General features: G+C 42.8%; 2 protein-coding genes and 1 pseudogene across 4 annotated transcripts; 1 reads left to right on the top strand and 2 right to left on the bottom strand.

Annotated features, from left to right (window-relative positions):
• Nucleotides 1–10965: 10965 nt before the first annotated feature.
• On the top strand, nt 10966–81924 carry GAB3 (GRB2 associated binding protein 3). 3 transcript variants are annotated; one of them, XM_050775434.1, is made up of 10 exons: nt 10966–11089; nt 42299–42602; nt 45138–45354; nt 45861–46333; nt 60407–60462; nt 60910–61129; nt 62717–62798; nt 63887–63989; nt 77183–77299; nt 78867–81924. In XM_050775434.1, exons 1-10 carry the CDS (start codon nt 11018–11020, stop codon nt 78981–78983), a joined length of 1761 nt encoding a protein of 586 aa, XP_050631391.1. In that variant the 5' UTR covers nt 10966–11017; the 3' UTR covers nt 78984–81924. The 3 variants fall into 3 exon arrangements, with proteins under 3 accessions (XP_050631391.1, XP_050631390.1, XP_050631392.1); XM_050775433.1 differs by having other exon boundaries at nt 45135–45354; XM_050775435.1 differs by lacking the exons at nt 62717–62798; nt 63887–63989 and having other exon boundaries at nt 10995–11089; nt 45135–45354.
• A 1485-nt stretch (nt 81925–83409) lies between these two features.
• LOC126945938 (ATP-binding cassette sub-family F member 2-like) lies at nt 83410–84258 on the bottom strand (annotated as a pseudogene).
• An 18343-nt stretch (nt 84259–102601) lies between these two features.
• On the bottom strand, nt 102602–104155 carry LOC126945517 (cancer/testis antigen 1-like). Its single transcript, XM_050775530.1, has 3 exons — nt 103823–104155; nt 103116–103248; nt 102602–102885 (listed from the first exon to the last, which is right to left on the bottom strand). Exons 1-3 carry the CDS (start codon nt 104070–104072, stop codon nt 102747–102749), a joined length of 522 nt encoding a protein of 173 aa, XP_050631487.1. The 5' UTR covers nt 104073–104155; the 3' UTR covers nt 102602–102746.
• Between the last annotated feature and the right edge of the window lie 17166 nt (nt 104156–121321).

The raw sequence follows: 121321 nt of genomic DNA, 5'->3' as shown, positions 1-121321 counted from the left end.
ACTGATTTCTCCCCAGGGATCTTTGATGGTGTCTAATTGATCACAGTGTCCTGTAGTAAGCCATCATGATCTGTATAACCCCGGTAACTCTAGGTCTGGCTAAAGGCATCCTGCCTTGAATCACCACAATGGAAAATCATAGCGCCTCATCTAATTCCCAGATCTAGTCAGTCCACAGGCCAGAGCCTGTGAGGTGAACCTGTAAAGGTGAGGCCAGGCATATGTAACGCTACAAGTGTGTACTTTAAGCCTGCCTCCTGCCTTCTCCTGGGACCCATGGCCATTTCCTAGGGGCTTGCACTAGCCTGTGTTAATCGCTGGGGAAGTAGAATGCCACTGTGGTCCAATGGTCAGAAGTGGAGTCAGCCCACGTCCCTTTCACTATCAGCCACCCTGTGGCTCTCTCCCCAGTTCTTGAATCCGTACTTGTAATAAACAGTAAATTGGTAGCTGGAAAAATTCCCACAGGGGCTTCCTGACTCAAGGACTGAGGGTGATAATGGAAGGAAAGATCAAAGGAAGCCTCTGGCACATTATCATAATTGATTCCCTGGAAACTGATTTGATAATCTCACTGTACCCCAAGACATCATGCAGAGCGGACCTGATGCTTAGGAAGTAGCAAATATTTCACCACAGGGTGAGAGATAAGCCCCTTGAAAATTCAGGGAGGTGACACCTCAGTGAGCTTCCTGGGCATCCAGTGGGCTGAGGCATGTTGAGACAGTCCCTCCAAAGAGAAAGACAAGTTGCCTTACTTGGAACCCTCTGCTTACTAAACAAGAAGCATGACCCTCAGTGGGCCATTTTCTGGAGATGGCATATCCCATTAGGATGCTACACAGAGCCTTTTCCAAGCTTTAGTAAGAGACTCACAGTTCAGCCCTCTGGAATTTGAAATAAACTTAAAGCTAAAACCTCCACACACAAAAAATAATAATTTGCCAGGAGGAAAAGCTCCTGGCTTACTGTAATTATTTACTGAAACGGAATGACTGTGATACACGTGGTCTTAAGACCTGAGCTGCCCATGATAAACTGGGTGTTGTCTGACCAAACCATAAAGTTGGGCATGTGAAGCAGCACTCCATCCTCAAATACAATGATGCAGCCACTTTAGAAAATGGTCTGGTAATTCCTTGAAAGGTTAAACATAGAGTTACCATATGACTCACCAATTCTACTCCTAGGTATAGATCCAAGAGAATTGAAAATGGATTTTTAGACAGATGGTTCTACACATATGTTCATAGCAGAACTATTCACAATAGCCAAAAGGTAGAAACAACCAAAATGAACAGATGAACAAAATGTGGTCTATTCATACAATGGAATATTATTAGCCATAAAAAGGGATGTAGTACTGATCCATGCTACAACATGGATACAACATTGAAAACATTCTGCTTAGTGAAAGAAGCCATACACCAAAGGCCACATTTTGTATGATTCCATTTATAGGAAATATCCAGACTAGGCAAATCTAGAGACAAAAAGCAGATTAGTGGTAGCCTTGGCCTAGGAATTTAGGGGAACATGGGGAATGACTGCTAATGGGCACAGAGTTTCTTTTTGAGGTGATAAAAAAGGTTCTAAAATTACATTTTGGTGATGATTGCACAAGATTTCAAGAATTGTGGGATAGGATGGCCACTCATGACTGTTTGGGATCATTTAAATGACAGCCAAATTCCTCGAATTTTTGGTTTGGGTCACAGACAGAAATCCAGGGAATTTCTGTAACAATGCTTAAGGAAGTACTTATCTTTTACAGGCACAAGAATAAAACAACTAAAAACCAAACTTTAAAATTTTGACCCATCACCTTTCCAAATTACAAAACTCAGTGAATTCACAGCCTTCTCAGTTCCCTTAGTAAAGGTTGGGGCCATGATCAGAAAAGCATAGAACACTGGGATTGGAAATGGGAGTAAATTGGAGAATTGGGAGTCCCCAGAATCCCCAACTCTTACTGAGCCTCCATTGTTAAACAACCCCCACGTTTATCTGATTGCAGGTTCCCTTACTCTCTCCTGAGGGAATTAGCAGGGAAGCAAAAGCACTTCCCTCCTACTCTCCCACCCCAACGTCTCCAGGCCTGTGACTAGAGTTAACCTCTACATTGCCTCAACTGAACAATTTAAGTCATGCAGCAGGACAAAGCTTGCATATGAAAACAGTAGTAGAAGTTTGCAAACATGTACCAGGAAATAGGTAATATTTATGTAAATAATATGTGAAGGTTCTTGACTCAAAAAGGGAGATCATTTTAAATCGGGCTGAATTCTTGGTATAGATGCTGGAATAGAGGTTCATGTGGAGGTGATGCCTGGACCAAGAAGCCTATCCCAGAACTTTAACTGCAATGGACGATGGAGTTCAGGTGAGAACGTACAAGGATTGAAGGAGGTGTTTTGCTAATAAATGCTGTAAGCTACTAGATTCCCATACCAGATTATTTTTCACCACATTGTTTTCACTACATCTAGCCAGATAACCAAAACAAAATTCTTGCATTTGTCTGAATGCAAGATTCATGGAAGACTTTGCTTCTAGTACCAAATCTTGTGCCAGAAATGTTTTGTTTGGAAGTAAAAGAAACAGACTGTTATTATTGGAAGGGTATTATAGACTGTGGGACTCAATAAAGAACAGGTTTAAAGAGTGGGGTGAGTGAACATTTAGGGTAGGCCTCAAAATTGTTTATGTCTCATCTCTCACCTTCACAGCACCACACCACACCAAGTTATACGATTAAATAAGACTTTAGTGGATGTTTGCAGAAGTAAAAACAGAAAATCAAATGTAAAGAAGGGAATGTAAAACAATAGCTCTAAATATCTTTTTGTACTCTAAGAGAAAAGCCCCTAACAATGCCCAGCATGGATGCTCTTTAGTTCCCAGCCTGCTCTCTTGCCCTCAGGTCCTGTAGGGTTATATTGCTTCTACAATGTTTCACTAGGTCATGTGTGGTAAGCACTGTTAGTTGGCTGCCTAACAGCTATCCCTTTCCCCTTCTTTCTCCATAAAAGAGCCCCAGTTTTGGCCAGGACAGCACTGTGCCCAGCAGCGGGGGATGTATCACAGTCGCTCTAAGCCAATCAGATCCTTTATCACATCATTTACTGGCCTCTCTTGCAGTTCGGGTGGCCATGTGGCACAGTGCTGGCCAACGAGTTGTAACTGGAAGTCAGCTGGAGAGGGGAGGATTGGGTAATGGCACGAGGAGCCAGAAGTGGCCAAGTGGCTCTGTTTCCAGGTTAGTGGCGTGATTCTCATAAGTGGAAGCATGTTTTTCTTGGGTACTAGAATCTAAACCAGCCAGGTACAAAGTCATTAGGTTGAGAAGCAAAAATTCTGAAGGCAGATTATTCAGCATATCTGTGAGATATGCCATTCCCCACCTCAACTCTGTTTTCCAGACCTCTTATATTCTGACCATGAGAAAAACTGCACCATTTAATGGTTTCTAGTTCAGCGTATGGTCCAGATCCTCGCAAGAGTGTTGTGTCCCAGCTAGCAACACAGCAGAATCTTCAACAGGCCACTTTATCATTGCCCAGATCAACAGCTGCATACAGAATGTTGGAAGAGGTATGGAATTGTTTTAGCAAATAGATCACATCTGGAACCGTAGCAGCAATTGAAATAACCATCTGATTATGCTTTCAGTAATCCACAGCCGTTTAATGTCCACAGTTTAGGTTTCTACTGCTGCATAACAAACCATCCCCAAACTTAGTGCCATTAAACAGCCATTTCATTGTGCTGACAGGTTCTTCAGGTTAGAAATTAAGACAGGACACAGTGAGAATAGTTTCTCTTTGTTCTGTAATGTCTGAGGTCTTGGCTGAGATGACTTGATGGATAGGGGTGACAGGATGGCTGGAGGCTATAATCTTCTGGAAGCTTCTTCAGCCTGTTGCCTATACTAGGATGGCTGGAAGGCTGGGTTCCTCTGGAACTGGAGCACCTACTACACACAGCCTCTCTTTATGGCAGCCTTAGACTAGCTGGAGTCTGTACTTGGTGGCTCAGGACCTCCAAAGCAAGGATTAGAGTGAAAAAGGCAAAAAGCTGCATCACCTTTTATGACTTAGCCTTGGAAGTCTCATCATGCCATTTTTGTTGCAGTCTATGGTTGAAGCAGCTACAAGCCTGCTCAGGTTCAAGGGGAGGGAACATTAACCCCACTTCTCAATGGGAGGAGTGTCAAGAATTTGGGAGTCCTGGTTTAGAACTGCCACGTTCACCAAGACCTAACCAACTGCTGTGCAGGCCAAACAGATGAATTAAATGAGGGTGTGATAGGAATTTTCTTCTCTGCATTTTTCAAGTCTTTGGTGAGGGAACTAATTTCTGAAATTGCTCCTAAGTATGTGGTATTATTTGTTTTGATTTACACTTTGTGAGAAGGGGAAACTCTAGGGGTTTCCACTTGGGCCTTTCTGCCAGGATGGCCTCATTCTGTAGGTCAGGAAATCATTGTGGGAATTTTGTTTTGTTTTCTTTTGAGACAGGGTCTCACACTCTGTCACCCAGGCTGGAGTGCATTGGTGTGATCACATCTCACTGCAGCCTCAACCTCCTGGGCTCAAGTCATCCTCCCTTGTCAGCCTCCCAAGTAGCTGAGACTACAGACGTGCACCATCATGCCCAGCAAATTTTTGTGTTTTGTGTAGACACGCAGTCTCACTATGTTGCCCAGGCTGATCTTGAGCTCCTAGGTTCAAGCAGTCCTTCTGCCCCGGCCTCCCAAAGTGCTAGGATTACAGACATGAGCCACTACGCCTGGCCCAATGTGGGGATTTTGCTGACCTTTTTTTTTTTTTTTTTTTTTTTTGAGACGGAGTCTTGCTCTGTCACCCAGGCTGGAGTGCAATGACTCGATCTTGGCTCACTGCAACCTCCGCCTCCCAGGTTCAAGCAATTCTCCTGCCTCATCCTCCGTAGTAGCTGGGATTACAGGCATGCACCACCATGCCTGGCTAATTTTTGTATTTTTAGCAGAGATGAGGTTTCACCATGTTGGCCAGGTTGGTCTCAAACTCCTGACCTCAGGTGATCTGCCTGCTTCAGCCTCCCAAAGTGCTGGGATTACAGGCATGAGCCACCGCGCCTGGCCAGCTAACTTTTTTTTATTTTTTTCCATTTAGATGAGTAGGTAATGGTGGTTTTAATATGCACTTCTCTAATAGCTAATGATGCTGAACCTCTTTCTATGGGCTTATTTGCTACCTGTATATCCTCTTCAGTGAAATGTCTCTTCATATCTTTTGTTTATTTTATAATTGGATTTTTTTTTACTGTTTATTTTTGGGAATTCTTTATATATTCTTGATATGAATCCTTTGTTAGATACATGATTTGTAAATATTTTCTCCCAGTCTGTAGCTTGTCTTTTTACACCTTTTTTTTTTTTTTTTTTTTTTGAGACAGTTTCGCTTTTGTTGCCCAGGCTTGAGTGCAGTGGCATGATCTGGGCTCACTGCAACCTCTGTCTCCCAGGTTCAAGTAATTCTCTTGCCTCAGCCTCCCGAGTAGCTGGGATTACAAGGGCCCACCACCACGCCCAACTAATTTTTGTAATTTTAGTAGAGACGAGGTTTCACCATGTTGGCCAAGCTGGTCTCGAACTCCTGACCTCAGGTGATTCACCAGCCTTGGTCTCCCAAAGTGCTGGGATTACAGGTGTGAGCCACCATGCCTGGCTGTCTTTTTATACTTCTTAACAAGGTATTTTGTAGAGCACAAGTCTTAATTTTGATGCAGTCGAATTTATCACTTTTTTCTCTCCTTTTTTTTTGGTGGGGGGGCAAGATCTCGCTCTGTGACTCACTGTTGCCTCAATCTCCTGGGCTGAAGCCATCTTCCCGCATCAATCTCCTGAGTAGCAGGGACTACAGGTGTGCACCACCACACCTGGCTAATTAAAAAAAAAAAAAATTGGTGTAGAGACGCTGTCTATCTTTGTTGCTCAGGCTGGTCTCAGACTGTTGGGCTCAAGTGATCTTCCTGTTTTGGCCTCCCAAAGTGCTGGGATTACAGGCATAAGCCAGTGCACTTGGCCTCAGGTTTTTCTTTTATGGATTGTATTTTTGGTGCAATGTCTAAGAACTCATCACCAGGTCGTAGGTCCCAAAGATTTTCTCCTATTTTATCTTCTAAAAGTTTTGTAGTTTTACATTTTATATTTAAATCTCGGATCCATTTTGAGTTCATTTTTGTATCAGGTGTGAGGATTGGGTTGAGGTATTTTGTTTGGTTTTGGCCTATGGACGTCCAGTTGCTACAGTCTGTCGAAAAGACTATCCTTCCTCCATTGAATTGCTTTTGCACCTTTGTCAAAAACCAGTTGGACGAATTTATGTGAGCCTATCTCCAGGCTCTCTATTCCATACCATTTATCTATATGTCTATCCTTTCACCAATACAAAAAGTTTTGATTACTGTAGCTTTATAATAAGCCTTGAAATTGTATAAAGAGATTTATATGTTGACCTTCTATCCTGCAACCTTGCAAAACTCACTTATTAGTTTGGGGAGTTGTTTTTGCATATTCCTTGAGATTTTCTGTGGAGACAATTATGTTCTGCAAATTGAGACATTTTCTTCCCAATCTTTATGCAATTTGTTTCTTTTTATTATCTTATTGTACTGAACTAGGACTTCTAGTACTATGTTGAATACAAGTGGGGAGAGTGGATATCCTTGCCTTGTTCCCAGTCTTAGGGGGAAAGTGTCCAGGTTTTCACCAGTAAGTATGATGTTACCTGTAGGTCTTCTGCAGATGTTCTTTAATAAATTGAGGAAATTCCCCCATTTTCTGAGAGTTTTCTGAGAGTTTTTGTCATGAATTCTGTCAAATGCTTGTTCTGCATCAACTGATAAATCATGTGATTTTTCTTCTTTTGTCTGTTAATGTACTGTATTGCATTAATTGGTTTTCAAATATTGAACAAGCCTTGCATCTTGAGATGCATGGTGTATAATTCTTTTTATGTATTTGTGGATTCTATTTGCTAATATTTTTCTAAGGATTTTTGTGTCTATATTCATGAGGCATATTGGCATATAGCCTTCTTTCTTTAACTTTTTCTGGTTTTGGAAGTATCAGAGTAATACTGGCTTTGTGGAATCAATTGAGAAGTGTTTGATTTGGACTTATGACAACAATTTTGTGCAATCTTTTATTTATTTATTTGTTTGTTTGTTTAGCGATGGAGTCTTCCTATGTTGCTCAGGCTGGTCTCAAACTCCTGAGCTCAAGGGATCCTCCTGCCTCATCCTCCCACAGGGCTGGGATTACAGGTGTGAATCACCATACCTGACCAATTTTGGGCAATTTGAAATACAACAATAATGGATATGATGAAAGACTATCATTGATAATGATAAAGTCAAATTTCATATTCCAGATGAAAATTAGATGATTTTAACTCTTAGAGAAGTCCTTTATGGATGCCTATCTAGGCAAAAGAGTGTTCCCCTATCTGAACTTGTGCCATGGCACTCCAGGCCTTTAATTCACATACTTCTTCGATTTATTAAATCAAGAGGTGGGTGGGAGGTGGGAGATATAGGAAGGTGCAGTCCTTTCCCTCATTATTGGCTTTCACACACATGTGAAACTGTTTCCCATGCCTGTCTGTGATCCAGAATTTTCTTTTCAAATTTTCTTTTCATAGCGAATAAGTTAGATGCATAGCCACTTTGACTCATCATGATGTAATTGAGATAGAAACTCTTCTGTAATAGTGGGCATTTATTTTCACAAGTTTGTAGTTATAAGATTTACAGAAGTTAATGAACTGTGAAACAAAGTCTATTTTAAATAAAAAATAAATGGGGAAGCCACAAAGGGAATTCAGGTGCCAAAAATTACTTGCTATTCAAATTCTCTCCTCTTCCCAGGCTAGAGTGCAGAGAAACTGGGATGGGTTTCCATGAAGGAACAATTTCAATTTCTCTGGCAGGGAGAACAGTGTACCCTAAAAGATACAGGAATAATTACTCATATCACATCTTTTTTTTTTTTTTTTTTTTGAGACGGAGTCTCGCTCTGTCGCCCAGGCTGGAGTGCAGTGGCCGCATCTCAGCTCACTGCAAGCTCCGCCTCCCGGGTCTACGCCATTCTCCTGCCTCAGCCTCCCGAGTAGCTGGGACTACAGGCGCCCGCCACCTCACCCGGCTAGTTTTTTGTATTTTTTTAGTAGAGACGGGGTTTCACCGTATTAGCCAGGCTGGTCTCGATCTCCTGACCTTGTGATCCGCCCGTCTCGGCCTCCCAAAGTGCTGGGATTACAGGCTTGAGCCACCGCGCCCGGCCATATCACATCTTTATTTAACCCATCTGGCTAGTTTGGAGATTAATAGTGGGTAATTGTAGAATTAATCAGGTTGTGATTCGAACTGAAGCTGCTATTCCAGATGATGCTGTTTTCCTACAGCAAATCAACACAGGCCCCTGGCACCTGGGATACAACTATCCATCTGCCAAATGTTATTTTTTCCCATTCAGCAGAGAACACTAGAAGCAGCTTACTTTCATCTGGCAGGAACAGAAGTACAACTTTAGGGCTGTATCTATTCTCTGGCTCACTGTCATAATCCACGTTGAATGGAATTTGATTGTTGTGAATGTCGTGCTGGTTTATTACACTGATGACATATGTACTGGACCTGATGATCAAGAGGTAGCGAATACTCTAGATGCTTTATTAAGATACAAGTACACCACAGGGCGGGTGATAAGCCCCATGAAAACTCAAGAGCCTGAACCTCAGCAAAGTTTTTAGATGGTCTGGACCATGTTGGGTATTCAACATGTTGTTGTACCTCATACCACCTACCACTCAGAAAGAGGCACAGCATTTGGTGTGGGTGTTTGAATTTTGTAGGCAACATATGCTACACTTAATTGTGCCGCACCAATGCACTCAGCAAGTAATCTGTAGGGTTGCATGTTTTCAGGGAGAGATCCACGGCAAAAAAAGGCTCTGTGACAGGTCCAGGCCACTTGACCCTTATGACTATGTAGATTCGACAGGTACAGAACCTTTGACACATTGGGAGGCTACATGAAGCCTCTGGCAAGTCCCAATAAGAGAAACATACAGCAAACCCCTAGAGTTTTGAAGTAAACCATGCCCTCAACCACAAAAGAAGTATTTTCCTTTCGACCAACAGCTTCCAGCTTGCTCCTGGGCTGTGGCAAAGTCTGAATGCTTGACCGTGGGGCACCAAAGAACCATGTAACTTCAGCTGCCCCTGATACATTTGGTGCTACTTGGTCTTCTATTGGAAGTGGAATATTTGAGACCAGACTCAAGCAGGTCTGGAAGGTATAGGAAAGTTGCTTGAGCAGGTGGCTCACATCTCTGTGGCCCCTGCTGCTGCATGATCACCATTCCCTGGACTCACACCTAGAATGTCATAGGGAGTTCCTCATGACCAGGTCTATTGGTCAAGGTTTCAAAAGGAAGCAAATGGTAGACTCAAGGGGTTGAAATGAGGAAAATATAATTAAGGGATTTTTTTTTTAACACAGGTGTGAGCAAGACTTAGATAATTAGCAATGCATAGCGGGGCTCTCAGGGACTGGCAACAGTTGATATGGCCACAGCCACTGCTAAGTGCTCAAGCTGCCCACAGGCAGAGACAAACAATGAGCCCCTAATAACATAGCATTCCCTGGAGGGACCAGCCAGCCACCTGGACTGCCATCTGGAAGGGGCAGCAATTTGTTCTCACTTGAACAGGTATAATTTTGTACATGGATTCGCTTTTTAAAAATTCACATTTCTGCTGGCACTCCCACCCATTGACTTACTGAACCCATTATTCACAGACATTATCTCACACAAGGAAATCATTATAAGCCAGTGTGCGCATGCTGATGGACTCCACTAGTGTTACCATGTTAGCTCATCACCCTGAAGCACCTGGCCTGATAGGATGGTAGGATGGTCGTTTTGTTGAAGATGCTAGCAAACGTCACACAGATGATGCCCACAAAAAGCAGAGGGTGGTGCTTAAGTGGATGGGCTCTTGGCACAGCTCTGGCTTCCTATGGATGATTTTCTAGTTGTGTAGCTCTTGACAAGTGACACTGTCATCCTGTTTTTCATTTTAGTAACCTGCAAAATTGAGATAATAATAAGAGCCCTTTGACAGGGTGTTTGTGTGGATTCAATGAGATAACGCCTGTAAAGTGCTTTAGCACAATCGCTGGCATGGTGTTCGCTTGGCAGTAAGGAAGGTCACAAGTGTTAGGTGCTCATGATTGTTATTTTTATTTAGCGTGGTCAGCACACTAGTTGGCACAATCAACTTTAGATCCATCTTTTAAAACCTTAGAGTCAAAGAGACTGCAAACACGGTTTGGGTCATTTGGGTTCATTAAGACATTTAGACCATTTAGCCAGCAAAGCTTATCACTCAATACAACGATGTTTGGGGGAGGGACATAGAAAACACAGTACTCTGCAAACAATTAAGTGGAATAGGGAAGTCAAAGAGGAGTCGTGCTTTTGTTTCTCCGTGAACTATGCACATGGCAGTTGTGGGTGGTACGTCGGTTTCGGCTCCAGGGTCCCTGAGGCCCAGGGACCATCCCGTTTGGCTTGGCTGATTGGGGATGGGGCCTGAGGGCAACAGGTTCCAGGCTGTGCTCCCATTAGGTCGCAGGGCTCCTTCCGAGCGCTTTTTCGTGACCCTGGGTGAGAGTGGCAGGCGCCCTGCTGCATAGGCTCCCCTGGGCACAGCCGCTGGCGGCGCTGCACTTGCTCGAAGGGGCTTCCCAGGCTTCGCTGCCTGCTTTTCTCGCCGTCTTGGGTGGCGGGCGGCGTCGGTTCCCTCCCCGGGGGCCGCAGCGGCCGGAGGCGGGGGTCGCAGCGGCCGCTCGGGGCGGCGCTGGGCGGGCGGGCGCTGGGCCCGCCCCGCCGGCATCCTTGGCTCGACTTCCTTCTGCCGCGGGCGGCTGGCCCAGCTGGAGGAAGCGGCGGCGGCGGCCACGATGAGTGCGGGCGACGCAGTGTGCACCGGCTGGCTCGTTAAGTCGCCCCCCGAGAGGAAGCTACAGCGCTACGTGAGTAGGGGCGCCGCCACCCGCCCGGCCTTCGCTTCCCGTGGCACCCGCCCGCGGGGCGGCAGCGGGGAAGCCGCGGGGCTCTGGGCGCGCCAGGCGCAGCCGCTCCCAGCGCCGGGACTGCGGGCGAGGCCGATGGACAGAAAGCGAAATCGCACGTCGAGCCAGCGTCGCCGCTGTGCTAGGCAGCGGGCCAGAGACCAGGTGGCGCCTGCCCGCGGGTCTCAGGGACTCCAGACCGCCGCTGACTCTAGCGGAGGGAGGCGGGTTGGGGCTGAAACCTCAGGCACCAGTCTCCGTGCAGGAGCGGCCAGGGTGACATCTCGAAAGCGTGCCCCTTTCTTTGGCGGGGGGTGGCTCTGACACCCATTGCCCTGCGAGGGGGACGCGGCAGGGCATAGGGAGACTGACAGCCGGAGGGGAGTTGCCTGCATTCCCCCAGGACCGTAAGGAGTGCGGAGTGCTGCTCTTGTAGCTGTCATCGGACACTGCTGTCTGGAACCCTACACAGTGTAACTCGTTTCTCATCGTGTAACCCGTTTCAGCTTCTTCTTAATGCTGACACTGCGCTTTTATAGTGCCAGCAGGACAATTGACCTTTACTAGTATGAAATTAGGAATACTTGGAAGAGCATATCTTCCAACATATTCCATTACTGTTTTAAAATGTGCTATCGACACCTCAAAAGTTCGTTATCTCCATCAGCGTCCTCACGATAAGGTTTTAAAAACATTCTGCTTAAAGACCTGATTGCTACTCAGTATTTTTCAGCCATTAGGAAGAACCACTTCAGTCCCCAGGGAGTTGCATATAAATAGATATTAGGCCTTCTTGCTTTTTTTAGGCTGGGAGTAGCTGGATGGAATCATCTTGTTTTAATTCCTAATTTCTCTGCAACTTCACTGCACGGTGGTAGGAACAAACTCGCCCATGTCTGCGCTCATCCAAAGCAGCCCACCCCAAATGTGGTTCAGCCTTGTGCTCTTGTCTATACAATGCCCTCAAACTGCTGTCCTCTTTTGGCCAAATTTCACAACTGTTTTTGTTCCCACATAAATGAGGCACATATTGTGTGGAAGTTCAAGAGATGGGATTATAAAACGACTTTAATAATGTATGAATACTTCCAGAATATGTGGCAGGAGATTTTCCTGAACATAGAGTTGCTCAAACCTTCTTTCCCCATTCACCCCAGGCTAGACAGTGTTTGTTTCTCTCTTAAGGGTCTTTGAAAAGATTTTTGTTGTTTGTTCTGCAGAACAGAATTTTAGAGGAAGGTTGTTCTATTTAGCATGTGAATATCAGGGGTGTATAAATACTGAGATTTCTCTAAGTGCCAGTGTGTCCCTGCATCATTTGCTTTTGAGTCCAGGAGTCCATAAGCACAGGGTCCAATATCTCTTGGCCTCTGCATTATCCAGCTGCTTCCTTAACTGTGAAGCTACTCAAAGGAGGCAAGAGAAGAAAACCTGCTCCCATCACCTGCATGAGCGGGTGAGGCTTTTGTCACACAGCAGTGCTTGAAATGTTGGCTCAAGATGGGTTTCCTTGTTGTCCTTTGGAATGACAGACATTTTAAAGGTTCACTATACAGTTTTAGTAGATGATACAGAAAGATGGTGGACCTGGAGGGCAAAGATTATAGAGTATTTTATTCCCCAGTCTTTTTTTGTATCTTAAACAGACTGGCTTAGGGAAGTTTATTAGTATTTCATCAACTTTGGAAAGGCGTGGGTGTGTGTGCCTATTATCACATGTGGTTCATTCCTGTAGGGGATGTGGCAGGAGTGGACACCGTGCAACTTAAGAGATATGTGGGGCGTGTGATGATGGGGCAGGGACCAGACTTAAGACACAAGAGTACCTAGGTGTCATCTTACCAACACTCCAAGACATAAACCTTGATGGTTGGGAACTCTCTCTAAGAAAGATCATAGATAGTCAATGCTTTTTTTGCTGACTGGCATCTGTCCCTGGAACACATCACAGAAAGAATTCTTTTTCCTTTCATAGCTAAATTTTGCAGGAATCCTTTTTACCACTAGATGGTGATCATGTGTCACTTCGACGGGGCCTGGACAGGGCTGTTGCAGCTGCTTAAATTCAATTCCTGTCACTCCCTCCTGTTAACGGAGCGCTAACTCCGAACTAGGCCCTGTGTTACAGGCTGGGAAGACAGAAAAAAAAGACTTGATTACAGTTTATAGTTTAACATTTATAATAATAACATAGCAAAACTAGTTATTGGCACAACCAGGACAATAACTCAGTTCTTCGTGCTGTCAGGCCAGCAAGCAGCACTCCATCAATGTTTGCTATTACAAATGGAAGCTCAGGCAGTTTTTAGGCAAACCTTTCAGTCCAAAGTAGGCTTGTACTTCATCCACTTGAATCCATCAGTGAAGACAATCAGAAAGTTATTTTTTATCATTGGTCTTTTAAAAGATAATTATTTTCATTTGTATGTTTTGTTTCACAATAAATATATTCTTATGTTAATAAATAGAATGAAACATGAAGACCCCCTTTATATTTCCCCTACCCCCTACTTTCCCTTTGCTCTCCTCCTTATTCCATACTCCCCAACCCAGGGATAACAACTGTTAGCCGTTTAGTGAGTACCATTCTACAAAATTTTTCAGAAAATATATAATTTTCTTTTTGCACAACTGGGATCATATTATACTATCTGTCCTGCAATTTGCTTTGTTCACAAAAATTCTGGACACCTTTCCAGGTTAGTACATATAGATTTACTTCGTTCTTTAAAGCATTGTCAAATATTCCTTGTAATACATATAATATAACAATTTCTCTATTGGTGAACATTTGGCTTGCATCTATTTTATCAATTTTAAAGAATCCTATAATAACAGTGATAATAAAGCTATAATAGTTCACTTTTATTGAGTGTTTATATGTGCCTGGCACTACACTAAGAACTTATATTAACTCATTTAGTTTTCAAAACAATGACAAGAGCCAGGCACTGTTTTTGTCCCTGGATATAGGTTCTTTGTTGCATATTTAATTTGCAAATATTTTCTAGCAGCCCATAGTTTTTGTCTTTTCATTCTCTTTTGAAGAACTAAAATTTAAAAATTTTAATGAAATCCCCAATACAATTTTTATTTTATGAATCATGGATTTAATGTCAAATCTAACAACTCTTCATCTAGCCTAAGATCCTGAAGATTTTCTTCTGTTTTTTCTATAAGTTTTGTTTTGTTTTTTTTCCTTTTTGAGACAGGGTCTCACTTTGTCACCCAGGCTGGAGTGCAGTGGCATGGTCATGGCTCACTGCAGCCTTGACTTCTCGGGCTCAAGTGATCCTCCCACTTCAGTCTCCTGAGCAGCTGGTACTATAGCTGCTCCCCACCACACACTGCTAATTGTTGTATTTTTTGTAGAGAGGACAGGATTTCTCCATGTTGCCCACAGGCTGGTCTCCAACTCTTGGCCTCAAGCGATCCTTCCACCTTGGCCTTCTAAAGTGCTGGGATTATAGGTGTGAGCCAATGCACCTGGTCTCTGAAAGTTTTATATATTTACATTTTATATTTAGATCTATGATCCATTTTGAGTAAATTTTATAAAAGCTGTGAGGTTTATATCCTGGTTTCTTTCCTTGCATACCAATTTCATTTGTTCCAGTACTATTTATTGAGTAGACTTCCTTTATTCCATTATTTACTTTTGAAACATCATCAAAAATCAATTTACCTGAAGGGCACAGTGGCTCACTCCTATAATCCCAGCACTTTGGGAGTCTGAGGCTGGAGGATCATCTAAGGTCAGGAATTCGAGACCAGCCTGGCCAACACGCTGAAACTCTGTATCTACTAAAAATACAAAAAAATTTGTATTTTTACAAATTTGTATTTTTACAAATTTGTGGTGGGCGCTTGTAATCCCAGCTACTTGGGAGGCTGAGGCAGGAGAATTGCTTGAACCCGGGAGGTGGAGGTTGCAGTGAGCTGAGATGACACCATTGCACTCCAGCCTGGGCGACAAGAGCAAAACTGTCTCAAAAAAAAAAAATCCATTTACCATATCCATGTAGATCTATTTCTGGATTCTCTAGTCTGTTCCATTGATCTATTTGTTCTATGCCAACAACATGCTGTTTAATGACTAATGACTGTAGCTTTACAGTAATTCTTGAAATCAGGTTATTTTAGCGCTCAGACTTTTTCTTTCTCAGAGTTGTTTTGGCTATTTTAGGTCCCTTGTTTTTCTATAACAATTTTAGAATTGGTTTGTCAATTGATTTCACTGGCCTCATATCCCATAGCCTTGCTAAACTCACTTATTAGTTCTAATAGCCTTATCTGTAGTTGCAACCTGCAATACTATAAATGTTGCATAGAAATGACGAGAGCAGACATCCTTGACTTTTTCTTGATTTTAGAGGGAAAGCATTCTATTTTTCACCTTTTAAATATGTTAGCTGTAGGCTTTTTGTAGGCACCTTTTACCAAATTGAGGAAGTTCCCCCATATTGCTAGTTTCCTGAGGCTTCTTCTCATGAGTGGGATTTTGTTGCATTTCCTGCATCTATAAAAATGATGATATGTTTTTTATTTTTTAGTCTGTTACTATGGTGAATTATGCTGCTTGATTTTGAATGTTGAACCAACCTTAAACTTCTGGAATAAACTTCAGTTGGTTGTAACATTATTCTTTTCATATGTTTCTGGATTTGCTTTGCTGATAGTTTTGCTGAAGATATTTGTGTCTCTGTCCATGGGGGATATTGGTCTGCAGTTTTCCTTTTTTATACTATCTTTGGTTTTGATATTAGCATAATGCTGGCATCATAAAATGAAATCAGAAGTTCTCCCTCTTCTTGTATTTTCTGAAAGATGTTGTGTAGAATTGGTATTCCTTCCTCCTTAAATGTTTGGTAGAACTCACCATTGAAAACATCTGGGCCTATACTTTTCTTTTTGGGAAGGCTATCAACTACAAATTTTCTTTCTTGTCTTTTTTTTTTTTTTTTTTTTTTTTTTTGAGATGGAGTTTCACTCTTGTCACCCAGGCTGGAGTGCAGTGGAACGATCTTGGCTCGCTGCAACCTCCACCTCCTGGGTTCAAGAGATTCTCCAGCTTCAGCCTGCTGGGTAGCTGGGATGACAGGTGCCCGCCACCACGCCTAGCTAATTTTTTTATTTTTGGTAGAGACAGGGTTTCGCCATGTTGGCCAGGCTGGTCTCGAACTCCTGACCTCAGGTGATCCACCCGCCTCGGCCTCCCAAAGTGCTAGGATTACAGGCATGAGCCACTGTGCCCGGCCAAATTTTATTTCTTTAATAGATATAGGGCTATTTGGGTTATCCATATCTTCTTGAATGAGTGTCATTAGTGTCTTTCAAGGCTTTTCTCTGTTTCGTTAATTTATCCTCTTATCTTTATTATTTTCCTCCTTTTGATTGCATTGGGTTTAATTTAATCACTTCTTTATCTAGTTCCTTAGGGAGGAAACTTAAATTACTGATTTGAGACCTTTCTTATTTTCTAATATAAGCATTTAATGCTACAATCTTCCTTGTTTTTCTGAGACTGAGTCTTACGTTGTCTCCCAGGCTGGAGTGCAGTGACACAACCTTAGCTCACTGCAACCTCTGCCTCCTGGGTTCAAGCAATTCTCCTGCCTCAGCCTCCCGAGTAGGTGGGATTACAGGCACCTGCCACCATGCCTGGTTAATTTTTGTATTTTTAGTAGAGACAGGTTTCACCATATTGGCCAGGCTGGTCTTGAACTCCTGACCTCAAGGGATCCAGCCCACCTTGGCCTACCAAAGTGCTGGGATTACAGGCATGAGCCCCACCACGCCCGGCCCAACCTTTTTCCTTTATAAATTACCCAGTCTTGGGTATGTCTTCATGGCAGTGTGAGAACGGACTAGTACCCCACATATGTTAGTCTGTTTTTACACTGGCAATTTACAAAAGAAAGAGGTTTAATGGACTCAAAGTTCCATGTGGCGGGGGAGGCTTCACAATCATGGCGGAAGGTGAAAGGCAAGTCTCACATGGCAGCAGACAAGAGAAAGAATTTGTGCAGGGAAACTCCCCTTTATAAAACCATCAGATCTTGTGAGACTTATTTGCTATCATGAGAATAGCATGGGAAAGGCCCACCCCCATGATTCAGTTATCTCCCACTGGGTCCCTCCCACAACACGTGGGAATTATGGGAGCTACAATTCAAGATGAGGTTTGTGTGGAGACACAGCCAAACCATATCTCTGTGGATGCATTCTCTAGTAGGCAGAGGCCAGGGATGCTGCTAAATATTCTACAATGCACAGGACAGTCCTCCACCACCATGAATTTGGCCCAAATGGGTCCAAGTGGTGCCAAGAGGGGGGATATTCTGTTCCAGATTGAACAGTGAATTCCTTCAGCTTAAATGAGAATCCTGTTTATAGATATCCACTTTAATTATAGGAGACTGTTTCCTGTTATGGTGAAGAGAAATGCCAGGGACCTGGGTTGGCTATACAGGTAGCTTGTTTTCTGGGTCGTGGGCTACCTCAGCAACTGGAAGTCTCTGTACTTAGGATTACCACTAAGGGAGGGATCTCCTCCATGAGCCCTATATACTGTGGGAAGGGATTGTCATCCCTCTTTGGAAGTCAGATCACTTGGGTGCCTTGTGACCTCCACTCTCTGACAGGCTTAATAAAATGAAGATTTTGTGTTTTGTCCAGCTTTTCTCGTCATAGTGGGAAGGATGTTCTTTGCATCTTTTTACATTCCTAGAAGTGGAGACCCCTTATATTTCTTCTCTGAGACAAGTTTCTTGATTTTCCTTCCAGATATATTCCATGCATATACAAGCACATATACTTCCCCATTTTTTGCACAAATGGTAGTACACTATACTCACTATTTTGTAACCTCCTTTCTTATTAATGTATTTTGGAGATTGGTCTGTATCAGTCCATAACAGCTTCATAATATTTCACTATGTGGAGATACTATGATAGAACTTCTCTTGTTTCCAGTCTCATGCTGCTGTAAACAATACTGCGGTGAATATCTTCGTACATTGGTCTTTGTGGTTATGTGCAATTATGCTTGTAAAAAAAACTGTTAGAAGTTGAATTGCTGAGTCGAAGTGCATGTAAATGTATAATGCCAATTTTTACTCTCAGCAACAGAGTATGAAAGTGCTTGTCCTCCTGCACCCACTCAAATATAGTGTACTATTAAATGTTTTTATCTTTGAAAAATCAATAGATGATAAATGGCATCTTGTTTTAATTAAATTTCTTTCTGAGTGAGGTTGAACATCTCTTCAAGTATAAAAGCTATTTATATTTCTGTTTCTAGAAAATTATCTTAAATGTAACCTAAATCTTAAATCTTTCTTTGGGTCTGTTTTGGGGCAGTTCTGTTGATCTTCCTGTCAATTCTTCTACTTTTGCCTTAGTTTTAAAAATTGCTATCGAATAGGCAATGCAGTCATGTTTCAAAAATTAAAAAATATATTTTAAATGTTTAATGAAAACTCCTTCCACCTCTGCCTTCCTCCACCCTATTTTTACCCTTACCTCTCAAATAACAATTTTTTTAATTTTTTTCTTTAATCTTTTCAGTATTTCTTCATATGAACACAAGGAAATACATATACAACTTCTTATTCCTCCTTTTCTAACACAAAAGATACAGAATGTTCTGTACATTACTCCGTTCATTAAAAAATTTATCCTAGAATTGTCTCCATGTCAGTGGCCAGAGTTCAGTTCATCTTTTTTTCTTTTATTGATACTATATATATATATATGTATGTGTGTGTGTGTGTGTGTATTATATATATATGTGTGTGTATATATATATATATATATATATATATATATATATATATATATAAAGATGGAGTTTCACTCTTGTTGCCCAGGTTGGAGTGCAATGGCACGATCTCGGCTCACCGCAACTCCGCCTCCTGAGTTCAAGCAATTCTCCTGCCTCAGTCTCCCAAGTAGCTGGGATTAAAGGCATGCGCCACCATGCCCGGCTAATTTTGTATTTTTAGTAGAGACAGGGTTTCTCCATGTTGGTCAGGCTGGTTTCAAACTCCTGACCTCAGGCGATCCGTCTGCCTCAGCCTCCCAAAGTGCTGGGATTACAGGCGTGAGTCACTGCGCCCGGCCATATTTTGTATATTTATGGTGTACGTATGTTTGCTACATGCATAGAATGTATAATGATCAAGTCATGCTGTTTGGGGTATTCATCACCTTAAGTATTTATCATTTATATGTGCTAAGTATAATCACCCTACTCTGCTATTACACATTAAAACTTCTTCCTTCTATGTAACTGTACATTTGTACCCATTAACTAACCTCTCTTCATTCACCCCCTCCCCTTCCCAGTCTGTGGTATCTATTGTTCTATTCTCTGCGTCCATGGCATCAAGTTTTTTAGTCCCCACATATGATTGAGACCATGTGAAATTTGTCTTTTTGTGCCTGGCTCATTTCACTTAATATAATAACCTCCAGTTCCATCTGTGTTGCTGTGAATGACAGGATTTCATTCTTTTTTATGGCTGAATTGTATTCCATTGTGTGTAGGTACCACATTTTCTTTTTCCATTCATCCATTAATGGACACTTACGTTGATTCTGTAGCTTGGCTATTGAGAATAGTGCTGCAATACACATGGATGACATGAGTATACTTTAAGTATGGTATAAATATGTAAAAACAGCTTCTGTTAATGAGTTTCAGGGCATGGTACTGAGAAGCTTTGTTTTTTAAAATCATATATCTTTAATAAAAACTTTAATTTTTGACACTGGGCTCCCACTCCCCACTCCCCTAAAACCTTATCTTCAGTGAGCATGTCATTTCAGGTAACTAGATGATGATTTAATTAGGCAGATAAAAAGTACTGTTGTGGGATCTGCAGAAACAGTCTTGAGGTTAAACTGTCAGGAAAGACGATCAGAATCTGTACCTTCATAGTAAGGGAGATCGGAAAAGAAAGGATCCGTCATTTCTTGCTTCTGTAACTGGAGTTGGTCTCTTCTGTCCCAGTAACTTATAAGGTTGGGAATTCCCCAAATATAGAAAAAGGTGCAGATGCTGGGTGGCCAAAACAACTGACAATGTTACTCCAGATTGCCACTTAGATTCTGGAAGTCAGGTTGATTGGGATGGTATTTGAAGATGTCCTTTTTAAAAAAATCTTCTTTCCTATGCAAGGCGACTTAGTCCAGGGTATTAATGTGAATGCAGCAGAAGGGAAAATATGAGAATATTTTAGAGAAATAACCAATGGGAAATGTTGATTGCTTAATTATAAGGTATGTGAGAGAGGGCATAATTAAAGATTTTGAACTTGGCAGGAGTAGGGATGTGGAGAAGGGTGATTAGCCCAAGATGAATTACAGCAACTCCAATGCTGGCCACATTTTTGCCAGTCATTTGTTATCTGGACACTTCCAATGACAGGAAACCGGTTACATAATATGCTACCCAAATAATCGTGTGATAGTTCTGACTGCGAGAAATTGGTCCTGGTGTTACCTCATTAGAATATACGGAACACCTCTAATTCTTTTTCAATTTCAGAGCCCTGCAAATATCCAACCTAAATGTTGCTGGTTTACTCAGTCATTCCTTAGGATAGAACAGAGTTCTGAGTTCCCTCACTGTCCTGTATATTTCCTCTGAACTGGTACCAGAACTAAATAAACTCCTCCAGGACCATCATTGCTCATCTGGACATCGTGCTTCTGAGAAGGCAGCTGGAGATTCCATTAGCTTTGTTCTGGCAGCCACGCCACACCGTTGACTCACACTGAGCTTCCTGTCAAACGGACTTAGTTTTCCTCTGTGTTTCAGCTAAGCTATCTTTTCTCCAGTCTGTTCTTGTGCTATTGGTGTTTTGCTTAAGCCCAGGAACAGGACCTACGTTATTACTGTTGAATTTCATCTTTAATTTATTCATTTTTGTAATTGATTCTTTTTTATTTTTTTTGAAACAGGATCTCACTCTGTTGCCCAGGCTGGAGTGCAGTGGCGCAATCTCGGCTCACTGCAACCTCCCCATCCCAGGTTCAAGCAATTCTCCTGCCTCAGCCTCCTGAGAAGCTGGGATTACAGGCACCTGCCACCACGCCCAGCTAATTTTTGTATTTTTAGTAGAGACGGGGCTTCACCGTGTTGCCCAGGCTCAAACTCCTGACCTCAGGTGATCCTCCTGCCTTGGCCTCCCAAAGTGCTGGGATTACACTGTGCCTGGCCTGTAATTGATTTTTTACACCACATCTTTTTGGACACAGTGTCATACAGACACTGTGAGCAAGAGCATGGGAGAAAAAACCCAGTTTGGGGGCAAGTCAGTAAGACTGGTACATTCATGCTGGCACATACCAAGTTTGAAGTATCCGTGGGTAAATTTGTCTAGAGCCAAGGGGAGGGACCTGGGCTCCAGATGGAGTTTTGGTGGTTACTGGGGTATAGGAAGTAGTTAAAGTTATGGGGGTAGATGAGACTATCCAAGGAGGGTGTGATGAGTAAGAAGGAAAAGGACCTAGGGCAGAATTTTGGGAGATACCACAGTTAGAGAGTAAGAGGAAAAGTGTCAGCAGAACTGAGAAGAGATAAGAGGAGAGACCATTAGAAGCGATGGATAACCCTAAATACCTTGCAGTGGTAATGCCAGTCACCCGTCTTTCCTCCTAGGGCTCTGACTGATAGGGCACAGAGAAGGAATGGACAAGGGGCACAAGATAAGGAAGATGGATGCAAAACAGCTGTTTTATCACTAAAAAAGCCGAATTGGAGAAAGCTACTTGAGCGTGAAGTCTAAGTGGGGCTTCCGAGTCTTTCTAGTGAAGCAGATTCCCAATATTAATGGTTTAGGAAGAAATGGGTAGCAAGGACAGCAAGAAGTATGGCAGTGGAAGAGAAAGGAGATGAGATGGTAGTTAAAAGTGAAAGAAGCAAATGGGAGGAAAGTATTTATTCATTTGCAGTATCAGCCAGAAAACCAGTGACCCAGGCTACCAGACCCAGGCCTAATAAAGAAAGAAATACAACCAAGTGGTGAGATGGACTCAAAGTCAACAATTTTCCAAAGGGCTGACTACATCTTTAGGGCCTGAAGTGTGTGTTTTAGATGAGTTCTGCCAATAGGTATTTGTGAGATTGAGGATAAAGTGTACTGGTTAGAAGTCTTAATAGGAAAAAACCCCTGGACTGTTTCCTCCACAGGCCAAATGCTTTGGGACAAGCTCTCTAAATGGCAGAGAGGTCACTCAGGTCCAACCCTGGCTTATTCTCCCTGCCCCTGCATTTGATGAATACCTTAAACCTTTGTCATGAATCTGATATAAGACTTTAAGATCTTTCAGGAGAATAACCACTCTTAGCACCAAAATACATACACACCACAGAAAAGCAGAAAGAAAACTTCAACTCTAGCATTTTACTCTTTTTAAATTGGAAGATGGCAGTATGTGGATCCACTTGGCTCTAGATGATAACAGTCAGCACTCAAACATGTTGTTATTTTCTGAGAGAATAATATAATGAACCCTTCCTAGATGGTATTATTGTACTTCCATTAGGAGGAAAATCATATCTGGTTGTTTCCCTTTTTGTGATTGTAGCAGCCACTGATGCTTAATGCTTAATGCTTAAATTGATTAATTCATTAAGGATTACAAATGGTGAGATTCTATTTCTCATTCACTCCTAATCACGTGTTTACTCCACCACTCCATCAAAACTGCTCTTGTCAAGTTTGACCAATATCCTACGTCATGGGGTTGTTGTGAGGATGTAGTGAGTTATATGTAATGCACTTCATAAGTAGCCAATAAAGGTGACCAATTCATTTTGTATTACTAGTACTGCTAGTACTAGTACCACAGAAAGATATTGGAGGATGTGCTCCTCTACCCCGACTTTGGGGGGCTTTCACTTCCAACAGTGGCAGCTTCTGTTTGAGAGATTGCTCTTGGCCTACCAGAGACCATTTTGCTTGCATGTTAGAGAGCTCAAAGTGTCTGGGAATGGCATACCCCACTCCTTAATCAGGGGAGGGAATGGACAGTGTACAGCCTCTGAAGCAGGAACACACCTGGAATGTTCCAAGAGCAGTGAGCTTGGCTGCAGCCCAGGGAGTAAGGGATGGAGCAGATGAGGTCAGAGTGGTGATACAAGTAGAGGCCTTACTTTAGCCTTTGGCTTTTCGTCTGAGTAAGGGAGGAAGACACCAGAGGGTTCTGAGAACAGAACTGACATGATTTGATGTGAATTGTGACAGGATCACTCTGGCAGCTGCCTGCAAGCTGTAGGGGCCAGGGCGGAAGCAGGGAGACCAGGTTGGGGGCTAGTGCAGTGATACAGGTGAGGTGCGTGGAGAGGGGTATATTCTGGAGATAGAACCGGCAAGATTTTCTGACGGATTGGTTATTCTGTGCAAGAGAAAGAAAGGAGTCAAGAATTCCAGTGTCTTGGCCTGAGCACCTGGAAGGATAGAGTTGCCATGTACTGAGATTTGGAAGCGTGTGGAAGGAACAGATTCAGGGAGCCCCCAACTACCCCCATGGGCTCCATTCTGGAAAGATGTCATGTGAACAGTCTGTATTTAATTGTTTTGAAAATTTGCTTTTGGAATTATAGACTTTACTCTTCATTTCACTCCGACTTGTAAATGGGATAAATGGAATGGAACTCAAATAATCACAGCACACAAGAGTGCCGAGATTGCCAAAATATAAGCATAGACTGGGGTGGAGGGGCTTATGTGTGTGGTTTGCTTATTCATACCATAATTTATTTTATCTTTTGATAGATGTTTAGTTTCTTCCTGATTTTTAGTCATTATGAAAAATGACATTAAGATACATTGCACATGTTTGAACATTTTTGCCAGTCTTATATGCAAAGATGTCTCATTTAAAATTAGATATGGATATATAGTTTGGGGCCATTTCTGTTTCTTTTTCTGTGAAATACTGATTCATATATTTTGCCCATGTTTTCCTATTAGGTTATTCATATTTATCTTAATGCCTCATAGAAGCTCTTTTCATGCTTTATTTATTCGATACACATTTATTTGTAATTCAACATAAAAGATTAAAAGAAAACATAGGAAAATATTTTGATAATCTTGGAGTGGAGAAGGCTTCCAGATCGCGTAATAGGAGGATGACCCCACTTCAGTCAGGCTGGATGTGCTGAAAGCATGCTGGGAAGCCTTGGCTGGGGTGGCTCCAGATCTGCTGTCTCTGTAGCTAAGGGCAAGCGTTAGAGTGGAAACAGCCATCAAAGTCAGTTTCCTTCCCTTGCAAAGCAGCCCCTCTGTTTACTTGTCTGTCTCCCTCCCTGAGCGCCTTGCTCAGCGCTGTCTCCCCAGGGCCTGCAGTGTACTACATCAAAGTCGGGGTTCCTTCCCTTGTGGGTTGTGCCCAGTGCCTGAAAACACAGTGTCTTCCTGCCAAGTAGAGCCTTGTAAGAACGTCCCACTGACCTGCGAAGTGTGTGGGCAAAAACCTTCCCATCCTCCCTCTTAGGCCCTGGACTTCCCTCTGTTACAACATTAGCATTCTGCACAGTGATTATTTGTTTGACTTACTCATATTTGTAGCCTTTCACTGGAGACTTTCTATCCAAGTAATTCAGCCTATTTTGCCTTCTTTGCACATAAGAATGTCACCATGCTCTAGACCAAGCTAAAGATTTGGCTATTACTTACTAAAAGGCAACAGCAGCAAAATGACAGCTAGGCCCCCAAAGGGGGATGGCTGCTTTTCTCTCCTCTCCTTTTCTTTAGTTATTTCACCACTAAGTCATGACTTCCTGTTAGAGGCTTCCAGTTCTGGCAGTATTTGGTTCCTATTTCACAAGAAGCCAGTCTGTTACATTGTGGCTTTTAGTGCTAACAAAAAATCAGTGGTTTAGGGTCTTTAGCCACGAGAACAGTGTAATTAGAAGTTAAACTGAGGTTTAAACATTAATTTAACCCCACCCAAATTTTCACACCAAATGAGAATTCTAACATCGCCTTGCCAAAAAAAAAAGGTACACTCTTCAAAGTGTTAGCCCCTGAAATGTTAGACTAATCAACATTGTAAGTAAATATAAGAGATGAAAAGTATTGTCAGATAATTACCTCCAGGACAGATAACTAACTCAGAAAGTCTTAGATTTGAGATCTCCTGAGCTTTAAAGAACATATAACTCTCATACTCTTGAAACTGGGCACAGAAAAAGATGCAAACGCCTTTGGTTCATTGTATGACATTAGTATGACCCTGATACCAAATTACATAAGGAGATTACAGTACAAAAAAGAAAATTATAATCAATCTCACTTAGCGTAGATATGAGAGACGAATTCCAGATGTGTTGTATTTAAATGTAAAGAAAACAAAATAATATAATTTCTAGAAGGGACAATGTTATTGAATCTCAATCTGATCTTGGGGTTGGGAAAACCTTTCTAAACATGATAGCAGAGGAAAAACTATAAAGGAAGAGACAAGGATTTTTGCTACATGAAAATAAAACATATCTCTTTGCTCATTTATTTATTCAGTCAGTTCTTCAACAAATAATCTAGTGAGTGTCTCCTATATGCTGAACACTGTTTTAGGTAATTCAAAAACAATACCAACTTATAAGACAAATGACAAAATGTGAAAGTTTTTCACATCGTACGAGGCAAGCAAAGAGTTCATATTCTTCACCTTTATGAATAATCCTGATCAATTATTAGAAAAAGATCAGCATCACAATTGGAAAATGGGCAACATACCTGAACAGCAGTTCACAGACAGTTCACAGCAGTTCACAAAGGGATATGACACATAAAAAATAACATACATTGAATTGAAAATGAGACTGGTTGGTGTTGTATCCAAGTGTGCATATTGACATGTTCTGGACCAGTGCTCACTGATTCATTCAGCAAACATTTTCGGAACCCTAACTTGCACATGTGTTCTTGGGAGAAAAGAAAGGGCATTTGGTTCAACAGTGAAGAGGCCAAGAGTTTGTCTGGAACTGTAAACAATAAAGGGTTCTTCCGTCTAGTTGGTGTGCTTTGAGCCAAGCAAGTAATGAAACCAAGTTGAAATTGAGAATGTTCTTTTCCTCTCCAGGTACCTGGGGATAAGTCAGCATGCAGATGCCCTCTGGGGTCTTAACTTCTCCCATGCTGAGACAGGAGTTTAAGTAAACACTGGTGCCCTGTGGTCTCTGATGGAACAGCTTCTATTGACTCAAGGTTATGTGCTGGCCAGGGGCTCGGAGGTGGTTTTGGCAACTTCCTCCAGCCAGAGGAGTACTTAGAAGTGATGAACCACTCTGAAAGAATTCATTTCGGGGCTGTAGCTGACTGCTGGATTTCCCACCGACCCTGGGGTGCTGGGACCCATTCTAGAACGGCTCACTCCTTCCCCTGTCATCTCTTTTCTTCCCTCCCGCCCTTAGACTCACACATAGCACTTAGGTGTTTCAAGCATTTCTACTGTTTAGGAATTCATATATGGTTAGAAAGCCTTCTCAGCTGCCAGTATCATGTAAGTGTCCACCTCTATTTTTTCAGTACTGTCAGTTTCTTTATTTCAATGTAAACGTTTAATCCAGAAAGAATTTATTTTTATTATATGTGGGATGAGACAGAGATTCATTAATTAATTCAACAAGATTTACCGAGTCCCTGTTAGGCACCAGGCACTGTTGGGACATTTGAGAAAGACTTTCTTCAGTATTAAACATCAGATTATATTATGCCCAATAACACAAGATACAAGGTTTTCTGAATGCTTTCCAAATTCATGTATTTTAGGAAAAAGAATAGGAGGACCTCTTGCTAGACTATGAGCTCGTTTTTACAATATGATGTTGTATTTTTCTCCTCTCCTAGACTTTTTAACCTGAATACACACTCTTCCACAATCTCAGTCATTCAGCTCATGCTTTTCTTCACGTGGAATGAGATTCCTCTTTGACTCCTCACCCACTGCTCACTCTTCTGATGTGCTAAGCTCTTTGACCTACATAGCTGTAGTCAGTGGATGACAACTTCTCGACATCACACATAGTCTGCGATTAGGAACCAGACTGAAGCAGATGATCTGATTTCATGGCCACTTCTGCTACATATTTGCTCTTGCCCTTAGGCAAATTGCTCGACCTCTCTGTGCCTCAGTTTCTGCATACGTGTAGAATGCCCTAAAAAGAGTATTTACTCACATGGGGTCTGTGTGAGTGTCAAATGATTTAATTTAATTTAAAGCATTTAGAATAATTCCTGGGATATACATGTTAGCTATTAATATTGCTATTGCATATTTTGAGGGATCTGTGTTACTTCATGTTTGTCTGTGACTCTGGTACTGATATGTTCTCATTGTTAATGGACTCCTTTAGAGACAATCCCAGGAGCCACCACATCTGTGCACTCAGCTTGGGCAATGGGGAATGTCCCTAGGGGACACCCATGGATGTGAGGGTAACATTTTTCATTACTTTTCTTGTGGGAAAAGATACATAACATAATATTGACCATTTTAACCATGTGTAAGGGGACAGTTCAGTGGCATTAACTACTGTACCTTCATGATGTTGTGTAACCATCACCACTAATTATACCTAACACTTTGGAGTTATTCTTAATGTTTTGCAAGTACCTCTGCTTAGAAGAGCCTCCCCTCAACCACATTGGTCTCATACAACTGGTGAGCTCAGCTGCACCGTCACTTCCTCCATATTGTACCTTCCTTGATCCTCCATCCAGATTTGATTACCTCCACTGCATCTCAGATACTTAATGTATCACAGAACTTACCAGAGTTTAAAATAACTTTATTCCTCAGTTGGTTTTGGCCCATTGTTTCAACCCATAATTTTGCATCCTGATCCTGACTTAACATATTGGTGACCCTCCCAGGTTTGTAAACACCTGCAAATTTGATTAGCTGGTCTTAATGACCTCAAAGATTCTGCCACACAAGAAATAATGAGCAACTAGCCAGGATATTCAGTGGCACTTTGGTTGACAATACATGAGGAAGGTCAAGTCCATGTCATGTAGTGTGGCTGTACTTGAACACAGCCCTGTTGGCATGCTTATATTTGCTGAACATTTCTCCTCGAGATTCTTCCTTCCAAGGCCCACCATACTGTAGAGATACAGGACTTTTCTGCTTCTGTTGACAAGCTATGGAAGCAGATCCTGTGGGCCAGGCCATCTTCAGGACAATCACAGGAAGTTATTCCATGCCTTGGACAAGTCCCAACTCTATCTGGCAGGGAGCAGAAGGTTACAGGCCATCAGGCTGAAAGGTCACCAGCAATGCCAGGGCTAGTGGCATTGAGCCAGGACAGAGAGGAGAAGTGTGTAACCTGCTCCTGGAAATTCCCAACCTTTGTGGCCCCCCCTTGGCAAGGAAGTAGAAGGCAGAGGGAAAGGGCCCTCTTGAGTAAAGCTCAGCAGAAAATAGAAAATTAACCAGATTTCTGTTTCTTTAATGATGCTTACCTTTTGCAACATATAACATATAAACACCCCCCAAGCCTCGTGAGTGCGTTCAAGGTGTAGCTACTGGGCAGAGAACGGGAGATCAGCTTAGAGGAGCAGGTCTTGGGAAGTTACCAAAAATATCTAAGTTGTTACCAAATGCTTTATTTCATTTCATGTTCTGGGACCACATCCAAGATTCCTAGGGGCCTTGCAAGTGGCAGTCAGTAATTGAGTTGTTAGGTTTTCTAAACAGTAACTAGAATCTACTAAGTATATGTCAATAGCAACACAAGAACAAGAAAAACACCGTAGGGGAAAGTTGTCCATAGTCAGAGGAGCAGGGGTGAGGAAGGGTGTCAAAGGAAATGAAAAGTCAGTAAATCAGACAAGAGCAAGTCTTATTCTTCTTTCCTTCTTTTCCTCTGTGTCTTCTGGACTCCAAAGAATGTTTGCACATGAAGGGACAGAAATATCCAACTTTGCAATACAGAGCTAAATCAGAGGAAATAACTTTGACAGTTCCATGTGATAGAACAGTGCTCAAAGTGCTCTAGCACATGACTGTTTTCCTCCAGATACCCCCACAGCAAACTGCAGAGTGTGGCAGGAGCAACCAGCTTGAAAACTTGCCTGGTAAAGTTCTAAGCTATCTTGAAGGGTCATCAACCAACTTGAATGGCCACATACCCTATCCTTACTGTGGCTCTCTGTTTTCTCTCTTAATTTCAAAGAATTTGAAACAATGTTGTTGAACACCGAATGGGGGAGCCATGGGTTCAGATTCACTGTTACTCAGTGAGCAAGCCACTTCATCTGTCTAAGTACCAGTTTCTTTTTCTGGAAAATTAGGGTAGTAGCTGCCTTGACCACTGCACAAGATTAGGAATGTAAGTTGATAAAAACTTGTAGGAGAAAGAAATGTCATCAGTGAAAGCTCATTTGCCCTTGTTCCATGAGGCCTTGATAGCATGCTACACAATAGTATTATCTGCTAATTGCAAACCAGAACCCTGTGATTCAGTCTGAATCCTTTCCTCTCCCTGGTGGCCCACATGCATTTGGTGACCCGGTCCTATTAATTCTCCTTGCAACTTGTCTGCTATGGCCACATCTCTAGCTTCATCTTCCGTCGCTCCAAATCTCTGGCAGTTACACACTCATTCAGGTGGCACTCATTAACAGCATTTGGCCCAGTTCTTGGTTCATTGCACCAAGCGTCATAGAAGCAGGGCCTGGGTCGTATTCATCGCTGTTTCCCTTGCACACATCACAGGGCTTGGTTCACAGTAGGCATTGGATAAATGTCTTTTCACAAGAGCATTGAGTCCATTTGCATTTAAAGTAATTATGGGTGCCTTTGGATTGACGTCAAGCGTCTTATTGTGCTTTCTATTTGCCCTATCTTTTCTAGGTTTCTTTTTCTGCACTTTTAAATTTTCCTTTGGATTGAGTGTCTTTTTGTAAACTTACTATTTTGAAGTCACTGGATTCACAGGAAGTTGTAACGAAATGTCCGGAAGACCAGTGCATCTTTTCCCCCAGTTCCCTCAGTGTCGCCATCTAGCATAATTCTAGTGCGGTCTCACAACCAGCAAATGACATTGATACCCTCTAAGAGCAGCTGTAGGTGTCACCCCTTGCACGTGCATGTGTGCACATGTGTAGCTGTGTGTGATTTCATCACCTGTGTAGAGTCATGTACCCACCACTGAAACCAATACTGAACTGTTCCATCACAAAGATCCCTTGTGTTGCCCCTTTATAGCCATACTTTAGTCAGTCATTCTGTCCACAACAACACATTGAGTATGTATTGTATGCCAAGACTGTTAAAGATGTTGGAGGTACTTTAGGGACCAAGATGGGCAACGTCCTTGCCTTCACAGAGCATACAGTTTAGGTCAGCACAGGCTAAAGTTCCAGGGAAAGTTGGAGCCAGTTGCTGTTCACTGGGTGTGGCTTGGTTTCCAGGATTTCTGTGTTCTATCTGTAACTCTAACTGCTCCCCAAGCTAGTTCCATTTCCAACATCTCACCAATTTACATTCAACTTGAAAGCCTTTCACAGTTGGTTCAGGTAGGTTCTTAGCAACATTTTTATTTCCTCCTTGTTATCTTTTAATCTGAGGCATCTCCTATACCTGGTCAATAAGGCCACTGAAAAAGCAGTGCAGAAGGAGACCAACACCTGTAAGCAATCAGAACAATCAGAATCTGAGCACCAAAATCCTGGCGCTGTAGACGCTCTTGGCCAGGACAGTATGAAGCACGTCCATGGGTCAGGAGGGGAAAAAGCCCACACAATTCCTTTTGGCAGGTTCAGTCAAAAAGTGCCATTGCTGAAATGACAGCAGTATTGAAGGATCAAAACACAGAGCTCCAAATGCAGATAGATATAGCTTCTCCTTCCTCAGCCTGAGTTGGAAAGCCTGGCTCTGAAGGCAGGTTGCTGACCCCTCCTGTGCACATGTGAAGGAAATGACTTCATAGCTTTGGGATTTCACCACTGCAGAGGGGGCAGAGGGCCAATTCTGCTGAAACAAAGGGACAATAATCACTCTCACCAGAAAAGTAGTTTAAATCAGAGGTGTCTCTTTACAGCCTCAGAGACTTTCAGGATGTTTCTCAGTTCATTTCTGTGTCTTTTGACAATGGATACAATCCAGGCAGGCCACTTCAATTTTATTGGAGTGAATTCTGGAGCCAAAGAAGTGAAACTTGCTGTAACCCAGCCAGGTTTATTTTACTGTGCAAGTAGAATTGAGTGCAGAAGGAACGTGTCCAAACTTCCAAGCCTTGTTCGTTGTTCAGTTTAATCCTGAACAACATGCTGCAATATCTGGATAGCGTATTTGTTGGTTTTGAGTTAAAACTCTGATATGACGCCTTGCCTGACAGCCTAAGTTCCAGCTTGGAGACCGTGTCTATCTGGTTCACTGTTACATCTCCAGCTCCTAGCACATAAATATATGATGAGTAAATTCTGGTAATTAGGTTTGCTATAAACCACAATACTAGTCTTGTTCCTCAAGAGTAGTGTTTTAAACCTAGGTCTGTGATATCATGAAATCACGTGTACAATTCATTCATTCAACAAGTATTTACTGAGCGACTATCCTGTGCCAGGCACTACTAGGCCCAGAGGATAAAACAGTGATCAAGACAGACAAGGCCTCTACTGTCCAGGAGCTCACATTCTACTGGTGGAGGCAGAGAATGACTGTGACTGGCCAGTGTGGCCAGTGAGGCTGGCCACTTCAATATGGATGATCAAAGAGGGTCTCTCTGAGAGATGACAATTAAGTTCAGGTCTCAATGACAGGAAGCAGAGATCTGCATGACAGCCATGCAGAGATCTGTGTGACAGAGTATTCCATGAAGAAGGAACAAGTAAGGCAAAGCCCCCAAGATGGAGAGAAGATTCTACATGTTCTGGAATGCAAAAAGACTAGTGTGGAAGAGCAAGAGAGTGGCTGGGATGTGAAGTGGGAGAGACAGGCAGAGCCAGTTCATGTGAGACGTTCTAGTCTATGTGAAGGGTTTTGGGTTTTGTTATTAATATATTGGGAAGCCTTTAGAGGGTGCTGACCAAGGGAACAACATGATCTGATTTATGATTTTAAAATGTTACTGGCTTCTTTGTTAAGAATGAATTTATGGGGGGAATTGAGAGTGGATGTGGGAAGACAAGAGGCTATTTCAATTACCCAGGTGAGAGACAATGGTGACTTGGACTAGGGTGGTTTTGGGGCAGGAGTGGTGCATGGAGAGAAGTGGACTGATTTGGAATGTTTTGAAAGTAGAGTCAACCACTAGTGGAGAGTGGAAGCAAAGATCACGCCAAAGTTTTTGTATTTAGAAAATGGAAGGATGGTGGTACCATTGGGAGGTATTGGGAGGCTGGGAGAGGAGTGGGTTAAGTGGGCATGAAATAAAAGCTGCATTTTGGCCATGTTAAGTTTGACAGACCTCTTAGATGTGTAAGTGGAGATGTCAGTTAGTTAGATGGTTGGCTACATGGGTCTGAAGTTCATGGGAAAGATCCAGATTGGAAACATAATTTTGTAAACCATCATCAAATAGATGGTAGTTAAGGGAAACGAGACTGGATGAAGCCTCTAAGGGAGAGTATGAGTAGTTCATTAAGGGGAAAGGCAGAACAGCTTGTGTGTATGTGTGTGTGCATGCACAGGCACACACATGCATGTTTCTGACAAAAGAAGATTCATGTATTTAATCATGTTCTCTAAAAGGTTCACAGCCCATAAAAGATGAGGAATTCACTGCTGAAATGATCCATCTTGAGACTGTGGTTTCGAGATAGGCGAATTCCACTTCTGTTGATAATACATATATCCTGAGGTATAAGCAACTAGTTTCATGAAACTGTTTTTTATTCCTCTGTACCCTGAGGATCCAGCCAAACTACCATTTAGAATACTTTTCCCTTTCAAGTAGGTTTTGTGTACACCTCCTCTTGTATCTTCGGTCTATTAGTGATCACAGTGCAATTCCTTCTACCCTCTTGATATCCCTTTTCACTTATTTTGTTTTCATCTGTGGCCACTTAGTTTTATGCATTGTGATCTGCAGAGGTCCGCAAGTCAGGCCTGGTGAATTAGGATCTCTGGAGTGAGGTCCAGGAATGTGCATTTTTAACAGCTCTCTGGGTGATTCTGGTTATTCCTGTCTTCCCAGGCTTTTCTATCTGTGCTTCAGGTTTGCTGATCACTTCTTCAGTATCTAAGATGTTATTATGCCCATCTAGTGTATTTTTTGTGTGGCTCAGATATTATGTTTTTTACCTACACATGTTCCATTTTTTTCTTGTCTGTAACTTCCATTTCTCTCATTATGTTCGTATTTTCCTTTACATCTCAAATTTTATAACAGCTGTTTTAAAGTTGTCTGCTTATTCTATCATCTCTGTCATTTCTAGGTTTCTTTCTATTGACTGATTTTTTCCTTTGGTTATTAGTCATATTTTTATGCTTCTTTGCATACTTAGTAATTTCTTGGATGTTTTCATTGTAAATATTATATTATTGAGTGTCTACTTTTGTCTTCCCTTAGAGTGTTGAACTTTGTTTTGGCCACCAATTCAGTAACTTGCTGATGAGCTTGATCATTCCAAGCCTTCTTTTTAAGCTTTCTTAGGGCAAATCTAGAGCAGCCTGTACTCTAGGGCTAGTTTGGCCTTACTGTTGCTTCTAAGGTGTGGCCTTTCTTGAGTCTCTACTGAATGTTCCAGGTCTCTCCATCATGGCTGATAAAAAAAAAAAAAAGCACTCAAACATCTCTCAGCCAGAGCTCTGGCAGTTGTTTAGATTTGGGGTCTTCAGTAGTTGTTTTAGGATTCACCTCATGGGGTTTCACTCTACACACATGAATGTTAGTATTCAGCCAAAGTCTCATGGGGAAACACCTATGTAGATTTCTAGAGCTCTTTCTCTACATAGCTGTGTTCTCTGTGGTCCTTTGTCCTGCAAATTCTACCCACCTCAACCACCCAGAATTCCAATCTCTGCTTTCTCAACTCTGTGAGATGGCCATGGTTGAGAAAGTGCTTACAGGATGAAAGCCAGGGTGATCAGGGACTCACCTCTTTTGCTTTCCTTTTTATACAGGCCACAGCTCTGCACTGACTGCCATCTAATGTCTATTTCATATATTTATTTGATCTAGTTTTCTAGTTGGTTTTATGTGTAGGGGGCAAGTTCAGTGTCCAGTACACTAATGTGGCTGGAAGTGGAAGTCCTTCCAGGTGATTCAAATGCATAATAAAGGTTGCAGAGTGTATTCATTTCCTAGGGCTGCTGTAACAAAGTACCACAGACTGGGTGGCTTAGACAAGAGAGGTGTATTATAGTCTCACAGTTCTGGAGGCTGGACGTCTGAAATTAAGCTGTCAGCAGATTTGGTTCCTTCTCAAGGCTGTGAGGGAAGGATGTGTTCCAGGCTTCTCTCCTTGACTTGTAGATGGCCATCTTCTCTCTGTGTCTTTTCACAATGTCTTCCTTCTATGCATTTCTGTGTTCCAATTTCCCCTTTTTACGAAGACACCAGTCATATTTGATTATGACCTCACTTTAACTTGCTAAAGATTATTTCCATATAAGGTTATATTTGGAGATACTGGGGGCTTAGGAGTTTAACATATGAATTTGGTGGGGGGGTGACACCTTGCCGTTGCATAGGACCCACTTCAGCCTTGCAGGTACTCACACCTTAGTTCACTCCATTAGGAAACAAACTTGGAGATGTTTGTTAACTATGTAATCAGCAAGTTGGATTGTTTTAAGATGAGAACAATGTGTAGCTTTTACTCTCAGAAGAATGGGATTAAACTGTTCTCTAACAATTTTATAAAAACTAACAAGCCTGTGACCTAGACACACCTTCCTGGAGGAGACTAGAAATGAGCACAAACACCTTTACACAAGGTTACAGGATATTGCAGGGTTTTGTTGTTAGAGATGATACTGGTCGGTGGTAATGAGTCAGCTTGGTGGCTGTGGCAGGAAAGGCTGATGGGAAGTGGATCTTTTGATGGTCAGAGCTGGAAAAGCCCTCAGAGCTCATCATTTTATAGTATGGGGAGAAGCAGTTTCCCCAGGGCAAGTGACGCCATGAGCCCTGGTGGCCAATAGTCACATTGTCATTTTATTTTGTTTTATTTTATTTTATTAATTAATTAATTTATTTATTTATTTATTGAGATGAAGTCTCACTTTGTTGCCCAGGCTGGAGTGCAGTGGCCCGATCTTGGCTCACTGCAACCTCCGTCTCCTGGGTTCAAGCAATTCTGCCTCAGCCTCCTGAGTAGTTGGGATTACAGGTGCATGTCACCATACCTGGCCAATTTTTGTATTTTTAGTAGAGAAGGGGTTTCACCATGTTGGTCAGGCTGGTCTTGAACTCCAGACTTCGAGTGATCCACCCACCTCGGCCTCCCAAAGTGCTGGGATAACAGGCGTGAGCCACCGCCCCTAGCCCACGTTGTCATTTTATAAGTTACTTTTACATTGATAATGTTTTGCCATTATTTCTCATTGGTTCACTACAATTATACCATAAGGGTGACAGGGCAGGGTTTACTATTTCCATTTACAGGTGACGGGACTGAGGTTTGCAGAAGCTGAGTTACTCAAGTACTGTGTGCTCAAAGTCACACAGAAAGTCAAAAGTAGAATCAGAATTCAAATTCAGGTCTCCTGACTTTCAATTCAGTGCCTCCCCCACGCCCATTTTTGTACTCCATTTCTCTAAGTTACTGTTGTGGATACTTGTTTGCATAGTGATTCTGCTTTCTAGATCCTCTTGACCCAGGCTTATCTTCACAGTCTATCCTGAACTCTTGACCTCACCCTTTTCCATCTTGGCTTCCCAAGCTGCTCATGACCTAGCCGGCAGAGAAGGACTGAGGGGAGAAGGTGAAGTCCAGCGCAGCTACTTGAAGCCAGCAATCCTGCAATTTTATGTTTCCATAAAATGCAAACATCTCAGTAAGAAGAGAGGGCAGCCCTCAGGTCCCAGCATCCTCATACCCTCTGTTCTGAAGTGTTCACCATCATCTTTTGTACTCTTTACTTCCTGACCCATCTCTGAACTTCTTAGGTTCAGACCCCTCCACTTATCTCTTATTTATACTCTGACACCCCCTCCTCACATCTGGTAGTTGATGCTGGACATTGAGCATAAACCTCTGCTTTCCTTCCTCATTCTGTGAGCTTATGAACTCCCTGATAAACATAGCACCCTTTTTCTTTACATGCACAGCGTCTGGCACATAGTAGACACTCGGTAAATATTGATTGAATGAATCCACAAATGTGCCCTGTACAGAGGAATTGTTTTAAGATTTTTTTTATCATAAAAGAAAACACAAAGCCAGGCACAGTGGCTCACGCCTGTAATCCCAGCACTTTGGGATGCCGAGGCGGGCGGATCACCTGAGGTCAGGAGTTCAAGACCAGCCTGACCAACGTGGCAAAACCTCGTCTCTACTAAAGTACAAAAAATTAGCCAGGCATGGTGGCGCATGCCTGTAATCCCAGCTACTTGAGAGACTGAGACAGGAGAATCGCTTGAAGCCGGGAGGTGAGCCGAGATCACACCATTGCACTGTAGCCTGGGTGACAAGAGCAAAAAACTCCATTTCAAAAAAAGAAAAAACAAACAAACAAACAAAACAAATATTGAAAATCACATAAAAGAAATGTATTGAAAAATAGAACTTTGCCACCCACAACAGAAGTCCCTCCATGTGTCCTTGTCGATCATAACCTCCTCCTTCTTCTCCCCATAAATAAGCACTATCCTGACATGTACAGACATATCTTCTTTGCATTTTTAATGTTTTCATCACTCAAATGAGTATCTGCTAAGCACACTTAAAAATTTTGATGTGTCTTTTAAGTATCATCTAATCCATAGATCTCTCCTCTGTCCCTTTATTTTTCTTTCTTTTTAAAAATAAATTTTATTGTATATAATTTGGAGTTTACAACATGACCTTATAGGATACCTATGGATAGTAATGGTTACTATAGTGAAGTAAATTAACATATAATCTCACATGTTTATTTTTGTGTGTCAATAGCAGCAAAAATGTACTTATTTCACAGAAATCCCTAACACAATTGCATTAGCTGCAGCCCTCATGCTGTACATTGGATCTTTAGACTTGCTCCTCTTAAATATTTGTTACTCTGTATCCTTTGACCTACATCTTCCCATTTCCTCCCATCCTATCTCTGGTAACCAGTTTTATTTTTTTATATTTATAAATATACCACAGTACATTTGACCTTTTCCCCCCACATGCAAGATAGATCATTCAGTATTTGTCTTGCTGTGTCTGTCCTGCTCCACTTACCATAATGTCCTGTAGATCCATCTATATTTTTGCAAATGGCAGGATCTCCTTCCTTATTAAGGATGAATAATATTTCATAGTGTGATGCGATGCACATACCACAGTATCTTCATCCACTTATCTGTCAACAGACACCTAGGATGTTTCCATATCTTGGCCATTGTAAATTAATGCTGTGCTGATCATGGGAGTGCAGATATCTTTATGAGATGGTGATTTCACTTCCTTCAGATCCTTCACACATTTTTTAATTGTTTCTTTTTCTGCAATTGAGTTGTAAGAGTTCTTTATAAATTTTGAATATTAACCCTTTAATGTAGTTTGCAAATATTTTTCCTAGTATATAGGTTGCCTTTTCATTTTATTGATTGCTTCTTTTCCTGTGCTTTTCTTTGCTGATTGCACCCTCATATCAGTCTATCAAAGGCACAAAATGTCTGATTGTTTCTATTCCCAAGTTAGCAGCTGTTGATGCTTAATAGCTATACCTATTAATTCATTGGGGCTAGCAAAGTGGGGATATTCTAATTCTGTCATTTGTTTTTCTATTACTAATCAGAATACATTCATAAAGAAACATTCCCTTCATCTACCCAAGTGGGACAGCTCACATAGCAAAGGTTGGATAATGCTTGATTCTTCCCTTTACTTAACTAGTTTTCAAGGAAATGAAGTAGTTCCCTTACATCCTCTGAAGATGACAAATTCTTTTTCTAATATCACAATAAACTCATGGATTTAAGTGTATTTGGTGGATTGCAAGCCACTATAGTTATTATACAATCATGCATCATTCAATGACAGGGATATGTTCTGAGAAATGTGTCATTAGGCGATTTAGTCAGTTTGCAAATATCACAGGGTGTACTTACACAAACGTAGCTTACTACACACCTAGGCTATATGGTATAGTCTATTGCTTCTGGGCTACAAACCTGTACACCATGGTACTGCATTGAATACCATAGGCAATTGTAACACAATGGTAGGTATTTGTGTATCTAAACATAGAAAAGGTACAATAAAAATATGGTATTAAATTTTATGGGATTCAGATGTCTCGGAGGATTGAAAAAAAATCTTACGGGACCACCATTGTATATGTGGTTCATTGTTACTATAATGTCATGCAGCATATGACCGTATTTATGAAAGCAAAAATTCTTTCATATATGGCCAGTGGTAACCTCTTCAGGTTAGCCCCTAAATCCTTTTGAGATGGCCCTCGCCATTCCTTGTGGCTTTGTTTCATTGTAAAAAGCTTCGCTTTGGTGCTGGCAGACTGACTGCTTTCAGGGGCTTTGTCACATGTCTTTCATTTTCCAGAAGCCTGTAAGCCTGGTGGAACAGAACTGTATGTGGCCTCTGGTTTTACCTACTTAGCAAAGAGCTCCAAGAACACCCACTTCTGTTTTTGCATAATCACAACTCTTATGTAGAGATTTAAAAACCTAAGGGATGACACACTGGCAATTTTGCATGATTTAGCATCAAGACTACGCTACATCCTATTTAAGTTACTGTGTGACTGTTCTTTTTCCTTTCCACCTTCATGCCTGCCTTCCAGCCCTGCTGAACTACTTACGCAAAGTTTTCAGCCTTTCCACCTTAATGCCTTTGTGCATGCTGCTTCCTCCTGCCCCACTTTAGCCTCAGCTTAGTCACCACTTCTTCCCGGAAGCCTCCCCAGACAACTGATCTGACAGAGATGTCTCTTTTGTTTGTTCCCATAGCATCTTGGTTTTGCCTTATCGTAGCACTTATCTCACTGATTGCAATTGTCTGTTTATCCGTCTGCTCACTCCCTTGTTGCCCATGAGACTGTGAGTGGCAGGGCCTGTGGCTTGCTTACTTCATCTTCCCCGGTGTCTGCACAGTGTCCAGCATATTAGTAGGCTATCAATAGGTAATTGTTGAATGAATGAATAAAGCCCAAACTTCTTCATGTCACTCTTTCCATTGCACTCCCACCACTTCTGGTTTACTCTTCTGCTAGACCGCTCACTATCCTGAGTTGAAATCTACTCATATCATAATTCTACCCTTCTCCCTATCCCAGCTAGAGAGTGAGGTCTTTTTAGAGACCAGCTCTAATCTCCTTTTCTATCTTCATTGTCTAGCAGGATGCATAGTGCAGAGTAGGCACTCAATAAATAAACTCTTGGTGTTACTTCTCTTCCAATATTGTTATTAAAAGATAAGAAACCTATTGTCTCCATAACACTAAGAGCAGTTAATGTGAAACTTGTTTGTGTGCTCAATTTGACTTCCTCTTTTAGAATCATTTTTGGGAAGTGCAACAAAGTTCCTCTTTACATTTCCCCTACCAAAGTGGCTTTTGGAAAGTTTGGAGCACCCCATGCTCCCTCCTCATGAAAGCTTTCCTCAGCAGGCACACATGCCATTCTCTTATCCCCTGAGCCCCTTCCCTGAACTGGGTCTTATGTTCCTGTTTGCCTCAGTTGATGCCAGAAGCCCAAGTTTCCCACTTTCAAACCCCACAGCAAGACTCAAGCTACTTCTCTTATGTTTAGTGGCTCTACTCCCATCCAATGCCATGTTTTTGCAACAGGAATTCATTGAATCAATTTTTCTCTCCCTCTTGGGTCACCCCCACGAGCATACAAACATGCTGTTATTTTTCCTGTCTTAAAAACGTGGACTTAATCACACCACGTTGTTTGTCTCCTGAGTTTGTCTCCTTGTTTGACTCATGGCCAGACCTCTTCTCAAAGCTATATACTGTCTGTAAAGGCAGGAGCAAACCAGGGTTCACCTGCCCCAACCTGACACGGAGTGACTGCCTTCCTTCTGCTTGCTGCCCCTTGCCACAGTCCTGGAAGGGCTTTTTATTCTAAGGCATAATTGGAGGTCAGTGCTTCTTTGGATTCTCTGACATCTCAGATTCATGTTCTCTGAGCAGGGAGGGAGCTGAGAATACTCCAAATAGTGTCTTTTCCTTTTTCTCTGGCCTCTTGGTCAAAGCTGGTGGGCTTAAAAAGTATTACACATAAATGAAGCTAGAGATACAAAAGACTTCCTGTCCCAGGGGTCGCTGTACCTCCTGGCAGAACCCGACACTTCCTGCTGTCACACATGCTACTGCACGGGAGAGAAAACCACAGAGCTATAAATCTCTCCTATGCAACATTGAGTGTCTCCAATGGAAGAGAGCCCTGTGGTCAGCCCGTCATCCTTCTCTGTGCTCAATTCCCAACTGGGGCTCATGCCATAGTTCCCTACCGCAGAAAGGAAGCATACGCTATCCATGCAGGCTGGCCTGTCTGGCCCTTTGATGAACAAAGGGCACCTAAATGTAAGAAGACAAGGAACTCAAACATTTCCTTCCCCCTGGCTCCATGAGAGGGCAGGGAAGTTTACAGATCCAGGGGACTCCTTAGGGCTTTGGTCAATTGAAAATACCTCTTTCCCCAGGCCAGAGATCTGCACCCTTTCTTTGTACTGAGCCAAGATGGTACTGTCTACATCAAACATTCTAGGTCAATGGTGAGTGGGGAGCCAAGGAGCCCTAGGTCATCCTCAGTAGTTCTCAGTGGCACAAAAGAGACCTGTCGTATCTTGGCACTGGCTTCTGTGGAATATCATTCTGTTTTCTTTTCTGAGCATTGACTGAGCTTTACCTGTTCATCTGACCTCCAGGCTTGGCTCTTTCCAAGATTCCTATTCCATTAACGAAAGTTCCTTTTAGTTTTTACAGTGTTTCAAAACAGAGGCACTGATAGCTTGAGGCCAATCCTGCCATGCCTCACCCCCCACCCCATCTCCAGCCTTTATAACAAGCAAAACTCACATATTTTCAGACGCTCCAGAGAGGAATTAGACCATCCCTTGTTGAGAAACACTGTGACTTAGGGGGGAATGCTTAAGAGTCTCCCATCTTTAAAAACTCCCTTGACCCCAGAGCTTCCCCCTTTACAGTCAGATGTTTCTGAAGAGCTGAATACACTTCCTCTCTCTATTTTTTTTTTTTGACTTCACATCCATTACTGATCCTTCTATCCCAACCTGAGTTCAAATTCATTCCTACAGCTGTTTAGCTATGTGACCTTGGGCACATTACTTAATCTCTCTGAATCTCAATTTTATCAGACATAAGATGGAGATAGTAATAGTTACCCCTCCCATAGTATAGTTTTAGGGATTAAATGGATTATAGTAAAGCACTTAGGGTCTCTTACATAGGAATTGTAACTAACCAGGCTAGTTAATTCTCTGAGAATTCTATTAGTGTTTTAATCATCATTGGGAGTTTTATGGAAGACAATTTGTCACCTTTAGACACTGGCAATCCTCTCTCCTCCTCTCCAATGTGTATGATTTTCCTTCTTGGCCAGTTGTGTAGAACTTAAATAACAATGTTAGAAGATACTGGGGCAGTGGTGAGCACTTGTGATTTGCATCTGATTTTAATGTATGATATTGGCTCTTGAACTGAGATAGATAGATAATAATAAGAAAGCTTCCTTCTAGTTCTTTATTGCTAAGATTCTTTTAAAGCTTAAGCATATGTTAAATTTGTACTACATTCCTTTGCTGCATCAATTTCAATGATTGTATAATTCTGGTCCTTCAAACTGTGGGTGTGAATCCCATTACTAGACTCTCATATCCTGACCTGTCCTTAAAATCATCCAATAAAGTAGACTTGAAGATGGGCACTAGTCCTGTAATACAAAGCGTTTCATCATTAGAATGGCTGATTTGCTTCCTTCCTGCTGTCCTTGTCATGACATGGGTTCTTGGCATAGCCTGAGAAGCAAGAGAAATTGGTCCAGTAACTCCTTATTGAATTGCCTTTCTGCAGGCCTGGCGCAAGCGCTGGTTTGTCCTCCGGCGAGGCCGCATGAGCGGCAACCCCGATGTCTTGGAGTACTACAGGAACAAGCACTCCAGCAAGCCTATCCGGGTAATAGACCTCAGCGAGTGTGCAGTGTGGAAGCATGTGGGCCCCGGCTTTGTTCGGAAGGAATTTCAGAATAATTTCGTGTTCATTGTCAAGACTACTTCCCGTACATTCTACCTGGTGGCCAAAACTGAGCAAGAAATGCAGGTGTGGGTGCACAGCATCAGTCAGGTCTGCAACCTTGGCCACCTAGAGGATGGCACAGGTAAGAGCGGAGTTGGGGCTCCCATGTGCTAAGGGGTATCCCAGGACTGGAGGGCTACTGCAGAAAAACAGTTCAAGATGCCAAGCCTGCCTCCTCGAGGGTGTTTTGGCAGGCTAATTTATGTCAGAACTGTCCCTACCAAATACGGTACTGGAAATTGCCCTCTTTTACTCAGTCCAAATGTGGGAAGGCAGAGTCCATACACACACTGAGCATTGTAGGCTTTAAAACCCCTTCATGTCTTTGCTCTCATTCAACCACAGTGAAAGTCAAATGTGGATGAGGATGTCTTCCCATGATGCTGACACTCATGACTTTCTAGAAATATCAGATATTACCACACTTCAAAATATTGTGGAACTCCAGTATTTCTGGTGCCTATTGGGTTGTTCATCACTAAATGGTAGAAAGAGAGAACTTGGCTACTTACCGTAGGCAAGAAAGATTTCCTGATACCTCCAAATGTCTCAAGTTCTCTGCAGAGGAAATTAGTTGTAAGTTTGCTCTGGGCCATTTCTGGACAGTGGGAGCAATTGACCCATGAAGAGTACCCCAAACTCTCTCTCTCTCTGCCACACGCACACACGCACACACATACACACAACTCTTCCTATGTAATTTACCAGGTATATTGTAACCTAGGGTTACAATTCACTTCCCTTCATGGATTTTGTTTTTGAGCCCCTGACATTATTGCAACATGCCCTTTTCCTCAAAATATGAGATTTTGAATCTGATTTCTTTTAGCCTCTTGGTCTAGTAGACAAAACTTGGCCCCTAAATCCTGTGATCTATACTTGCTTCAACATTTTAAGGGTTACTGTATGGTTTCCACCATCTGCCACTGAAATATCCACACTCTAACACTAGGTGGCAATGGAGAGTCAGAGTTGTATCTCCCTCCAGGACAGGCACAAGAGAGTGTGCTTCCTGAGAACACATTCCTTTTCGTTTCGTGAACCAGGGAAGCGTATTAAGTGAGGCTATTCGGTAATATTGCTGAGCATTGAGAGCACTCAAATAAAAGGAAATGAAGTGATGGCAAGTTCTTTATCCTTGGTACAATGGACAAAACTTAATTGGAAAGTCGCATTAAGTAGGTTCTGGCTAGAGTCTGACATTATGCAAATCAAGCAGAGCCTCCCTGACCAACTTCTCCAGCCTTGCTGCTGGCTGTTTACCACCCTATTCCACACCTTCAGCCCTAAATAGGTATATCGTCATATACTGTGTTATATGTCTCCTCTGTTTCTTTCCTTATCCAGGAGTTATCCTAAAACATATGTACATAATATGTTTCCCAATAACCCAAGAGCAACAGGAATGAGTAAGGCACCAGGCCAAAACCGGAGAGCCTGCCCCGGCGTGAAGTTGGAGGAAGCCAGAAAACTCACCTGTGACCCTTTCCATTCTCTGTAGCCCCCCTCAGTTTTTAGAACCACGTAAGAGCAGGGTCCTCTTCATCTGAGAATTGCACCCAAAGGGCTTTCTTGTGACTTTTCACAGAGTGTTTGGTTCTGTCTCCAGCAACCATATAGTAGTCAACACATTGTGTGTGTACCCTGGCCAGGAGCTCTGTTGAAATGCTTTTGTATAGTAACTCGTCTCATCCCCACAGCAGTTCTATGGCCTATGTGTGATTATTATCTCCACTTTATAGAAAAGGAAACTTGGAGAAGGCAGGCCATGTAGTAATGGCTATGTAGTAGAGCCTGGACTTGAACTCAGGCAGTTCTGGCTCATCCTGACTCAGGAATCCTGGACTATTAACTTGGTTCAAAGGGGAAATAAAAGCAGGCTTTTCATTAGCTGTTTCTGATCTGAAGTTCTCATTGGTTCCTGATTCAAATTCATCTTAAGGGCCATGTTTTCAGGTGATAGGGAGGATGTTATGCTCCTTGAGAAAAAGGAATGTGCTTTTCCAGCCACCACAGCACAGTGTTTCTTTCCTTCCCTTTACTTATAACAGTGATGAACAGGATTCTTTCTTTATGTGTTATTTGTCTGTCTTCTCTGCTAGAATCTAAACTTCGATAAGGGTAGGATCTTTGTCTTGTCTGTATTGTGAGGGTTAGTGGCATTCCGGGTACATGGTAGATGTGATAGGTATTCTATATAGACATATACCGATATAAACATGTATAGATACACATACATATATGCACAAGTACATATATAATTATATGCATGGACTTGTTATACATACATATATATATGTATGTTTGTTGAGTGAAAAAACAATGATGCAGGGCTGCTGCTGAGGGCCATAAAGAAGCTGTGTGTAGACTAACTGCAGAGTTTTAGGCCAAGAATGCTGGGTTTTTTACTCTTAATTGATTCAACACTTTGCTCTTGAAACATTGGCCTTCTTTCCCAGACATTGTTTACAGCTTGGGGAAATGGTCTCCTCCATCAGTACAAACACCAGCTGTGATTTGCATCTTCTGTTTGGCTTCTTTGATGCTGTTTGAGAAATTTTGAGTGCGTGTTATAGCCATTCTTAAACATTAACCTGGGAAATGATTTCTCCAGCAGATTCCATGGAGAGCCTCTCTTACACACCCTCCTCCCTGCAGCCATCCTCTGCCAGCTCCCTTCATACCGCCCATGCTGCCAGCTCCTCCTTGCCAAGAGATGACCCAAACACTAATGCTGTAGCCACTGAGGAAACAAGAAGTGAGTCAGAGCTTCTCTTCCTTCCAGATTATCTGGTTTTGTCCAACTGTGAGACTGGAAGACTGCACCATACCAGGTATGTTTATGCCCAGGACTCTGTCTGAGCTGGGCCTGCTAGCATGCTCTCTAGAGTCACACTGCCTCCTCTTGCAGAGTCTGTAGCTGAGATGTGTTCAGTGTGCTTCACCAAATTAGTCCATTCAGTGGTAGCATTTTCTAGTGGGTGTGTCTGCTCTCATCTCTCTTCCTGCCAATGTCAAGGCAGGAACACATTGCTATGAACCACTGTGAAAGATGAAGCATGTAGTATACTAAACAGAATGAGTCATGCATTTCAGCATTGTGGTTTCATTTCTAGCCTTGCATTTTCATGTGTATCTGATGCTTAGAGGATGAAAAAATCAACAAACCATTTTTCTTTTGCCACACCAAGGGGTTGGTGTAACTGAGTGTTGTAGAGGGAATGTGGCTGTGCAAGTAGCAAGCAAGGTGGTACTGGGGGGATGGGAATGAGGCCAGTGTTGGTTTTGTGGTAGGCGGATGGCTGCATTTTAGTCCAACTTACCTGCTTTTCTTCCCCAGTCTACCCACCAGATGTGATAGCTGGTCAAACTCAGACCGTTCATTGGAACAGGCTTCATTTGATGACGTTTTTGTTGACTGCCTGCAGCCGCTCCCGTCCAGTCATTTGGTCCACCCCTCGTGCCATGGCAATGGAGCTCAGGAGGTGCCATCCTCGAGGCCTCAGCCTGCCCTGATCTGGAGTAGAGAAATCAATGGGCCACCCAGGGACCACTTGTCTTCTTCACCATTGCTGGAAAGTTCCTTAAGTTCCACCATTCAGGTAGATAAAAATCAAGGTTCCTTACCCTGTGGAGCAAAAGAACTAGACATTATGTCCAACACTCCACCTCCCCGCCCCCCTAAGCCAAGCCATCTGTCTGAACGGCGCCAAGAGGAGTGGAGTACACACAGTGGCAGCAAGAAGCCAGAATGCACTCTGGTTCCAAGAAGAATCTCTCTCTCTGGTTTAGACAACATGAGAACGTGGAAAGGTAAGTGTTGGGTCCTAAGATTCAGGCGCCAAGAAAACCCTGGCTCCTCCTCACTCTTTGTGTCCATGTGAGGTCATTGCCAGTGGACCCAACCAATGGGGCTACATTTGAATTACCTTGATGTGTACAGCTTGGTAAAAAGCCACATCAGTAGTGTGTACTTGTGTACATATGTGCTTGTCCCTTGCTCAAGCTGGCCTGATCTTCTAATGGGGCTGGATCCTTGGTGGAAGCATATACCCTGAAAGCAGCACTCTTCTGTTCCCAGATCCCCCCACCCTTCCTTTGAGCCTGGCCACCAGGAGAGACATTTAGGTCCCCATAGATGCTGCAATAGGTTGGAACACTGGTCCCTTGTGATGGGCTTGCCCATGCAAGTCCTTGCCCATGTGGTAAGCTTTCCACCTGAATCTGAGATCCTAGTGTTTTTTGGAGTCACTCAGGGACCCACTTAGTACAAAAGTTGATGTCTTTTGTCTCAACTCAGTCCCATTCCCTTCTTTGTCTCTCTCTCACATACATAGAGAGCCCTGAGACCACAGATCATCACTGCCTTCTGTTTTTCAGCAATCCCATCAGCCTCATTCATCATCCAACTAGACTTATTCTTTCCAAATTCTAACTGGCTGTACAAAGGGCCCTCCCACAGCCGTCTTTTGCCCTTTTCTATAAGGCCATTTATCCTCACGAGGTTATCTTGCAATTCTGCTTGCAGTTCCATCTTCCTCCACCTGTTTCTTTCCACCTGGGCCTCTCTGGCCTTCAGAAGCAGTTTGGTGAAAGCCAAGTTAAGCCCGTTCAGTATAGTTTTTTATTGCGGGATCTGGCCAGCAGCCCACAATGCAATGGTACTCTCTCTTTGTTCCCAGGCGGATCGGCAGGTCGAGAAATAACAAACACACACAAGATAGTGAAAGCTAGGTCCAGCGGGGTCACCACCTTCTGGTCCCGTGGTGCCAACAATGCACTGGATATGCCAGCATTTATTATTAAGTTTAGCGAGGGCAGGCGTAGGTTAGTGAGGGATTTAGGGTCATTTGATTATGAGGTGAGATGGTCACATGGGGATTAAGTAGTTCTTTAACATAACATCTGCATGCAGAAGTACAGTATACAGAGATAAGAATTTACAGTATAGTGTGTGCATCCAGAATTTCTAACAGAGCCTTAAAGCAGGCACACCATCTTTCCATAACCTATGATTAGAAAGATATTAATCAGCAGTAGCAGTTGCAGCAAAAGCTGGTTACAAACAATTCATAGAAACAGGACGTGAAGTTAGACAACCGGTTAGACCAGAATTTCTCAGAAGGGGATATGCCTTAACCCTAAAGAGGCCTAGAAAAGCTGCAGCAAGATGAGGACGTTTATAGCCCTATCTTATCCATATGGACAGGCGCCCCCCATGCGTCTGTTTATAGGCTCTCCACAAGGGTCGCATTCCATTCCCAGAGCTATGAACATCTGCTTTTCTGGGATAGGAATCTTGATGATGTGAAACCTCCCTGACTGCATGTCCATTCATAGACTCTCTGCAGGGGGAAGCACATCACCCACTATTGGCTCATTCTGGCAGCCCAACCTTGCATTGTCTTTATACAATCCTGCATGCAATTTTGTATTCACAATAATCAGGAGAATTTCATCTTTTATTCTGTAGCAATAGTTTCAGGGAGTCTCCCTAGAGTTTTTCAGTAACCTCTTCTTTACTGCTTTGCTGGGCTACCTCATCTTTCTGCCGTGAGCCAACCAACCTTAACATTTTGCTCTTCTTTCTTACATCAGTCTGTATCTCTTAGATACACAGACACAGAAACTAATTATCTCTGTGTCTTTCTCTTTTCTTCTCTTTCTTTCTCTCTCCATTGAAATATAATCACCCACACATCACTACTTATTTAGGCCACGTTTTCAAGGAATTATGGAAAGTGGAAGGAGTGCACATTTATTTTCAAATTGTACGAATCTCTCATTCTGACTGAGGATTTAAGTTACTGGCAAAAGCCTTCCCTAATGTCCCTCCATTACATATGTTTCTTCCTTTTGACTATCCTTATGAAATAGGTGTATACTGATTACACAAATGATCTGGATGTGCTAACGTGTGAACAGTTGACAAAAAGGGAAAAATGAAAGTGGTTAAGCACATTTTAGGAAGTGAAATGAATAAAACCGGTAGAATAATAACATATGAAAATGAATCAAAAGTCTTAAATTGAAGAACAAAAACTTGAAATAATTTGAAATTTCAACACAAACATAAAACAATTAGGTTGTGTTATTTTACATGAAGGCAAACAAAGGTTAAAACTAAGTAAAATAGAGGTTTTGACCATGAAACAAAGACCAAGACAACAGTGATGCCTAGAAGCAAAATGGCTCTGATAAAGCAGAGGGAATGCATAAAGTTTATTGTTCCACCTTTCCCACCAAGATTTGCCTGGAATCTGTGTTGGGGCATGGTGGCAGAGTGAGGTCAAGGTTCATTTTTGTCCATCTGGATCTCCATCCAATGACCCTGCAAGGCTGTCCTGCCCCCATGGCTCTCCAGCGCCCCCTCTGCCATAGATGAAGTGCCCATGTATATGAGGTCTGAGTCTCCTTTCTATCCCTTGGAGCCCACTTGTCCAGCTTGCACCAATACCACACTCTCTTAATTACTATACCATTCTATCTTAATATCCAATAGGACAAGTCCTCCTGCCTTTAAGAATATAATGGCTATTCTAGGGTCAATTTTACAGTCAACTGGTCAGGTTCTAGACACACCTATATAAATATATTGGGGATTTGAGGAGGATTGCATCATATCTGTAGATCAGTTTGTGAAGATTTGACATCTTTACAATGTTGAATTTTCCAATCCATGAATAGGAAATATGCTTCCATTTATATAGGTCTTATTTTTGTATTTTAAAATATTTAATTGACAAAGATTTCATATATTCAAGGTGCAAATGCATATGTATCAGAACATGATGATTTGATATGCACGTGCATTATGTACTGACTATTACAATCAAACTAATTAACACATCCATGGCCACCCATGCTGTACATTGGATTCCCCAGACTTGTTCACTTATCACTGAAAGTTTGTACCTTTAGACCAACATATTCTCATGTACCTGCATTCCCCAGTCCCTGACAACCACCATTTTACTATTGCCATGAGTTCGACTTTTTTAGATTCCACGTATAAGTGAAATCATGCAGTATTTTTTTTTCTGTGCCCAGCTCATTTCACTGAACATAATCTCATCCTGGTTTACCCATGTTGTCACAAATGACAGGATATCATTCCTTTTTAAGGCTGAGTAGTATTCCATTCTGAATATATACCACATTTTTTATATCCATTATATCCTTTATCCATTCATCCAGTGACAGACACAAATTGACTACATGTTGTATTAGTCCATTCTCATACTGTTGTAAATAACTATCTGAGGCTGGGTGCGGTGGCTCACACCTGTAATCCCAGCACTTTGGGAGGCCAAAGTGGGTGGATCACAAGGTCAGAAGTTCAAGACCATCCTGGCCAATATGGTGGAACCCCATATCTACTAAAAATACAAAAATTACCTGTGTGTGGTGGCAGGTACCTGTGATTCTAGCTACTCAGGAGGCTGAGGCAGTAGAATTGCTTGAACCTGGGAGGCAGAGTTTGCAGTGAGCTGAGATCGCACCACTGCACTACAGAGCAAGACTTCATCTCCAAAAAAAAAAAAAAAAGAACTGCCTGAGACTGGCTAATTTGGGTAATTTATAAAGAAAAGAGATTTAATTGACTCACAGTTCCACAGGCTGTACAGGAAACATGGCTAGGGAGGCCTCAGGAAACTTACAATCATGGAGGAAGATGAAGAGGAAGGAAGCATGTCTTACATGGCTGGAGCAGGAGGAAGAGAGTGAAGGGGGAGGTGCTACACACTTTTAAACAACCAGATCTTGTGAGAGCTCTATCACAAGACAGCACTAAGGGGATGGTGCTAAACCATTAGAAACCACCCCCATGATCCAATCACCTCCCACCAGGCCCTACTTCCAACACTGGGGATTACAATTCAACATGAGATTTTTGGGGGACACAGGGCCAAACCATATCACATGTTGTGGCTATTGTGAATAGTGCTGTAATAAACACAGGAGGGCAAATATCTCTTTGACATACTGATTTCATTTCTTTTGGATATGTATCCAGAAGAGAGATTGCTGAATCATAAGGTAGTTATATTTTAGTTTTCTGAGGAACCTCCATACTGTTTTCCATAATGGCTATACCAATTTACATTCCCACCAACAGTGTACAAGGGTTCTCTTCTCTACACCCTCTCCAACACTTGTATTTGGTTGGGCTGATACTTTGTGTGGTTCTGATTTGCATTTCCCTGATGGTTAGTGATGTTGAGCATTTTTTCATATACCTGTTGGCCATTTGTATGTCTTCTTTTGAGAAATGTCTATTCAGATCTTTGCCAATTTTAAAATTAGGTTATTTAGTTTTTTTGCTACTCAATTATGTGAGTTCCTTATATATTTTTACTGTTAACCCCTTATATATGATTTGCAAATATTTTCTCTCATTCTCTAGGTTGCCTTTTCATTTTGTTGATTGTTTCCTTTGCTGAGCAGACACTTGTTAGTTTGATGTAGCTCCACTTGTTTATTTTTGCTATTTTTGCCTGTGCATTTGGAATCATATCCAAAGTATCATTGTCAATACCAATGTCAATGAGCCTTTCCCCTATATTTTCTTCTAGGGGCTAAATGGTTTTAGATTTTACATTGAAGTCTATAATCCATTTCAAGTTAATTTTTTGTATATGGTCTAAGAAAAGGGCCCAACTTCATTCTTTTGCATGTGGATATCCAGTTTTCCCAACACCATTATTAAAGAGACTCTCCTTTCTTTGCGCTCTTGTTAAAGCGTTTTGGATTTTGATTTTATATCCAGCTTTTTGAAGCTATGGATTATTTTGTCTTTTCTTTGCATATAACTATATTGCCTGCAAATAATAATAGCTTTGTTTTTTCTTTAACAACTTTATATTTTTCATTACTTTTTCTTTTTTTTTCTTTTTTTTTATTATTATACTTTAAGTTCTAGGGTACATGTGCATAACGTGCAGGTTTGTTACATATGTATACTTGTGCCATGTTGCTGTGCTGCACCCATCAACTCGTCAGCACTCATCAACTCGTCATTTACATCAGGTATAACTCCCAATGCAATCCCTCCCCCCTCCCCCCTCCCCATGATAGGCCCTGGTGTGTGATGTTCCCCTTCCCGAGTCCAAGTGATCTCATTGTTCAGTTCCCACCTATGAGTGAGAACATGCGGTGTTTGGTTTTCTGTTCTTGTGATAGTTTGCTGAGAATGATGGTTTCCAGCTGCATCCATGTCCCTACAAAGGACACAAACTCATCCTTTTTTATGGCTGCATAGTATTCCATGGTGTATATGTGCCACATTTTCTTAATCCAATCTGTCACTGATGGACATTTGGGTTGATTCCAAGTCTTTGCTATTGTGAATAGTGCTGCAATAAACATACGTGTGCATGTGTCTTCATAGCAGCATGATTTATAATCCTTTGGGTATATACCCAGTAATGGGATGGCTGGGTCATATGGTACATCTAGTTCTAGATCCTTGAGGAATCACTATACTGTTTTCCATAATGGTCGAACTAGTTTACAATCCCACCAACAGTGTAAAAGTGTTCCTATTTCTCCACATCCTCTCCAGCACTTGTTGTTTCCTGACTTTTTAATGATTGCCATTCTAACTGGTGTGAGATGGTATCTCATTGTGGTTTTGATTTGCATTTCTCTGATGGCCAGTGATGATGAGCATTTTTTCATGTGTCTATTGGCTGTATGCATGTCTTCTTTTGAGAAATGTCTGTTCATATCCTTTGCCCACTTTTTGATGGGGTTGTTTGTTTTTTTCTTGTAAATTTGTTTGAGTTCTTTGTAGGTTCTGGATATTAGCCCTTTGTCAGATGAGTAGATTGCAAAAATTTTCTCCCATTCTGTAGGTTGCCTGTTCACTCTGATGGTAGTTTCTTTTGCTGTGCAGAAGCTCTTTAGTTTAATGAGATCCCATTTGTCAATTTTGGCTTTTGCTGCCGTTGCTTTTGGTGTTTTAGACATGAAGTCTTTGCCCATGCCTATGTCCTGAATGGTACTACCTAGGTTTTCTTCTAGGGTTTTTATGGTATTAGGTCTAACATTTAAGTCTCTAATCCATCTTGAATTAATTTTCGTATAAGGAGTAAGGAAAGGATCCAGTTTCAGCTTTCTACTTATGGCTAGCCAATTTTCCCAGCACCATTTATTAAATAGGGAATCCTTTTCCCATTTCTTGTTTCTTTTTCTTATGTCACTGCATGGGATAAGAAGTCCAAGAAATTACTGAATAGTCATGGTGACAATACGGACCCTTGTATCATTCCTGATCTCAGATAGAAAGCTTCTAATATTTCACCATTACAATGTGGTTTGCTGTGGATGTTTGTAGATATCATTCATTAGGTTAAAGTCATTCACATATTTTCTACTTTGCTAACTGTTATTTTCTAAAGTCATGAATGGATGTATTTCTTCTATTTTTAATTGACAAATAATTGTATACATTTATGGGGTACAATATGATGTTTTGATATACATCTATATCATGGAATGATTAAAATCAAGCTAATTAACAAACATTACCTAATATAATTATCATTTTTTGTGGTTGAAACACTTTATAATCATATTATTTTTATCATGTTAATGTCAAGAAATTCACTGGATAATTTTTTTAGTGCTAAACTAACCTTGGCAAACCCAACTTTATCATGATACCTTTCCTTTTTATAAATTACTAGATTTGTTTTGCTCATATTTTGTTTAGAACTTCAAAAAAAAATCTATGTTCATGAGGGAGATCATCCTGTAACTTTCTTTTCTCATGACATCTTTGGTTTTGGTAAAAATGTTATGTTGACGTCATAAAATGTGGATTTATTTCTGGGTTCTCTATTCTGTACCATTGGTCTGTGTGTCTGTTTTCATACCAGTATCATGCTGTTTGGGCTATTGTAATTTTGTATATTTTGAATTGAGGTAGTTTGATGCCTCCAGCTTTGTTCTTTCTAAATTTTTTTTTTTTTGGAAACAAAGTCTCATTCTGTCACCCAGGCTTCAGTGCAGTGGTATGATCATAGCTCACTACAGCCTCAAACTTCTGGGCTTAAATGATCCTCCCACCTCAGTCCCCCAAGCTGCTGGGACTACAGGCTCACGCCACCAAACTTGGCTAATTTGAAAAAAAAATTTTTTTTGTAGAGACAGGGTCTTGCTATGTTGCCCAGACTGGTCTCGAACTCCTGGCCTCAAGCAATCCTCCCACCTCAGCTTCCCAAAGTACTGGGATTACAGACATGAGCCACTATGTCCAGCCCAGATTTGTTCTTTTTGCTCAGTACTGCTTTGGATGTTCAAGGTCTTTTGTGGTTCCATATACATTTTAGGATTGTTTTTTTCTATTTCTGTGAAGAATGTAATTGATATACTGATATTTTGATAGAGAGTGCATTAAATCTGTAGATTACTTTGGGTAGCATGGTCATTTTAACAATATTAATTCTTCAGATCCATGAGCATTTTCTTTTTTTTTTGAGATGGATTCTCACTCTGTTGCCCAGGCTGGAGTGCAGTGGCGTGCTCTTGACTCATTGCAACCTCTGCCTTCCAGGTTCAAGCGATTCTCCTGCCTCCGCCTCCCAAGTAGCTAGGATTACAGGCATGCGCCACCACGCCCAGCTAATTTTGTATTATTAGTAGAGATGGGGTTTCCCCATGTTGATCAGGCTGGTCTCGAACTCCCGACCTCAGGTGATCCACCCGCCTCAGCCTCCCAAAGTGCCGGGATTACAGGTGTCAGCTACCGTGTCCAGCCAGATCCATGAGCATTTTAATAATATTAATTCTTTCCATTTGTTTGTGTCCTCTTCAGTTCTTTTTATCAGTGTTTTGTAGTTTAGTTTTCATTGTACAGGTCTTTCACCTCTTTGGTTAAATTTATCCCTGGGAAATTTTTTGTAGCTATTGTAAATGGGATTGCTTTCTTCCTTTCTTTTTCAGCTAGCTCATTGTTGATGTATAGAAATGCTACAGATTTTTGTATGTTGATTTTGTATCCTGCAAACTTACTGAATTCATTTATCAGTTCCAAGCGTTTTTTGGTAGCATCTTTAAATTTTTCTGTATTTAATATTATGTCATGTGCAAATAGAATTTGTCTTCCTCTTTTCCAATTTGGATATCTTTTATTTCTTTCTTTTACCTGATTGCTCTGGCCAGTACGTCCAGTAATATGTTGAATAAAAGTGGCGAAAGTGGGCATTCTTTTCTTGTTCTAGTTCTTAGAGGAAAGGCTTTCGGCATTTCCCCATTCTCTATGATGTTGGCTGTGGGTTTGTCATATATGGCCTTTATTATTTTGAGGTATGTTCCTTATATGCCTAGTTTGTTAATAGTTTTTTTTAATCATGAAGGGATGTTGAATTTTATCAAATGCTTTTTATCATCTCTATTGAGATGATCATATGGTTTTTATCCTTGATTCTGTTGATGTAATGTGTCTCATTCTTGCATCCCTGAGGTTAATCCCACTTGATCATGTTGTATTATCTTTTTGATGTATTGTTGACTCAGGTTGCTGGTATTTTTTAATTTTTAAAACTTTTATTTTAGGTTGCGCGTACATGTGCAGGTTTGTTACATAGGGAAATGCATGTCGCAGAGTTTGTTATACAGATTATTTCATAACCTAAGTACTAATCCTGGTATTTTGTTGAGGATTTTGCATTTATGTTCATCAGAGATATTGGCCTGTAGTTTTCTTTTTTTTCTTGTGTCCTTGTCTGGTTTTGGTATCAGGGTAATGCTGGCCTCATAGAATGAGTTAGAGAGAATTCCCTCCTCTTCATTTTTTGGGGGATAGTTTGAGAAGCATTGGTGTCACTTCTTCAAATGTTTGGTAGAATTCAGCAGTAAAGCCATCAAGTTTCTGGGCTTTACTTTGTTGGGACACCTTTTTTTATTATTGATTCAATCTCATTACTCATTATTGGTTTGTTCAGGTTTTCTAGTTCTTTCTGATTCAATCTTGGTAGGTTTTACATGTCCAGGAATTTATCCTTTTCCTCTAGGTTTTCAAATTTGTTAATGTATAATTGTTCAAAACAATCTCTAACAACTCTTTGTATTTCTTTGGTATCTATTGTAATGTCTCCTTTTTCAGTTCTAATTTTATTTATCTGAGCATTCTTTGCTTTTTCTTACTCTAGTTACTAAGTGACTAAAACACTTAGTCTATTGGTTTATTGATTTTGTTTATCTTTTTGAAGAACCAACTTTTTCTGTAGTTCTGATGTGATCTTTATTATTTATTTCCTTATACTATTTTTCAGTTTGGTTTGCTCTTGCTTTTATAGTTTCTTTTTTCTTTTTAATTTTTGTGGGTACATGGTAGGTGTATATATGAGTACATGAGATGTTTTGATACAGGCATACAATGTGAAATAAGCACACCATGGAGAATGGGGTATCCATCCCCTCAAGCATTTATTCTTCATGTTACAAACAATCCAATTACACTCTTTTCATTATTAAAAAATGTACAATTAAGTTATTATTGACTATAGTCACCCTGTTGTGTGATCAAATATTAGGTCTTATTCTTTCTAATGAATTTGTGTATCTATTAACCATCCCCACCTCCCCCACAGCCCCCCACCCTGACTACCTTTCCCAGCCTCTGACAACCATTCTTCCACTCTTTATGCCTGTAAGTTCAATCATTTTGATTTTTAGATTCCACAAATAAGTGAGGACATGTGATGTTTGTCTTTCTGTACCTGGCTTCTTTCACTTAACCTCCTTAATGACCTTCAGTTTAATGCATGTTGTTGCATGACGGGATCTCATTCTTTTTTATGGCTAAAGAATACTCCATCGTATATATGTACCACATTGTCTGTATCTATTTATCTGTCGATGGGCACTTCGGTTGCTTCCAAATCTTGGCTATTGTGAACAGTGCTGCAGCAAACATAGGAGTGCAGGTATCTCTTTGATACACTGATTTCCTTCCTTCGGGGTATATACCCAGCAATTGGATTGCTGGATCATATGGTAGCTCGATTTTTAGTTTTCTGAGGAACCTCCAAACTTCTCCATAGTGGTTGTACTAATTTACATTCCTACCAACAGTGTACAAAGGCTCCCTTTTCTCCACATCCTCACAAGCATTTGTTATTGCTTGCCTTTTGGATATAAGCCATATTAACTGGGGTGAGAAGATAATCTCATTGTAGTTTTTAAATATATTTTTTATGTTAACTTTTGTTTTAAGTTCAGGGGTACATGTGTAGTTTATTAAATAGGTAAACTTGTGTCATAGGGGTTTGTTGACTATTTCATCACCCAGGTATTAAGCCTCGTATCCATTAGTTATTTTTCTGATCCTTTCCCTGCTACCATCCTCTGCCCTCCAATAGGCCCCAGTGTCTATTGCTCCCCTCTATGTGTCCATGTGTTCTCATCGTTTATCTCTGACTTATAAGTGAGAACATGTGGCATTGGGTTTTCTGTTATTGTGTTAGTTTGCTAAGGGCAATGGCCTCCAGCTCTGTATATGTTCATGCAAAGGACATGATCTCATTAATTTTTATGGCTGCATAGTATTCCATGGTGTATATGGACCACATTTTCTTTATCCAATCTGTCATTGATGGACATTTAGGTTGATTCCATGTCTTTGCTATTGTGAGTAGTGCTGAAATGAACATATGTGTACATGTGTCTTTATGTTAGAATGATTTATATTCCTTTGAGTATATATCCAGTGATGGGACTGCTGGGTTGAGTGGTATTTCTGTTTTTCGGTCTTTGAGGAATCACCACACTGTTTTCCACAATGGTTGAACTAATTTACATTCCCAAAAATAGCTTGTAAGCATTCCCTTTTCTCTGCAACCTCACCGGCATCTGTTATTTTTTGACTTTTTAATAATAACCATTCTGACTGGTGTGGGATGACATATTATTGTGGTTTTGATTTACATTTCTTTAGTGATCAGTGATGTTGAGCTTTTTTGTATGCTTGTTGGCTGCGTGTATGTCTCTTTTGAGACAGTTTTGATTTGCATTTCTCTGATGATCAATAACATTGAGCACCTTTTCATATGCCTGTTTGTCACATGTTTGTCTTCTTTTGAGAAATGTGTATTCAAATCTTTGTTCCATCTTTTAATCAGATTATTAGATTTTTTTTTTCCTATAGTTGTTTGAGCTTCTTAAATATTTTGTTTATTAATCCCTTGTCAGATGGGTAGTTTGCAAGTATTTTCTCCCATTCTGTGGGTTGTCTCTTCACTTTGTTGATTGTATTCTTTGTTGTGCAGAAGTTTTTCAAGTTCATGTAATCCCATTTGTCCATTTTTGCTTTGGTTGTCTGTACTTTTGGTGTATTGCTGAAGAAGTTTTTGCCCAGGCAAATGTCTTAGAGATTTTCCCTGATGTTTTCTTGTAGTAGTTTCATAGTTTGATGTCTTAGCCTTTTTTCCCTAATGTTTTCTGGTAGTAGTTTTATAGTTTGATGTCTTATATTTAAGTGTTTAATCCATTTTAATTTGACTTTTGTACATGGTGAGAGATAGGAGTCTTAGTTTCATTCTTCTGGGTATGGATATCTAGTTTTCCCGGTGCCATTTATTTATGTGCCTGTCTTTTTCCCAGTGTATGTTCTTGGCACCTTTGTCAAAAATGAGTTCACTGTAGGTGTGTGGATTTGTTTCTGAGTTCCCTATTCTGTTCCTTTGGTCTATGTGTCTGTTTTTATGCCAGTACCATGCTGTTTGGTTACTGTAGCTCTGTAGTATAATTTGAAGTCAGGTAATGTGATTCTTCCAGTTTTGTTCTTTTTGCTTAGGATAGCTTTGGCTATTCTGGGTCTTTTATGGTTCCATACAAATTTTAGGATTTTTTTCTATTTCTGCGAAGACTATAATAGGTATTTTGGTAGGGATTGCATTGAATCTGTAGATTGCTTTGGGTAGTATGGACACTTTAATAATGTTGATTCTTCCAATACATGAACATGGAATATTTTTCTATTTTTTTGGTGTACTCTTCAATTTCTTTTAATAGTGTCTCATAGTTTTCATTATAGAGGTCTTTCACTTCTTTGGTTAAGTTAATTCTTAGGTATTTAAGTTTATGTGTGGCTACTGTAAATGGGATTACTTTTAAATTTCTTTTGCAGATTGTTCACTGTTGGCATATAGAAATGCTACTGATTTTTCTATGTTGATTTTGTGGCCTGCAACTTTACTGAATTCGTGTATTAATTCTAATAGTTTTCTTGTGTAGTCTTTAGATTTTTCCTAATATAAGGCAGAGGAGCCTCACTCCATAGCTACCACCACCCCAGGCCATGGGGAGTACTGTCTGTGCATGTTCCCTTAAGGCCCAAGGGCACTTTGGGAAGCTTGCAATGAATGCTGTCATATAAGAGAAAAAGTGCCTTCCTTTACTCTGATCCCATCTGCATTCTATCTGTCATAAATCTCTTAAAGTATCTGGCACGTGGATTATACCTATGCCTTTGATTCAGAGTTTTCCCTATATTTATGTTCTTTGATGACTTCAAAAGGGTCTGGTAGTGGAAAGGGAGTTAAGGGCTTGTGCTCACACATGCAAGTCCCACAATAAGACGTTATTCCATAATAGTTTCTAAGAATTATTAAGTACTTTGTGTGTTCTAGGCAGTGTTCTAAGTCCTTTCCGGAAGTCCTGTGAAACAGGTTCTATTATTGGCTTCACTTTACAAATTAGGAAACTGAGACAGAGAGAGGGTAAGTAACTTGTCTGGTGCCACACAGCTAATACATGGTGGTGTAGGGATTTACAACTAGACAGTCTGACTTCAGAGTGGTTTTTAACCAGTACTTGTACATCTTTAAACATATGTAAGCGTGGATATATACATATATACATACACATATATGTATATATAACATATATGTTTAATTCCATCAGTCTCTGTCACATTTATTCTGAGCTGGGAGTTGTCCTTGCATTTTAAGATGTTGTCAAATTTTAAGTTTATTTCTTAGAGGCCTCCTGACTTTTCACACCTCCAAGCTCTTGAGAGCTGAGGGCTGCTTTGCTCTGGCCTCCACATGCTGGGAGCACTTGCTGGACTCCTCTGCACCACTCAACACCGTTGGCCATTCTTTCCTTCCTGAGGCTTTCATGGCACCATACCCCCGAATTTTCCTCATTAATCTATAGTTGCTCTTTCTCAAGATACTTCACTTACTTATCTCTTAGTTCTTTGAATCTTAGGATTCTCTAGAGTTTTGTACTTTTCTCAACACTTGCAACCTAGATAGTTTCATCTACTCTTACGGTTTTGACTGCCATCTCTAAGCTGCTAAATTCCCCCAAATTATATCTCATTTGAGTCCAGGCCCAGATATCTTGTTGCCTTCTGAACATCTTCTCTTTAAATTCAACAATTATTCTAAATTTTAATATCACATTGTTTATTGCATCCATCTGATGAGTTTCTAATCCTGGATAAATCCAAATGTCCTTTCTATGCATGCCTCTATCTGAGTAGCTTTTCTGGCCACAGACCTCAATTGAGCCCTTAATGCTGCTCCACAAGGCAGTTGTTTCTCTGTTCACCCTGTTCTCCTGCTCATTACAAGGAATATTTCAAACCTCTCTCTTCTCCTCAAACCTCCAGCTCAGAAGATTTATGTAATAAATGCAACAAGCATTTGTTAATTCCTTGCTATATCTCCTCCTAATTCACAGAGAACTCAAGCCATCGACTAGAAACTTCTTCAAAATCTGGTCTGATTTTTCATCTGTTGGGGAAATGTGTTCTGACTGCCCAGCTAGACTCTAATAGCAACTGTTGTGTTATGCTTCTCTTCCTCTCTGGACTCTAGTTTCAGTTGATATTGTTCTGCATTTCTCACCACCTTGGCTTATTTCTTGCAGCTGATGTAGAAGGCCAATCCTTAAGACACCGAGACAAGCGACTTAGTTTAAATTTGGTAAGTTCAACGCTCAGGTTCCTTTATGCATCAATTTTACCAAAATTAGCCTGATCTATATATATTCCCTTGAAATCTTTAAGATTCAACACTCTGAGTGTCTGAGGACTCTTCCAGTCTCCCCCTGAAGACTTGAACTTGCTTGGGAACTACAGGACTTGCTCAACTTGGTATAGCTACTTAAGGCATCACTTTATACTTAAAGTATTTGCATAAATTCATGACCCTCTGTCTTCCAGTGTCAGATCTTGGAGAGTTATCACCTGTACTAAAACGATAAGTCCAGAGGCAGAACTTGAGCTAGAGGCTTGTCTGACTTTGCTGAGGTAGTTCAGAGTTATACTTGGATAGTTTGGAACTGAAACCATATGTGCAGCTTTGGCTGCCCTCTGATAGCCGTTTCCATGACTGGTCTGTGGTTCCCAATCTGCATCTATTCTTTTGCAGCCATGCAGGTTCTCCCCAATGTACCCCACAGCTTCAGCCAGTATCGAAGACAGCTATGTGCCCATGAGCCCCCAGGCTGGTGCCTCTGGTCTTGGACCCCACTGCAGCCCTGATGACTACATTCCAATGAACTCAGGAAGCATCTCAAGCCAGTTGCCTGAGCTACCTGCAGACCTGGAACCTCCCCCAGTGAATAGAGATCTCAAGCCTCAGAGGAAACGTAAGCACTTGACCAGACCTGCTGTATAGGGGGAGGGGAGCAAGGTTCCAGTGGTTGCATAGAAAAGGTTTCTGTAAAGGAAGACCTAGAGAAACCATCTCAGAGGGCTGGAAAGTATAAGGTCAGCCTAATTATTGCCAAAATCCTCTTCTACCCCTGAATACCTTTGCTGATGGGCATGCACATTCTTACTCATCTTGCTCTTCCCAGTTGGCTGTGTGATTACAAGGGAGCATTGGTAGAATGACTGATCTCTTGTCCATTCCGACTTCTCTTTGCTCTTTAGAAAGCAAAAAAAGTCACTTCAGGTGGCTGTGCCCAAAGCTGCCAACTAAGACCACTACTCATGCCTGGTCTACTCCAGGCGTATTCCCTTAAATTTCAGTCAAACTACATTTATACATTTACAATGCATGTGCTGCATATGTAGTGCTGTGGTAGGCACTGAGTGGGATACAAAGATGAGGAAGCAAGAGGCTTTTTCAGTCTGAGGGGGAGGAAGATATGTAAAATCCACCTGGACCACAAAATAGAATTATGAAATCGGTGCTAAGTAGGAGAACAGATCCTGTCTTATGAGGTTCAGAGGAAATAGCCATTAATTCTGGTCAGAAACAACAACAGAATTTTCTGTGATGTTGGAAATAATGACTATTGAACCCTTGAAATTTGGCTAATGTGACTGAGGAACTACATTTTAAATTGTATTTAATTTTAATAAATTTACATATATGTGTAAATGGGCACGTGTGGCTAGTTGTCACGACAATGGACAGCGCAGCTCTGCAGGACCTTGTCATAGGCAACAGAAGATGTCTGATAGACTCAGGGTTGGAGATTTAGTGAGTGGATGCAAAGGTGGATACCTGGCCAGGACTAACTCAGGAAGATGGGCCACTGAGGTGGAATAAGGGTTGGGGCAGATACCAAGTGCTTCTCTAGGTGCCGAGGCTACTGCAGTGAACAGACCAGATACACCCCTGTTCTTCTGGAGCACAGTTTAGGCCCAGATAAATCATAGATGAGTGTATTATCACAAACTGGGGCTGTGCTGTGAAGGGTAAGTACTAGAACTTGAGAGCCCAGGCTGTGGGGCCTGATCTTGTCTGGAGGCAAAGAGATGGGGAAGAATGTTCTAGGCAGAAGGATCATCAGGTGGACAATGGATTGTAGGTGGGGAAGACTAGGACCTGGGTGATCATCTCTGCCTGTGATAAGAAAGGTAACATTTCCACTTCAGACACATTGGGTGTGAGGTAATAGGTGTTGCAATTCCACAAGGTCAGAGACTTTCATCTGCTTTGTTCATCCTGTGCCTTTGACACCTAGAAGCACGCGTGATATACAGAGACTTCTTAATAATGCCTTGCCACGTTGTTAACCTCCAGCAGGTAATATGACCATTTGCTCAGTATTTGTCTTTACTCCCAGTGAGGCAGGGGAGAGGAGGACAGTGAAATTCACACTCATCATCGGTGCTGCCTGTTAGTAAATGTGAATTTGGTGTGCTGGGAAAGTGAAATGTCATAGTTTTATAGCCTTTAGATTCTGGCCTTGACCTCCTGGATGTTGCACACTGTCTTGTAGCACGGCCACCTCCTCTGGACCTGAGAAACCTCTCCACTATCCGGGAGCATGCATCTCTTACCAGGACCCGCACTGTGCCTTGGTAAGACTGATTTCTCAAAAGAGCCTCATCCAGCACAAACATGCCTGGTGTGTGTTAGGCCTCTGATTAAATGTAGTTGAAGCCCATTTGATCTAGTTTAAGCCAAAGGAGGGGTGAGGTTTATTATCGAGAGCAAGAGCTGTTTTATAGATCACAAAGGAAGGAATATGACTGGGTCTCCCAGGACCCTGGAATCAGGAACTAGTGTGCTGTCGGGAACCCAAGGAATCTGCTCACTTCTGCTTCACTCTTCACATCTGTGCATTTCTTTGTCTTTGCAGTATTCTTTTCTCTGTTGCACAAACCCATGGTCAAAGATAGCTGTACCATACCCCCTGAACTTGTTTACATGCTACAACTGCAGTACCAACAGATGGGCTCTGAATTCAGATTTCCTGGGGAGAGAGAATTGTGTTCCCCAGTCTCAGTGGAACTGGCTATGGCCCAAGCCCAACTTTGTGAATGGGGTAGGACTAGGGAGTTCCCAGGTTCATGGGCTGGGTAGACAAACTTCAAAATGTAGTTGCACCCTTTCATCTCACCTTTTAGAAGTTGCCTATTTAGTCCTGAGCGTGGCTCAGGAGTTTCTCGGTTCACTCTAAATGCCACAAAACACAATTGCATTGTAAAGCAGAATTCTGCAATGAGCTGTATTTCCAGCCAAGACTGTGACTCAGCTCATGCTTCTGACTCAGAAGAAGGATGGAAGTTGATTAGCGGTGTTGTGTCCTATCAGAGGAATGGCCATACATCCTCACTTTTCCTTACATTGAATAGAAACAAGAAGGCCCCAAAGGAGTTTATTTTTTTCTAAATGATATGATGCCCTCGTCCATTTAGAAAGCTCATGAACTGTGTCACATAGAGGGCCTGAGAAAAAGCAGCCTTTGTGAATTGGGAGCCATTTGCCCCAAAGTGGAGCAGAAACTGTTGGGCATTTTCTGCGTCTTCAGGAATTGCTTTGGCCGGAAGGAAGTTGTGTCTGGAAGAGGAGGACTGAAACCCCATGAGGGCCATGTTAGTTCCTGGCTGGCTTTCAGAGCAGCTGTAAGACATTGCTTTGACCTCATCTATATTTTTATTCTTAGCAGTCGAACCAGCTTTCTCTCTCCAGAAAGAAATGGTATTAATTCTGCAAGATTTTTTGCTAATCCTGTTTCCAGAGAAGAGGAAGAAAGCTACATCGAAATGGTAATCTTATATTTTTCACACTCTTCTTATCCTTCACCCCAACCTATATTCTTATGAGCTCATTAAAAAGGAAACACAGCCTTCAGTAAGCCCTGTGCAATTTTAAAACAACCACTTGATCGTAAAACCAGGCCATAAGCTTTTCTAGACTTGGAACAAATCAATTTGGAGTTAGCTTTTTTTCTTGCAACATTCGATTCCTCATACCATTTTGAGATTGCAGTATTTCAAGATAGCCCAGGGCTGAGGCTTGCTTAATTTGAAAATGGAAATGCCAGCAATTCTTTTCACCGAGGCTGCGATGTCCTGTTTGACCTCAATAGGTTTGTAGTTCTCTGGATGTCCAGAGTTTAAATTGTAAAAACTCAACATATTGTATGTTCCCTTCCACCAGAACACCTGGTGGCCCTGTCCTGACTGTTTCTGAACCTTCCTGGAGGATGAATCACTTAGAGTCCCATTGGGAAAGGTACAGTGCCCTGGACTGTGAGTGTGTATTAGCTTCTGGAAGACTCCTATTATGGGATCTTTCTATAGACCTGAGTGGATGCAGACTTGATTAACCATTCGCAGTTAAAGAGTCCTGATGTTTCCCTTCTAGCCTGTTGTTCCTTCTATTCTCTTCATCTTGGATGCTATTGAGAATATGGGCTTTTGAAGATGGAGAGGGACTTTTAGCACCTCTGGCAACTAGAAGATACTTTAGCCATGACAGTGCCTGTTCTGCAATTTAGAAATGTAGGGAACTCAAGAGAGAGCTTCTGTTCGAACTGTGAAATTTTGAAGAGATCTTAGAAGGACAGTGTTCAAGGCACTGTGACAATATACTCTTGAGAAGACATTTCTGCCTTCCTATATGCAAGGATAATCAGCAACTGAAAATCTAAAAATAGTAATCTCCAGTTAAGCTATTATTAAATGCTTCATTTTGCCTTCTTATTTTATTCAAATTGTGCTGTAAGTGCACTTAACCATATGCAGATGCAAAGTGACTCATACACAAATCTGTTACGGTCTTCCCAATATTTCTCACACTTAGTAATGGCCCTTGGGAAATTTCTAGAAGAAAACACTCTTATAAAGTGATGCTTAACAGCTGTGCTCTGTCTCCAGAGAACAGAAAAAGGAAGTGAATCTAAAACCCAGTGGAAGCAAGTGCAGAGTCATTCCAGATACCAACGGTTCATTTCTGATCTTTGATGTTGTGAGAAAGATCAGTGTTTCATTAACAACAAAGTTAAGAATCGTTTGTTTGCCTAGGTTTATGATCACTGATCAATGACTGTCTCTGTGTATTAGTAGGCAACATGACACAGCAGATTAAGAACCCAGAACACTGGCTGATAGTAGCTATGATCTTGGGAACTGTCATATAAAAATGTTTAAAGGCTATCCCATCTTGTTCAATTGTGTTTTTTTAACTTTAGTAATAAGACAGTTTCATATGACTTTGATTTACATTATTTCACTTGTGCCACATAACAGCCCAATATGGTAGTCAAACCTAGTATGATTTGACTTTGATTTTGCGCATAAGTATATATGTTAAGTTGTTTTATTTTTTCTCTTTAAGGGCAAGTTCTGATCTGAATGTAGTAATTAAGGCCAGGGGCTGAAACACGGTTTTGCTTTACTGAAATACAAGTTTTGCCATATATTCTTCTTTAAATGTTTGTGAAATTATAGAAAATTTAGAAGAATAAACATAATTTTAATATATGGGATTTCTTCTCTATCACTTTTTCAAGCCCTTTGGTTTCAATAGTCTTGTAAGGCTTTTATAGTAGAGTTCTAGACTCTTAAATCTCACATTAATTTTGTATTATGGTATTACATTACTTTTAAGTTTTTAGATCATTTTTACATCATACAGTGAAATTGACTTTCTCTTGGTGTGCAGTTCTACGAGTTTGAACATATATAGAGATTTGTGTAACCACCACCGTGATCAGAATACACAACAGTTCCAAAATCCCTCATGCTACCTCTTTACAGCCACATCCTCCCTTCACCTGTAACCCCTAGCAACCACTGATCTGTTCTTCATGACTATAGTATTGTCCTTTCAAGAATGCCACAAAAATAGAATCATACAGTACCTTTTAAAACTGGCTTCTTTCACTCAGAATGGTTTTTTTGAAATTCATCCATTGTTACATGTATTAATAGTTTCTTCCATTTTATTGCTGAGCAGTGTTCAAGCATATGGATGTGTCACATCTTGTTTGTCCCCTCACCCATGGAATGACATTTGGATTTTTTTTCAAGTTTTTAGGCAATTAGAACTGTTAGAAGCTTTCTTTTGCAGTTTTCAAAAAATACTTTTCTTATAGTAAAGTTCTACTTTCTGTCTCTATGAACTTACCTAATTCTAGGTACCTCATATAAGTGGAGTCATACAATATTTGTCCTTTTGTGTTTGTCTTCTTTCATTTCATCTAGTGTTTTCAAGATTCATCCACATTGTAGGATATATCAGAATTTCATTTATTTTTAAGGCTGAGTAATATTTAACTGTATAGACTACATTTTGTTCATCCATTCATCTGCTAATGGGCATTTAGGGTTGTTCCTACCATTGTCTATTATGAATAGTGCTGCTATAAACATTGGCATACAAGTGTATGTTTGACTTCCTGCTTTCAATTTGTTTGTATATATATGTAGAAGTGGAATTTCTGGATCATATGGTAATTCTATACTTAACTTTTTAAGGAGTTACCAAACTTGTTTTCCACAGTGACTGCACCATTTTACATTATTGCCAGTAATGCACAAGGGTTCCAATTTCTCCACATCCTCACTAACACTTTTTATTTATCTTTTTTTTTTTTTTTTTTTTTTTTTTTTTTTTTTTTTTTTTTTTTTTTTTTGGAGACAGAGTCTCTCTCTATTGCCCAGGCTGGAGTGCAGTGGCACAGTCTCGGTTCACTGCAACCTCCACCTCCCAGGTTCAAGCGATCCTCCTAACTCAGTCTCCCAAGTAGCTGGAATTACAGGCGTGTACCACCATGCCTGGCTAATTTTTGTATTTTTAGTAGAGATGGGGTTTCACCATGTTGGCAAAGCTGATCTCAAACTCCAGACCTCATGTGATCTGCCTGCCTTGGACTCCCAAAGTGCTGGGATTATAGGCGTGAGCCATCACGCCTGACCTATTTATCATTTTTTATAATATATATCCTAATGAGTGTGAATTGGTATCTCATTGTGGTTTTCATATGCATTTCCCTAATGATTAATGAACATCTTTTTATCTACTTATTGGCCATTTATATATCTTCTTTGGAGAATTGTCTATTCAAGTCCTTTGCATATTTTTAAGTTAGATTGTTTCTTTTGTTGTTGTTGTTTAGTTATAGGAATTTTTTTAATGTATTCTGGATGTTAACCCCTTATCAGATACATGATTTCCAAATATTTTCTCTCATTCTGTGGGTTCTCTTTTCACTCTTTTGATAGTGTCCTTTGATGCACAGAAGTTTTTGATTTCAAAATTTTCTTTCCTTTTATTGCCTTGCTTTTGGTGCCATATCCATGAAATGGGATGCCAAATCCAATGTCATGAAGATTGTCTCCTATGTTTTCTTCTAAAGGTTTTATAGTTTTAGCTCTTATGTTTAGATCTTTGATCTTTTTTGAGTTAGTTTTTATATATGGTATAAGGTTAGAGTCCAACATCATTCTTTTGCTTGTGGACATTCAGTTTTGCCAGCACCATTTGTTAGAAAGACTGGACTATCCTTTCGATGTCGAATGGTCCTGGCGCTCTCATTGAAAATCTCATTGAAAATCAACATATGCAAGGATTTATTTCTTGGTCTATATGTCTGTCCTTATGCCAGTACCATACTGTTTTGATTAGTGTAGCTTTGTAGTAAGTTTTGAAATCAGAAAGTATGAGTCTTCCAACTTTGTTCTTCTTTTTTATGATTGATTTGTCATTTAAGGGTCCCTTAATATTACATGTGAACTTTAAGGACAGGGTTTTTTATTTCTGCAAAAAAATGCCATTGGAATTCTGATGGGGAATGCTTTGAATCTGCAAACTGTTTTGCATAATATTATCATATTAACAATATTAAGTCTTCCAATTCATGAACACAGATATCTTTTCATTTACTTATGTCTCCTTTACTTTCTTCTTATAGTTTTCAGTGTATAAGTCTTTGCCTCCTTGGTTAAATTTATTCCTAAGTATTTTGTTCTTTTTGATGATATTGTAAATGAAAATTTTTTAATATTTCCTTTTATGATTGTTCACTATTAGTGTATAAAAATGCAACTGGTTTTTGAGTATTGATATTATATCCTGCAACTTTGCTGAATTTGTTTATTTTTAATTTATTATTAGTTTTTGTGTGGAATTTTTAGGGTTATCTATACATAAGGTTATATTATCAGCAAATAGAGATTACTTTACATCTCCCTTTCCAGTTTGGGTGTCTTTTCTTTCTTTTTCTCACCTGATTGCTTTGGCTAGAACTCCCAATGCTTTGTTGAATAGAAGTAGCAAAAGTGGACATGCTTGCCTTGTTTCTGATCTTAGTGGTATTTGACAGGTTTCTGCATGGATAGACGTCTTCATTTCTCTAGAGCCGTGGTTCTCAGCCAGTGTTGATTTTGACCCTCAAGGCATATTTGGCAATGTCTTGAGACATTTTTGATTGCTACAACTTGGAGTGGAGGAGGTAGTGCTAATGACATCTAATAGAAAAAAATCAGGGGGACTGCTATACATCCTACAATGCACAGGACAGCCCTCTCAACAAAGAACTATCCAGCCCCAAATGTCATTAGTTGCCACAGCTGAGAAATCCAGCTCTAGAATAAATACCTAGAAGTGGTGTTGCTGGGTCATCAAATATATGTTTAACTGAGTCATCAATTGTTTATTTAGCTTTGTAAGATACTGCCAAAATGTTTTCCATAATGGCTGTACCATTTTGTACTCCTACCAGCAACTTATGAGAATTCCGGTTGCTCCACCTCCTTTGCCAGCATAGTTGGTATTACCAGATTTTTAAATTTTCTACCTTCTAATAGATGTATATCGGTATCTCAGTATGGCTCTAACGTGTGCTTCCCTAATGGTAAATTATGTTGGACATATTTTGGTGTGTTTACTTGCCATCCATATATTTTCTTTGGTGGAGTATCTGTTTGATCTTTTTGCCAATTTTTAAATCAGGTTGTTTGTTTTCTTACATTGAGTTTTGAGAGTTCTTTATATATTCTGTGTACAAGTCCTCCAAAGGGGCTAGGCACGGTGGCTCACGCCTGTAATCCCAGCACTTTGAGAGGCTGAGGTGGGAGGATAATTTGAGGGCAGGAGTTCGAGACCAGCCTGGCCAAATGGTGAAACCCTGTCTCTACTAAAAATACAAAAATTAGCCAGGCATGGTAGCATGTGCCTGTAGTCCTAGCTACTCAGGAGGCCGAGGCAGGAGAATCGCTTGAACTCGGGAGGCAGAGGTTGCAGTGAGCCAAGATCATGCCACTGCACTCCAGCCTGGGTGACAGAGTAAGACTCTGTCTCAAAACAAAAACAAAAACAAACAAACAAAAAAAAACCAAGTCCTCCAATGGATATATAATTTACAAATGTTTTCTCCATATCTGGAGCTTCTCTTTCCATTCTCTTCTGTCTTTTGCAGAGCAAACATTTAAAATTTAATTAAGTCCAATTTATTGATTTTGTTTCCTTAATAGATTGTTATCATGTCTAAGAACTCTGCCTAACTTAATTCATTAGAATTTTCTCCTTTATTTCCTTCTAAAAGAATTATGGTTTTACATTTAGGTCTGTGACCCATTTTAAGTTAATTTTTGTGTAAGATGTGAGGTGAAGTCGAAGTTGACATTTTGCATATGGATGGCCAAATGTTTCAGTACCATTTATGGAAAATATAATCCTTTCTTCACTGAATTTTCTTTGCACCTCTGTAATAAATCAGTTGGGCATATTTGTGTAGATTTTCTATTCTGTTCCATTGTCTGTCTCTTTGCCTATACCACACAGTCTTGATTATTGTAGCTTTGGAGTAAATTTTAAAATCAGGAAGTGTATTTTCTCGAACTTCATTCTTGTTTTTAAAACTTGTTTTTGTTATTCTACTTCCTTTGCCTTTCCATGTGTAATTAGAGTCAGATGTTCTTTATCTACAAAGCTATCCTGCTAAGACTTTTTTTTAATTGGAATTGCATTAAATCTATAAATACATTTGAGAATTGAGTCTTGACTATTCTGAATCTTCCAGTTAGTGAGCACAGTAGAGCTCTCCATTTATTCAGATTGGGTTTTTTTGTTTTTTTTTTTTTTTTGGACGGAGTCTTGTCTGTTGCCCAGGTTGGAGTGCAGTGGCACAATCTCGACTCACTGAAACCTCTGCCTCCCGGGTTCAAGTGATTGTCATGTCTTAACTACGCAAGTAGCTGATATTACAGGCACATGCCACCACACCCAGCTAATTGTTTTGTATTTTTAGTAGAGACAGGGATTCACCATGTTGGCCAGGCTGGTTTCAAACGCCTGACCTCAAGTGATCCATCTGCCTCAGCCTCCCAAAGTGCTGGGATTACAGGCATGAGCCACCACACCCGGCTTATTTATTCAGATTTTCTTTGATTTTTTCCCCTCATAATTTTGTAATTTTTACATAGATCTTATGCATGTCCTATTAGATTTATATCGAAGTATTTCATTTTTGGAGCTATTATAAATGGTATTTTTAAAATTTCAGCTTCCAATGACCCATTGGTAGTATATAGAAATATGATTGGCTGAGTTTAGTGGCTCACACCTGTAATCCCAGGACTTTGTGGGGGCTGATGTGGGAGAATGGCTTGAGCCCAAGAGTTCAAGACCAGACTGGGCAACAAAGTGAGACCCTGTCTCTACAAAAATGTTATTAAAAATTAACCATGCATAGTAGCTGTGCCTATAGTCCCAGCTAATCAGGAGGTTGAGACAGGAAGATCCCTTGAGCCCAAGAGTTTGAGGTTGCTGAATTAACTTATTAATTATAGGAAGTTTTTATTTTCTTCAGATTTCTTGGGATTTTTTTTTTTTTTGGTAGAGACAGGGTCTTGCTATGTTGCCCAGGCTGGTCTTGAACTTTTGAGCTCAAGCCATCCTCCCACCTCAGCCTCCCAAAATGCTGGGATTATAGGCATGAGCCACTGTGCCAGGCTTTAAGCCAGTCTTGTATTCTCTAGATAAACCCCATTTGGTCATGGTGTATTATTTCCTTGTATATATTGCTGCATTTCATCTGCTAATATTTTGTTGAGGATTTTCATGTCTGTGTTCCTAATGGGTGTTGATCTTTAGGTTTTTGTAGTGTCTTTGTGTGGTTTTGTTATTAAGGTCATGCTGGGTTCCTCGGGAAGTGTTCTCTCCTCTTCTAATTTCTGGAACAGATCGTGTAGAATTAGTTTTGTTTATTCTTTAAATTTTTGGTATAATTCACCAGTGAAACCCTCTGGGTGAATTCAATTTCTTTAATCAGGATAATCATCTATTTGATCTCGGGTGAATTATGGCTATTTCCTAGGAGTTTTCTAGTTTTACCTTCACATTTAGATTATATCACCTTGAATTAACTTGTGTGTGCTGTGAGATGGGGGTCAAGACTCATTTTTCCCCGTATGTTTATCTAATTGGTTGGCACCATTTATGTAAAATGACTATCATTTACTGACTATTCGGCAGTGCCATCTTTGCCATAAATCAAGTATCCATATATGTATGGGTTTTTTTATGGACTCTTAATTCTATTCTGTTGGTTTCCCTATCTTTGAACAATACGAACTCCCTTAGTTGCTGTAGCTTTATAAGACTCAATATCAAGGAAAGTAGGTCCTCCTGCTTTGTTTCCCTCCTCAAGGTTTTTTTTTTTTTTCTTTGACTTTTCTACTCCCATAAAAATTTTAGAAGCAATTTTTTAATTTCTACTAAAAAAGGAAAAAAAATATTGTCCTTGGCAGGAAGGGTGGTCAAAATTACTTTATTCAACATTACTGGAGGTGAAACTACATTTATTCTGTTTTTAAAATTTGATGGGACACTGGTAGGCAAGATAGCATGAAAAACACCTCTTATTATAAATATGATACATTTTTAAATCTAAAACTCAGCTGACAAGAAGGGAAGGGAAAAGAAATCTCTGGGGCCAAAAATATTGAGAAACAGCAACCCCCCAAATTAATACGAATTACAAATAATAGAATCAAATGTGGAAGTAGGCAGTTTTTGGAAATACTGGGTTTTGAATATAAAATAAGTAGTTTTACTGTATTTAAAGAAATAAATGAGAAATTGAAAGTTGGATTAAGTAATGAGATACTATTAAAAATGACCAAGTAGATTGTAAAAGACCATTTACAACTTGTAGAAATAAAAACAAGAATGAAATTAGAAACTCAGTGGATCAGATAAACAGACTAAGCACAAAGAGTGATTTAGTGAGCTGGAAGATAATTTATGAAGAAGTTACTAATAAATCAGACAAGGAGTTAAAAACATGGAGAATATGAAAGAAATTTGGGACATGGAAGATAGAATAAGAAGGTCAAATATTTGTATAGTCAGAGTTTTTGAAGGAGATTATAGAAAAATAGGAGAGAAGCAATATGTCAAGGGATAATGCTAGAGTTGCTCACAATTCATGAAAGGTACCATTCCTCCACAAGCCCAAAGACTTACAAGCAGGGTAGTCTAATAAAATGTTAGTGGAGTATACATGGTGGGTATATTTTCTTTAATTTGGCTGAATGCTGGAAAAATTTTATAATAATAAGTTTAGAAAAACCCTACAAAAGTGAAATGAATAAAGGCAAGAACAGAAACTAACAAAATAAACAACAAAATCAGAGAGGATCAATACAGCTGTAATTGGCTCTTTAAAAAGACTAAAATTTAACAAAACTAATAAAAAAGATATTAATTCAAGTAAGTAATATTAAGAATGAAAAACAGATAATAATTGCAAATACATGAGAGATTAACTGCCTAAGAGATTTTTGTGAACAACTCTGTACCAATAAATTTGAAAACTTTGGTTATAGGCAAATTCTCTGGATTAAAAAAAAATCAGAAATTGACTCAAGTAGAAGTAGAAAACCTGAATGTTTATGTACCTATTAAAGACACTGAATCAGTAGGAAAATTTGTACTACAAAGGATCATAAGGCCCGAAAAACTTTGCAGATAGTTTCTACCAAAAAGAAGAGATAAGTGCAATCTTATATAAACACCTACCAGGAATGGGAGAAGAGAATATTGCTCACCTTACTTTATGAGGCTAAAATAATTTGATAAAACAAATAGCAATTACATAAGTAGAAAGTTGTAGGCCAATGTTACTCATGGATGCAGATTTTAAAATCCCACAGAAGAGTATATCTAACCAAATACTCATACACAAATGTTCGTAGAAGCATTTTTTCATAGTAGCCAGAAAGGGAAAACAACTGAAATGATCATCAACTGATGAATGTGTGAATAAAATGTAGTATAATATATAATGAATAATATTCCATTGTATTATGCAGCCATAAAAAGAAATAAAGTACTGACACATGAACCTCAGATGGAAGATTGACCACAAGCCTCCAGTTTCTCTCCATCCCCAAACACCCTCTAAAATAACAGTAAAGAAATCTGTTAAAGGCATAAATCCACAAAGATATGAAGAATTGGAGAAGAAAATAGCAGTAGCATATTGGAAACTGGAATGCAGGTAGATATGTAGTAAATGACTTATAAGACCCCTCCCCGCCGCAAAAAAAAAATAAATCTTAAATGTGGTGGAAGGCAGGCAAGAAGCAACTTGACTTAGACTACCCAAAGAATTCAGGAATTATCCACAGTAGGTAGTTCTGAAGTAGGGTTGAAGGGAAAGTAAAAGAAGTAGTAGTGGTCAAAGGCATCAGGTAAATTCCAAGATCCCTTCCCTCACTCCATGGAGGTGAAACACTGTGACTTTCCATCCCCCATCTCATAGAAAAGTTGAAGTGCAGTCTCTCTGGAGAGAGTAAAACAAAAGATCTCTGCACTGGGGGATACTAGACATATTTGACCATGAATACTATACTAACAACAAGGTGATTAAGTAAATAGGCATAATGGATATGAGAACCATTCTTAAGCCCTTTTCCAGAATGTTGACAACCAGACCTTTACAATTGAGTTTAGATATTAGAAAATATTTCTCTGGGCTATTTGAGCAGCCCAAGTGGCAAAATGTAGTTCCTAATATTGAGGGTTACTTAAGATAACCACCCAATGGGATCACCCTGCAGAAAACTCCAGAGTTGACAAACACCATCCATGTACACAAAGCTTCATGTTAGCTTTTTGGTCTTTCGCTCATAAGTATAAGCAACAGTTAGTGATTTCATGTGACATTTCAGGAGAACTCTAGCATGAAAGATTGAGACCAAAACAGGTTAGACGAAATAAGAACTATGCCAGAAGGAAAGACCTTTTTATTTATTTTTTATTTTATTTTTTTGTGAGGCAGAGTCTTGTTCTGTCGCCCAGGCTGGAGTGCAGTGGAGTGATCTCGGCTCACTGCAACCTCTGCCTCCCAAGTTCAAGTGATTCTCCTGCCTCAGCCTCCCGAATAGCTGGGATTCCATGTGCACACCACCATGCCTGGCTGATTTTGTATTTTTAGTAGAGACAGGGTTTCACCATGTTGGCCAGGCTGGTCTTGAACTTCTGACCTCAAGTGATCCGCTCACCTTGGCCTCCCAAAGTGCTGGGATTAAAGGCATGAGCCACTGTGCCCGGCTAGGAAAAGCCTTTTTAAAACTCTATTATTACCAATATTCTCAGGGAGATGAGCTATTACAGCCATAAACCAGGAATATCTATTAAGTCAACCAAGCACATTAACAGATTAAAGGAGAAAAATGATATATTATCTTACTAGATACAGAAAAAGCATTTGATAGAACTCATCTATTCATGAAAAAATCTATTAGTAAACAAGGAATAGAGGAATTTTCTTTAACGTCATAATAAATGAAAAATGAATCTTATAGAACCTATAGTAGATATCATACTCAGTGGTTAAACACTAAAAATATCTCCTAAAGAAACAAAATGAGTAAGAATGAGAAAGGAAGGAAGAAGACAAACAGTGATTATTCATAGATGAAGTGATAACTCAAAATAATCTGCTTATATGAGTGATAACTCGAAATAATCTACTTAGAAATAATTAGAATTACTAAGTTAGTAAAATAAATAATTACAATTAATAAAAGATATCAAGATTGATGGATATAAAGTCAATATACACAATCCAGTTGGATGTCTATATAATGGTAACAAACAGAAAAAAGAATTTAAACAAAACTTACCATTTATAGTAACAACAAACTGTAGGTATTTAGGGATAAATCTAACAAAAAAATATTGTGGAGAAAATTATTAAAATTTATCAAAAGACGTTAAGGAGAATGAAATAAGTGGAAAAGTAGACCATGTTCCTGAATAGGAAGACTCAAATATTAAAGACATTACCTTACCAATTCCCTAACAGAGATTTTTGAGGAACTTTGAAGCTGATTCTGGGGGAAACTAGGTTATCCATGTTGAGTAAAAACAACAACAAAAGTGGAATGAATTTTATTTCTATTGCACCACCATATAAAATATTAAAATCAGTTCAAGTGAGATTATTACTTAAACATGGAGCAAATTATTACAAAACTTTATAATTTCAGGAAAAAATATAGATAAATAAATTATGACCTCAGCATAGGGCAGGATTCCTTAAACATAAGGCAAGCGCAAGCCATGCAGGAAAAGATTGACATATTACATTAAAAGTATTTCTTAGTTAAAATAAATCCCATAAAAAGAAATGAAAAGACAAGAAGCTAGACTGTGATGAGCTATCTGTAACATACAGGATAGCAAATGATTACTCTCCAGGGCATAGGAAAAAGTACTCAGGGTAAGTAAGGAAAATAGACAAATAATTCAATACAAAAATTAACCAGAAACAAGGCAAAAAAAAAAAAAAAAAACCCAAAAAACAAAACAAACCCAAACAGGCAATTCACAGAGGAGAAATAAATGACCTTTCAACATCTGAACAGGTACTCATACTAATTAATAATCAGGGGAATGGAAAATCAAACCACAGTAAGATACCATTTTACCTGTCTTAGGTAGGAAAAATGTTAAAACGTCTGACAATACCAAATGTTGACCAGGATGGTACACGTGTAGATTGGTTCACTCTGGAAAATAGTTTGGTGATGTTTAGTAAAGTTGAAGATGCTCATATTCTATAACCCAGTGATTCTATTCCCAAGTAAATGCCCTGGAATTTTTCCCACAGGTGCATGAATGTCCATGGCAGCATTGCTTGTAATAGCCCCCAAACTGGGAGCAACTCAAATATCCTTTGATGGCAGAATGGTTAAATAAGTCATACAATGGAATATCTGACCCAGTGCAAATGAGTGAAATAGGGCTAATGCATCGACACAAGTGAATGTGGAGTACCTAATATTGAACACAAAACTGAAGCCACCCAAAATGTATACAATATGATTCTGTTGATATGACATTCAAAAACAGGTGAAAGGAAATAGTCTGTTATTTAAGGATACTTGTATACTCATAAAACTATATTTAAAAGTAAAAGGAGTGGTAAGCACAAAATTCAAGATAGTGCTTTACCTCTTGGGAGGAGAAGGAAAGATGGTAGAGGGGAAACAGCTTCAAAGATATAGATCGGTAGCATTTCACTTCTGAAGCTGGGCCCTGAGTTTCATCTGTGTTATAACTGTATTGTGCAAATTATATTTAAATGCATTTGGGATGCCTTCACGAGAACTTAATATGTATAGTTGATCTTGTCAGGGTTTAATCTCTAAAGTATCACAGGCCTGTCAGATTCGTGAAGCAAATTCCTTTTTGAGTGAATTTTGGCATACTGTTCCCATAGTGAATAATGGTATAGTTTCACTGTGAAGGCCAGACTGGCTATATTCTGTTTGAAATTACAGTTCTCACTCAGATATGCAGGCTGATTGACTCAGGTCTCATCAGACTATTCTGTTACGATATGACGGCATCTGCTTGGGTGAAACCACAACTTGCCCTCCTTCCCTTGAGCAACCCAGATAGACATCATTAACCTGACTCCTGCGATGTTGGTTCCTAGGAGGAGCACCGAACAACCAGTTCCCTGAGCAGTGGTGTTCTTACGTGGACAAAGAAATTCAGCCTAGATTATTTGGCCCTGGACTTCAATTCAGCATCACCAGCCCCCATGCAGCAGGTAGGAAGGGCTTTGCGTCTGAGAATCCCCAGGTGATTCCATCTCTGCTTAGACTTTTCTGATGATCAAATCATGCATATTCTCCTTAGAAAGTGTGAAAAATGCAGACAAGTATAATGAGGAATATTTAAATCAGCCCTAATCCCATCTCCCAGACAGAATGAAATCTTGGTGTATTTCCTTCTAGGGTGTGTTCTTTGTGTGTATATGTATAAATAGATGTGATATTCACACTTCAAAATTTGGACCATAAAGTTTATAGAAAAATGTCTCAGGCAGAAATGAGGGTGAGGTAGAGGACCCTCCAGGTGTAGGAACATCCTGTTTAGGGAACAAGTAACAGCCTAGTTTGGTTAGACTTGAGAGAGCAGTGGAAAGAACTGTAAGTTGGAAGTGGAACCCCTTAGTAAGGGGCCTTGAATGCCAAGTTGGGCAGCTACCCCTTTGGGTAGAATTCTCATCTGAAAAATGGAAATCAGAAATGACAACACTTATGTCAAGGACTGTTGTGAGGATTAATTGAGTTAATACATGTAAGTCATCATAGCTGTGAACTAGTATCACCCACTGTACAGCGTAAGGAATGAGTGCATGGGAAACAATGGAGGACTTTCCTACTCTTTCGCTGAGGTAACTCCTACTTCTTTTCTACTTTTAATATCATTCCAAAAACCTGATATGAGACTGGAGAAAAGCTGTTAAGAAGGGTAGGAGCAATAAGTATAAAAGGAGCATTACTCAGTTTTGGTAGACTATGCACTCAAAGCAAACAACCCCCAAATCTCATCTACTTTCAACACAAAGGCTCTTTTATTGCAGGCCAGAGCCTTTGTGTTCCAGTCCAGGGCCCAGGCAAGAGAAGCAGCCCCCATCTGAAGTGTGCTGGCCTCCTGGCAGAGGAAAAAGAGAGATTGCAGAATCACAGAATACCTCTTTTCTCCTTAGGATTGGAACATGTCACTTCCTTTTTGTTATTGTTGTTTTATTTTCATGAGACAAGATCTCACTCTGTCACTCAGGCTGGAGTGCAGTGGCATGGTCATAGCTCACTGCAGCCTCGATCTCCTGGGCTCAAGATATCCTCCCATCTCAGCCTCCCAAGTAGCTGGGACTACAGTTGCACACCATCACCCACAGCTGTTTTTTATCTTTTTAATAAAAAATGATCTTGATCTCCTGGGCTCAAGTGATCCTCCTGCCTTGGCCTGTGTATTAGTCCATTCTCATGCTGCTATGAAGAAATACCCAATTATAAAGATTCCTTTATAAATTACCCAGTCTCAGGTATTTCTTACCCAAAGTGCTGGGATTACAGGCACATGCCACCATGCCAGGCTATGTCACTTCCACTTACATTATATTGGTCAAAGCAAGTCAAGTGGCTAGAGCAAAGTTGAGGGAAGCAATGTGTTTTTGTGCACACGCACGTGCATATACAAAGTATAAAGCTTCCACACAAAGAAAAGGGCAACAAATATTTAACAATGTAATTTAATACAAAAGGGTAAACATTTTCCTGACATTTTAAGTTAGATGTAATGAAAACCTTTTTGTTCTCCTTCTTCAGAAACTTCTCCTTTCAGAAGAACAAAGAGTAGACTATGTCCAAGTGGATGAGCAGAAGACACAGGCTCTCCAGAGCACAAAACAGGAGTGGACGGATGAGAGGCAATCCAAAGTATGAGAAACAGGGAAACTTGGGGCTCAGTTTGAGTTTTTTCTATTTTTTTCTTTTCAACTAAAAACACACTGATGGTCAACACAGGTCAAAACCAAGAGAGACTGTGTAGTTTTCAAGGTCTTGGCCAGAACCTTTAGGAAAGAAGACCTCTTTATACATTGAAGGAACAAAAGAAGGAAGCAGTTGCCTTCCTGAGGGGGCTCTGAGAGAATCTAGCCTCCCCCCTGTCTTATCGGAGCAAAGATTGGAGTGAGTGTTGCGACCAACAGGATTTTATCGTTTGACTCCAATACCTGAAATTCTGACCTGTCTCCTGTGCTTCAATGAGAATGATAAATTATCCTAGCAAAGGGGCCTCTGGAGACCATCTTGTTCCAGCCTCTGAAGACGGTTGAGGAGATCAAGCCCAGTGATGGTGGCAAAATCTTACTCCAAGGACTTCAGCAGACTAGTCATGTCAATCCCCAAACAAAGACAAGTGACAGGGGCAATGGATCTCAGGCTCTGAGATAAGTATATCAGATGACACTGGTGGCTCTAAGGACATTGCAATTAAGCAGCTACCTGTAGCCAGGTATTCTGCTGCTCTTGGCCTTTTCCCATGCACCATCTCATGTCTTCTCCGAAAGACCTTGGAAGATAGGCATGGAAGAGACCATTGATGCCACTTTGAAGAAAAGAACACTGAGAACTAGAGGAGGGAATGCTTTGCCCAAGATTATCACAAAGCCAAGACCCAGAGTCCGGCTTAGAATACAGTTGTCCAGGCTGCCAATTGCAAACTCATTCCTCTACCTCATACTTCCTCTGAGGATTTTGACAAAATGGATTAATTGGGTGAGCCTTGGAGACATGTGGGAAGCACCTGCAGACACAAAATGAGTAGGGATCTGAACAGTTTTGATACTTGAAAGGTGTGCATGTCAAGTGAGGGTTTCTTTGTGCGATGTTCAACTGGAACTCTATCATCAGTAGTTACAATTAGAAATACCTACTGATGGTCAGTCTGAAGGCCATTCTCATGGTCCCCTATGCAGTGTGTTTCCCTGTGAGCTGGCTAATGCTAGCAGAGGAATTTTTACCACCTTGGGGAAGGCGTAGGTTGTCCCTGGCTATCCTATGATGGGCCCAAGCTTTTGAGTGATAGAGAAAAATGACCAGGAAAAACCTATGAATTCCATTCTTAGGTTTCCCAGCCAATTGCTCCCCTCTGCTTGAGAAGTAACTAGGTACTGAGAGTACAAACACTCCCACTTTATAATGAGGGTGTCATGTCACCCCTTCCTTTACAGGTCCTGGGGTCCAGGACACCCAGAATGAAGGTGTTAGTTGGGCATGAAGTGTTATTTAATGTCTGTTCTTGATCCTTCTGAGCACCTACAGCTGGAAACTAAGCAGATACTGGTCCTGCATTCTGACTGAGATTTTGTCTTCTTTATGAGGATAGATCAAATTGGCAGTCAGGCCCATGATAGTCAGTGCAGTTGGGGCAGTTGTAGACTTTGCTACAGGATTTCAGGGTTTCCAATCACCCCACAGGTAAGTAAATGCCAAAGTCTTCTTTTTTCAGACCATACAAGAAGTCATTTTGATTTTCAAAGAAGCCATATTGATTTTCAAAGAAGCAGGTTCTGGTGACATTATTTTCTTCCTTGGACAAAGTGGGGGAAAATAGATTCTAAGTATTTTAACTGAGTTCAGAGTCCTTAGTGAGTCTGGACAGAGCAAGGAGAGGTCTCCCCACTCCCTAAGCCCCACAGCCAGCTCTGCATCACCACACACAGCCAAAGCCAGTGAGGAGCTGCCTTCTTCCCCATGTGACTTGCAAAGAGACTCAGGCAAGAAACCAGGGCTTCAAACTGCCAGTTCCCATGTGTGGAGCACTTGTGTTAGGATCACTGATTATCTGACAAAGGCTGATGCAGAAAAAAATTGTAGGCCCAAGTGTCAAGAACCACACCAGATTGGAGATAGAAAAGAATAGCTGAAATTATGTCAGTAGTGAAATGTCACTCAATTGACCCCCCCAAAAAGAAAAGAAATCTGTTTCTACAAAACATTTCCAGAAACATATTTATAGCATGAAGAAATACACACATGGGTAGTGTGACCTGTTTGGATGTGATTACTGAAAAATGGAATGCTCTGAATAGGCACTCTCTGCATTAAAGGTATGGAAGGTGATAGGGGTCAGAATTTTAAAATTTTAATTTTGAAAATGGTGACTCACCCCTCATTTCCAGAGTGTATGCAATTGTGTCCTGCTTTGATAACTGTTAGAGGATGGCTATGCAAAAGCATAATGATTCAAGGAAACAAAGTACAGGTAGTTTTTGAGCTGACACCAGCAAAGGTACCATAAGTCAAAATATTGGTTTTGGTGGAGATGATCGATGTGTGTGTGTGAGAGAGAGCTATGTTTCTGACCAAGGGCCTGATGTTTGTTACAGAAATGATCCCAGAGACCTACAAGATGTGGGAATCAGCATAACAGGGCAATGCAGCAATTAACCCCACTTTGTTTTCTGTAGTTCCTTTTTGTTTCATTTTCTTCTGTCTCATCGCGTTAGAAAATTCCTCCCAGTCAGGAGTTGTCCAGTGCAGGACAGGGGACCCAAGGGTCTCAAGCTTGCAAGTCCAGAAGGTGACAAACCCAGGAGCACTGGGAGTTAAGCTTTCCTTGGGGAAGGAAGAGCCTTGAGGTCCAGCACACAGCCTGGCTCTAAAGGCACGAAGCGACCTGCCCACCGCACAGTCCACTTCACAGGATCAGCTGAATCATGACCTTTAAAAGTTCCAAGTTGACACTGAAGGCTGTCCTCAGACCTGGCTTTTTCCTCAGTCCCTGTTCATACCATCTCTGCACCCCCAATCACACTGATTTTTCAAATTCATTTTGTTTTTACTGTTTCATTTCTGGTGTTAATAAAAGTCTTATAAGGAGGAATCGTGACTTAAGTTCTTTTTTATTTAAGTGATGACATCCAATATAAATAAGGATCATGTTTTAAAAGTTGAATATTTGAAAATGGACTTCATAACCACTTTTACATTGAAGTACAACAAACTTAACCTGACTCACGTGCGTGTTATTTCACTGCAAACAGTTGAGCAGGTGTCTGTAATCAGTACTGCCTCGGCTCAGCCAAAGCATATCTTGTCATTTTCTTTATTTCTTCGTTGGAAACTAGCTTTTATAATTGATACTAAAATCAGCTGCTCTCCCTGACACCATGTATAACATGACCTTCATGATTACTTGCATGAGAAGGCAACTGCCCTAGGCCTGCCTGTCCTCAGCAGGCGTCTCTTTTGCCACCACCTCCCTTTTCTCCATAGCCGAGTCTCCCAGATGCCCTGGGTGCTAGGTCGGTGGCATCTCGAGGCCATGAAGCAAGGAAGGGACAAACAAAGTAGGGAGGGGACGGGCTCAGATTTGGGGGAAACAGACCAAAGGCATAGAGAGAACAGGCCTGCGGGATCCTGGGGCAGAAAGGACAAAAAGCCACATTAAATGCCTCACCCCTGGTGAAGTACGAGGCCAATCATGAACACTTTTTTCCTACACACACACTCTAGACCAAGTCTCCGACCCACAAAAACAGCAGGTTGGCCCATAAGGCCAACTGAGAGACTCAGACCCTCACATACATGGACACTGGAGAGCCGCAGGGACTGGATGGCTGTGCAGGGTGATCAGGTGGACAAAATGATCCAGATGGATAAAATGAATCTTGACCCCACTCTGCCGCCACACTTAAACACAGATTCCAAGCAGACCTCAGTGGGAAAGGCGGAACAATAAACTCTACGTGTTCCCTCTGCTTTAGGGGAGCCGTTTTGCTTGTAAGCACTGTTTGCTTGTAAAGCACTGTCTTTGTTTCATGGTCAAAAACTTCTATTTTACTTAGTTTTGTTTTGTTTTGTTTTGTTTTGGCTTCCTCTTTCTTTATTGGGCACTTTGTAGATGTCACGCAGGTCTAAAAGTCACACTGTTAAATAATTATTTAAAAACTGACCAGGACGAAGGTCCTGGTCCAGAGCTCCAAACCAGAAGCAAAAAGGAATCGGGGCGGTGGGCTGGGGGTACTCCTCCAACATCACCAAAACCCAGAAAACGAGGATCCTAACCTCCTCCGCGAGCCAAATCCAGGGCTTGGGCCCTTGGGCTAACCTGCAGGTGCCTCTGACTGCATCACACTCAGAGTAAGGTAACCAGCAAGGGGCTGGAGGGAATGGCCAGCCGAGTCCAGACATGGACAGATGTAACTGGAAGGAGGACAGGAAACAGTTACTGTCCGTCTGTAGATAAGAGAGTGCAGCTAAGGCAGGTTGAGGGGCAGGGGAGAGGCTGGGGGAGCAGTATTGCAGCAATGCAGGAGTGTAGCCCCAGGGTCCTGTCCTGAGCAGCTGGTCAGGGTAGCAGCTGTTAGTTCCCAGATGGAGCTCCTGACCCGAGAGGCAAGAGATCTAAGTCCAGCTGTTCTTTTAAATGCTGATGGTAATGCCCTATCTTGACATGACAGTGTTTTCGGATCATGCCATCTGTGGGTAGTAACTCTCCAGTTAGCAGCTTCAGAAGAGTTGACTTCCCTGCTCCATTGGGCCCTACCAGAGCCACTCGTGTGTCACGGTCAATTCCGAATTCTAGATTATTGTAGATGCAAGGCCTACTTTTGTATACTTGAAGCTCACATTTTGCACCATAATGACAGGTGGAGAGATCTTGCCACATGGTGGGAAATAAAATGACAGTGTCTTATCGCTCATGACCCTCTCTGTCAGTGCTGATGCCATCATTTTCTGTAGCGTCTTCTCCTTGTTCTGGGCCTGCTGGGCCAGCTTGGCACTGCCGTGACAAACCTCACAATGTAGTTCTTCATGTGTGCAATCTGATCTTGCTCCCAGTGAAACCTCTTCATCTGGTTCTCCTCCAGCTCTAGCCGCGTCTTCACATACTGATCATAATTACCCGTATAATACTTCAGTTTCTTGTTGTGCATATGAATGATGTTGGTACAGACACCACTCAGAAATCCTGGGAATGGGAGACGAGGACCAAGATGCACTTAAAAGTTTTTAGTTCTTCCTCCAACCACATGCAAGCATCTAGGTCCAGGTGGTTGGTGGGCTCATCCAGGAGCAGCATGAAGGGCCAAATAAAGAGGGCTCTGGCAAGGGCAAGCCTCATCCTCCAGCTGCCACTGAAGTCTTTTAGCTTCTTGCGCTGCGTGGCAGGTGTGAAACCTAGTCCATGTAAGATCCACGAGGCCCTCATCTCCATTGACAATTCCATTCAGTTCAATAAATATTTAATGATCACCTGCTACATAAGAGGTATTCTTATTGGTGCTGGGTATATAAGAATGAGTGAAACAAATATGTCTTTCCTTAAGCTTCTATTCTGGCAGGATGTGGTGGGCAGTGTTGGTGCCCTGCCCAAGTCCTCTGGCACCCCTTTCTCTGATTCCATGTGCTCTTCCTTCTGAAGCCTACACCCCTGGAGCTCCTTCTCAGAGGATAGCCCCTCAGCTCCTGGAGCTGCTTTACCTGCAAGAGCAGAGAGCTGGAAATGGCTTGGAATTCACTCTCCCTACCCTGTGGAACCTGGCTGAATCTTTCCTCCCTCTGGGATTGCACCCTTGCTTGGATTCTTCTTCTTTGCTCTGCTTTCCCCACTAGGGGTTCTCAGCCTTTGGGGTGTCCAATTTTCATACATTGCCTTCTTGAAAAATGGTCGCAACAATATTTTCTGTCTTGCTTGCTCTTTCAACATCTAGCCACTCCCCATTAAGAGATGGAGTCTATGTCCCATCCAGTAGAACTTGGGTAGTGATGCTGTGGCCAATAGTGTATAGCAGAGGGGATTCTGACTTCTGGGGCCAGGTCATACACGATGATACATCTTCCACCTGATATATGTATATGTATCTCCTTGGAATCCAGCCATTATGCTGTGAGGAAGCACAGGCCACATGGAAAGGAACCAAGTCGCTTGGCCCTCAGACTATTCTGAGTGTTACCAGCTGGCAGCCAGCACAAAATTGTCCCCTTCCTGTGTAAGACATCTTGGAAGCAGATTCCTTCAGCCTTCGGTTTAGCCACCCTAGCTGCTGCCACATGGAGCAGACATGAGCCTTACTCCCAGTGGCTGCCCAAACTGGAGATGCAAATGATCATCATTGTTTTGAGTCGCTAAGTTTAGGGGTAGTTCGTTATGTCGCAACACTTACTAGACCACCAACCGAAGACAGAGGTGAGACAGGAAATACAAAACAAATTTGTACATTATACTGTATTTTAGAAGGTGGCAAGCAGTATGGGCAAAAAGAAAAGGGCAGTGAATTGGTCTGTGAGGGGTGCAGTTACATGATGAAGTAGGGTGAGGAGATGAAAATCGAGAAGATTTAAAGGAGATAAAGGAGCCAGCCATGAGCTAGATTTGAGAGAGCACCAAAGGCAGAGAGAGCAGAGTGTGCAAAAGCCCTCATTCAGCAGAAACCCTGGAATATTGAAGGTACAGCTGCAACACCAGGGTGGCTGGTATGGAGTTTGTAAGAGAGTATAGCAGAGAAGGTGGAGAGGTAATGGAGGATTCACAGATTACAATGTAAGGCCTTATTGGCCCTTATAAGGATTTTATCTTATCTTCTGAGTGAGAAGGAAACCAGTGAAGGGAATTGAGTAGGGGAGACATGTGATTGGACTTAATGACTTGAAAGGATCACTGTAGAGAATATATTATAAGAAGATTAAGATTAGAATAGGGAGACCAGGTAGGAGGTTATTGCACTCAGATAGGCAAGAGGTGGTTGTAGCTCAGACCAGAGTGGCAGCAGTGGAAGTGGTGCGATGTGGTTGGATCTTGGATAGCTTAGACAGAATGACAGAATTTGCAGAGGGATTGCATGTGGGTGATGAGAATAAGAAAGGAGTCAAGAATGACTCCAGGGTTTTTCACCTAAGCAACTGAATGGGAGTATTCTCTTGGATTTCCAAGCAGATCATTATTTTTAGTATATGCAAAAGCTGCAGAGTCCTATAGCTGGGTTCATTTCCTAGGGACTCATGACACTGTGCAACCTTCCTATGCCTCAGTTTGAGTGCATGTGTGTGAGAGAGAGCATGCCCACTCACATGCATGTGCCCCTTGAGGTTTTCCAACTGCAAAATGAGGGTTGTAACAGCCCCTAATATACCTAGAGATTATTGAGTCATGGTTGTTGTTAGATGACATAAAAGAGGTGATACATCTACAACAGGATCTGACCCACAAAATATTACCACTTGTTATTTTTAATGGAAGTTAGATATTATTTTAAATGTTTTGCATGTTATAGCTGATTAAATCCTCACTATGTGGCAGATATTATCAAGGCCAGCTTTATTGACAGGTGAATTTAAGGATCTGCTAATAGATGGTATAAGGGATGTGTGGCCAAGAGAGAAGTCTAAGAATTCAGCATATTATTTTTGATCTGAACAGCTGTCATTAATCACTGTGTTAGAAGAGTTGGAAGTGGGGAAAGATTAGAGGTTCAGTTTTGGAGTGTTAATTTTATCTCTCAAGCAATTGCAGATGTCAGGATAGGCAGTTGGATCTATGAGTGTGGAGTGTGTCTTGGAGTCTAGGGACATAATTTATACACACACACATGCCCATGTGCACATTTAACATAATATCTAACTTTCATTATAAATAACAAGTGGTAATATTTAGTGGGTCAGAGCCTGTATATAATTTATGTCTCAACATGAGTCAATACGCACGCACTCGCACACACACACACACACAATTTATCCATGGGATTAGACCAGGATATTAAGAGAATAACTGTGAAAGTGAAGATGCCCTCCTCAGCTCTGATGTAATTGCCTTTATAAACAAACAGGTGAAACAATTCCCTGTAGTTCCCATCTGTCCCTCTGTCAAGACACACATACATACTCATACTGCAACCCACTACATGGATTTCATTCCCTTTCCCCTCCCAGGTGTCTCCATCAACAGTTTGAGAAACCCTACCTTAGCTAATAGAGATGCAAATAGCAGACTCAATAAACTTATGGCCAGATGTTTTCTCTCAGGTGTCACAGATACAGTGGACTCTGCAGCAGGACTATGAAGTGCTTTATCTGTGTTTCAGAGGACAAAGCACAAAAGTTCTCAATTCCATGAGAGCAGCAAAGCCTCGCACGTTCTGTCCACTGACTGCAAGTGTGCCCGATAGAATATACTTAACACTACTAAACTGTACACATAAAAATGGTCAACATGACACCTTTTAGGTTATGTGTTTTGTTTTGTTTTTACCACAATTTAAAAAAACCTCAAGAACTGCTGAACGGACAGCATACACAGTCATCCAGATGATACATTAATGGAAAAAAGTCCCTTCCTTCCTTCCTTCCTTCCTTCCTTCCTTCCTTCCTTCCTTCTTTCCTCCTTCCCTCCCCCCTTTCCTTCTTTCTTTCCTTTCTCTCTCTTTCCTTCTTTCCTTCCTTCCTTCTTTCTCTTTCCTTCCTTCCTCTTTCCTTCCTTTCTCCCTCCTTCCTTCCCTTCCTTTCTTCTATGCCTTCATCCCTGTCTCCTTCCTTCCTTCCTTCCTTCCTTCTTTCACCTCTCTGTCCTATCTATCTCTATCATGAAAGAAAATGAAGTAATTAAGGGTAGGGCTTTGCAAACTGGAGTCTGGAGATTGAGAGAAGATTGCACTCACACCTGATAAAGTTCAAACCACGGAATGTTCCAGTAGACTTTGATACACACCTGAGGTCAATATCTGCCAGCCTTGAACATCTCTCAGCTGGGAGTACCCCCATTAAATAACCAGTCTGAACAAGTTTGTAATTTGGGATTTCTGCACAGCCAATGAACTGCCTCAGAAAATAACTTTTTGTGGAAATCTCCTGTATAAAATTTATTCTGCCCTTACCTTATCAGGGCTGGCCTGATTCAGTGTACCTGAATTGCAATTCTTTGTTTCCCAAATAAATGTTATTTTCTTTGGCCTCTATGTCCATCTTTCTTCAGTTAACACTCTATATCTATCTCCATCTATCATCTCTATTATGTATCAAAAGCAAGTTAGTTTGTGGTCATGGAACAATATGAACACATTTATTGCCATGGAAAAACAAAGTGCAACGTTCTCTCATAGAAAGTCAGACTGGCTTACTGATGATGTGGGTTACTTGGCATACATGTTTTGTTATTAGGATGAACTGAATGTAGACTCCAGCATTCCCACAGAATGCACTTCAAACACATATGCTATATACACTAGACCAGATACCTTACCCCTTGCAACTATTACACACTTGATAGCAAAATCACCTGGAACATATTTTCAGATGTGTGTGAGCAAGAAATATTTGAAGAACAGAGATATAAGAAGCAGACACACATCAACTTGGAAAGAAGCCTTGGAGCCATGCACAGGCAGGACATTGAGACCCCAGAGCACCTAATGTAGCTCACACCTGCTTAATCTAATGTATTTCAAAATGACAAAATATACTAAGATATCAAACAGACACTATGTGATATGGTTTGGAACTGTGTCCCTACCCAAATCTCACGTTGAATTGTAATCCCCAGCGTTGGAGGTGGGGCCTGGTGGGAGGTGATTGGATCATGGGGTCAGTTTCTCATAGTTTAACACCATCCACCTTGGTGTTGGTGTGGCAATAGTGAGCGAGTGCTCACGAGATCTAGTTGTTTAAAAGTGTGTAGTACCTCCCCCCTCTCTCTCTTCCTCCTGCTCCAGCCCTGTGAGACGTGCTTGCTTCCCCTTCTGTGGGCAGCAAGCCACCCAGGTGCCGAGGCGAGAGATCGAGGGCACAAGCTGTTCCAGTATAATAAAATATATAAAATAAGAATAGTTATACTAGATATAGATAATAGATATGATTATATATGAATATCATTAATCATTAGTTTGTAGCAATTACTCTTTATTCCAATATTATAATAATCCTCGCTCTACAATCATAACGTAGGAAAAACCAGAGATAGGAGCTGAGGGGACGTAGTGAGAAGTGACCAGAAGACAGGAGTGCAAGCCTTCTGTAATGCCCGGGCAGGGCCACCAGAGGGCTCCTTGGTCTAGCGGTAGTGTCAGTGTCGAGGAAAAACACTCGCTCCTTAGCAGACTGGGAAAGGGAATCTCCCTTTCCTTGGAGAAGTTCAGAGAAGACTCTACTCCTCCACCTCTCATAGAAGGCCTGACATCAGTCAGGGCCACCCGCAGTTATCCGGAGGCCTAACCATCTCCCTGTGATGCTGTGCTTCAGTGGTCACGCTCCTGGTCCGCCTTCATGTTCCATTCTGTACACCTGGCTCTGCCTTTTAGATAACAGTAGCAAATTAGTGAAAGTACTAAAAGCCTCTGATATGCAGAAATAATGGCATAAGCTGTCTCTCTCTCTCTCTCTCCTCTCTTTCTCTCTGCCTCGGCTGCCAGGAAGGGAAGGGCCCCCTGTCCAGTGGACACGTGACCCACATGATTTTTACCTATCATTGGAGATGGCTCTCACTCCTTACCCTGCCCCTTTGTCTTGTATCCAATAAATATCAGTGCAGCCTGGCATTCGGGGCCACTACTGGTCTCCGCGTCTTGGTGGTAGTGGTGCCCCGGGCCCAGCTGTCTTTTCTTTTATCTCTTTGTCCTGTGTCTTTATTCCTACAATCTCTTGTCTCCGCACATGGGGAGAAAAACCCACCGACCCTGTGGGGCTGGACCCCTACACCGTTCACCTTCCATCATGATTGAAAGCTTCCTGAGGCCTCCCCAGAAACAGAAGCTGGTATGCTTGCTGTGCAGCCTGCAGAACCGTGAGCCAATTAAACCTCTTTTCTTTATAAATTACCCAGTCTCAGGTATTTCTTTATAGCAATGCAAGAACGGACTAATGCATTATAGTACTTGAAAAGCTCTTCACAAGTCTTATTCATTGGGTCTACAGAGGTTTACTGTGTTAGACAGTCATTCCTTTTAATAAAGTCGTGCACCACATAATGACATTTTGGTTCACGGAAAACTGCATAGACCACAGCCGTCCCGTAAGTTTATAATGGAGCTCAAAATTTCCTGTCACTTAGTGACGCCTTAGCTGCCACAACGCCATAGTGCATTGCCTTACTTTTTCTATGTTTAGATACACAGATACTTACCATTATGTTGCAATTGCCTACGGTCTTCAGTTCAGTCACATGCTATCCAGGTTTGTAGTTAGGAGCAATAGGCTCCACCATATAGCCTAGGTGTGTAGGAGGTTATATCATCTAAGTTTTGTAAGTACCCTCTAAGATGTTCACACAATGATGCAGTACTCAGAACGTACCTCTTTAGATATATTCGGTATCTTAACACTGAAATCTAATACCCTTAGTTATTCCCAATTAAAATATTGTCATGGAATGGATGGATGGTTTATAAATAATTCTGATGTGGGATAGTTTCTTCAAATAACATCTTACCATATCCTCCCAACCCTTCTGCCAAAAAAATAAAAGCAAGTGGAAATGTAGGAATAGGGGTCTACCTCCTTGGTGGCCTGATCTATGAAACCCTTAGTGCTCTTGGATTATACCTTGAGAAACACAGATCTTGAACAATATTGATAGGGGTGCGCTGTGCTTTTCTCAGTGCATACTCAGTAAAGCTATACGCATAGTACGAATCACAAATATGGTAACTACTTATCTATCCATATTTTGTTAGAATATGTATCCTCGTCAGTGCAAATGCATTCATCTGCTGATGGGCACTTAGGTTGCTTCCACCTCTTGGCTATTGTGAATAATAGTGTCTCTAATTGTGAATAGTGTCTCAAATTGTGTTCTGTTACAATGGAGAACAGATTCTTATTGAACTTATGTAAATAACCACATTGCCATAAATTAAGTACACTTACAAACCATTTTCAAATTCTGGATAAATCAGGTAGAGAGAAAGAAATACACTCCAGTATGGTTTTTCATGATCATCATTTCCCATTTGAACACGTTTCCACACTTCCTCTGTGATTTTCTTTGAGTTTACATTAATAAAACAATGGAAAGATTTGGGATACAGTCCCTCTTTGTGAATTTTCTATCTCCATAGCAATGGAAAACACTTGTGAAATATTTAGCAGCTTCCTATAAATCAGAACTTACTTTTATTATCAGCATATCTGCGATAAAATGAGTAATCTTTCTGACATACTTACTGAGATGGAGCAAAATCCTGAAATCCCCAGGGGTAAAAAAGGGAACAATTACATTCAACATGGCTTGAGATGTATTAATTTTATTAAGATGCTAAGTGCTGCAACATCATTACAAGAGAACCCCTACATTGCCTCTGGTCACTCTGCTTTCAGAAACTAAGAAATGTGACTTTAACTCTTGCTTTGTATACTATGGACATGCAGTGATGTCCACAAGAGATTTTGGTGGATTTCCAGGGGACTCACAATCCAATGATCATGTCTGTAACTGAAAGCAGTGGTTTTAAAGGGGGACTTGTCATGAAGGGTATGCAGGGGAGGGAGGGAGCACATGTGGGGTCTATGTGACTCTCTCTTCAGTGCCTTGTCTATCAGGTGGCCGAGCTGGCACCATTGTGAACAAAGAGCTAGGTTGTAAAGTGGCCACTGTCTCAAGACACACTCCAGATGGGACAGAGTTTCATGGTGGGCATACCTTAGGTTGTAAATTGACTGTTTTCTCTTGAGGCAATCTCCTGATGGGAGAGATTTCCGGCTTTGGAGCTTCTAAGTAGGTACATGGTTAGATGAGAGCTTGCCCTGTAGGGAGTGTCTGGTGCAGGGAAGGCAAAGGTAATGATTGCATTCTAAAGATTTGTTGGAGCATTATGGTACAAGATCTGGAAAGTCTCTGGGAAAACCTGTCTTGGTTCCCATACAGAGGGTGCAACAGAGGTAAACTCTACCACAGAGAAGTGTGACTATTCTTGCAACCGGGGCGAAAGTTGAAAGTAGCTTCTGCCACCACGATGATCCAGATCTGATCCAGGATGCTAACGAATGATCTCTCGATGATGTTCGTTCAGATGTAGCTTTGATTTGTTGGTGCATGTCTCTCAGGGCTATCGAGGCATTTCTTTAATTATTGGGGATGTATCCACAGCAGTTAGTCTTAACTATCGTGCATGTTCCCCACTGCCAATTGTAACTGGAGTTCCTGTGATGATATGATGACCACTTGGCTCAGTATATATTTAACAGGTTACAAGAGGAGCTATGAGTATTCATGAAGGTGATCATAAGCCCTGTTTAGTTCTTGAGAATGGGTCTGTTTAGTTAAATAGCTGCATCCCATCCAGGAGATGGCATTTTTTATGGAAACAAAAGAAAAACAAAGGTTAATGTTGGGCACAGCCTATCCAGATCTTAGACTCAAAGTGTCTTTAGTTACAGAGGAGGAAGTCGGTGGCAGACTAACATGTTTTTCTCATCTGTGTTACAAGGAATGAGGTAGCAGTAATTTCACTGGTTCCAAATCAGAGAAATGGAAGAAAAATTTGAAAGTGTTAGTTTAGGGACTCATAGTCTGGAAAGAATTCACAATTTAGTCCACATTGCAGAAAGTAATAATAATATTAAAAGGCAAAACTCAAAGATAATGGACAAGACTACAATCTAACAAGAGGTGTACTATATAGTTTTTTCTGAAACATATTTTTTCTCTCTCCAGTCCCCATTCTTACTAAACACAAATCATAGTAGGACAAACTTATTTTCAAAATTTTAGTCTTATGATGCTTGGCCTGATTATTTGCATAAAGTGCAGGAAGAATAATTATTTGGCAAATAGGTTCCTTTAAAAATCGGCTTTGCTGGAATTTTTATTCATAAGGAATCTTAGATGAGACCTCTCAAGGCCTCAAGCCCAGGCATGTTTTTTTCTGTGCTTGCAAATACTTGTATGGATTGGGTAAACATCTCTCCTTTCGAGATCCTAAGATAACTTAGGGCTCCTAGGTCTGTAGGAAAGTGACATTCTTTATTTACCACAGGTCAGGAACCCCATATAGGGACTGCATAGACAAGCTATGAGGCCAGTTTTTCTAAGGGGCTTTTATCAGCTCTACAAATCAATCATGATTCCTTAGAGCAGTCTGTTTATAGCTAAAAGCATGCCATTCCAGTCAAAGCCTTGGGAAAATAACCATTGTCTCTAATTGTGTCCTGTTACAACAGAGAACAGATTCTTATTGAACTTATGTAAGTAACCACATTGCCATTAATTAAGTACACTTACAAACCATTTTCAAATTCTGGATAAATCAGGTAGAGAGAAAGAAATATACTCCAAATTTCACTCACAAGAGTGTACTTTACCCAATTGTTAAAAGCTGTAAATAGCTCAAAAGAATTATACTTTTCTGTACATGGAAACACAAAAGAATTAGCAATATTTCAAACAAGAAATCATAAGAAGATTATTTTGGTCTTTTGTTAGTTCAGTCTATGTAATTAACTCTAGGTTTGCTGGATGTTCATGAACACATTAGCTCTCCATGGGAGTCTTGGAAATTTTTTTCTCTTTTCTAATATCACAGTCTCCAAAGTTATCAGAAACCTGCATTCAAGAGTACCTGTCAGAGTATTAGAGCTGATTATAAAGAATCAGAGTAAAAAAGCGATTATGGGTGACATGAGCCTCAGAACAGCCACAGTTAAAGACATAAACAACAAAGAAATTTGGTCATCTCTGTGGCACAAACAATTTAACATAACAATCATAATTACTACTGATAACGTATCAGGATTATAGGAATCTTATACAACTTTGGAACACATACTAAGAATATATTTATATGGCCGGGCGCGGTGGCTCAAGCCTGTAATCCCAGCACTTTGGGAGGCCGAGACGGGCGGATCACGAGGTCAGGAGATCGAGACCATCCTGGCTAACCTGGTGAAACCCCGTCTCTACTAAAAAATACAAAAAACTAGCCGGGCGAGGTGGCGGGCGCCTGTAGTCCCAGCTACTCGGGAGGCTGAGGCAGGAGAATGGCGTGAACCCAGGAGGCGGAGCTTGCAGTGAGCTGAGATCTGGCCACTGCACTCCAGCCTGGGCGACAGAGCGAGACTCCGTCTCAAAAAAAAAAAAAAAAAAAAAAAAAAAAAAAAGAATATATTTATATGAATATAACCCAAAGAAAGCTTAACACCATTTTGTATTTGACAATGTTTCCTATATGGCTTCAATAGACCAAATAAGCCAAATATGTCTCTTTTGGACTTTAGGGTATCTCATATTCAAAAGGGTTGACCAGGTCAAAAAAGGACTTAATTTAGAATTTGGCTTTGGAACATTTGTTACATATCAAAGATTTAACCACTTGACATTACAAAATAGAATCCCGGATTACTATATGTCATTTATTTAGACAAAATGATAACTCGAAAATTTTAAAAAGGCAAAAATCTTTACTTGTTGGTAGAGGAAAGACTTGGCTTTCTAAACAAGACCCAATAAAGGTAGCATGAGGCCAACTAAATCTGTCTTTTCTTCCCTCTTTTTTCTGTCATTTATTCAAAAGGAAAACAAAAATCTTTCATTATCTTTTAATAGTACATGAAAATCTTGTTCAACACAGAAGCCAAATTTCACCTTTGAATTAGTGTACCATCTATTAATGTTAAACACATTGTTTTTTTTTTTTTTTACACAGGGTCTCACTCTGTCACCTAGGCTGGAGTGCAATGGCATGATCACGGTTCACTGCAGTCTCAACTTCCCAGGCTCAGCTGATCCTCTCACCTCAGCCTCCTGAGTAACTAGGAATACAGGTGCTGGCCACCAAACCCAGCTAATTTAATTTTTTTTTTTTTGTAGAGATGGGGTTTTGCCATGTTGCGCAGCCTGTTGTTGAACTCCTCCCAAAGTGCTAGGATTACAGGCATGAGCCACCAGGACTGGCCTTTAACCCAATTCTTAATAAAACCTTATAAACAAATCTATCCAATCTCAATTCGTTTGATCATAAGGTAAGATTTCCATAAACTTTTATAATCCTTTACAATTTTTGTTAAAGAAAAGACGAATGCTGTAAGAAAACCAGATACATTGGCTCAGATTCTGGCCCTGCATCAATGTGCTTTTATTTTAATGTTTAATTTACAGGAAAACTAAATAATCCCCTTCAAGTTTCAGACAGCTTGCTCATACCTATAGAACTTCCTTAACAAGATCAATCTTTCACAAATATTTTACAACTTGTTTAAACTTTCAGTATTCTCTTATTCTTCCTGCTTAGGACAATGCTCCAAAACTTTTGAACTAGCCAAAATTGCCTTCCATTGAACAAAAATATATCCCTGCCTTCTTATAACCTTTTGTCAGAAACACATTCCACTTTCCTTATCCACTTTGCATGTCAAACTGTTTCTCCAGTAGTCTCAATTACATATGTTACAGTGTTAATTCTCAGCAACTTTTATTTTTGGTGAAAAACCTGGTAAGTAAGCAATTATAACCATGTATCAGCTTGCAAAGCCCAGGACCGAGACAGACCGAGCTTTAGACAATGTCTGACTCTTCCCAGCCTAGCCAGGGAACCTGGCAAACTCCATATGTCCTCAGGCCTTACCTAGAATCTAATGGATGTAAAACAGAGAAGTCAAACAATTATTAAAACCATGTTTGTGATAATAAATTATACTACCTAAAAAAAAAAACAAAAAACTCATAGAAGCAAGTTATAACCTTAAAGCATCTAGCAAACAGTATCTGACCTGCCTAAATTAGACCGAATGTCTAAATTTTGAAGATGTTTTTATTTTATTAGTTTTTATTTACTTTACCAATAATCTTTAAACTGTCTTTATTTCTCAAAGATTATTGGAGTCAGATGACCTAAAGCCATTGAAGTTTCTACTTTTCTGACAATATGATTGATTTAAGCCCTTATTATATCTTAAGCCAATTAATTAGAGCTCTTTCATAAATTGTGGCAGCAAAACTCATAGAAGCAAGTTATAACCTTAAAGCAAATGTCTAAGTCTTTTGTCAATTCTTTAATTCAATTGTTTATCGCTTTGCTTGAGTTTTAGGAGTTTGTTGTATATTATGAGTTGAGTTTTAGGAGTTTGTTGTATATTATGAGTTGAGTTTTAGGAGTGTGTTGTGTATTACAGATACTAAACCCTTATCAGATATATGATTGGCAAATATTTTCTCACTTTCTTCAGCTTGTCTTTTCACTTTTGGGTTGAGGCTTAATATTACCATGCTGCCCCGGCATCCATTTTGTTGTCTTGACATGAGTCCCCAGATGCCACACGCTGCCCTTGGTTAATAGCCTAAGCCCAGTTCCCAACCGCTGCCTTTCGATTCCACTTTCCTTCCCCTAAAAGCCATCTCACCAGTACACACACACACACCCAGCTGCTTGACCAAATGTAAAGTTAGGTTAGGTCCATGTAGTTAGGTTAGGCCCCTTTTTCTGGGCATTTGCTTCGAATGCTCCAATCTTCTCACCCCCTACTGTGATGCTCTGACCACCTCCCTGGACCCAAATAAAGGCAAGTGCCCCAGGTCCACGCACACCCTCTGCACATGTTGACTGACCTCCGTGTAGCCACCGTAACCTATGAATAACAGAAGTTCTTTGTTTCCGTCTTCTGGCTCTTCTAATCGCTGAAGGAGTACTCTCCATTTTAAAGGAACTAAAGTAAACTAGTTCAACCATTGTGGAAGACAGTGTGGCGATTCCTCAAGGATCTAGAACTAGAAATACCATTTGACCCCGCCATCCCATTACTGGGTATATACGCAGAGGATTATAAATCATGCTGCTATAAAGACACATGCACACGTATGTTTCTTGCGGCACTATTCACAATAGCGAAGACTTGGAACCAACCCAAATGTCCATCAATGACAGACTGGATTAAGAAAATGTGGCACATACACACCATGGAATACTATGCAGCCATAAAAAAGGATGAGTTCATGTCCTTTGTAGGGGCATGGATGCAGCCGGAAACCATCATTCTCAGCAAACTATCGCAAGAACAGAAAACCAAACACCGCTTGTTCTCACTCATAGGTGGGAACTGAACAATGAGAACACTTGGACACAGGAAGGGGAACATCACACACCGGGGCCTATCATGGGGAGGGTGGAGGGGAGAGGGATAGCATTAGGAGATATACCTAATGTAAATGACGAGTTAATGGGTGCAGCACACCAACATGGCACATGTATACATATGTAACAAATCTGCATGTTGTGCACATGTACCCTAGAACATAAAATATAATAAAAAACTAAATAAATACAAATAAGTAAAAAATTAAAACAACTTTCTTGATAATGTTCTTTAATGCCCAAAAGTTTTTCATTTTGATGAAGTCCAGTTTAACAATCTTTTCTCTGGCTGCATGTACTTTTGGTTTCATATCTGAGAATCTATTGCCAAATCCAAGGTCATGCAGATTCACCCTGTGGTTTCTTTGAAGAGTTTTATGGTTTTAGCTCTTACATTTAGGTTGCTGACCGATTTTGCATTAATTTTTACTTACCGTGTTACATGGGGGTTCAACATCATGCTTTTGCAGGAGTAATTCCACTTGTTCCAGCGCTGTTTGTTGAAGAGATTGCAGGATTGGCACTCTTGTCAAAAATTATTTAACCAGAGATCACATCAAGTTAAAAACTTCTGCACAGCAAAGGAAACAATTCACAAAGTGAAGAGACAACCCACAGAATGGGACAAAATATTTGCAAACTACCCATCTGATAAGGGATTAATGACCAGAATACATAAGGAACTCAAACAATGTTGTAGGGGGGAAAGAAAAAAAAATCTAATAATTCAAGTTAAAAAGAGGCCAAAGAAGCAAAGGAACAGGAAGGGCATAGGGAGGGTTGGGAGCGGGGGCGAGGAGGGATGGGGCAACCACAGACAGGATGGAGATTTAAGGATCCCTGTGATTCCCGAGATGACCCTGAGAGCATCAGCTGGGGAACCGGATGAAAATTCACGGCAGACGTGCATTGTTTGGAAGGAGGTGAGGAGCCAGAAATGGTGAGTTATTCACTGAAGGAGTGACCACTTGATCTGTTCTTTGGCTGACTGTAGTACCTGAGACATGGTCTGCCCCATAAGAGGGACATCTTCATCCCCTTATTTAAAAAAAATTATTTTTGAGACAGCACCTCCTCTGTTGCTCAGGCTGGAGTACGGTGGCACAGTCAAGGCTCACTGCAGCCTCCACCTCCCCAGGCTCAGGTGATTTTCCCACGTCAGCCTCCCGAGCAGCTGGGACTACAAGCACGGTGTACATTGCCTGGCTAATGTTTTCTGGTTTTAGTAGAGACGAGGTATCACCATGCTGCCCAGGCTGGTCTCAAACTTCTGGGTTCAAGCAATTCTCCCACCTTGGCCTCCCAAAATGCCGGGATTACAGGTATGAGCCACCTCAGGGGGCCAGAGTTTCTTTCTTAAATGTTTGATTCATTAACCAATAGAGCATCCAGCCTGGAGTTTTCTATGTGGGAAGGTTTTTAATTATGAACTGATATGGGTAGTTGATATAAAACTCCTTTTTTTTTCTTGTGTCAGTTTTAGTAATATGTATCTTTCAATGAAATTATACATTTCATCGAAGTCATTGAATTTATTGTCACAGAGTTGTTAAATAGCATTCCTTTTATTTTTTTTATTTTTATTTTTTTTTTGACAGAGTCACGCTGTGTCGCCCAGGCTGGAGTGCAGTGGCGCGATCTTGGCTCACTGCAAGCTCCACCTCCCAGGTTCACGCCATTCTCCTGCCTCAGTCTCCCGAGTAGCTGGGACTGCAGGCGCCACCGCCACACCCGGCTGGTTTTTTTTTTTTTTTTTTTTTTTTTATATTTTTAGTAGAGACGGGGTTTCACTGTGTTAGCCAGGATGGTCTCGATCTCCTGACCTTGTGATCCGCCCGCCTCAGCCTCCCAAAGTGCTGGGATTACAGGCGTGAGGCACCACGCCCGGCCAATAGCATTTTTTACTAGCCTTTGACTTGTTTCACTGATGTCTGCTTTGTGATTTATTAGGTCCTCCTCCTGCTTGTCTGGGGCTAGCTTTCTCTTTTCCTCTAGGGTCTTAAGAGGAAAAGCTGAGATGATTGGGCCAGGAAGGAATGGGGAAGAAGAGTGGGGCATGGCGAGTCCACAGTCCAGACCACAGTGGGGAAGGGCCGCACCCTAGCCGTGGAGAGGAGGAGGAGAAAGTGCTGTCGTTGGAGGGGCATTTGGGGCTGAGGAGAAGCTGGTGGGTTTGTACAGGTGCTGTGGGGGAGAACGGAGGGGTGAGGTGTGTGGGAGGGAAGAGCCCAGCTGGGAAATGGGGGCTTTGCACGGGAGGAGCTGCTCCCCCATACAGAGCCCAGCTCCAGGGGATCCCTTCTCCCCCAGATTCTCACGGCTCTGGACCGAGATGCCTCAAGGCGACAGAAGCTGGAAGATCGTCAGCCTCGTGCCCAGTGAAAGCTATGGGTGGTGGAATGGGTGAGGAGGGGGCTTCTCAGTCTTGAGCCGTCCTCCTGTCCTGGGGAGCGGCTGGCTCAAGCCTGGGTCCCCGGGCTGAGCCCTGAATTGGGTGTTGCGGGGCAGGTCACCCTGGCCAGGATGTCTCCGGCACGCCTGGGCCCTGAAAGGAGAGGGAGTGACAGACAGGACCAGGCAGAAGGCAGGGGAGGCCGGATGCGGTATTAAAGAGGCTGGCCAGAAAAGCCTCTCTGAGAGGGTGACAATTGTGTGCAACGCTGGAAGAAGAGATTTCTCGACAGGAGAAAGCTAGTGCAAAGGCCGTGAGGCAGGAGTGTGTGCCTGGTGTGTTCCAGAAAGGGCCAGGGGCCCTGTGTGGCTGCGTCAGCGTGAGCAAGGGGAAGTGTGGGAGGTGAGAAGGCCAGAGAGGAAACGCTCGATCATGTCGGGTCTGCAGGCTGCCATCAGGGCTCTGGCTTTCACTGTGAGTGAGGGAAGCCCACTGGACAGCTTAGAGCAGAGGACTGAGGCCACCTGACTTGGGTTTAAAAGCTACCAGCTCCAGCCATCCGGCCGTGGGATTAGGGTGGCCGGCTGCACCTGGGCCATGTTTGGGCAGAGGTGGCGGGACGGGGTCATGGGACAACGAAACTAAAGACTCATGCTCTGGGTGAATGAAACCCACACTTGTGGACCAGGTTGGGGAGCCCTATCTGGAAAGAGCTGGTCCCTGTGCCCGTTCTCCTCCTCCCTTTCCTCCTGGGACTCCCTTGCAGGCTCACCCCTCCCTATTTGGATTCGTATCCACAGAAGACTCCTTCACTGCTTTTTCTACCATCACAGCTTTTGAGGGCTTATCAGCAAGGACTCAATCCCTGTCTTAGTCTATTTGTGTTGCTATAGAGGGGTACCTGATGCTGAGAAATTCATAAAGAGTTTTATTTGGCTCATAGTTCTGCAGCTATAGGACGGGTGGTGCCAGCATCTGCTTCTGGTGAGGGCCTCAGACCGCATCTACTCCTGGCGGGAGGTGGCGGAAAGCTGGCATCGCATGGTGAGAGAGGAAGGATGAGCCATTCCACCTGGAATCTGGGGTGAAGTCAACTCCAGCAGAATCAAAACTGCTGAAGGGAAAGGGAGGGAGTGGTTCTAGGGGAAATATGGACACTGGTACAGGGGAACAGAGGTTGGCTGACAAAACCAAAAGATGCCCTCTGCTGTGGCACAGACATGTCAACACACTCAAAATCCACTTCCAATGTTTTGAAAGAACAGGACTAGGAGAGATGGTTTCTTATTCGAGCAGACTCTTCTTTTACAAAGTAAAGACGTGTATTTCCAAAGTAATACATGCTTGATGAAAATATTTCAGCATGGAAGTCTGAGGTTTAAAAGGTGAAGGTTTTATTTCCCTAACGCTATTGTCCAGCGATGAGCACTCTTGAGCGTGGAGGTGGCTGTCCAGGGAGTTACTGTGCACATCCCTACATGCTCACATGGCGGGAGCACACTGCCAAAACAAGAGTGTGCCATAGCCTATATGCAGAGATCTGGTGACTTGTTTTAACCTCTTTCTATGCTAGTACCCGACTATCTACCATGCTCTCTCTCTAGCTTCCTCACACTTTTCCCCTGGGGCAGTTGTGCAGTGATTTATTTAATTTTTCTGCAGCTGATGAACATTTACATTCTAAAAACTATTTACGTGATGGTGTCATTAAGATGCTGGTGGATTCGACCTCACTTGCCTATCCAGGAGTTTCTCAGATGGATTCCTCAAGGTGGGTGAAAGGGTATGCACATTTTTCCCTTAATAGAAAATGCCAAATAAATGTCCAAATAGATGCTACTACCACTGCTACTGACAGCGTATGAGTCCTCGTTTCCAACTACAGCCTTGCCAAGCACTGGAGATTGTCAACTAATACTTTAATCTTACATTAAAATATGCTCTGGTCCCACTGAATAAATCCTGAAAGCAAGACTCAAAGGGATCTTGTTTCCAAGCAACTTAAGAGCATCCCAGAAGACAGCTCAAGAATGTCTCTTTTGCTTTGACAAACAACAGCCACTTTCCAAACTAGCTCTGCCCAAGATGGTGCCAGCGTGACCACCCGGTAGACAAGGCAACTCAGCAAGTCACAGAGACCCCGCAGCTGCCTGCTCCCTCCCCTGTGTGCTATTCATGCCAAGTCCCCCATTAAAAGGCCCTGCTTTCTGCCCCCAAAGGGAAGCAGTGCCCTTAAAGGCAGGAGCCTGTACGTCTTCCCCTAAACCAAGCATGGCAGAAAGTCCGTTTCTTAATAGCAGACATCGCTCTTGTTCATTGGACTCTGCAAGCGGTAAGAGAATCTGCGTTTTGTTAACATTCCGTGTTTACAAACATTTTACGTTGTTCACATTATTACTATTATTATTATTATTATAGAGACAGGGTCTCGCTCTGTCGCCAAGGCTGGAGCTCAGGGGTGCATTCATAGCTCACTGCAGCCTCGAGATCCTGGACTCAAGCCACCCTCCCACGCCAGCCTCCTGAGTTACTGGGACTACAGGTGCCTGCCACCACGCCCTCCACCCCTAATTTTTAAATGATTCTCATAGAGACAGAATCTCGCTACATTGCCCAGAGTGGCCTCCAATTGCAGGTCTCAAGCCATCCTCCCACCTGAGCCTCCCCGAACGCTGGGAATACAGGTGCGCGCCACCATGCCCGGCCCATATCACATGTTTAATGGTGAAATGATAATGCTGGTTTTATGCATCTGTTCAAGCACATGTTTTTGAAGCATTTTTAGAAAGCACAAAAGCTCATATATGTTCAATGAAGACAATTTGGGAACAAACTTAATGCTGAGCTGGAAAAACATCATACATGCTACTGTCATATATTTAACATATAAATGCAAGCATATTGAGGAAAGTATTCTAAAATGTCCACAGTACTTAAAGCTGAACGGCGGGACCCAGTGGCTTTTCATTTTCCCCCATTTCCCAAATTGTCTTCCATTACCTTGTGCTACTTCAATCTCTGAATCCCAGAGCCTCCCCTGCAACCCGAGGACAAGGGCACGCAAGTCTGAAGGTGCCTTCGCTCGCCGAGAAGAGACTCAGACACGGAATTGTAGCTCATTTTTATTTCCTACAGAAACAAACATGTAAGCCGGCCTCCTCCAGCGACAAACAATCAGGCCCCCACAATGAAGTGGCCGCTCGTGCAAGGACCATCCCCTAGGGGAGGAGGCACGACCTAGGAAGGGGCACCAGGCTGGGCTTAGCGCCTCTGTCCTGAGTGAAGCAGAGCCAAAAACATAGGCAGAAAGCACTGCACGATCCACATCAACAGGGAAAGCTGCTGGAGACAGGAGCTGATGGAGAGCTGGAGTTGGCGGTGGTCTGCAGCAGTCAGTCGGCTAAACGTGAGGGGCGAAGAACATCAGGTTAAAGGCGACACCTCTGCACCCATCTCCCCGGGCTCCCTCGGGTGGCGGCGGACCTGGTGTACCAGGTCTCTGTTCTGAGACCCTGTGCTTGGGTGTTCCCAGGTCTCTAGCTTTCTACCCCTCCGGGGAGGCGGATCCCAGCCCCCAACCCACCACCATCGTCCGCCCCAGTCCCTTCCCTGTCCTGGTCCCGAACCGACATAAACAGTAGGTTGCCGGACACGGTGAAGTCCTTCAGAACCGCCCCTGGTCGGGGGAGCGGTGTGGCATCCGGGGACAGGACCCTGCGGACCAGCTCCGCTTCCATGGGCGATGAGAAAGGCATCGTGATGTTCCCGGTGGGGACCCGGTTAAGGAGCTTGGACTATGCCTAGGACTTGGCCGGTGCCCATCTCATCCCCACAGGCTGTCTTCCCACGCACTGGCCCAGGTCCTGAAGCAACCCCACCCAGCTGTCTTGATTCCCCACTTTCCTCTGTTGTACCCCAAGCTGACTCCTGTGTGCCCTTCCAAGGCCCTCCCCACCATGACCCCTGCCGCATCAGCCGTCCCCCCATCACTTGAACCCCCCCCCGCCCCATCCAGCCCACACCCCAGCCACCGGCTCCCACCTTGCACGCTTCCCCCCAACTCCTGATCCTTTCTCATACCCAAGACCCCCTACCTCCTGGCGCTTTGCCCGTCACCCCATCGCCCAGCACCCACCGTGCACACGCTCCACCTCCCATCCCCCACCTGCTCCCTTCCTCCGAGCCACACCCCCCCACCTCCAACTCCCAGCCCCCACTCCCCCCCCACCCGGCCCCTTACCCCCATCTCCCAAACCCTACCTCCTGCACCTGGCCCTGCCCTCCCCCACCTCCTGGCCCTGCCCCCCACCTCTTGACCCTGTTGCCCCCAACAGGATACAACTGAACCAGGCGTCTTTCCGCCCCCCTGGCCCCGCACTGGCAGCTTCCATTCTGTGCAGAAGCAGCACTGCCACGCGGCACCCGTGGGGCGCCTCCTCCCGGCCCCGAGGCCCTTGCTGCCCCTGCACCCTGGGGACCTCCGTCGCCCGCAGCACCCGCCTCTCCTGGGCCGCCAGGAACGCCAGGGCCTCCTGGGCCATCAGCATCGCCCGCCGCACCCCCTGTGCCCTGGCCTGCGGCCCGCATGGCTCCTGGGCCTCTGTGGTGTGCTCAGAGACAAAGTCAGGGCCCACGAGGACGCGGAGGCAGTGAGGCTGCAGGAAGTTCCGCCCCCTGGCGTGCGTGCGACTGGCAGCCTGGGATCCTCAGGGCGCCTGCGCACAGGGGTCCTACTTCCGGCCCTGAGAGACCCTGGGCGAGCCCTGGAGCACGTGACTGGTTCTCCCCGCCCGCCCCACCCCAAGAGAGCCCGGGCCGGAAGGTGGCCACGATGCCAGCCTGGACCCCTCACCCCTGAGCAGCCGGCTGTCCGCCGGGCCCTTGTCCCGGGAGCCCTGCAGGGAGTCAGGCACGGCGGGGCCCAGCCTGTCCCGTCCCCCTGGTCTCCCTCACACCGAGGAGCAAGGCGGGCCTGGGAACATGGGGCCAGGGCTGTGCGGCCATCGTCCCAGACTCTGCCTGCCCTGCCTGTCCTTGGGGGAGTGCCCAGGACAGACCCCGGGGCCAGGCCTCTAACTGGGTTCAGCAGCTTCGGTCCCTGTCCTGGTCGCCCAGCCAGGTGGGGGAGCTGGAGCTGCAGGTCGGGTGGTTCGGGGGTGGCCTCCCGTCACCCAGGGGCTCCCTGGCCCCAGGTCGGGCCCCCAATCACCCAGGGGCTCCCTGGCCCCAGGTCCAGCCCACGTGGATGGGAGGCACCAGCGGGACCAGAGCTGGGGGAGGGAAGGGAGCCAGGACTCCTTGAGGGGACCCCATAGTTCCTTTGTCTCCCAGCACAGACCTCATGGGATCTCCCTCTCTCCCTCCTTCCCTTGCTCCCCTGGCGGCGTCGGAGGTGCGGAGGGCCCTCAGCTGCGAGGTGACCCTGTGGTCTGCTGGCCTGCCGGGTGCTGGCCTACTTCTGTGTCTGGAAGGGCGTCAGATCCACAGGAAAGGTGCTGCGAGAGGTAGGCAGGGGTGGGGGTGGCATGGTCCTAGGAGCTGGGTGTCTGTCTCCACACCCTGTTCACAAGTCTGTGGGAGGAGAGGCTGCACTCCTCCATCCCGGGTGTCTGGGCTGCTCACCAGGCCAACTCAGGCCTCCCACATCCTGCACCCTGGGCTGGGCATGAAACCGATCCAATCGTCCCGTAGGCTGTTCTTTTTGATAAACATAGAAACTGACCCTTCTGGTCTTCAAGCTTGAACCTTACAGTTGTTTTATCTGAATTCCTTCCTCAGGAAATGACCTTGGGGCCTCTCAAAGTATCAAAGAACCGAAACTCACCAGATCGCATCCAGGCAATGAGATGCTGGACCCCCTCATTCATCAGGATTGCTTTCTGGGCCCTCCCGAGTTCCTGTTTTCCTACACATTGGTGCCTTTCTTCCCTGCTATATAAACCCTTAGTTTTAGTCAGGGAGATGGATTTGAGACTTAACTCCCATCCCCCGGCTGCAGCACCCAATTAAAGCTGTCTTCCCTGGTAATTGTCTTCGTCTCAGTCTTTGGCTTTCTGTGCGGCCAGCAGCAGGACCTAGACCAAACCCTTGGTATTTTGGTAACATGCACACCCCCAGGAAAGGACCCCGGACACGGCTCCCACCTCTAGGCTTAAAGCGAATGCACTTCCCGCACCTCCAGTCTTCCGTGTAGCAGCTTTTACCTACGTATGTCTGTGCCACATCCAGTCCTGAGACAGCTGAGTGACCCTGAGAAAGGCTTCCCCAACACGGGAACAGAGGCTGGAGGGCTGGGGCTGGCAGAGGGTGGCAGGACTGCGGGGACATTCTTAGAGCGCTAAAAAGTCAATGCAGACGCAGCCATAAAAGCATGCCATTTTCCAAAGCAGGCTCCGGCTTCCGCCTCTGCTGCTTTAAGAAGGGGTTGGGGTACAGGAGGTAGGGGGAACCTCCTCCAGCTGGAGCTGATGCGGTGAGCAAGGCTCTGCTCTGGAGGCCTCTGCAGCTGGCACCCTTCTGGGGACTGGGAAGGGAGCAGGGAAGGCAGCAGCCCAGGGAAAGCCTCGTCCCCCTGGAGCCGAGGCACTTGGCGGGAGAGCAGCCACACTGGCGGGGAAGGATGGGTGAAGGGATTCCACAGGTGTCTAGAAAGCTGGAAAGAGCTCCTTAGCAGGTCCAAGCCCCAGGTGTAGGGGAGGACCAGATGTGGAGGACAAAGACCATTGTCCAGGGGGATCTCCAGGCGTTGGCATTATTGGGTCCTACTGAGATGGGGCCGTCAAGGAGAAAACACAGGCTGTGTGTGGCAGGGCGACAAATGAGTGCTGCTACCAAGCTCTGTCCTGTTTTCTATGCACGTCTCAGAGCCCCTCCAGTGACTGTCATCTCCGGCGTCCTCCTGCACCTCTGTGTTTGTAGACATCTTCTCACATTTCAGATCCTGCTGAGCCTCTGGGCCCCCTGCACGTGCCTTCTGACTCTCAGCTGCTGGGATGGGCACCTCTGTGCCCTGTGCCAGCGCCCCTCCTGCAGCTCCCGACACATCTCCTTTTTTTCCTGTGCCCTGCACAGGGTGGGCCTGGAAGCTCGGGGGAATTTGTACCCTTGGACACAGCCCCCCACTGATGCGGCCAAGAGTCACTGGATAACTGTCTTAGTCTCTCACCCTTTGAAGGACAACTCTGAGGTGCGGCTGACTGTGGAGCGAATGAAATGGAACGGATGCACAGCGATGAGTGTGGACAAAGGAACACCGACTTCTCAGGCTGCCGATACGTATCTCAGTAGAAGCACGGGGGAGGGGGAATGCTATATAGAGAAATATTGCTATAGTGTCTGAAGAGTTTAGAATGTATTGACCTAATATAGACACAATAAAAGTGAAAACATTGGAAGAAAATTTAGATGAACTTTATTTGATTGTTGGAATGGAAAAGACTTTCTTCCTTCTTTTCTTTCTTTCTTTCTTTCTTTCTTTCTTTCTTTCTTTCTTTCTCCCTCTTTCTCTCTTTCTTTCTTTCTTTCGTTTTTCCATTATTATACCTTAAGTTCTGGGGTACCTGTGTGCGATGTGCAGGTTTGTTACATAGGTATACATGGGCCATGCTGGTTTGCTGCACCCATCAACTCGTTGACCCAGCAATTCCATTACTGGGTATATACCCAAAGGATTATGAATCACTCTACTATAAAAACACATGCACACGTATGTTTATTGCAGTACTGTTCACAATAGCAAAGACTTGGAACCAACCCAAATGCCCATCAATGTTAGACCGGATTTTAAAAATGCGGCACATATGCAGCCATGAAAAAGAATGAGTTCGTGTCGTTTGCAGAGACGTGGATGAAGCTGGAAACCATCATTCTCGGCAAACTAACACAGGAACAGAAAACCAAACACTGCGTGTTCTCACTCATAAGTGGGAGTTGAACAATGAGAACACACGGACACAGGGAGGGGAACATCACACACCGGGGTCTGTCGGGGGTGGGGGGCTGGGGGAGGGATAGCATCGGAAAAGACTGTTCTAAGCCTACTACCAATGAGAATAATGATAACCAGTAACATTTGTTGGGTGGTTACCACGTCCCAAACCACTGTCGTAGGCACTAGACAAGAATCAGCTCATTTATCCAGAAATACACCACATTTTCATTGTCGTTATCCCTGGCGGCGAGATAATGGTTGGTTTTTTATTTTCTCTTCCAAACTTGCCCACATTTCCTCTTCTTTTACAGTGAACATGTATTACATTTATAAGCAGAAAGTGATTAAGAAAGTTATTCATTACTTGCTGTTGAGGAAAATTTCTAATGAGCTCCGGAGTGAGCCAGTTTGCCAAAGTTTAAATTAGCCTGTTCAATTCACTGGAGGCCGTATTTTTCCTCTGAAACTTGTTCTAATTGGCACCTTTTCTTGACGCAATGAGGCGGACGGTGCCGTGATGAAGTCCCTGAAGTCACCAAGCCTTGGGGCCCACGCTAGACACCACGGGGCCTACAGGCACCCACCATCATGCCCCGCTAATTTTTTGTATTTCTAGTAGAGACGGGGTTTCACCGTGTTAGCCAGGATGGTCTCGATCTCCTGACCTCGTGACCCGCCCGCCTTGGCCTCCCAATGTGCTGAGATTACAGGCATGAGCCACCGTGCCTGGCCGCTATTATGACTTGTAACGTTTGTTTTATCCATCAATCAGGAAGGGATATCTTGCACTACTGTCCCTGCCTTTACTCGGCTCTTTTTCTAACGTATAGACTTGTAGGCTTAGGTCATTCTTTTCAGTCATTGTTTGTTTATTCTAAGCCTTCAAAACTTTAAATTTCCCTTCAAGAACCGCTCATGGCACATTCAACAAGTCTTCATAATTATTGTTGAGGACACATCTTGATAATTGCATCTTACTGTTCATTCTGCCCAGAAGGAAGGTGCTAAAAGCATAGATCTATTTGAGTCAATGGGAAGTTTATAAGAGTTTGTTCATATGGTGGTGACTTGGAAGTAACAATATTGGAAGATTGACAGCAAGGCATCTTGGAGAAGAGGCATGTGGATGGACTTCCCAGATTGGGCCTAGAATACCAGGAAATGCACATCCCTTGTGTGCGTTCCCGAGGTGCTTTCGGTACTCACGTGGATGTGATGACCTGCTCTGGGGATGTGAGTTAACTTCCTTCCTCAGTTACTCCGATTCTTGCTCAGTGGGCTCATGATAAATGTGGCCATGAGGACAGAAATGGAAGTTACTCACGGGCTCAACAACATGGTCTTCACCAAGTGCCAAATCTCCCAACAGCAGAGCCTCATATATGGGCTCATCCCACAGGGGTCTGTCTTAGCCCATTCAGGCTGCCACAGCACAATACCATAGACTGGGTAGCTTATAAACAACAGAAATTTATTTCTTACCGTTTTGGAGGCTGGAAGGTTCAAGATCAAGGAGTCAGCAGATTTGGTGTTTGGTGTCAGCCCACATTCTGGTTCATAGATGGTGCCTTCTAACTGTGTTTGCACATGGAACCTCTCAGGGGTCTCTTTTATGAGGACACTAATCCCATTCTTGAGGTCTCTGCCCTCTTGATCTAATCACCATTCAAGGCTCCACTTGCAATAACATCATATCGGTGATTAGGTTTCAACATATGAAATTTGGGGTTACAGACATTCAGACCTACCTGGTGAAAAGATGATTATATCATATCAAACCCCTTCCATTCTGCAGGGGGCAGCAAGTTTTTCTCTTTGGAATAGATGCTTTTTCTGTGTATATACATGCTCTCCACTGCCGCGGTTTCGCCAACACCACCATCCACGGATGTACTACGGGCTCATTCACCATCACCATATCCTACTCGAAAGCTGCAATGAAATGGATTAGAGACTGTAATCTGAAAATCTGGGATCCCTGTGGTACTGAGCTAACAAATGAGAGGAGGATTATTGTGTTGGCTAGGTAATGGACCCTGACTGTCAAGAAGAGATATAATTTCTGCTACATATGTGGGGTCACAGCAAAATATTTCTGAGATTCACCGAATTTTAGGGAACATTTGCTAATATTGCTACCTACAGTGGTAAAATTTGGTGGAAGGTGACAACTCCTAGACAGGCCCAAAAAGGGCTCAGACCCCTCAGGAACAGAAGCCTGTGTCACCCACCGAGTGAAAAATCATAATCAGCCAATATGTTCGCTGAGGCCAACTATGGGTATGTATGTAATTCCAAAAATGAGGATCACAGGAGGTCATGTCTACTTTACTTCGTTGTTATTTGGTACATAATTTTATTTGTATTAGTTCATTTCCCCCCTTCCCCACCTTCTCTCCGCCATTTTGTAATTTAGTCTACAGATGATAGGCTCTCAAACCAGCATCATTGTTGGCAGCAAAAGCACAATCTGTAAACTATTTCAAAGAGGTGTGTTCTGAGCCAATATGAATGATCACAGCCTGGAGAAGACACGAACCCGAGACTTGAGCAGTGGCCCCGAGGCAGTCAGACTGCAGCTCTATTTTATACATTTCAAAGGAAGCAGAAGTTACAGGCAAAGTCATAAATCAATACATAGAGTTTAGACACTGGTTTAGCCAAAACATTGGGGTATCCTGAAGCAGGGCTTACAGGTCATAGTTGGACTCAGAGATTCTTTAATTTGTACTTGGTTAAAAGAGCAAGGCTTTGTCTAAACACTTTGTGAAACAAGTATACACATACATATACATATATATAATACAAATATACTTATGGATGTGGAGTAACCCAAGGGAGAGCCATGGTGCATTCAGTGGCTCGGCTCCTCAGCCTTCTCATACAGCAGATGTTAAAGAAATAACAACGTCGGGCCGGGCGCGGTGGCTCAAGCCTGTAATCCCAGCACTTTGGGAGGCCGAGACGGGTGGATCATGAGGTCAGGAGATCGAGACCATGCTGGCTAACACGGTGAAACCCCATCTCTACTAAAAAATACAAAAAACTAGCCGGGCGAGGTGGCGGGCACCTGTAGTCCCAGCTACTCGGGAGGCTGAGGCAGGAGAATGGCGTAAACCCGGGAGACGGAGCTTGCAGTGAGCTGAGATCTGGCCACTGCACTCCAGCCTGGGCCACAGAGCGAGACTCCGTCTCAAAAAAAAAAAAAAAAAAAAAAAAAAAAAAAAAAAACGTCATGTCCCTGGCCCCTTTTGAAGTGGCATTCTGTGCAGCCTCACAGTATGTATGCGGTCTAGACCTGGACAATTGTTTGCACTAGCAGGTGACTTGGAGGGCAAATTGAGGTGGAATCAGCGGCCTCTGTCCTCTCTGCAGGTCACAGAGACTCCGGTTTTTGTGTCAGTGTTAGCCGAGATTCTGCGTGTGGTGCGAGGCAGGCATGCAGAGGTGTGCCGGAGCCAGCCTGTACTTGCTGGTGGTGACAGCCCAGGGGGAACATCTCTTCACAACTCCACTCCGGAGACTCCACAATCGGCCTCGGTGGGAGTACGTACACCAAGGCAGTCAGCAAATGCCACCAGTCAGGGCTCCTCCCTGCCTCTCGAGAGCCCACTGTTCAACCTGGACTGGCACACCACTGGGTCCAAGGCATCCTTTTTCATGGCCCCTTCAGACCTAGCAGCTGCAGAGTGGCTCTGGAACCTATATTAGAGAGGAAATTTCCTGATCCTTGACCCACAGCAAAGGCGCTGTGTTCCCAGGACCAAAGGTGGAGCCAGCAGCCTCCTGACTCTCTACCTTCCACGTGTGGCACAGGCACTGGCTCCTGGGCAGGTCAGTTCTGTGGTGTTCTGGGAGTCACTTCCAGAGTTGCAGCCTACATTTCATTCTGACAGGTCTTTGAACGATTTTGTAAGCAACTGGCTCTGTGTGTTAAGGTCCCGGTGCCAAACTAGCCAGAGAGGTTTCCGTTATCTGCACTCACACCCCAACTGATACACGAAGATGTGCCCGTGTAGTTCTATAATAAGATGCCTGCATCTACCTTTGGAGTGTTAGTCGGGGCACGGCAGGAACCAGGTGGCACGCTCTAACATATTTAACTGAAGAGCATTTAATAAAAGGACTGTCTAGAGAGGTGTGAGTAGGGGAGAGGTGTGAGTAGGGGAGAGGTGTGCTCTTCTCCTCGGTGGGAGTGCTGGAGCTGCCCCATATGGGCTCCTGAGGGCTGGCTGTTGCATTGTCCGAAATGTGGGAGCCAGTTGTCAACTGGTACCATTTCCAAATTGTTTGTTTGCTGCATAAACTTACAATTCAACAAATTGTGTGAATCTCTAAGGGGATATATATAACTGAAAGTGTGTAATTGCATCGTTGTAACACAAAGGATAAATGTTTGAGGGGATGGGTACCCCGTTTTCCACAATGTGATTGTTACGCATTGCATGCCTATCTCAAAACATCTCATGTGCCCCAGAAACATGTACCGCTACTAAAGTACCCACAAAGATTCAACTAAAAGATTACTTTAAGAAACAATAAGAAATAACTAAGATGATTTATATAAGAACTGATTATTTTCTAATTATTTTACTGATATCCATGCCCTTGTGGTTATTCACGCCTATGGCATCTGTGTGCTGCAAATACTGTATAGCTGTGTGATATGGTCCACATCTTCCTGACTCTGTGAGGAGCGATGACATATTTGTTACTTGGCATCATCCATGTTGGGAGTATTTACACCACGGACAATGGTGAATACTGCAATTCAGGGCTCCACTTACTGTTTTGTTGACTTCCCAGTCTTAAGCACATGATGGTGAAAATATTAATGATGGAAATTAACCTTTAAAGTGCACCACATCGTCTGTCGTGGTCACAAGGTGAGTAGCCTCACAATTTGAGGAAATAGTTTCCTAGCATTCAAAAACTATTATCTGGCTCAGCAAAGAGGTCTTTCATGGCATTTATTAACACGTGAAGGGTCTTCTTTCACTTTTGTCTGTGTCGTTAACCTAAATGAAAATATCAACCAACATTCATGTGAGAACCCCTATCCTTCATCGCCTGCAACCACAGAGTGATCACAAACACAAGAGTCTGGGAAAAAGTCACGGAAGCAGCCTGTGAGAATCCATTCCGTGTACGGATTTTACAATCAAGAATGTTTTGTATTTTATGACTGTTTGTCAATTGTGTGCGACACCTTCCAAATGGGAGTCGAAATTATAATATAGTTACATACATAGGTGTAGACATACCTTCTACCACTCCCCTGCCCCGCCCTTCCCACCTCAGACAACCAGTTATCAAACATTTACCAGCATACCACTGTCAACAAGGGATGGTTGGACACCAAGAGAAGCCTTTACCAAACCTAGGCTTGAGAGGAGGACAAGCATAGCGGCTGATGCTCCTGCATCCTGGTGAGAGTGAGAGCCCCTGGGGAATTCGGCCACTCACAGGGAGGAGGTCTCCCTGAGATGGAGAGGAGAGATGCGGCTGCAGGGAGGCCAGGAGGGTACAGGGAGATGCTGTGAAGGCCTCGGGAGTGGGAAGCTTGCATTCACCTCTTGTGGTGCCTGCACGGGCAATTGGGGGCTTTGGGCATCCATCCTCATGGGAGGTAAGTTTCTAGCTTGGCCCAAGCGAGCCGGTTGCTTGAAAGACAGGTGCCCACTCGAATGAATGGTTATTAGAAACACTGGTGTTCTTGGAGTCTGAACAGTTTAAGACTGGCAGAGCCTTTCGGACTGACCCAGTATCCCCCAGCTTGCTCTCCTTCCCCTGGCCATTAACAGACGAGCACCTTTAGACTCACAGAGGGACCACGGGCCGTGGACAAGTGTTTCTCCCCTCTCTGCACACACGGTGCAAGGCCCAAAGCGTGGTGGCAAATCTCGCCCCCAGGCTGAGTCCCTCGAAGGTCTCTGGAGCCCATTTACGCCACCACACACTGCCCCATCTTTCTGCCCTCCCGTCTGGACTCCCTCCACTCCCTTCCCCACTTCCCATCCCTGGCCTGTCCCCAGCCTCTCTTGTCCAGTAGTCGTAAGTCTACCTCCACAGGCGCTCTGAGAAGCCAAGAAGCGAGGCCTCCTGAGGGAGCGTTGGGCTCTCCAGGGCTAACAGGGTCTCCCAGGGGCCAGGAGCCACCACATGCCAGGGGCCTGTTTGCGCAGGCGCCCTGAGCAGCCAGAGGCACGTCATGCACCAAAGAGGTGGAGCCTCCTGAGGTAGCTTCCGGTTCTCCAGGGCCAACTGGGCTACCCAGGGGCCCGTGGGTGGGAGGGCGGAATCCACCACATGACAGGGGCCTGTTCGCGCGTAGGCGCCGTGGGCATCCAGCTTTGCATTGTGGGGGAAGCGGGGGTTTCGTGTGGGAGCTTCATCCCACCAGTGGCCCTCCAGGAGGACAGGCGGCTTCAACGTTAACTCTGAGGTGGAGGCGAGGCGGCCATGCAGGCCTCAGACAAAGGAGCAGGTGATGATGCCAGTGGTGGTGCGGAGGGCGGTGCTGGTGCTCCCGGAGGCGCTGGTGCCCCCGGAGGTGCTGGAGGCCCCGGAGGCCATGGAGGTCCCGAAGACGCTGGAGGTTGGGGCTTCGCAGGATCTGAGAGCGGTGCTGCTGGGGAAGCTCCCCAGGCTGAGGGCTCCTCACAAGCCCCAGGGCAGGGTGAAGAGGCCCAGGCCCTGGCCCCAGCCTCAGCCTCAGCCTCCGCAGGAGGCTCAGGACGCCAAGAGTGGCAGTTGTATCCTTCCCAAGGAGCCCCTAGGGTCAGGGCAGGGGGTGGGAGGTTGGCCTGGGGATGGCCGAGGATGTGCAGAGAGAGGCTTGAGGGGGTGGGCAGGGAGAATGCCCTTGAGGGGTAGAAAGAGGAGTCGGAGGAACCAAGGGTGGCTGCAGGACGCAGCAGCCTGGGGGGCAGCAGCTGCCGCAGCTGGCATCAAGACGTTTTGAGGGGGAGCGTGGCCTGCAGAGGCACAGGGAGGGGTCTTGGGAAGCCCAAAGGGCGGCCTGGGCGGAAGGAGACCTGAAGCACACACTCGCCATCGCCTTAACGGAATCTCCACCAGCACCCTCACAGTGCCATTCCTGTCCAGCTTGGAGGCTGAGATTGCCCGCCACTATCTGGGCCCAAGATATGAAGACCTCGGAGGGGGCGTCCGCAGGGAGCTCACGGTGACTGGCAGTGACCTGGTTATGTAAGTTCTAGATGGGGTGGGGCGGGGAGGGAGGGGCAGTGGGACCGGGCCCATCTCTCCACTAGAGGGGCGCTATTGGCCGCACGCAGACGCCTAGGGGTTGGGTCTAAGGAGGGAGTATGACACACTGAGCTTGTCGCCGCCTGATGTCGGCACTCTATGCGAGGCGCCTGAGGATTAAGTCTAATGACGTGGGGGTGGGGGGAGGAACAGGAGGCCACCTCTCTAATAAAATTCTTTTCTTTCCTCTCACTTTTAGCCGATTAATTTCGAACAACTCTGGTCTCCTCCAACTTTCCGTCATCTTCTTGCTCAACCAGCTTTCCATGGTGATACGGACCATGCAGCGCTTGGTGCCGCCAAATTTGGCTAAGCGTCAGCCCGGAAAAAGGGGGTTGAGGCCTAAACCTGTGTCGGTCCTGGGCAGTGCATCCTTCCCTAGGGAAATGATTCCTTTTTTTTTTTTTTTTTTTTTTTTTTTTTTTTTTTTGAGACGGAGTCTCACTCTGTAGCCCAGGCTGGAGTGCAGTGGCCGGATCTCAGCTCACTGCAAGCTCCGCCTCCCGGGTTCACGCCATTCTCCGGCCTCAGCCTCCCGAGTAGCTAGGACTACAGGCGCTGCCACCTCGCCCGGCTATTTTTTGTATTTCTTAGTAGAGACGGGGTTTCACCGTGTTAGCCAGGATGGTCTCGATCTCCTGACCTCGTGATCCGCCCATCTTGGCCTCCCAAAGTGCTGGGATTACAGGCTTGAGCCACCGCGCCCGGCGGGAAATGATTCCTTAACAGCAGTTGCCACTTTGTGCTTTTGAGGGGTGAGGCGAATTGTGTGCCTGGACTGGCCCCTCACTGCTCTCTCCCCACGTGTTTGGATTGGTGCTGCAATGTTACTGCTGAAAATAAAACTGAGCTACTGTTCTGTGTCTGAGTTCCTTTTCATTCACTTCACCAGTTTGCACAGAGAGAGAGAGAGGCCAGAAGTCTGACTTCTTACCCTTTTGCCGGCATGCCAGGTGTCTGGGTTCCCTTTCTCTGAGCAGCCCTGGCAACCCTGCTCGCCACATCACAGCAGTGGGGGCCAAGTCATATCACAAAGGAAAACCACCTTTTTCCATTTCATGGAACCACAGGCAAAAAACTCTCAATTTTGCAAGATGCCTCCCAAAAAGCTGCATGGGGGAACAAAAATTAACACTTTGAAACCAGCATTCTGTGTACATCCCGAGCCTTAAATGCATAAATAGAAATGTAATGGAAAGTACTTCTATCTCTTGGAATCCGCGTTAAAGAAACAACCATTCCTGTTGAGACTTTTAGACAAGAATCTCTTTGAATCCTTATCTACAACAGGTGGAAAACTGAGAGCAATTTAAATGCTCAACAATTCCATTGTAATGGATCTTTCATGCAGCCCTCCAATAACATGTTTTTGAAGTTTGTTTGTTTTTTTTTTTTTTTTTTTGAGACGGAGTCTCGCTCTTTCGCCCGGGCTGGAGTGCGGTGGCCGCATCTCAGCTCACTGCAAGCTCTGCCTCCCAGGTTTACCCCATTCTCCTGCCTCAGCCTCCCGTGTAGCTGGGACTACAGGCGCCCGCCACCTCGCCCAGCTAGTTTTTGGTATTTTTTAGTAGAGACGGGGTTTCACCGTGTTAGCCAGGATGGTCTCCATCTCCTGACCTCGTGATCCGCCCGTCTCGGCCTCCCAAAGTGCTGGGATTACAGGCTTGCGCCACCGCGCCCGGCCTATTTTTGAAGTTTTTAAGAAAGAGGTGGAAGTCATATGTCGCAGGAAGAAATTTCAGGAAAAAACGGACGTTTAACTTGCAAAACCTTATACCTTTATGTGTTTGCTATAAAGTTAACGTCTAATACAATTAGAAAACTATAAAACTATTCCAAAATGCTGTCAGTAGTTAATGCTGAGGAAGGACTCAACTGACTTTCGCCTTCTTCCATTTCCTAAATTGTCTTCAATTACAACTTGTACTACTTGACTACCTGAATCCCAGCATCTTTCCTCCAACCCGAGGACAAAGGTGGGAAAATCCAGAGGCGCAACAGATGAAAAAAAAAACTTTTAACATTTTCCATCCCAGCCGAAGCAAAATATATGTAACAAAACCGACGCTGGTCACCCTGGTCAGCACCCAATATCAATCTGGCAATCCAATCTGGCAATCCAATCTGGCAAGGTTCGAACTTGCCCCCATTGGTCCCCATTGTCTTTGATCCATTCGAGGTGGGGAGGGATGACCTCCAACCGGAAATTCGATGGGTGGTCTCAGGGCAAGATGAAGAGCAGACGGTCACCCTGAGACAGGCCTGTTCCTGTTGAGCTTCCACTAACAGTTCCTTCAGTGCTCAACGAATGTGACCAGACAAATAAGGAAGGTTCTCCGAGTTAGGCCTGTGGAACTTCCATCAGCAGTTCCTTGAGAGATCCCCTCCACATGTACAAAAAACACACACAAAAGAGACGAGATGGACCAAGATTCCAAACCAATATTCCTGACCAAGAATTTTTAAGAGTATTCTTCCAAACTAACCTCCTATTCTCCATCTGAGAAATGTCCCCAATTGAGGAGAAATCTCCCAAATGAAGACTCTTCCTACTATTTAGGGAGAGACAACCCAGATCCCAGAAGGAGTCGAACTGAGGCATCCAAAGAAGCTGAACTAACCAGGATAAGGAAGGAGGTGTTGGTCGCGCCTAGAATTCCCACCAGAGCGGTTGAAAGACGGCTTTCCGGGAACTGTTTCTACACTGCAATCGGGCCCAAGCTGTGAGGTGGTTGGCCGCACCTCACAAGCAGGGACAGTGCCAGAAATGGCCTTCAGTTAAATAAGCAGTCACCAGAGCTCACCTCCAGGTCCATCAAGGTGGTGGGGGGGGGGGCTGAGGAATCACAAGTAGGAGATCCCGGATGAGGCCGCAAATTTGTAACCACCCAAGGGGCTCCTCCTGCCTGCTGCACAAAAACAGACCATGGCATTGCAGTAAAGAAAGAATTAAATAGACACGAGGCCAGCCACGCCACGTGGGAGACAAGAGTTAGTACTGAAATCGATCTCCTCCAGGTTAGGGGTTTTTCAAAGGCAGTTTGTGGGAAAGGGTGGGGGTGGCTAGGCTTGCTGCTGATTTGTTGGGGCAGAGATGAAATCATAGGGAGTCGAAGCTGTCCTCCTGAGGGCTGAATCACTCCTGGGTGGGGACACAGGAGAAGGGTTGGTGGGTCCAGGTGGAGCCATGGGTGTCAGACATGCAAAAAAACGGAAAACATGTCTCAGAAGGCCAATCTACCATGGTGGTGTCATATGCAGGAATGGCTGGCAATACCTTAGCAGAAGCAAGCTCCTCTCCTCCTCCAGCCTGATGGCCTTTTGTTAGGTTTACATAGCTTCATGAGTTTTCAGGAAGGGCTATTATCATTTAAACTATATGCTGTCTCTCAAAGTCAGCTTGTCCCAAAATCTCAGGAGTAATTAAGGGAGAGGCAAAATGGAGAGTGGGTTAGCCCAGCTCACTATCATAATTTGTCTCACAGACACAATTTTTGCAAAGGTGGTTTCTTTTGGGGGAAGGAGGAGGGAGGATTGTAGTGTTGGGAAAATATAATGAAAGGCAAAATCACTTGCCAACGTAGAAAACATCTCCACAAAGGCAGAAAAGTTTCATGATTGAACAAGCATTGCACTACAATGTGATGCACATCACAGGCAATCTGCTAAAACACTGCAAAGACAGAAGGAAATATGATCCTTTTCTATAGCCAAGTAGATGCAACCCATGACATACATGCTCTCAAGATGAACAGTAACCAGTCCTCAAGTGAGACGACTTGACAGTGCCATCTCTTGCCCATAGTTCATCCTACAATTACCTGATAATTGGGGTGACCATGTGTATCAGTTACATTGGTGTTAGGGACTGAATGTTTGTGTCCTCCCCCAGTCGTATGTTGAAGTTCTACCCCCAGTGTGGCTGTACTTGGAGACGGGACCTCTACGGGTGTAATTAAGGTTCCACAAAATCACAGGTTCAGGGCTCTGATCCAGTTTGATCAGTGACATGAGAGCTCTCGTGCTCTCTCTCAGTGCGCACGAACTGATGCAAGGCCATGTGAGGACATAGCCAGAAGGCGGCCATCTGCAAGTCACGAAGAGAGCCCTCACCAGAAACCAAATTTGCTGCCACCTTCATCATGCACTTGTAGCCTCCAGAACCGTGAGAAAGTAAACCTCTGCTGTTTAAGTCAACGCATCCATGGTTCCTCGTTATAGCTGTCTGAGCAGACTAATGCAATTGACTTTATCCAAAGAAAAAATAAATTTCCCCTGTCTTTACGCAAGGGGTTAGTTTTGCAACTTTGAGCAAGGTGCCCACTTCCGAAGCAAGTTCAGCTACTCTTCTCCCATGGAAACTGGGAGATAGGGGCACTTTCTTCCCTGATGTTTACATTTCAAAGAGAGGATTCCCAGGTCCTTGAAAATGACCTTCTGGGGTCATGAACATGGCAAGAGGCTGTATTAGCTCTTAAAAATATCTTCATGCTTTTCAAAAAGACAGAGAAAGGATGTATAAGTTCTCTAAAATAAATGCTTTATCAAACGAGAGGTGGAGGAGTCTCTTCCCTTATCTTCAACGGAGAGAATTAAACCTCTATTTTTAATTTGCACTGGTCCTTGCAGCAGCTCTCTCTAAAAATATGCTGTGCCCTGCAAATTTGCTAAACTAACTAATTAGTCTAGTAGCTCTTGCGTAGATTCGGTTGGATTTTCTGCAGAGACGAATGTGTTTTCTGAGAATAAAGGCAGTTGTACATCTTCCTTTCCACTCTGGATCCTTTCATTGATTGATTTCTGTCCTCATTGAGCTTTGCATCTTCCTGCTTCTCTGTATCCCTGATAGTTGTTGATTGGACGGCAGATGTCGTGCCTGTCTCCTTGGCTGCTGGGTATTTCTGTATTCCTAGACGTTATCCATGAGCTGTGTTCTGGGAAGCTGTTAAGTTACTTGGAAACGGTTTGACCCTACTGAGTCTTGCTTTGAAGATGTGCTGCGTGAGACCAGAGCAGCTCTTACTGTAGGCTTCAGTTTCCCACCCTACAGAGGTAACACCATTCCTGGCATCCTGGCTGATGCCTGCCAAGTGAATAAGAGCTTCTCTACCCTGGAGGGTGGGGACAGCTCCTGATCTCTATCCTGCTTGAGCACTGAGCAAAGTTACCTTTCACTTTCTCGGGGGATCCCCTCCTTGGCCTCAGGTAGCTTCCTCACACGCCCGTGCTCACCGGTAGTTTGCTGAATACCCGAGCAGGACCCTCTGTGGATATCCAGGGTTCTTTCCCTCTGCAGCTCTCTTCTCTCTGGTCCCCCACCCTGCAAACTCCAGCCACCCAGACTCGCAATCAGAGTTTCCTCTGCCAAACTCTGGGTGTCACCTAGGCTCCAGCAAAAAAAAAAAAAAAAAAAAAAAAAAGAAACTCTCTTGGTTTCTCTCTGTCTCCCTTCTCTTTTTCCCCCTCTTTCTTGAATGCTATTTTATGGGCATTAATTATTGATGCAATTTACTTCCCCTCCTCCGCACTCTACTTCCCCTCCTCATTCTCCCACTTATGGTTCTGTTAGATTCTATTTATTTCTGAGGCTTTTTTTCCTTCCTGAGGTTAAAATTGCCTTGTTTCTTTTCCTTCCTCCCTCCCTCCCTCCCTCCTTTCTTTCTTTCTTTCCTGTCTTTCTTCCTGACAGAGTTTTGCTCTTGTTGCCCAGTCTAGAGTGCAATGGCACGATCTCGGCTCACTGCAACCTCCGCCTCCCAGGTTCAAGCGATTCTCCTGCCTCAGCCTCCTAAGTAACTGGGATTACAGGCATGTGCCACTACGCCCAGCAATTTTTTTTTTTTTTTTTTTTTTTTTTTTTAACCAGAGACGAGGTTTCTCTATGTTGGTCAGGCTCAAGTAAATTTGGTCTGATTTTACTTTCTGCTATTACTGGCTTTCCCTCTCCTTAGTGCACAGAAATGGTCTCTTTACCATGCTGCCACAGCTGGGGGATCAGTGAGGGGTCCTACTTCCTCAGTGCCCTTTTTAGCACTATGAAGTTAAAACCAGGTACTGTAAGTGCTCACCTGATTTTTGATTCTTACAAAGGTGTTTTCTTTTGTGTGCGTACATAGTTGTTGAATTGGTGACCTTGTGAGGGGAATGAACGGCGGACTCTTCTATTCCACCATCTTGGTCCATTCTTGTCTTCTCATTGTGGTTTTGATTTCATTTCTCTAATGATTAGTGATATGGAGCATTTTTTCATGTGCTTGTTAGCTGTGTGTCTCTTCTTTTGAAAAGTGTCTGTTCATGTCCTTTCCCCACTTTTAAATGGAATTGTTTGTCTTTTGCTTGCATATTTATTTAAGTTCCTTATAGATTCTGGACATGAGACTTTTGTCAGATACATGGTTTGCAAATATGCTCTCCCATTCTGTAGGTTGTCGGTTTACTCTGTTGAAAGTTTCTTCTGCTGTGCAGAAGCTGTTTAGTTTAATTACGTCCTATATGTGAATTTATGTTTTTGTTGCAATTGTGTCTTTGTCATGAAATCTTTGCCTGGTCCTATGTCCAAAATGGTATTTCCTAGGTTATCTTCCAGGGTTTTTATAGTTTTGGAGTCTTCAATTCATCTTGAGTTGATTTTTCTATA

Source organism: Macaca thibetana, chromosome X, assembly GCF_024542745.1.
Source record: "Macaca thibetana thibetana isolate TM-01 chromosome X, ASM2454274v1, whole genome shotgun sequence".
Lineage (NCBI taxonomy): Eukaryota > Metazoa > Chordata > Mammalia > Primates > Cercopithecidae > Macaca > Macaca thibetana.
This window is presented reverse-complemented; position numbering and strand designations above follow the sequence as displayed.

Excerpts from the sequence above, each read along its gene's own strand:
- GAB3 (XM_050775433.1), top strand. The coding sequence starts at position 11,018 with ATGAGTGCGGGCGACGCAGTGTGCACCGGCTGGCTCGTTAAGTCGCCC. Across the intron at positions 60,463-60,909 it reads AGCGACTTAGTTTAAATTTG|CCATGCAGGTTCTCCCCAAT; the intron begins GTAAGTTCAACG and ends ATTCTTTTGCAG. Across the intron at positions 61,130-62,716 it reads TCTCAAGCCTCAGAGGAAAC|CACGGCCACCTCCTCTGGAC; the intron begins GTAAGCACTTGA and ends ACTGTCTTGTAG.
- LOC126945517 (XM_050775530.1), bottom strand. The coding sequence starts at position 104,072 with ATGCGGGCCGCAGGCCAGGGCACAGGGGGTGCGGCGGGCGATGCTGAT. Across the intron at positions 103,249-103,822 it reads AAGACGCCTGGTTCAGTTGT|ACATCACGATGCCTTTCTCA; the intron begins ATCCTGTTGGGG and ends TCCCCACCGGGA. Across the intron at positions 102,886-103,115 it reads TCCGGCAACCTACTGTTTAT|CCGACTGACTGCTGCAGACC; the intron begins GTCGGTTCGGGA and ends CCTCACGTTTAG.